Source organism: Cajanus cajan, chromosome 5, assembly GCF_000230855.2.
Source record: "Cajanus cajan strain Asha chromosome 5, NIPB_CcT2T_4, whole genome shotgun sequence".
NCBI lineage: Eukaryota > Viridiplantae > Streptophyta > Magnoliopsida > Fabales > Fabaceae > Cajanus > Cajanus cajan.
In genome coordinates this window covers 17657236-17801414 of record NC_138521.1, presented here as the reverse complement: position 1 = coordinate 17801414, position 144179 = coordinate 17657236, and the positions used below count along the sequence as shown (strand labels likewise).

Sequence of the window (144179 nt, the reverse complement as noted above, 5' to 3'; positions counted from 1 at the left end):
TTTGACAGTATTAACATATCAAAGCAAAGGCCCAATCAATTTGGACTTTGTCGTATATTAGAGCATTCACTTTTCTTAACTTTCTCTATATGTTGCTAATACCTAATCTTAACCTAGAATGCATGCCATTTTTGCTTTTTCCTAAACTTTATCATGTTTTGATTAACTATGAAATATGATGCATGATACGAATATACATATATTTTTTAAAGGTATTATACATATATTTTTTTTTGGAAAGGAAACTACTTATATGATGTTATGATATGATGACCTAAGAATGTACAAAAGGGGTATAAATCTCTCTATTTTTTTTAATATTTTTATTATCAGTTAGCTTGTTTTAAAAAATTAATCCACTCTTATTAGAACAAATAATGCAAACAAATGCACACACACATGCTCAATCAACATACACCCGCGAACAGTCACGTTTAAATCCTTGGTTTGTGGTCCCTGCAAGAAAAGTGCATTGTATAGGACAATTCTAATCTCACTGGTCTTAAGGCCCCCAAGGTGCCCCCATTATAGGGACCCAATATCTCTGTCGCCGTCACCTAGCAAACTCTAAGGTCTGTCGCAATATTTTGGGCTAGAGTAACTAGTTATCACCTTGAGTATGATTTCTGACAAGGCTCACAGGCTCCAAGGCCAAACTTGGGCCGGTCGTACGTCAACCACTCCCTATGTTTAATACCCTCATGCCCTCGGGTGTAGGAGGAATTGTTGTGTGCAAAGGTTTGTGTGCAATTTATTTCAAACATATGCAGAATTTAAATAGGCAAATAGATATTAAAGCTAAACAAATAAAGCAAACAAAGTAAAGGGGAAAAATATTTAAATTAATATTTTTATTTTATTAGCTTCATCAATTAAATGGGCCTGACCCTCTTTAAACGTCTCCAGTGGAGTCGCCATCTGTCGCAACCCAAAAATTTTTGATCTCGCGACCTATGGTTTAAACATCCTTTTAAAAGTCTCATTAATTAAGAAATGTCTGGACACCAGACTAATCCTTAATTAATGGTTTTGAAAATAGGTTCATGGAGTCGCCACCAATATTTTACTCAAAACATTGGAAAAAGAAAAGGTTTTTAAAGATCCAACAATGGCCTTGATAACCAGAAGTGGGTTCGGAGGTCGGTTACGTGTAGGGAAGGTATTAAGCACCCCTACAGCTCCCTCAATCGGTACTCTATGATGAAGTTAACATGATAAGAATTAATAAATTAAATATTGAATCCCCTTTATTAATATTTATTTACATATTTAAAATATAAATTAAGCGATTAACCCTAAAATATCTACATTATGAAGTTTGTTATAACAAAAAAAGAGATAAAGATGAGAAATAAAAGGGAGAGGAGAAGATTGACTGAAATACCTCTTGAACGAGCTTTATTGAATCTTCAAATATGGAGAAGGTGCTTTGTGGTGGCTTTTCACACTACAGTATGCCTCACAGATCTCAAGAAATACAATAGGAGGGAGAGAGAAGATAGAGATGCGACAAAAATCTCAAGAAATACAATAGAAGGGAGAGAGATAGAGAATTTTCATGCTCAAAGGAGTCTTATTCAAAATTTCTCTAGCTGCCATCAGAACTGTGCCTGAGGCCTCTATTTATAGGAATCAGAAGGGGGCCAGAAAGGTTCGTTCCGGATTCAGAACGGCCCGTTTTGGGCAAGTCGTTATGTGAAAATTACGCACCCTAGAACGGCCCGTTCTAAAAACGGAACGGCCCGTTCCAGAGTGGAAATTAACACAAAGTTGTCCTTTCTAGAACGGCCCGTTCCAAATTTGACTTATTTGGAACGACCCGTTCTAGTATTGGAATGACCCGTTCCAGCCTACGACTCCTAGGTGTTTTAGTCATGTTGGAACAGCCCGTTCTGATATTGGAACAGCCAGTTCCAATTTTGGAACAGCCCATTCCGGGCTACTAAAACCACCTTATTTGGCCTTTAGGCCTTCTAATGTCCTGTCTTGTTGTTTGCCCGCTTCGGAAGCTCCTTCCCTTCATAACGTAGGTCCACTTCCTTCTTTGTGTGCCCCCGGACGAAATTGGGTGTCTACAATAACGAAAGCCTAAAAAGGTAAAAAGACTAAAACTATAGCACACTAAAGCATTAGTCCTAAGAACTAAAATGTGTTGTTGGAGGTACCCAATGTAGTGACCTAGGTATGTCTTGGAAAATAAAGAAAAATTAACTAAAAATTTACCTAAATTACTTTGTGTTGCATTATTTGTTAGATACATATGAGAAAAGGGTGTTAAGAGGAGTTTAAAAGACTCATATAATCTAAGTTTGTATTGTAGGGAAATAGCCAAGTTAAGTTCAAATAAGTTTGAACTTCCTTCAAGATCAAAAATAGAAAATATGACACCATGAGATGTATCCAACAAACCATAGAAACCAAAGTTGGGTGCTTTATAAAGAGAACTAAAGTAGAAAGAGTTTTTAAGAAGAAGACTTATCTACCTTGGGAACCACCAAGGAAGTAGCACAAGAAGTGGGACTAAGTGTTGTCCAATTCTTCTTCACTAATTCTTGAAGTTGAGATTCTTTTTCTTGAAAAGGGATTTGTTTTTGAATCTCCATTTCATGACTAGTGGTAACATGAGAGAAAAAGTTAAGGTCTTGATAAATAAAGAGAGTCTTTTTTAAATCATTTTCAATGGTAAAGTGACTTTCTTTAAGCACAAGTCCTTTGGAAGAAATATTACCCTCCTTACTCTTCTCTAAGAGTATTGTTTGTTGTTTTTCTTTTTCTAACCACTCTTCAACTCTCTCTATACTTTTCTTCTTTTTTTCTTTCTTTATTTGTATTTTCTTTTCTTTTTCTTCTCTTCTAAGTTCTTCCTCTCTTTTTGTATTTTCTTCCTCATACATACTCTTAGGGATTCTAACCCCTTTGCCTATTTGAGACCTAGTTGGAACAACCCTAGGTTTGGATCCACTAGTTTCTACCACCAATTTTGCAAGTAAATTTCTTATTTCCTCATTATTCTTTGCATTTTCATTTTCTCTTCTCCTAAGCTCTTCTTCCCTTCTTGTGTTTTCCTCTTCTTTTTTTCTTATGTGCTCTTTTAATTCCCTAAGTTCATCCCTAATAATAGGTCTACTACTATAGGAGTTATGACCATGTACACTAGAGTGATCACTCATCTTTGATCAAGAAAAGGTTTTCACAAATATGTTTCAAAAGGTTGGCTCAAAAAAGTTTTCACAAATAGTGAGTGATGAAAAGTTTTCACAAGTATTTGAAGGTGCAAGATTATTATAAAAAGGCCTAAGTGTAAAAATTGAACTATCAAGGGAGGTGGACTACTATGAATCACTTAAAAATCAAGCCTTTTCAAGTAAAAATCACTAAGCCCTTTTACACTTTCTTACAAAAACAATTTTTGCACAAGAATTAAGTGTGTGTGTGCACGACCCCTTAGTAGGCAATATGAAGCCTTCTAAAACAAAAACAATTAAAGTAAAAGTCCTAAGCAATTATACTACCAAGGCATTAAAGCATGCAAAGAAAGCAACTAAAGCATGTGCTAGTCGGATTCCCTAGGGTGGGAGCTTGAAGTGACCTTGATGGTATTCAAGCCACTCCCACAAGCACTACTCGAATTACCTTAAAACTAATAGGTTTAAAGAGGCCAATTACAAACCAAAAAAAAAAAAAAAAAAAGGCCAAGAACACAAGTGGCCTAAAAGAAGTTGTGCAAAAGAGAAATGTAAACAATAAAAGTAGATCTTCTAGTCTTCAATTCTCCACCGCTTCACAAGGAACACCCAAGGTTAGCCTCTCAATGGTGTATTCACTCTTTTTGATGGTAGAACTCCTTCCCAAGGTCTTGGAGTCAAATCGGACAACTCTTCCAATCAATTCACCAAAAATGTATATGATGAGTTTAGGAGCTTTCCACACCTAGATCAAGAAGAAACCACCCAAGAGTACAAGAGTCCAAAGAAATAAAAACTAAAAATTCACAATTAGGAAGGCTAAACTCAATTGGAGATGAATGTGACAAAACTTAGGAGTAGAAAGAAGACACAAAACAAAAATTAAGGCACATTAAGAAAGACAAGCACTCAAAAGATTAATTCCTAGAATGGCACTAGAATTGAGTAGCAAGTGTTTGATAAAATGTTGCACTTAACATGTTAAATTTTAAAGTCTCATTCAGCCACTAAAACATAGTCCAAAGGTCCAAAGAATAACTCCAATTGCTAAGGTAGGAAAAATTGTCCAAAAGTCCAAAAGTCTAGCAAATGATCCCTTTTGTTTGCATTTTTTTACACTTGTTTTGGCACGTTTTTTTTAATGATAATGTCCAGCCACTTTCTTTCTTTCTTTTTTTAATATTAATATTCCTCCTTTGCTTGGGTTTTGCACTTGTGTTTGTTGATTTTGATTAGCAAAAATTTGGAGTATCTTTTTAGCAATTAGTGATGGCTTAATGAGTCAATAATTTGAGTTTCTTTAAGCTTTATGTGCAATAAAGTCCAGCAGTAAAATAAGCACATATAATCACTTTTCAACCTCAAATTATCAAGCATAACATGTTCATATTAAGTGAAAATGGAAAAGGAAAACAAGATGGCCGAATTTAGCAATATGTGCAAAGATACAAATCACACATGAATGGTAAATATCAAGGAACATGTTAGGACTAATTAGCATGCATGATTGACTCTCTAAAGCACTCTAAATCCCATGACCATTTCAACAAACATATAGCATGCATATCATATTTTGATCATGAAAGTGTTTAGGCATGTGTATTTGGAATTTTCTTTCAAGAAAAATTAGGGAGAATCATACTCTTATGACAAAACTTAATAGATTATAAAATAAAAACACATGATCATCATTTTTCTTATCATGCACAAAATTTTCCAGCCACCCAAACTTAAACAAAAATGGACAAATCCTACAAAGAAACCTAGGCACCAAGATGATTCACAAGAAAATTTATGGCATGAATCAATGAACAAAACAAGACACATAGACCATGAGAATATAACATGAATATGATCTATTTAGCACAACTTCAAGACAAGCAAGAAGACACCATGACATGACTGGATTTTTAAAAGACTCAAAATAGGCTAGAGATTACCCTTGAAGAACCATTGGCTCTAGATACCACATGATGGAAACCCTCCTTGCATGGATTAAGTTAGGAGCATCAAAGAGGGAAGACCGGACTCCTTGGATCATTGAACTCAAGGTTTCTAGCCTTGGTGATGGAGTTGGGCGAATGGTGTTTATGGAGGCTAGGTGTTTGATGAAATGCTAAGGTGGTACTCTAGGGTTTTGGCTCACTTCATTGATGGATGAAGGCCACTCCTAAAGGTGAGAATACTCACGGTGAAGATGAGGAGGATAGGTGGCCGAAATGACCAAGGGGACTAAGGAAAGAATATTAAGGCACAAAGGCTCTCTTAATATCATAAATTCCAAAGTATTTACAAGGTTGCTAGCCTAGGGTATTTATAGAAGGGAGGATGCATTTAGGGTTACATTTGAGAGTGCTTGGCTGAAAAATGCAAGCCAAATGCACTTAAAATGAAACCTAAATTAACCCTAGATGCTACTTGGTGGCCAAGGATGGAATCTTTGGGTTTGGTTAAGCTACATCTGGGTGCATGATAAGACCATGCAACCTAGGTGCCCTCCACTTGGGCCTAAACCTTGCCAAACCCAAAAATAAATCAAAGGCTACCAAAAAACATGTCTAGGCCTTATTTTCTCACCCTAATAAAATACCTAGCTACAGAATAAAATCCTATAATCTAAGGCACCCCATAATACAAGGGTAAAATGGGAAATACAAGTAAAAATAAATCCTATAATTAAGACACCCCTAAATACAAGGGTAAAATAGGAAAATACAAGATAAATAAATCCTAAGGTACCCAAAATACAAGGGTAAAATAGGAAATTAAAGACAAGGGTAAAATAAGAATAAATCCTATACTAATAAAAAATTAGGAGCTAAGGCCCAAAAGTAGGCCCACTCCTCTTATGGTTTTCAAAACTAACCCATTCCTCTTGCCTCCTTCAATATATCACCTCTTGGTCTTCTTGGTCTTAGTGTGATTCCATCAATTTTGCTAAGCTTATCGAATTCCTCCCCTTAATTAATAAAATAAAACACCTTATATTATATTCTAAAATATATTAATTAATTAAATAAATACTTAACAACTTCTATTAATAAAAATAAAATAAAAAAATTAAAAATAAAATACTTATATTATATATTATGAAAAATGGAGTGTTCCAATTCAAATATTTAAATGTACAATCTTACTAATTGCTAAAATTTGATAATAACTTCTCTAACTCCCAACATTTTGATGTTAAGTCATTCCAAATTAATATATTGAAATGTGTCCCAAATGCACTATCACGAAACATACAATCTGACTTAACTTCTTAAGATCACATGTACAATCAAGATTAAGAATGTCACTCCTCAAAGAAGACACAAATGAATGTGCTAAATGTAGTTGGTTGACATTAACAATCAATCAGTCAATTTGTGTTTGTAAATCTTGAGATGCAACATTCCACTCTTGTTGAAACTTGTTGCATTCATCCATTTGTTTCATCATCTCCTCTAATGTAACTCCACTACTCTGTACAGGTAGTGGTTGAACATAATCCTCAATAGGACAAAAATGATGACCTATCCAACAATATACATTCATAATACTATCGTGGAGGTTCATAATAAGTTCCAACAGTATTAACACAAATGACTAATTGTTGGACTAAGGAGGTCAACTCAGTCAAATCATATCCACAAATATCTAACAATAGAAACAAGTCTAAAATCACAATTAAAAATAAAAACAAGACTAATAATGCTAAACTAAACAAAGTGATGAAAGTTAACCGTAAAATCAATATCTAACAAAGAGAACTTATAATATACAAAACACTACCAAATGAGTTTTAAAAATACAAGAATATCAGAAACTCATTTAATATCAAATTTCCTATTTTCTATAATTTTTTGGTGATTTTTAATAATATTAAAAATAGTAAAAAAAATGAAAAAGTGGTCTAAATGATGGAATTTATAAATTTCGTACAGTTTACTCCAAATGGAGTAAGTTTGTCTAGAATCATGTTTTACCTTTGAAGAAAAAAATTTCAGCCCAAAACAAAATTTTTGAAAAGTGTTTGTGAGCAAATATTACACAAAATCATAAAACTCAACAAAAATGGTTAGAATCAATGTTAGTGTATACAAAAATAATTTCACAAACACTTAGTAGGTGTGATAAATTAAGACACAAGTACTTAATTGTGTCCTAGACAACGATGCCAAAATTGATAAGCACTGTCGAGATGCTATCAAATTAAACCATTTTCCCCTTAAATTTTGCAATATAGGGAACCCTAGGTTAGAATACAGAGATACAAATCAAAATCTACTAATTACATTACTAAATAAATCCTAACATTACATTCTAAAAATAAAAATAAAAGAAAGATACTGTGCAAGTCTTCACATTGCAATGCATTTTTGGGTTACTTAACTTTCGAAATGCACTTTGATCCAAACAACGAAGTTGTAGAAACCTCTCTTATCTTTCTAGGGACACAAAATTATATGAATCCAATGTTAGGAGCTCCAAATATGGCCTACACAAGAATAGGGTGTAAAAGTGGGTCGAATTGTGAAAATTAATAAGAATTTACGATCATCATTAAATAAACTCACCGATACAAATCACATGTAATATATAAATTATTTACACTATTAAATTCCAAATCATTCCAAATTAATGCATTGAAATATGTGTCCCGAATGCATTATTACTTCATTTGATGACACATCATTTGTCTAATACTTTGTGTCTTATGCTTTGTCTGATATGTATTTTGCAAAACTATTTTCTCTCAAAAAAATGTTCTGTATGTTATTATTAAAACTTAAAAGCTTGAAAAACGTAAGATCGTATTTTAACTTAATAGATTATTTCAACACTAGGTTTAAAAGTTAGGAACCCTTTAAAGGATGACTTAGTAGGGCTTATCGGGATCAACAATAACGTAGTTAGATAATGCTATGAGGACAACATGCGAAATCAAAGAAATCTTGCCTAACCCTAGGGATCAAGCCACAACATCCATCAAATAGAGCTCAACCTACGAGAGGACTTCGCGAAAAGGTGACCATGACGTATAGAGGACCTCAAGAAAGTAGCCATCACTTTAGGTAAAATCATGCAAAAAGGTACAATCCTTGATTCTATTGTTGAAGAGGATCTCATGTAGTTGTTGAGAACCAACATTGACGTGTTTGCTTGAAGCCTTGTCGACATGCCTAGAATTGACCCATATTTCTTATGTCATGAGCTACCCTTGGATTCAAGTGTTGAACCAATTGTGCATAAAAGAGGAAAGTTCAAGGGAAAAATAGTGAAAGCAATATGCAATGAAATAAGAAAGTTGGAGTCGGAAAATACAATACTTGATGAGGCTGTCAAATATGATTATGGTGAAGAAGTCAAACAGTAAGTGGCGAATGTGCATAGATTTTATGGACCTTAATAAAACCTTTCCTAAGGACTCGTATTCACTCCCAAACATTGATTTCCTGGTAGATGGGGCATTTGGGTACAAGTTGCTTAATTTCATAGACACGTACTCATTCTACAACTAGATCCCAATGCACACTTGTGATGAGGACAAATCATCATTCATCATAGACTAAAAACAGTTTTTTTACCAAGTAATGTCTTTCGATTTCAAGAATGTGGGGATCACGTGTCAAAGGTTGATTGACCAGATACTAGTGGATCCCCTAGGCAAGACAACCACATACGTAGATGATATATGGTAAAGTTGTCAAAAATTGAAGTGCATATGAATGATCTTCAAGAGCTATTTGGCACAATAGGTCGATATAAACTAAAGCTAAACCCAACAAAATGTTTTCTTAGCGTACAAGTATTGAAGATTCTCGGATTCATGCTCACTCATAGGGGAATTGAATCCAACCCTAATAAGAGCAACGAAATTCTCAACATGTGGAGCCCTTCATTGGTAAAAAAAAAAGGTTCAACAACTCACCAAACAAGTGGTGTTACTTTCTCGACTTTTGTCCAAATTAGGAGATAAGCCATTCCTGTTCTTTCAATGCTTGCGAAAAAATGAGTGCTTCAAATGGATCAAGGAGTGCGAGGAAGCATTTGCCAATCTTAAGGAGTTGTTTTCAAAACCTCGGTGTTGAAGAAACCAACGATGCATAATCCCCTAATTTTGTTTTTAGTAGTCTTTGACAGGGCTATCAGTTCAATTATTGTGAAGGAAGATGGCCAAGAGTACAAGCCGATCTATTTTGTAAGCAAGATCCAACAAGGTGTGAAAGTCACTACTAAAAGATTGGACGAGTGGCGCTTACCATCATAACCACTATTAGGAGGTTACCATAGAACTTTTAGAGCCAACCTATTGTCATCTGAATGGACCAACCCAACCCATTTGACAAGTTCTACACAAACCCGATTTGGTAGGTGGCAATGTTTTAAATTGCGGATTGCATCATGTATTGCGGCCGCAATATTACAATTGCGGTCTTGTCCGCAACGACATCGAATCGCAATTGCGGTAAGACCGTAAATCACATATTTTTCTGCAATGTAACGGTGTTGAGTCCGCAACACATCTGTTAAGAATCTGCAATACGAAAAATTGAAGGTTGGAACAGAGAATCATTTTAAAAAAGTAACTTTTTTTTAAAAAAAAGTAACTTTGGAAAATCATTTTAGAGAGAACAGAGAATCGTTTCAGAATTTAGATCAATAATGTTGGTTGAAACTTTAAAATGACTTAAAAAGTGAAAAACAATAACTTAGAACTTAGAAGGTTGGAAATTCAGTAACTCACTTCCATTCGAAACTCTGGAATGTGGTTAATCCTTTGTATCTGTACCAAGTAGGAAGCTTGCTTGTTAATTGTAAGTTTTTTGCCTCTTATCTCTATTTCTCTTTGTTTGTTGTTGTCGTTGATGTCACCTTGCCGGTGTTGTTGTTGGTGCCGCACTCTCAAATCCACTGGTTCCGTGGTGAATGGTGATGAATATGTGATTTTGGCTTAAATCGCTTGATTTTGGTTGTGCCACTGTGGTGAATTTGGAATTTGGGGTTAACGGGCCATCGATCCATACGAATGGATACCTAGCAAAATATTTTAATATAATTTTTTAATGAGTGTTGCAAACATGCAATGGCAGCGTGACATGAAAACATATTAGAATGAAACGTGGATTTGACACGTTTTGGGGCCTTTGGGCCTTGTGGCCTTTAATGAGAAATCTTTATATTAATTTTCCCTACACAATTAGACATGTGAATCTCCATATTGTGTTGGGTTGTTGGCAAAGTTTCTAATTTAGAATTTCAAATGGTGGGTCGTGGGCCTAATAACATGAATCTCCAGTATTGTGTTGGGTTATTGGCAAAGATTAGAAATTTGGAATTTGAAATTTAGATTAAATAATTGGAATTTTGATTGCGGTTTGAATTTGAAATTTATCTTTATTTATACTATATGTAAATAATTAATATTTATAAATACTTAGATTAGAATTATTAGATCAATATTTTTATATTTAATATATATGAAAATAATTAATATTAATTATAATATTAATAAAGATAAATTATTAATATTTTAATTTTATATTAGATTACTATTACTTTTATAATACATGGGAATGATTATTAGAATATTTTGTGATATTTTTATATATAATAATATGTTTTGCCTAATTTTATGCATATCAATATTAGCTTGTTTATATTTATTTTTATTTTTATGTTAATTTATTAGTCATTGTTCTAAAATTTGAAATATAATTTAATTGTTGATTGATATTATATTTTCAAAAAAAATTTACATATATATATATATATATACGCAATGACATCAAGAAGAATTTCTTATAGGAAGACTAGAAGGTGCTCCAAGCGATGATATTGAATGGCATTTTGGAGTACCTATAGCAGGAAATCGCAACAATGTCCAATGTAAACTTTTTCAAAAAATAATAAGGGGTGATATTACAAGATTGAAGCAACACATAGCACATGATAAAGGTCAAGTAGCAGGTTGTCCAAGAGTCATGTCATTTGTTAGGGAGAATATGATGAAACTTCTCAAAGATAAAAAAAGAAAAGAAAATTGACTTTAGAAAAAGAAAAGAAGAATTTGAATCTCGATCAAGAGAAGATGATGAAGAAGATAGTGATGAGGAGATGAGAATAGCTATATGCAACAAAGCATTAGATCACAACGTGAGTGGGAAGATTGACAATGATTCAGACAACAAATAGGGGGATCTATAACATCTTTGAATCAGGTGGAAGCTCTCACATGAGTGTTAGCCAAACTTCAAGACAAGAAGATGTTACTTTTGCTTTAAGATCTACAAATGTGAATCTTGTGAGAAGTAAAAGTACGAAACAACCAAAAATAGGTGGGGGTCTTATGAAAACATTAAAGAAAAAGCTCGGACAAGCGGTAAGCAAGTTTATAATTTATGACCGCTTACCTATGACTTTATCAAATTCTCCATGGTTGCATAATTTGATTATTGCAGCAGCTGAGGTAGGTCCATCAGTTAAATGTTCTACACCTTATGAAGTCATGTGTATTTAGAAGCTGAATATAAAAGCATGCAAGAATGGATAAGCAAGTTGAAAACTACATGGAAGGAAAAAGGAGTAACAATAATGTGTGATGGTTGGACAGATAGTGTAAACCATACACATATTATGAATTTTCTAGTGTATTGTAGTAAGGGAACGATTTTCTCAAAATTTATTGATGCTTCTAGTGTTGACACTAGAAATACTAATTACTACTTTTAGTTATTGGATAAGGTTGTGGACGAAGTGGGAAAAGAATTTGTAATTCAAGTTGTTACAGATAATGAAAAATCAATTAAAGAAGCTGGTCAAAAGTTCATGGAAAAGAGACAACATTTATATTGGATTGCATGTGCAGCACATTTTTTGGATCTTTGTTTGGAGGATATAGGGAAAAAAAGAATGTGCAAAAGTTATTAAGTGATGAAAAGGTAGTAACAACTTTTATCTACAATCACACATAGATTGTAAGTCTCATGAAAAAATACACTGGACGTAGAGAAATTGTTCGTCCTAGCTAGTGTTACCCAGTTTGCAACACAATTCTTACAACTTCAAGCAATTGTGCAACAAAAGCAAGGCTTGAGGAACATGTTCAACTCTGAAGAATTTAGATGATCTAAATTTGGAAGAGACAAAAATGGTTTGGCATTTGAAGCAAGACAAATTGTTATTGGCAATGATTTTTGGAACAAGGCTAATGATATATTGAAGGTATTTGAGCCTTTAGTAAAGGTTTTGAGACTAGTTGATGGTGATGGGAAACCAACAATGGGTTTTATATATGAGGTAATTGATCGAGCAAAATAATCAATTTAAAAAAGTTCTCGTTATCATTCTCAATACCAATAAATAATTGACAAGCGTTGGAGATTCATGCATTATGATCTTCATTCTACTGGTATGTCATTATAATTATAAATTTTATTATATAAAGCAATACATTAATACAATTATAGATACATATTGATTAGCTATTTATTTTTTAGGTTATTTTCTTAATCCATAATTTCAATATCGAGTTGAACATGGATCTAATGTATATCGAGAGACATTTGAAGGGGCCAAAAAGGTCATCATGAAATTGGAGAGAAACATGGATGATCAAATTAAAGCTTTGAACTCGGTTACTAATAAATAATTATATTTTGTTTTTTAAAAATATTTTTATATAACTATGTATTGATATCTTATATAATATAATGTTATATAGTTGGTATTGTTTAAAGACATGGGTGAAACATTTGCTACACCTGAAGCTCAAAGAGCTTGGTCTAGAATGAATCCAGGTAAATATAGTTTCTTCCTTTCTCAATAAATAAATGTATTTTTTATAAATAATAATTTTTTTTTCTTGATCTCTTAAAAAGTTGAATGGTGGTTGATGTTTGGTTCATGCTCTCCTTAACTTCAACATGTGGCTATTAAATTTTTAAGTCAAACAACTTCAGCCACAAATTGAGAAAGAAATTAGAGTATGTTTAGCTATATTCATACAAAGACAAGGAATAGGCTTAAGTACAGAAAGTTGCAAAAACTTGTCTTTACACATTACAACATGAAATTGAAAATGAGGCATCAAATGAGAAAAAGTCAAGAAGAAATTGAAGTAAGTTTCAATCTAATTAATCTTGATTATATATTTCGAGAAAATGATCCATTATCTCCATGGATAGAAGAAAAAGAAAATCCACTTTTAGATGGAGTTCAAAATTTAGAGTGGTTTCCTCGAATTGATATAGATGACGAAGATGTGGAAGGTGGAGATAGTGATAATGATGGTGGTGACTTAAGCCCACCAAGTAATAATAATGGTGATGATGGTGTTAATATTGAAGGTGAAGAAAATGATGGTGAACATGATGAGGATGAACAAAGACAAAATGATCCATATCAAGAGATTCCATATAATAGGCGTGACACAAATCTAATAATTGATTTCACTACTTCTATGCCAGGTATGATTCCTCTTGATCGTTCATTTTTAGGTAATAATAGAAGGGACAATTCACAAGTTAGAAGAGGAAAAAATAAACAAAATGTGCCATGTAAAAATTCTTCATCTTCTCATATTGAACAAAGTTTTAGTGACTTCAATATTGATGATTCTTCAAAAAGTAGTCAAGGGTACTATCCACCATCAGTTTATCAATATCCTTATTTTAATGCATACAATCAATATGCAAGTGACCAAGTTCCCTCATACCACCAACCATCAATGAATCATAATGATCTTTATTATCAACAACAAAGTGGTGGATTTTTTGATTGTTTTTGGACAAAGAGCCACACAAGGGGATAGCCAAAGCGAGAGTGGAGGCTATGATCATCCTCGTCACTCTACTATGTGGTAATAAGTATCATGTGAGTTAAAAATTTATTATATATAATTTTTTACTTGTGAAAAAAAATTCATGCTTTTTATAGTTTTACAATATTAATAAAAAATTTCATATTTTTCCCTTGTAGTGAAATGCATCTCTGAAGGGTGACATTACTTCTCAGATAATTGATGACAATGAAACTTGTGGGCAATCATATTACTTTATGTCAAGCCATTTCCTTTTTTTTTGAAATTTGTCTAATGTGTGTACCTTTAGGTTTTTATTTGTGTCAATGAGACAATCTACTTTTGAGAAATTATGACAAATATTAAGTGAGAATTAATCTAACCACTATTGTGTTTCTCTTACTTTTAAATTAATTTTAAAATAAATTAAAGTATTCATTAAAATAATAAAATATTTATAAAAAAAGGAACAAAAATGTATAAATCTTTAAAAATAAAATATATATGGATAATTATAATTTTTTTATATTTAGTGCAAATAATTAATAATTTCATACCACAAAGTAATCCACATCGTAATATTCACAATACCTGCAACCGCAATAATCATAACTGCGACCGCAACTGCAATTTAAAATCATGGTAGGTGGCATGGTGAAGTGGTCAATAAAATTGCCGGAATTGGATCAACCTAGCCTACGAAGCTCGAGGATATAAATCAAATGTCAAGTCCTATTTGATTTTGTGGTCGAATTGAGATATCTGCCTTGAACGTTATAATCGATCCAACATTGGATTCTATCGTAGATGGCGCATCAAACTTACAAGGAATGACACCAAAGTTATACTGAACTAGATGGTGCTGATAAAACAATCATTGAGGTTCAATTTTTGGGCAAGCAAACGATCAAGTTGAGTATGAAGCACTTCTCTCAATGGCATGGTATTAGCCAAAGAAATGGGGGATTTGGTGGTCCGCAGTGACTCCCAGCTATAGGTACTCGATACATATCAAGCTAAAGATTCACACTTAAGGCAAATATCTTGACATGGTAAAAAGTTATCTTCTATATTGAGTTTACGCTAACTTACACAGTTTGCTAGTACCCAATTTCGGACATTATGCAAACAATTGCACATTCGGATCAACTTCACTTTGATTGAACATCCTCAATCCATGGATTGAAGAAATGTTTGGCTTAAAGAAAGGCTAAGTGGCGAGAAGAGTTGCACTGTGTCTCGTGGTCCTTTCACACTAAACCCCACTCCTCTACCCATGAGACCCCTTTTTCATTGGTTTATGACACTGACAACAAATCAAGGAGCGACAGTCAAGTATAATTCCCAAGTCGTCCTGCGGAAGTTCCTTCTTGGAGACTTGCTATATATTACCAAAAACTAAACCGCACCACTTGACACTTGCAGCATAGCTGAGATGGTCAATAAGGGAAGCATCCCTTGCACATGCAATTTGGCATGTCTACGTTTTTATTACAGTTCATGTGGCAATCCATTTTTTGCAAGTTATCTTTCTTGCTTTTCCTCTTTCAACATGTTCTTTTCCCTTTTTGGCATTGTAATCCAGGTAATTTACTATTTTTTTTTTCTAAAATTTGTCATTATTTTTTTTTTCCTTCAAAGCCACTAAATTTTGATTTTGAAACCTTATAAAATATTGTTAAAGTGACTAATTTTAGTTTTTAATGTTCATTTTAAGATAAATAAATAATATTTATTTTAAAATTTAAAAAAATTTAAAATTATTACATATAAACATGATATCAAACACAAATGAGTGTCGACGAAAATAAACACTTAACAATATTATAAACATTAAATAATTAACAAAAATCACAAAATATTAAGAACTAAAAATAAAAATTTCAATTTTAGAGAGATAAAAAATAAAAATAAAAAGTTACAGAAATAAAAAAAAAATAACTAATTTTATATGGACTAAAAATATGTTTATGTCTTTAATTTTTTATATCGATTAAAAAGAAAAAAAATAACATTTGAATAAAAAAAATAATTAATAGATTATAAGAGCTTAATTATAATCTTAATAAATAAATGATATTAAATGACATATTTATTATAATATATATATATATATATATATATATATATATATATATATAATACCAAACATATTAGATATAAAATTTCCTCAATGAATAGCCATTTTAAAATCCTCTCACCATATATGTTAACTCACAGCATTATATATGTGATTTACACAGTTTAAATTTGTATACATCTTTCATAAATTTCTCTAAGACATTTAATTTTTTTTTTTCAAAGAAGAACATCATTTGAGTTTATATAATTCTTGTTTCTGTTTATATATATGTCTACCAAATACCGATTGAACCTATGTCAACTTTAAGGAATAGATAATAAATAAAGAGGAAAAATAACAACTAAACAAGAATAAAAATATCAAACGAGTAGTTTCATGATAAGAACCACAACACAATCTGGTGCTGAAGCGATCCAAAGTGATAACATATTCAAGCTGCTGCAAAACTTGCGTCCATGACCTCAATGACCTTGTTGGCTATGGCACTCGCATAAACTGAGGAACCTTCACATATCTGCACCACCACAAAAATAATCATGCTATTTGAACACAAAAACACACATACATATAGTTAATTAATATTAATATACACAACCATTTCTGCATGTACAAAAACCTTGGTATTGAAGAGATAGCTGCAGAAATCGCCAATGTGGCCACCAGCAACATGTTGGAGATCCAAGTTAAGTTCATCCAGAGCGTGTGAGACATGCACCAAGCAATCGACCTTCTTCCTCTGAACAAGCTTAATTGTTACCTCGTTGTCAACAATGCGCACATCAACCTCGGTGTCTTTGGATTTCCTTTGTATCCATGAACTTCTCAAGCTTTCACTGTAGGAACCATCATCTGGGTCACCAACTGCTTCAAGCTTGGACTCACCTTCAGTTTCAACCCTGTGCCTCATCATCATCATCACCCTTTGTTTCTCGTGCCTTTTCTTCTCCGCCAATAATTTCAGTTCGTTCACTGTCCTCAAAAGTTCTCTAATATAGTCAATAGCATCTCCCACCACCGATGCTCTATCACTCTTGGTTTCCCAAACAAAATATAAAATCAACCACTTGTTGATTACATTCAAAAAATCATAGTATATAAGTATTTTTTAAAAAAATTTCTTTATAAAAAAAGTAATTCATTTTTTACATAAAATATTTTATAAGTTTATATTCCAACATACTATAACATTAAAAAAAGTTCTTTATTTTTTACATAATTTTTTTAAAAAAATTCTCATAAACTTGTAAGTCAGACTGTAACATTAGAAAAAAGGTTCTTTATTTTTTATAGAAAAATTTTCACAAGTTGTTATAAACTATATCCGAACATCCGAAGAGACTATAACATTAATTAATCAATGTTGGGATGAAAAAATGGTACCTTGGAGGGGTTTGGGATGAGTTCCTTCAAAGCATCAAATTTACTACTCAAATCCACTCTCCTTTGTCTCTCAGTGGTACTGGTAAACAGCTTGGTCCTTTTGCCCCCTCTCTTTTTCCCTACATAGCTCACATCTTGAGTGAACTCATTTCCAAAATCTTGATGAAAGCCAACTCCACTTCCTTCAAATGCAAAATCATTTCTTGGAGCTGGCATGTGTGGAAGCAACTCTCTGAGTGCAGCTTGGGGAGGTGGTTGCAGGTTGAGATGCAAGAAAGGGTCATAGGAAAGAGAGGAAACGTTTGTGCTATTGGTTGGGTTTTCAAAGGAGTTTCTTGGCAAGTGGAGAAGGTTAAGGAGATCTGGTGTTGGTGTGGGATAAGGAAATTGATGATTCTGGTGTTGGAGGGGAAAGGAATAAAGCTCATGACTTGAACCATCATCACCATGATTCGCCAATTCCACTAACTGGGTCTTCAAGTTATGGATATGATTGTATGGTTTTTGTGCATTGATCTCCATTGCAGCATCTTCTCCACTGGAGTATGAGTAGGGTAAGGGTAAGTTTTCCACCGCAAACATGCTTTGAGATTGTGTTGCAGTGGCAGTCATAACTGCCTCAAGTGCTGCCTCTGACACCGAAACCATTTGGGGGAAGCATTCTTCTGTGCCCTGTGCCATCATTGCATTGGGATCAAAGCAACCACTTTCTTCGTACATTTTTGGACCACACACTGATCTTGTCTCTATATTTGTGGCTATGTTCCTGCCAAGAAAGTGAGATGAGTGAACAAAACCGAGAAGCAATGATTACTGGTATAGATAGTAATAACATAGCTTAGAAGAAGAAAAATAAATAAATAAATAAATAAAGCAGCGAACCTTGCAGCAAATAAATTACTGATTCTTAATCCAAAGTTAAGAAAAAATTGATAGAAATGTTTCTTGTGAAAAGATAAATAAGAGTCTTTGGGGGTGGTTGTGTTAAGTGGAATTATCTTGGTGAAGGCTTTTTGAAATGTAGTGAGCAGATGCCATAGATGGAATGGTGTGAGTGTGGGAAATGACCAAAACAGGCCTCATTCTGTTACTTGATCTGCAGATTCCCATCATGTGGGCCCCCACAAAATGATCTCCTCTGTATTTTACTCTCTTTCCCAATTCCTAAATTTCTATGCTAGGGTTTTTGTTTTTCTAATATCAAATTTATTAATTGATATCAAATATATGATATTGATAGAATAATAAAAATCACCTTCCTAGCCAATGCCTTGTGCATGAGGTACCTACAAGAAAAAGCAAGAATGTGAGACTGTTTTGTAAATCTGCATAATTTGACCCTGTGATTATGTACATGAATTATATAATATTTAATTTAAGTGATTAATAAGAACCAATGGTAATATAGATCCGAGAGAATGAACTTAATTAATGTGCATGCAGCATGTTAGTTGCACAATTGTATTAGATATTTGGAATTCTTAAAGTGTTTAATTTTACAGTAAGTCATATTTAAATCTAGCATCAATTAAAACCAATTACTAAATCAAATAGATTTTAGTAATGTTAGTTTTAAAATACTGCTCACCATTGAAAAGTGGGTGTAATGCATAGGATAGAATAATGAAAATGACTATCTATTATCATCCTCTTTAAATAATAGAAAGCACGAAGTAATATTTTTAATTTGTCAATGAAATATATTTATTCTGTCAATTTTATCGCTTTCCTTTATCAGTTTTAGTCTTTTACTGCAATTTCTTTCACACTTTCTAAAGAGTAGATTAGCTTAGTACAGTGTTGATGGTGGAAGTTCATTTTTGAGAATCACAACAACATATCTCTGAAATAAATTATAATTTTTTACAATGACTCTAACCGATAAATAAGTGTTTACATTTATTTGAAATAATCGATAGCTTTCGGTGAGTTCTTTTATTTGAAATAAGAAAAATTTATAAACATTCAACTGAAGTTAAATAAGATCTCATCTAAAACATAATTATCAACACTAATTATCTAGTATAAGCATTTGACATTCTATCATCTATGTTGTCACGTGATGAATCGAACAAGTTTAGACTAATCTAACTCTGAGACGATTTCAAAATTCGGTTATTTGATCAAACGATTTGAATGGGGAAATTTGTCTTTCAACTAAACGTGCGTCCTCAAATTATACTCACTAAGAACACTTGATTGGTAGGCACAAAAAAACACGTGATTTCAACTAAACATTTGAGGTTATGGTGGATTACTATAAAATTTAGGAGTGTTGTTAAGCGATTATGGCGAACGTACTAGTATTAGTCGACAACTAGCTAGTAGAAAATATTTTATTATTTTTTCAAAAGATTTGTGTAATATATGAAAATTGGTACAATTTATATAATTAAATTAAATAAACGAATATTTTCATAAATTGGGTGTTGATTTGTAAAAGAAATAAAAATTATGCAAGAGAAAATAAAGCTCTTTTTGATACTTTATTAATAAATAGTTAGAAGGCAGATTAGATTAAAAAATGATATGGAATGTTTATATTGGGATTAGATTTCACTGAACCTCACTCTCATACTTATAATCATTCAATCTTCTTCGCATTTAATGTTAATGTCAACCTAATAGTTTTCTCAAGCCTTAATTCTTTAGAAGAAAAAGCCTAAGTTTCGTTATTAAGCATCAACTCCTTGAATACTTAATAAACAAACTTGCATCAATAACAAAGGTTTAAGACAACTAATGAGTCTAATAGTTCTATCCCTAGATACAAGTTTAACTAGGTATATATTTTGTTTCAGTTCAAGATTACAAAAGATATTTCCTAATACCTAATGAATTAAATATCAAGTTATGATTGATCACTCTACAACAAGCATTAAGAGTAGAAACAAAACACTAACATTGAAATGGAAAGACACGCATACACACACATAATAGTACAAATTACATGAAAGTTTAGTTGGTTATATCTAACCCCAGTCAAATGGACTTAGCCCCTCATTGTCATGATCACAAAAAGAAAACAAGATGCATGGTGAAAAGGTGGAGAGCCAAGGAAGAGTGCCCTAAATCTTGTCCAAGAAGTAGCCCAATTGAAGAATGCCCCTAATCCCTTGAAGAGAAAGGGAAAAAGTGAGTTAAAAATGTCATGCCATAAAAATGGCGCCCATCACAAGTTGAATCATGCTATAGGTGGGAACATTAGGATGCAAAAGAAAAGCTTTTTGCCAAGGTGGTGTTGCAAGTGAGAAATGCAGCACCCGGCGTTGGAGTGCAAGTGACTCTCCCCCAAGACCATGTTGGGCTTAGGTTGAGTGGTGCCTAATGTCGGAGAGCATGGTGCTCTCTGTTTGAGTGGCGTCGAACGCTAGTAGACTACCGCCTAGCATTGGAAGCTTTCAACTTGTTCTTCAAATCTTCTTCTTTCTTGACTTTCATGCACTTTCTCTCACTTGGTTTACTTCCCTTACTTCCTAACCATATATTAGACAAAAAATGGGAATTGGTGGTATAGTCAAAGAATAATAACCAATATTCAATTAATTACAAAAAAAAGGAAGACTAAACTAGTTAAAAGCTAAAGATAAGTTGATTTTTTTTAAAATAAATGATCAATAATTCTAAGTGAAAATTAACATTATCAACTCCCCCAGCCTTAAACTTTGTTTTTCCTCAAGCAAAAGGCAACTTGACCCAAAGGTATTTAATCAGTTTACGCAGATCAATTGAGAATTGATTTTTTTTTTTATAGATTTATCAGAATGTCATTCATGCAAGCTTTTCATCCCACTATTTTCAAGAGAAAATGAGTCTCCTTGTCAACCTGAACTATGGTTTTTGCAATGTAATTATAACAAGAATGAATGCAATTATTTTATGAAAGACTAACAACCATGGCAGAATGTTTCCATTGACCAGCTAGAGAAATCAACCCTCACTAGATTAAGTGTTTAACTCAATCACACTAATGTATATGGGTTAGTTTTTGTCTCTTTTCCACCCCTTAATTCACACAATTTAATTGTTTTTTGTTTCAAGAAAGGCCAAGAAATTTCACAAGCATTCAAACATCACAAGGACTTTATCATTGGTTATAATGTGGCTAGGCTAAGAAAAGGAAGCTTGGTTTTTCAAGATAACAAAAGCCCTTAGAGTAAAGAGAGCAAAACTATATTAAGAACTTGACACTTTACTCTCCTCCATCTAAAAACCATGATGAAAAACAACCACAAACTTTACACCAAAATTATTTTATTCTTTATTTTATTTTGCTTTTCCATTCATTTTTCATTTTTTTTTAAATTGAAATGTACAAGAATTTGAAATGTTGTACAATATGAACCAACAACCCCCTTACATTGTTCTTTGTGCTCACCTATGTACTTTTTGATAACCCCCTGTCGCCACCCGCCGAAACGGACTATGGCATTCGCGACGATGGTTGGACTCCTTTTAATTTTTGAAAAGTGGTGGATTGTTAGAACGACTTATTCTCAAACTGAGATCTCATCGAACTAACAATTTTATTAAAATGATTCACCAATCCATGTTAATCCCAAGCGGGACCCTCCATGGGTTAGTGGTTTTCACAAAAGAAGGGTTCTTGGAGTCGCCACCAATGTTTTACTCAAAACATTGGAAAAAGATATAAGGCAATTGATTTTTATAAATCAACTTCGGCCATTACAACCAGAGTTGGGTAAGGGAGTCGGTTACGTGCGAGGAAGGTGTTAGCACCCCACAACGCCCCTTTAGGGTTCCCTATGACGGATTATTTCATAAATAACAGTGTAAAATTACTAAATTACCCCTATTTATTATGAACGATTACGAATTAAATGTTTACATGATGGAAAGCTATAAACGTGTAATGCAACAATCAGAAAGCAGTAAATAAAAGCGGTAAAAGAAAGGATTTGGATAAGAAACCTTTGAAGCGTGCTTTTATATATTCAGATGAAGTCTAGGAGGCTTTTTGGCGCTCCTTCCCACTACAAGCTCGCTCGCTCCTCTCCTAAAAGATAATTTTTACTATGGAAATCAAAAAGATTTCCCTTAGACTAGTTCGAATCCTCAAGCTAAATGCTCAGAACTCAAGAACTTTGTCGGATCGGCTCTCGGAGAGACTTCTAGGGCAGAACACTGCTCAAAAACCCCAGAATACTCAGCAAGAGGGTGGAAAAGGTGTGGAAAAGTGTGGAATGACGTCCAAATGACGTCCTATATATAGGAGTGAGGCGCAGTACGGCCTCTGACATCAATACGGCCCGTACTGAAGTTTTGAACTACAGTACGGCCGTATTGAATTCAGTACGGCCGTATTGGTTTCAGTACGACCGTATTGTAGTTCAAAATGTTCAGTACGGCCGTACTGAACTTCTAGGAGGCCGTATTGAGCTTCAATCCTCCCACATCCTTATTTTAAGCTACTCTAAGACCTCTAAACCTACAGACAATCATCCTAGGGTCTTCCAGGGTCTTCCGGGAGTCCTTCCGGCTGAATTTCCTTCGGTCTTTGAGAGTCTTCAAGTCTTATTTCCGACCCGGACAATTTTAGGGGTCTACAGCTGCCCCCCCTTTACTTAGTCAAACAACTTTTTGGTGTACCGGTTGACAAGTAAAGGAGTTGACCCAATTGTCCGGGGAATAAGCCATCCTTCCGACTTGTAGTGTCTTCCGGTGGAAAATTGTTGAGTAGCCTCTCCAGGTTGAGTATTAGTCGTCGCCTCTCCAGGCTCGTGCATACCTCGGTGTTTCTGACAACCTCGGTAGCTGAGTACCGCCTCTCCAGGCTCTGCCTCCGTGTTTCTGACGACGTTAGCAGTTGCACACCTCCGTTGTTTCTGACGACGTTGGTGGCTGAGTACCGCCTCTCCAGGCTCTGCCTCTGTGTTTCTGACGACATTGGCAGTTGCATACCTCCGTTATTTCTGACGACGGGGCAGCTGAGTACCGCCTCTCCAGGCTCTGTCTCGGTGTTTCTGACAACCTTAACAGTTGCATACCTTCGTTGTTTCTGACGATGGGGTAGCTGAGTACCGCCTCTCCAGGCTTTGCTTCGGTGTTTCTAACAACCTTGGCAGCTGAGTTTGCCCTCTCCAGGGTCTGCGGTTTGCCCTCCCCAGGGTCTGCCTCCGTGTTTCTGACGACGTTGGCAGTGTGAGTTTGCCCTCTCCAGGGATTTGTGATGGTTTTGTCTCCACAGTCCACGATGCTACTTCGACGGTTTGTTTTTGATTTTGGTGCCGCTGAGGGCTGGATAACGCAGGGATCCGTCTAGGGGATGTGCAGTTACTCATAGGTTCTTGTGTCCCAACTTTCCATTGCGTAGTTGGTGCCCACTGGGGAATTTCTGATTCCTTGGGGTGCAGACACAAAGATGCTCGTTCTGAGATGAGCGGTGCCTTATGATTGGCTGACGTCCTTTCGACGTTGGTGGAGTATCCCGGTTATCTTTATTCGGGTGACTCTTTTTTTTGATTTTCTGATTTTGTTGCCTCTGTGTAGGCTGTTATCCGCTGGGGGATTTTGTCGTTGATTTTGATTAGCCTTTTCTGTTAGGCGGATCATCTTGACGTTCAATGATTGGCTGAATGCCGAATTCCACTTGGGGAATGATTATTGATCTTTTTGGATTTTTTTTTTTTTTTTGAAGGGGTGCCTCTGAGTAGGCGAATGGGAATTTGAAGATCTTATGTATCCCAGAGTATTATTTAGGAAGCCTCTTCAGGCTTAGCTTCACTCGTCGCTTGAGTTGGAAAGCTATCTTCCACTGAGGAAGTCAAAGTCCTTTGACTTGGATATGTAGTTTGGATGGTCATGCTTCCCTTGGGGAATTTTGCTGATCTTGCTTTGATAGCTCTTACTGGGGATTTGGTCCAAGAGTGGAAGCTGAAATTTCTCTAGGGAGTATTATTTCGACAAGCCTCTCCAAGCTCAGTTATTCTGTACGATTTTGTGGATTTTCTATATTTTGCCTTTTTTGTCGATTTTTGGCTTTTTCTGTATTTTTGCCTTTTTGTTGATTTCGGCTTTTTCTGTACAGAAATTAAAGTGCTAAAGAATTTGAATTCAAAAGTGGAAAATTTAATTAATGAAATTAAATTTGTACAATGATAATGAAAAAGTGGGGCAAAGCCCGATCAAACAAATACACAAAAAGCAAGAAAAAATAGCCGGTCTTCACTCCTCTGCCGGCGGGTCCTGTGGAGGGTCTGGGAAGCGGCGATGCAGCCAGACTGACAGGCTGTCAAAATCCTGTCTGAGGGCGTCGATACTGTGCTGGGCAGTATCGAATCGAGCGTCGATGCTCTGCTGCAAGGCGTCAAAGCGAGCATCGAAGTAGGCCCTGTCCTGTTGCGAGGTGCTGGCCTCTGGCTGCGGGTCCACATCACCCGGGAGCTCGATATCTGCGAAGAGCTCGCTGAAGGTGTCTTGGGTGGTCGCCCGTACGTATTGCCTCCCTGCCCTGGCGATGATCTTCATGTTGATCAGGGTGGCAGCATTGATGGGCTTGGGTGCCAACTCCCCCGCGTCTACGCCATCGGGGCACCCCCAAGTCTCGGCAAGTTGTGAAAGGAGCGTGGAGACCATAATGTATCCTCGCCGAGCTTCACTTCCCTCTCTTGCCCCTAGATTCTTTATGTGCTCGAGGAAGAAGAATCCGGGGTTGGCCTTCTGTCCAGTGGCCATGCAATACAGAGCCAGCAGATCCTGCCGCGTCACTGACTCTGGACTCTTCGGCCTGGCGTGAATGGAGTCGGTGATCAGCTTGTGGCAGATTCGGAGTGCGGTCGGGAGCCGAGTACCCTTCACCCCAGCATGGTAATCCGTCTGACCCGTAATCTCTCTCCACATCTCAGTCTGGGTCGGACTATCAGGGTACTCGCAGACGGCGTCCCGATACTCCAGCTGATCGGCTCGTGGAAAGAAGCCGGCTTGGACGTTGAACTCGTCCAACGACAAGGATCGGTATCCTCCATTCATCCAGAAGTCCACCGAGTAGACCGTCTCTCCAAAGCTGTTCGTCGACTTTGTGACGCCGACGGTAGCCAAAAATTCCTTCGTCGCAGTCGGGAAGATCTTAGGATGGGGGTTAAGAAGGAACCCCCATCCTATGGCGGCGATGTAGCCCCGGACCTCGTCTTCCCACTCCATTGCTTGGAGGATGCTGAAATCGAGCACCCTTGATGGCATGAAGACAAACGTGTAGACCCCTAAAATTGTCCGGGTCGGAAATAAAGCTTGAAGACTCTCGAAGACTGAAGGAAGATCAGCCAGAAGGACTCCTGGAAGGCCCTAGGAGGGTTCTCTGTAGGTCTAGAGGTCTTAGAATAGCTCAAAATCAGGAAGTGGAGGGAATGAAGCCCAATACGGCCGTACTGAACTTAATACGGCCGTATTGAAGCTTCAATACGGCCGCAGTGAACTTAATACGGTGTATTGAAGTTTCTGAAAACTTCAATACGGCCGTACTGAAATCAATACGGCCGTATTGAAGCTTCAATACAGCCGCAGTGAACTCAATACGGGCGCATTGAAATTTCTGAATTTCAATACGGCCGTATTGAACTCAATACGACCGTATTGAAGTTCAAAAATTTCAATACGGCCGTATTGCTTCTGTAGGCCGTATTGCGCCTATTCCCTATAAATATGACGTCAATTGGACGTCATTCCACACTTTTTCAGATAGTTTGAACCCTCTCCTTGAGTATTCTGGGGTTTTTGAGCAGTGTTCTGCCCTAGAAATCACTCGGAGAGTTGATCCGACGAAGTTCTTGAGCCCCGAGCCATTTTGCTTGAGGATCGAACCTAGTCGAGGGGAAATCTTTTTGATTCCCTTAGTTAAAATTTTGTTCTAGGAGAGCGAGAAGCGGGCTTGTAGAGCGAGGGAACGCCAAAACGCTTCCCAGTTCATTTTTTGCAATATATAAAAGCACGCTTCAAGAGGTTTCCCTTCAATCCTTCCTTTTACCGCTTTCTGTTTGTTGCATAATTTAATAAGTCATCATGTAGATATTTAATTCTTAATCGTTCATAATAAAAGGGGTAATTTAGTAATTTTACACTGTTATTTTAGAAATAATCTGTCATAGGGAACCCGAAAGGGGCGCTGTGGGGTGCTAACACCTTCCTCACGCGTAACCGACTCCCTTACCCGACTCTGGTTGTAATGGCCAAAGTCGATTTTTGAATCGATTGCCTTAAACTTCTTTTTCCAATGTTTTGAGTAAAACATTGGTGGCGACTCCATGAACCCTCAATTTTTATGAAAACCACTAATCCATAGAGGGTCCCGCTTGGGATTAATATGGATGGGTGAGACTTTTAATAAATAAATTGGATAAGATCGACAAGGTCTCAGTTTGAGAACAAGTCGTTCTAATAATCCAATACATTTTCAAAACTAAAATAAAAAGCGAGCTCGACCGTCTTCGCGACCGCCGAGGCCCGTTTGGGCCGGTGGCGACAGATGGCGACTCCACTGGGGAAGCCTCGAGAGTCAGTCCCATTTAGTGACAGATTATTTTTAACAAATAATAGTTAAAATTACTTCATTACCCCTTGCTTGTATGATAACATGTTTATCTATGTGGCTTTTAAAATAACTGTTGTATGTTTAAATTCCGCAATTGTTTGAAATAAAAACTGCACACAAACCTTTGCACACAACAGTTCCCTCTATACCCGGGGGCATGAGTGATTAACCATAGGGAGTGGATGTTAGTACGGCCGGTTGTCGAATGGGTCTATAGGTGCCCGTAGACCGTTGTCGGAAAACATCACTCAAGGTGATAACCATGAACTTGAGTCCGACGGTGCGTTGGAGCTTTCCATCGACCTACGACGAGAGGAATTGGGTCCCTATAATGGGGGCACCTTGGGGGCCTTTGACCAAGTGAGAACAGTTAGATCCTCCTTGAATATGCACTTTTCTGCAGGAGACCCCTACCTCGTGATTCGCTCGTGACTGTTCGTGGATGAGTGAATTGATTGTGTAAATGCTTATGTGCAATTGTTTGTGCATTAATAAATAACCTCGTGATAAGGTCTAAAAAATAATCCCCATGCATGAAAATGTCATGACATGAGAGGAAAAACCAATGTGTGAAAATATAATAAAAGTAAGGAGCATAGGCATCATTATCAATAATACCTCATGCATCCTCATCATCATTTATAGGTTCACTAATACCCTCTCGATGTGAGTGAAAGAGACCCGTGACTATTGAGATTCTCCGTTGTGGAGAAATCATAGGCTAGGGAGGGTGATAAACTTTCATCTTAAAAAGGCAGCGCCTTAAAGATGAAAGATTATCAAGCTCACATCGAGAGTGTATTCATATCATAAATAAGCTAATTAGAATAAACATTCATTTTAGAAAGTGGCTGGTCATCTCTCTGTCCTCACACGCGCAAAGAAGATCAAGAAAATGGAAGCATTAGAGGAGCAAAACAAAAAGCTCACAACCGAGCTTTCACAACTTAAAGACCAAATGGCGCAAATGATGGAACTCATGCGTCATCACAACGTCCATGAATCTCATCACAGTGATCATGGGTCCCATCATGAGGGAGAGGAGGAAGAGCATGAAAAAGATCCTCCACACGCCGTACCCCTTGGGGCTGGAATTATGATTAAAGAGCCCGAAGTATCAAAAGAACAATTCCACGCTCTCGAGGATCGGCTGAGGGCTATGAAGGGGCATGATTTTGACATCAAGGATGCCGCCGACATGTGTTTAGTGAGGGACATCCAATTCCCTCCTAAATTTAAAGTGCCGGATTTCCCAAAGTACGTGGGATCGACTTGCCCCAAAAGTCATCTCACCATGTACTGTCGCAAGATGGCCGCATATGCCACAAATGAAAAGCTCTTGATCCACTGCTTTCAAGAGAGCTTAGCTGAAACTGCACTCAACTGGTATATGCAGCTAGACGGAAATCTAGTACATACATGGAGGCAGTTGGCCGACGCCTTTCTCAAGCGCTATAAATACAACATCGACCTAACACCCGATAGGTCTGATCTTCAAGCCTTGAGTAAAAAGAACGATGAATCCTTCAAGGCGTACGCCCAACGTTGGAGGGAGTTGGCGGCACAGATAGAGCCCCCGCTGTCGGATAAGGAGACGGTGTCCTTATTCATCAACTCGTTGACTGGTCCCTATTACGATAAAATGATAGGGAACACAACGACACTCTTCTCGGACATCATCACCATTGGAGAAAGGGTGGAACAAGGACTTAAAAGTGGGAAGCTGGCTAAGCCTTCCCAACCATATGAAGCTAAGAAGGCCTTCGGGAAGAAAAAAGAAGGAGGAGTCAACGCTGTAACCATTTCTCCATCTTCTTCCACTTCGAAGTCAGGCAAATCGCAATACAACTCTGTGAAGAAGTTTGACAAACTTCCGACCACTTATAGCGATCTCCTGCCGAAGCTAGTAGAAGCCCAACTTCTAGCCTATATTCCACCAAGAAAGATCGACCCACCTTACCCCGATTGGTACAAGCCTCAGGACAAATGTCTATACCATTCGGGAGCACCAGGGCATTCAACAGAGAACTGTCTAGCTCTCAAACGCAAGGTCCAAGGCCTTATTGATGCTGGGTGGGTCACTTTCGATTCGACAGCGCCCGACGTGAGCAAGAACCCTCTACCGAAGCAGGAGTAGAGAGAAGGGCAAGCCACAATAGGGCCTCTCCTTAATTTTCTTAATTTTCTTTTAGGGACTCATGATCAGTACCCGAGATCATGAGGACCTTTCATGTAAATAAGGGTTTTGTACATATATCAATAAAGAGGCATTTTTCACACATTATTCTCTCATTTTGTTCTATTCTCTCTCTCTCATTAATATTAATAAACTCTAAACCTAAACAGAACCAATAAATAATTATGTCTGTGATTGCTCGCTCTGACCGGAATCCGAAAGCCGAGGATGAATGGGTTGAGTTGGACAGTGATGAGGAGACCATCTCTCCGGATCTGCAAAGGCTGCTAGATCAAGAAGCTCGTCTACTCCAACCGTATCAAGAAGAATTGGAGACCGTGAATTTGGGGCAGGGTCAAGAATTGAAAGAGGTCAACATTGGGACCCATATCAGTGATGGAATAAGAACACAGTTGATCCAATTATTAAGGGAATACAAGGATGTATTTGCATGGTCGTACCGTGATATGCCCGGATTGGACTCTAACATCGTCGAGCATGAGTTGCCATTAAAAGAAGGGTTTCGACCCGTTAAGCAAAAGCTTCGACGAATCAAGCCCGAATGGTCTTTAAAGATCAAGGAGGAGGTAGAAAAGCAATTAGATGCGGGATTCTTGGTCGTATCCCAATATCCTGAATGGCTGGCTAACATTGTGCCAGTCATCAAAAAGAATGGGAAGGTTAGAGTGTGTGTTGATTATAGGGATTTGAATCGTGCCAGTCCAAAAGACGATTTTCCCTTGCCACACATCTATACACTTGTGGATCACACTGCCACAAACACACTCTGTTCCTTTATGGATGGATACTCGGGGTATAATCAAATCAAGATGAATATAGAAGACCGCGAGAAAACTTCTTTCATCACACCCTGGGGCACTTTCTGCTACAGGGTGATGCCTTTTGGACTTAAAAATGCGGGTGCCACCTACCAGCGAGCGATGGTGACGCTATTCCACGATATGATCCACAAAGAAATTGAAGTATACGTGGATGACATGATCGCAAAGTCAAAAGACGAGATGGACCACATCCAATATTTGAGAAAATTATTCAATCGGCTTCGTAAGTATCAGCTTAAGCTAAACCCGGCTAAGTGTACTTTCGGAGTTCGGTCGGGTAAGCTTCTCGGGTTCATCGTCAGTGAAAAAGGCATAGAGGTGGACCCCGATAAAGTAAAGGCAATAATGGAAATGCCTCCTCCTAAAACTGAGAAAGAAATTAGAGGATTCCTCGGCAGGGTGAACTACGTCGCAAGGTTCATCGCACAGTTGACTGACACGTGCAAACCAATATTCAAGCTGTTGCGCAAGAATCATTCCGAAACTTGGGATGAGAATTGTCAACGAGCTTTTGACAAGGTCAAACAATGCTTGGCCAATCCACCAGTATTGGTGCCACCTGTCGAGGGAAGGCCATTAATCCTCTATCTGACAGTGCTTGATGAGTCCATGGGAGCCGTGCTAGGGCAACAGGACGAAACTGGAAAGAAAGAACGAGCCATCTACTACTTGAGCAAGAAATTTCTAGATTACGAAACCCGCTACACGCCATTAGAAAAGACTTGCTGTGCGTTAGCATGGGCAACACAAAGGCTCAGGCAGTATATGATAAGGCATACTACTTGGTTGGTTTCCAAAATGGATCCAATTAAGTATGTGTTCGACAAGCCAATAATCACTGGAAAGATCGCCCGATGGCAAGTACAATTATCAGAATTCGACATCATACATGTCACACAAAAAGCCATCAAGGGTAGTACTCTAGCTGATTACCTAGCACACGGGCCGACCAATGACTATCAATCCCTTCAGGATGATTTCCCCGATGAGGATATAATGCATTTACAACATGAAGATCCTAAGGATGATACGTGGACCATGTATTTCGATGGAGCCTCCAACATGCTTGGACAGGGGATTGGAACAGTATTAATCTCCCCACAAGGAAAGCATATCCCCTTAACGGCAAGACTCAACTTCGACTGTACAAATAACATGGCCGAATACGAGGCTTGCGCGTTAGGAATCCAAGCAGCAATCAACAATGGTATCCTAAAGCTCAAAGTATTCGGAGATTCGGCTTTAGTCATCCACCAACTGCGAGGTGAATGGGAAGTCCGAAATCCTAAACTGATACCATATGTTGAACATATCAAAGACCTGATACAATTCTTTCAAAATGTCGTCTTTGAATATATCCCAAGGGAGGAAAATCAGTTCGCCGACGCCCTTGCTACACTATCATCGATGTTCGCCTTGGATAAGGAGCATGAAATGCCCATCATCAATATCCGGCGGCACGATAAGCAAGCGTTCTGCCTACTGATAGATGAAGATGTTGATGATTATCCATGGTTCCATGACATCAAACAATATCTGTCAAAAGGGGAATATCCTGATATGGCTAGTGATAATGATAAAAAGCATATCCGAAGAAGAGCCATGGGATTTCTGTTGATTGGAGAAACCCTCTACAAAAAGAATTATGACTCGGTCTTGTTGAGATGTATAGACCAAGTCGAAGCTCAAAATGTAATCAAAGAAATACATGAGGGGGTTTTCGGTACCCATATTCCCGGGCCTGCAATGGCTAAGAAAATCCTCAGAGCAGGATATTATTGGTCGACCATTGAAAGGGATTGTTACCAATACGTCCAGAAATGCCACAAGTGTCAAGCATACGCTGACAACATTCATGTCCCACCAACGCCACTCAATGTGTTGGCTTCACCATGGCCATTCGCAATGTGGGGCATGGATGTTATTGGACCCATCGAGCCAAAGGCATCTAATGGACATAGGTTCATTCTTGTAGCCATTGACTATTTCACCAAATGGGTAGAAGCGGCATCGTATGCTCATGTGACCCGAAAGGTGGTAACATCCTTCATCAGAAAGAATATCATATGCAGATACGGTATTCCCGACAAAATCATCACTGATAATGGATCCAATTTGAATAATAAGATGGTGGAAGAACTGTGCAAAGAGTTCAAAATTCAGCACCACAACTCTTCCCCATATCGACCAAAGATGAATGGGGCAGTCGAGGCAGCCAATAAGAATATCAAGAAGATAGTACAAAAGATGGTTGTCTCACTCAAAGACTGGCATGAGATGCTACCCTTCGCTCTCCATGGTTATAGGACTTCAGTACGTACATCCACAGGAGCTACTCCATTCTCCCTTGTTTATGGAATGGAGGCAGTTCTGCCGGTTGAAGTCGAGATACCTTCTCTGAGAGTAATCATGGAAGCAAAACTTTCCGAGGCAGAATGGGTTCAAAGTCGATACGACCAATTGAACCTTATCGAAGAAAAACGACTGAACGCCATATGCCATGGTCAAGCCTACCAAAGGAAGATCAAAAAGGCTTTTGACAAGAAAGTCCATCCTCGAATCTACCATGAGGGAGAGCTGGTGATGAAGAAATTGCTACCAGCTCAAAAGGACAAAATCGGAAAGTGGGCCCCAAATTACGGAGGACCATACGTGGTGAAGCGAGCCTTCTCCGGAGGAGCATTGATTCTCACAGACATGGATGGAGAAGAACTTCGATACCCAGTCAACGCCGACGTGGTAAAGAAGTATTATGCTTGAAGACGTTGCTTGCATCAGCCCGCTAGGATGAAAACCCAAAAAGGGCATCCTAGGCAAAAGTTAGGGCAAAACGAAAAGCCCGCCAGTACAAGGGTACTAGGCAAAACAAAGGCAAAATTATCCCCGCTAGGACATGTCCTAAGCAAAAATTAGGGGCAAAAGAATAAGATGCAAAAAGTAAAGCAAGCAACGATCACTTGAATCGAAAACCGAAAAGGCATTTCAAGTGATAATCTTCTAGAAGCAAGCGTCTTGCAGCATCTACACTCCTGGCTCAGGCATCTCACCCGAAGCAACTAGGGAATGGGAAGGGCAGCAATCACAGATGTAATTGTTTAAGCCAAAAAATGTACAGCCTACCCTGGCCAGCCATTCTTCCGAAAATCCCTTTGTAAATCTTTCTGTACAAACATTTGAATATCAATAAAATATCCATTTGTTTCTTTTCTCTCTTGACCTTGTGATTATGCCTTTAAATTGATGTTTCTAAAAATTGTACGAAACTCTTAAATCGGTCAATAAAAGAAAACTGGAGGGGTTCCTATAAAATCTTTAAACTCCTGCATTCAAAGGCTCATGAAAATATTCCCTCGCGTCAATGACAGAAGTTCCTCTAAATAGAAGAAGAGGATAGGGAGAGCCATTCATCTTTCTAAAAAATATATATATATATAATAAACAAATAATAAAGCTTTCATTTCGTGCATCACACACATCAGTTGCACATTCAAAGACCTTATCATGAAGCAATTGCATAAAATAGAAAAATAGAAAATTGCTTGTGTATGACAGCAGTCAGCAAAAGCCGAAAATAAAAAAGGCAAGGATACAGAAAATCCAACAAACAGTTTGTACAGAATAACTGAGCCTGGAGAGGCTTACCAAAATACTCCTCATCCCCCAACAGTAAACAGAATAATTGAGCCTGGAGAGGCTCGCAGAAATAATACTCCCCAGAGAAAACCTCAACTCAAGCTCATGGAACGAATCCCCAGCGAGAGCTATCAAAGAAAAATCGACGCAATCCCCAATGGAAGTGCAATCATCCAAACAGTATATACAAGTCAAAGGACTTAACACTTCCTCAGTGGAAGATAGCTCTCCGACTCAAAGTGCTGAGCGAGGCTAAGCCTGTAGAGGCTTCCTAAATAATACTCTGGGATACAATAAGATCCCCAAGTCCCCAATCGCCTACTCAAGAGGCATCCCTACAAAAGGAGAAAAAAAATAAAAAAATCTCAATAAATATTCCCCAAGCGGAATGCGGCATCCAGCCAAGCACCGAACATCAAGATTATCTGCCCAACAGAAGAGGCCAGTCAAGAAATGAATGACAGAATTCCCTAGTGGATAATAGCCTACACAGAGGCTACAAAATCAGAAAATTGAAAAGAGTCACCCGAATAAGGACAACCGGGATACTCCACCAACGTCAAAGGACGTCAGCCAAACATAAGGCATCGCTCAACTCAAAGAGAGAGCATCTGTGTCCATACCCCAAGGATTCAGAAATTCCCCATGGGTACCAACAATGCAAGGCAAGTTGGGGCACAGGAACCTATGAATGACTGCACATCCCCTAGACGGATCCCTGCGTTATCCAGCCCTCAGCGGCACAAAATCAGAAAAAACTGTCGAAGCAGCATAGTGGATTGTGGAGACAAAAATCATCTCGAAACCCTGGAGAGGGTAAACTCGCATTGCCGAAGTGATCAGAAGACACGGACGCAGTCCCTGGAGAGGGCAAACTCAGCTGCCGATGTTAAGACGCAGTCCCTGGAGAGGGCAAACTCAGCTGCCGATGTTAAGACGCAGTCCCTGGAGAGGGTAAACTCAGCTGCCGATGTTAAGACGCAGTCCCTGGAGAGGGTAAACTCAACTGCCGATGTTAAGACGCAGTTCCTGGAGAGGGTAAACTCAGTTGCCGATGTTAAGGCGCAGACCCTGGAGAGGGCAAACTCAACTGCCAAATGTTAAGCGGCAGAGCCTGGAGAGGCGGTACTCAATCATCAGGGTGATGTTAACACACTGGTGTCTAGCTTCCGGCTCGGGCTTCGAGTGAGGCTAGGTCTGGAGAGACGGTACTCAACCATCAGCGTCATCAGAGGTGCGTTGATGTCCAACTTCCGGCTCGGGCGTCGAGTGAAGTTGACCCTGGAGAGGGTAAACTCAGCTACCGAGGATGTCAGAAGCGCCGAGGTATGCACCCACCTGGAGAGGCTACTCAACAATTTTCCACCGGAAGACATTACAAGTCAGAAGGTTGGCACATCACCCGGACAATTGGGTCAACTCCTTTACTTGTCAGCCGGTACACCAAAAAGGCCGTCCGACTAAGTAAAGGGGGGGCAGCTGTAGACCCCTAAAATTGTCCGGGTCGGAAATAAAGCTTGAAGACTCTCGAAGACTGAAGGAAGATCAGCCAGAAGGACTCCTGGAAGGCCCTAGGAGGGTTCTCTGTAGGTCTAGAGGTCTTAGAATAGCTCAAAATCAGGAAGTGGAGGGAATGAAGCCCAATACGGCCGTACTGAACTTAATACGGCCGTATTGAAGCTTCAATACGGCCGCAGTGAACTTAATACGGTGTATTGAAGTTTCTGAAAACTTCAATACGGCCGTACTGAAATCAATACGGTCGTATTGAAGCTTCAATACAGCCGCAGTGAACTCAATACGGGCGCATTGAAATTTCTGAATTTCAATACGGCCGTATTGAACTCAATACGACCGTATTGAAGTTCAAAAATTTCAATACGGCCGTATTGCTTCTGTAGGCCGTATTGCGCCTATTCCCTATAAATATGACGTCAATTGGACGTCATTCCACACTTTTTCAGATAGTTTGAACCCTCTCCTTGAGTATTCTGGGGTTTTTGAGCAGTGTTCTGCCCTAGAAATCACTCGGAGAGTTGATCCGACGAAGTTCTTGAGCCCCGAGCCATTTTGCTTGAGGATCGAACCTAGTCGAGGGGAAATCTTTTTGATTCCCTTAGTTAAAATTTTGTTCTAGGAGAGCGAGAAGCGGGCTTGTAGAGCGAGGGAACGCCAAAACGCTTCCCAGTTCATTTTTTGCAATATATAAAAGCACGCTTCAAGAGGTTTCCCTTCAATCCTTCCTTTTACCGCTTTCTGTTTGTTGCATAATTTAATAAGTCATCATGTAGATATTTAATTCTTAATCGTTCATAATAAAAGGGGTAATTTAGTAATTTTACACTGTTATTTTAGAAATAATCTGTCATAGGGAACCCGAAAGGGGCGCTGTGGGGTGCTAACACCTTCCTCACGCGTAACCGACTCCCTTACCCGACTCTGGTTGTAATGGCCAAAGTCGATTTTTGAATCGATTGCCTTAAACTTCTTTTTCCAATGTTTTGAGTAAAACATTGGTGGCGACTCCATGAACCCTCAATTTTTATGAAAACCACTAATCCATAGAGGGTCCCGCTTGGGATTAATATGGATGGGTGAGACTTTTAATAAATAAATTGGATAAGATCGACAAGGTCTCAGTTTGAGAACAAGTCGTTCTAATAATCCAATACATTTTCAAAACTAAAATAAAAAGCGAGCTCGACCGTCTTCGCGACCGCCGAGGCCCGTTTGGGCCGGTGGCGACAAAACGACTCAAGAAGTTCCAGCCTCTCTAGATGCCGCGCGGTCATTTCGCGTTGAGCGGGAACCCTCTGCCTTTTTCTCGATGACTCGACCATTTCTCGGAATTTGGGAAGATCTCAGACTCACTCACAGACAAGATATGCAGAGGAATGAAGAATGCTGTGCAGAAATGAGAGGGGAAATGGGCTATTTATAGAAAAGTTTACATCAGTACGGCCCGTATTGAATTCAATACGGCCGTACTGACGGTGCCGTTATTGTACAAAATTGGAGACCAATACGGGTCGTATTGGATTCAATACGCCCGTATTGGTGTGACCGTTGGGGTCAATACGGGCGTATTCAGTTCAGTACGCCCGTATTGAACTGAAGGGTTGCCTGTAACCCTAGTTTCAATATGGGCGTATTGAATGGAATACGGCCGTATTGAGTTTTTTTTTTTTTTTTTCGATATAAACAGAGAATAAGTGATCTTCCAGTACACCTATCATCTGTATGCATGTATGCGGTATGATGCATCTAATTCTATTTGATTTTTCTTTCAAAAGAATTAACCGATGCGTTTTTGTTTGGATTTTTGCCATTCCTCCAGACGGGCTATGCGCTGCCGATTTCTGTAACCGAGGAATGATGCGTGTTAGATTGGTGTCATCGACCAAGTGATCCTTCCTTTCCTTTAGGAGACATGTCAACCCTCCTATTGACCACTATATCTCCATGTTTCCACTAGATTATCCTAAAATCGTTTGGGACAAGAGAGAAAAGAAGGGAAAGGTATATTTTTGTTCGAAAGTTTGTGTTTTAGAGGGGATTATTATTATTTTAAAAAATGATTTTTGTAAGAATGGCTGGCCAAGGTAGGCTTATGCGTTTAGGCTTGTTTGATTAAACATTTATGAAGTTAAGCAAGTCTTGTTATTGACGTTGTGATTTGACAACTTAGATAGCTTTCCTTGAACTTTTCTTTTTGAATTTAGCTCAAGGTACCATCATGGATTTCTTTTGCTTTTTGTTTGTCCTTATTTTTTCCTAAAACACCCCTTGGTGGCGTCTTAGCGGACTTTTGTTTTCGTTTATTTTTACAACCCTAATTTTTGCCTAGGTCACCCTTTTGTGGGATTCCTAGCGGGTTCTTTGCTCTTATTTTTGCGCAGTCCCTTTTTTGGGTTTCCTGCCGAGCTTTTTGTTTTTAGGATTTCTTTTTTATCCATGATGGCACTTGTCGAGGCCAAGGAAAGGTGCTCCAAGTTGTCACACACTTCCACATGAAAATGATGCGGGTTTATTATTATTAAGACGATTTTAACCTCATTTATGCTTATTCAAACAGGGTTAAATAATGCGGCCTAGAAGTTTATTGTAAGCAAGAAAAGAAGCAATAAGAAATGAATAAAGAATGATTTTATTATAATCATAATGGAAACATGTGCCCTATCGAGGCTCGGGGGTCGGGCTGTCCCCGAGGAGTAATCTCTAATAGTCATCAGGTCTATACATCCCTATCGGAAGGAAAAGAGCACTTGATGACGACGACCGGCCTTGACGCTTGTGAACCGGCCTTCCTAAAGATCTGGCTTAAAGAACGTCGAGAAGGATCTTTGTTCCTTTTCGTTCTTTGATCTTTATTGGGGTCGTATCCTAACCCTTGTTTCCCCGGATTATCTTTGATAATGGGTAGCTCGGGAATCCCTTGGGAATCCTTGCCAAGTCCTTGTCCAGGCAAGTATCCGTTCTTGGTGAGCATGTAGGCTACCTTCTTCATTTCTCGGGGAAACGTTTCAACATTGGCGATCTCCAATGCTTGGAAGGCGGTTTCTAGAGCTTCCTCTGCTGCATCCACGTAAGGTATGGCGGATGGCTTGCTGATGAGTATGTCATCTTCAGCTTGTACGGTCACCAGCTTGTCACCCACTATGAACTTGACTTTTTGGTGGAGCGTAGAGGGAACAGCTTTCGCATCATGAATCCAAGGTCGGCCAAGGAGACAGCTGTATGCAGGAGTAATGTCCATCACTTGGAATTCGACATTAAAGATGGTGGGTCCAATTTGTATTGGAAGATTGATCTCTCCCACCACCTCTCTTTTAGAACCGTCGAAAGCTCGGACGATCATGTTGCTTGGGCGCATTTGGACTCCCTTGATTGCCACTTGATCAAGCGTTCTTTTTGGCATCACATTCAAGGAAAATCCATTATCCACCAAGACTTTAGCGATGTGATATTCCTTGCACTTTACAGAGATGTGCAAGGGCTTGTTGTGATTTGGTCCCTCAGCGGGGATCTCTTCATCGGTGAAAGTGAGGTGATCATTAGCCGTGATGTGACTAACGATCCCCTCAAACTTGTCTTGGGAGATGGTATGCGACACATATGCCTCGTTCAAGACTTTCAACAGAGCTTGCCGATGCGGTTCGGAGCTTAGGATCAATGACAACAGAGTAATCTTTGCTGGCGTCCTATGAAGTTGATCCACGATGGAGTACTCGCTCTGTCGGATAAATTTTAGCAGCTCATCAGTCTCCTCCTCGGATTCTTTATTCTCCTAGGTTTTCTCTTTTTCTTTTTCTTTATTCTTGGGAGCTTTATCATGAAAATCTTCGGGAGTGTAGATCCTGCCACTCCTAGTCATGCCCCCAAGTCCAGCGATGTTAGAAATATCGCTGTCGGCAGAAGAATGGATGTCGTATATCCATGGCACAGCCTTATTTTATTCGTAGGGAAAAGGCCTTGGAGCAATGATCCTTAACGGTGTCAGACCTTCCCCTTTGTTCGTCTTGATTACCAACAACGGAGTTGACGTGTGCTCGCTTGGCGCTGTTGTTGGCTTGCTTTTAATAATAAATGGCGTGCGATCCATTCTGAACATACGCATCGATTAATTCTTTCTTTTTATTAATGTTATTAATAAATTACTTGGAGCGATGTATGCAAATGAATGACTATGAAATGCAAAGGCAATTGACAGATTTCATAAATCTCAAAAACTCGATTTTATTGATCATAGAAAGTGTACAACTTATCATACAATGCTTTGAAGCAATTTTTTACAAAATGAGAAAAGCCGATAGAAACCCACAGGCGGGTTCATGTTTCTTCTCCATTCGTCTTCGGCTTCCTCTACATGGCGGGCCATTGCTTCAACTTGTGTATGGACTGCCTGGCCCATATCATCACTGATCTTTTGAGCGTCCTTCGCCTTTTGAATATGATAGTTGATCATGGCCTGCAGCTCGTTAAGCTCGTCTTCGGCTCGATCCTTCTCCTCTCGGAGTCTAGCCATCTGTGCTAGTCCCTCCCTTTCCTTCTTGTGGAAATCGGAAAGACTTGCGGTTTGTTGTTGAGCAACCTCCCGCCATTGCTGTGCATCGGATCGAGTCAAGAGTAAGTCATCCTGCATGTCCCTGATCAACTGTGCCTGCCTTGCATGCTCGGCTTCAAGGTGTGCTATCTTTGCGTTGACTTCTCGGAGTTGACTACTCGGTTCAACCTTTAGCATTTTGGATGCCCGAGTAGCCTCCTCATTGAGGTTAGCACACTCATCCTTGAGCCGCTCTATCTCGTGGTCTTTCTTCTTGCATTGCCTTTGTAGACCATCAATGACGAAACTGGATTCTTCATTTTTCTCCTCAAGAACTCTCATCTGAGCTCCCATGACTTCCAGCTTCCTGGTCAAGGCATTGACTTGTTCTTGCATTAACCTCCTTGTAATTGCGGTTGCGCAAGAGGTGGATGGTTGGGACACCCCCCTCTCGCTCCTCCATATCTCGTAATCGGTGGAGACAGATACCCGAGGCTTTCCAAGCTCTCGGTCTCCCTCATAGATTGGTCTCTCCCACGCTCTAATGACAGCGTGCATATCCCTCTGATGCTCGGAATCAAAGGAGAAACACAACCCTCCAAGCTCTTCCTTGGTAGGAACAATCTGAGTCCTCATTAGTTGTCTCATAGCCAATCTAGGTGAATAAGCTATGCAACCTCTGAGGCCCATCAATGGTATGCTTGGGTAACTGCCGCATCTCGTCAATACATTGCTTGGACGGAACCAAGGGCAAACCCATGTGAAGTGCTTAATGCTCCACTGTTCCATCTCTTCCTTCCATTCGGAAGCATATCGGCGGCATACGGGGATCTTCGAAAAACTCCTCAACGGATCGGGCAAGGTCCCCATGTGACTAGAGGCATAGAAGTGTGTGATGCCCCACACATATAACAAGGAGGTGCAGCATCGGATAATCTTCCCTTGCTTCTGCTGAGATAGGTTGACAGAAAGCAAGGTGTCGGCAAGAATGGCAGGCACGGGACTCTTCATGTGTACGTCCCAAGCGAAGAAAGCGTCCATAGCAGCATGGTCCACTGTGTTAGCGTGAAAGGGGAATAAGACTGTCCCAAACACGGCTAACGCTAGAGTCTTGTTGAAAGCTAACCAATCTCCCTCACCAGCCAAGGAAGAAAGGTGGTCCTCAATCATAGCGAGCTTCCAACCCTTGATACTGCCGTTCCCCACTAAGGCAGATAATCGTGATGGTAGTTTGACTTGAGTAGCGACCCTCTCTACGGCCACATAATTTCCATGAAAGATATAGACCCCTGCTGATTTGGGCCATCGAAGCATGAGCTCGTACTCCTCGAGAGTAGGAACTAAGTCAAACTGGGGGAACTCGAAGCAATGCAGATCGAGACTCCAGAAGTGAACCAATGGTCTCAGAAAAGCTGGATCCACACATATCTTCATCAAATCGAGCACTCGTCCATAAGATTTCTCAAACTCCACACGAGCCTCTCGTGGCATCGAAGAACAGAGGTGGTCCAACCTCTCGGCACGGTATAATAAGAAGTCCACTTTCTTCAACTGCCCTTGCATTCCCCTAGATCCCTCCATGCTCTACGATAAAATGCATGATATGAGATGATAGAATTGAATATGCATGCATAGTGTTTATTCAACTAAGCATTATCATGTTTTTTGGGATGTTCCTAAGATGATGCATGATATTGCTTGGTTTGGATAAATATATTTTTTCTTTATTTTTCTTTGGGTATTTTGTTTTTTGTATTTTTTGGGTGAAAAGGGAAACTACCTATATGAATGTGATGAAGGTAGATGTTAACACCATGTAATGGAAGATTCTTATTCCTATTTATTCTTATTTTAAAAAGGAATGTTGTATGTTTAAAGAATGCAATGTATGCTCAACCAATGTCACATAAGCAATGCACAAACAATTCACTCATCCATGAACAGTCACGAACGAATCACGAGGTAGGGGTATCCTGCAGAAAAGTGCATATTCAAGGAGGTTCTAACTGTTCTCACCGGTCCAAGGCCCCCAAGGTGCCCCCATTATAGGGACCCAATTCCTCTCGTCGTAAGTCGATGGAAAGCTCCAACGCACTGTCGGACTCGAGTTCATGGTTATCACCTTGAGTGATGCTTTCCGACAACGGTCTACGGGCACCTATAGACCCATTCGACAACCGGCCGTACTAACATCCACTCCCTATGGCTTTCCACTCATGCCCCCGTGTATAGAGGGAACTGTTGTGTGCAAAGGTTCGTGTGCAATTTTTATTTCAAACAATTGCAAAATTTAAACATACAACAGTTATTAAAGCCAAATAAATAAAACATGTTATCATACAAGCGAGGGGTAATGAAGTAATTTTAAACTATTATTTTAGAAATAATCCATCACTAAATGGGACTGACTCTCGAGGCTTCCCCAGTGGAGTCGCCATCTGTCGCCACCCGCCGAAACGGACTATGGCATTCGCGACGATGGTTGGACTCCTTTTAATTTTTGAAAAGTGGTGGATTGTTAGAACGACTTATTCTCAAACTGAGATCTCATCGAACTAACAATTTTATTAAAATGATTCACCAATCCATGTTAATCCCAAGCGGGACCCTCCATGGGTTAGTGGTTTTCACAAAAGAAGGGTTCTTGGAGTCGCCACCAATGTTTTACTCAAAACATTGGAAAAAGATATAAGGCAATTGATTTTTATAAATCAACTTCGGCCATTACAACCAGAGTTGGGTAAGGGAGTCGGTTACGTGCGAGGAAGGTGTTAGCACCCCACAACGCCCCTTTAGGGTTCCCTATGACGGATTATTTCATAAATAACAGTGTAAAATTACTAAATTACCCCTATTTATTATGAACGATTACGAATTAAATGTTTACATGATGGAAAGCTATAAACGTGTAATGCAACAATCAGAAAGCAGTAAATAAAAGCGGTAAAAGAAAGTATTTGGATAAGAAACCTTTGAAGCGTGCTTTTATATATTCAGATGAAGTCTAGGAGGCTTTTTGGCGCTCCTTCCCACTACAAGCTCGCTCGCTCCTCTCCTAAAAGATAATTTTTACTATGGAAATCAAAAAGATTTCCCTTCGACTAGTTCGAATCCTCAAGCTAAATGCTCAGAACTCAAGAACTTTGTCGGATCGGCTCTCGGAGAGACTTCTAGGGCAGAACACTACTCAAAAACCCCAGAATACTCAGCAAGAGGGTGGAAAAGGTGTGGAAAAGTGTGGAATGACGTCCAAATGACGTCCTATATATAGGAGTGAGGCGCAGTACGGCCTCTGACATCAATACGGCCCGTACTGAAGTTTTGAACTACAGTACGGCCGTATTGAATTCAGTACGGCCGTACTGAAGTTCAAAAACTTCAGTACGGCCGTATTGGTTTCAGTACGACCGTATTGTAGTTCAAAATGTTCAGTACGGCCGTACTGAACTTCTAGGAGGCCGTATTGAGCTTCAATCCTCCCACATCCTTATTTTAAGCTACTCTAAGACCTCTAAACCTACAGACAATCATCCTAGGGTCTTCTAGGGTCTTCCGGGAGTCCTTCCGGCTGACTTTCCTTCGGTCTTTGAGAGTCTTCAAGTCTTATTTTCGACCCGGACAATTTTAGGGGTCTACACCCCCCCAACTTGAATGATACCAATGACCATGGATTTTGCATTCTCAACTCAAAGTGAGGTTGTCAATTGTTTTTCAATAAAGCTCAAGGTTCCAAAAATGGAAATAATTTCTTTTAAGGCTTAAACAGGTGAACAAAGGTTTTAATTTAGAAAAGTAAGGTTAGTTATTTGACTCAAACAGTTATAAGACTTAAAAGAAATGTAAACATGCAAGTGAAACAATTAGTTGTGAAACTCAAGCAAAATCAATTATGAGTACAAAAATGGTGGCACTCGATAAGAATAAAACTTTGAGGCACAACATCTCAATGATTAATAACAATTAAAACAAGCAATGCATTCAAGCAATAAAAATCATGAGAGCAACCACAAGCATATGTTTAACAAAAAAACAACAACATCCTTACTTAAACCACAAAATACACAAGTAAGCAAAGTAAAAATGACTACCCATTAGTGAAATGCAAAGCTCAATTAAAGTCATAACCACCAGATGCATCATAAATACCAATTAACCAAGTTATAAGTTTACTAACTAGTACTAGAAAAAAAATCTAAAAGCTAAACTATAAAGACAGGAATGTAAAAGAAATAGAAAAGAAACAAGACTATATATCTCCACACAAGAAAAAAGTCCTATAAAAGGTGAATCACTCCATTTGCTAGCTACTCATCACAATCCTCCTTCCCATGCTCAACATAAGGTCCTACTCCATTGACTCCATCTGTTTGATCAACTCTTCTAGCATCTACATCTCCACCTCCTCCAAAAAATGAGGCCTTGACCCAAGGCCAAGCTACATAGGCTACACACTCCTCTATAGATGGAACATGGTGATCTAGATGTATGCTTCGCATATACAAGGAGGTCCTTTAAAGGTATCCATAAGCATAGCTATGAACAGTAAAATGTATCCTCCCATAACTCCCTCTAATATATGGCGATAAGGAATCCAGACATTGATCAAGTGATGGAGGACCACCCTTGGAGCCTCATATAGGACCCATTACTAGGTCCATGGCTAGGAAAATGGAGGAAGATGGAGGAGACACCATGCCTAGTGTTATACTCATCATGAGTGTAGAGTATTGACCCTCTCCTAGGCCTATTTTGAGTAGTATAGGTTTAATTTCTTTTATCCCCATTTTACCCTTATACTTTGGGGTACTTTAAATGATAGGATTTTATTTTATATTTTCATTTAGCCTTTGTATTATGGGGAGAATTAGCTTAGGATTTATTTTTTTACTTAAACCTTGACTTGTGAGGTAAAAGTCCACTTTTTTCCATTTTAGGTCAAAGGGATTTAGTCTTTTAGGAGGAAAGGAATCCACGCCACATTTAGGGTTAATTTAGGGTGTATTTGAGTGCATTTGGCTTCCATTTCTTGGCTAAGCACCTCCAAATGCAACCCTAGATGCTTTCCTTCCCCTATAAATACCCCAGGTCACCCACCTTATAAATACTTTGGAATATATGATATTGAGTGAGCATTTTTGCCTTAACATCCTTCCTTAGTCATCTAGGGTTCTTTATCCTAAACCCTCTCCTCTCCTTCTAGAGTGAGTGTTAGGTTTATCTTGAGTGGCCTTCATCCATCCTTGGTGAAGTGAGCCAACCTAGAAGCACCCAAACACCTTCCACCCTTCACCTTTCATATTCTCCCAACCTCACCATCCCACCCCCTCCTTAATCCTTTTCCTCACCCTTGAAGAAACATCCATCCCCTTACACACCATTTTGACCGTGGAGAAGAAGCTTCTTTCATCCTTGGACACCATTGATCATCCCATGGAGAGAAAGAGTCCATCATCAAGAGTGCGTTAAATTGGTGGTGGTGGTGTTAGGACAGTTGGTGCATCATCTACAAATACTGGAATATTAGGCTGAGTTGCAATTGCTAGGGGTTGATAATAATAGTTGTTGATATAACTTATATCAATAGTTTATCATGGACACTCAAAAGGAAGGGTAGAGGCATCCACTTCAACCCGATGATAGAGATGAGTGATTTGGGAGGGGTTCCCCAAAGAAGTTGTACCTAGAGTGTTGGCTCATTGGTGAATCTCTAAAGAAATAAGTCATCCCACATTGATAGAGTGCTCGGTCATGATGAAGTATAGAATGATAAAACGAGTCTTAGTGATGTTTAAGATGTGGGAATAGGGGGAGAGACTGGCATGAGTAAATGCCACCCAAACTCGAGTCAAGGGAGTGAGATCCAAGAGATTGATATATTGAGGTTTTTATTGTCTATTCCTATAATAACTAGCTCCTAGCCTACAAATAATACACTCAATCTTCGCATGGTCGATCAACCTATTGGCATATTGTACATGCTCACACTCTCGGTCTCCCTACTTCAAATCAGTGCCCAAAAACTCATTGATGGTGGGAAAATTGAAGGCTATTGTCCTCCCCTAAAGATAGCTAGTGTATGAAGGCAAGTCATTGTCCAATGTTAAGGAATTCGCATAAAATTCCTTGACAATAACTATGTTGTTCGCTATAGGGTAAGTAAAGCCGTCAAAATGGGTCGTGGCTTGTGGGCCAACCCAGCCTACCTTGAAAAAAGGCCGGGCCAAGCCAAAGTAAATGAAAATTTTATAATAAGTGGGCATATCAAAACCTGGCCCACTTTCACCTGGCCCACCCGAGCTGAACCTATGATGGGTAGGGCAGCCCACCAGCCCATCCATTTTTTTTGCAATGGAAATTTGATTATGGTTTATAGTTAATTTTGTGTGATAGGACATTGAAATTTTTTATTTTGGACTTTTATCATGATTTGGATTTAATTTTGTATGATGAGTTTGAAGTTAGCGGAAAAATACACAGAAAGGGGGGTTGAATGTGTGTGTTCTGATTCAAAGGAAAATTTTCAAGTTTGCTTCTTCATCTTCTTCTTCTGATGAGTCTGCGTCTGTCATGAGACAGATGTTTGCTTCTTCGTCTTCTTCTAACGATGTTGTGTAAAGATCCTCCCAAGTGGCCATCATGGCTTTCTTCTTTTTGAAGGGGACCAACTTCTTCTTCTCTTTTCTTTTTATTTCTCCAGTTTCGGACATTCCTTTTTGTAAAGTCCAGGTTTCTTGCACTCATAGCATAATGGTTGTGCCTTTTCTCTGGAGGGTCTGTTGTATTTTCTCCATCGTATACCTCCCTTTTTCTTCATCATCAAATGGATCTTTCTTAACAGGAAAGATATTTCATCGTCTGTGTCACAGGTTCCCTCACTACAACTATAATCGGACGTATCATTTATCTTTAGTGCTTTTGAGGAGGATGGTGTTGGTTTTGTCTTTTGCGCAGTTAACGCAATAGACTTTTGTTTTCTCCTAGCATCATCCTGTTGTAACTCCAACTCATGAACTTTAAGGAGTCCAATGAGTTCCTCTAGGGAGAGCTTCTCTAGATTTTTAGATGCCCACAGAGCGGTGACATGTGGTCTCCATTTTCTGGGTAAACTACGAAGTAATTTGTCAATGTGGTCAAAGTTATCATAAGTTCTACCTAGAAAGGAAAGTTCATTTACAATGGTTTGGAATCTTCCAAACATAGTTTGTATAGATTCACTTTCTTCCATCTCAAAAAGTTCATACTTACGTGCCAACAAGCTTAGCTTGTTGCATTTTACCTCTAGGGACCCCTCGTAGGTTAGAGCTAGGGTGACCCACATTTGTTTGGCACTTCTGAAGCTGTGAACTTTAGTGTATTCCTCTTCAAACAAAGCACACATGGGCACATTGCGTGCTTTGGAGTTCAACATGAATCTTTGATTTTGCTCTTCAGACCATTGTGCTCTGGGTTTCTCATTGTCGGCTTGATCTAAAGGAATGTAGTTTCCTTGCTCAACAACGTCCCACATCTCTATATGACATGCATCAAAGAATGCAATCATTCTTTTCTTCCAGTAGTCATATTTCTCTCCTTTGAAGAGAGGTGGTCGGTTTACGACTTGTCCTTCGTTTTCCATGATCGTTACCCCTACAGTGTTAGATGCTCAACCCAAGGGGTCAAGCTCTGATACCAAATGAAGTTAGCAAAAAAACATACAGAAGGGGGGGTTGAATATGTGTGTTCTGATTCGAAGGAAAATTTTAAAGTTATTTTTGCAAGCGTATTTTTGGTTGGAAGATTTAAGCAAAATTTTCGTCTAGTGATTTTTTGTTTTGCCAAACCTAGTTTTCAATATAGATGATTAGATAAACAGGTTTTTAGTTTGGAAAATGTTATCGTCTGATCAAGTAGTTTTAATAGAATCAAATAGACTTTCATCCAAAGCTTTGTTGAAAACCAAAGTAGATCAGGTGTAGAGTATGAAATGCTGAAAAGAAAAGAGAATGCACAGACAGTTATACTGGTTCACTCAATTTGAGCTACGTCCAGTTTCCTTCCGCAGAAGGGTTCCACTAATCACACAAGATTACAAGTATTCTCAGCCACTTTTGGCTCGTCAACTCGATGCTGGTATTCTTAACCATTTCTAGTTCTACAAGTACTCTCGACCACTTCTGGCTCGTTGGCTTCACTTACCAATGCTAGTATTCTCAACCACTTCTGGTTCACAAGTATTCTTTCTACTAGCCTATTCAAGCTTTACAATAGTTGCAGGTTTTGAGTGTGTGTATAACTCTCACAGAGAGGGAATGGTAATTTCTACACTCACTAAGGTGCGTAACCTTACTTTTCAGAGAACAGTGTCTAAGTGTTTGGTAACTCTCATAGAGAGGATGAACTATTGGAAACACTCACTAAGATAAGCTATCTTAGTTTCTACACAAATATACAGGAAATGCTTTTAGAAGGAGAAAGGTTGAAGCTTTGAAACTTTTGTCTTTCACGATTTATTTCTTTTTCGTTCTCTATCTTCTTCTTCTTTTTCTTGATGTTTATATACATCTGATAAATCTTCCCGTTGTTTAAATTTGAATTTGGCCGTTGGAGCATAATCTTTTTCTTGATGCAGATGAAGGCTTCATTCATGTTCATGCAGATATTCTCATTTAATGCATTTGATCCTTGCATTAAATGTTTTCTTGTATTTGTGGATCTTTTCTGTGTAGTTGATTTCTTCGATATTTGACTCCAATCATGGTCTAGGTATATTTGTACTTTTTCATCAGTTTAGCTGCTGCGGTGCTGTCTTTTCCTGAAAAGTAGGTGTCCTTTCTCTTACGCACTCATCTTTGACTTGTGAATCCGTGCTTGCCCTAATTTTCATTTTCGATGATGTCCTTTTGTGCTTCTTGTATAATTCCTTTCAATGTGATTAGTGGACTTCAGACGTGCTTTAGCATTCTTGACATCGTCTGGTAACAAGATACTATGCCTGATTTTGATCGACTACCCTTTTTGTCTGGGTGTCGAAGTAATAACTTCGTCGTTTATATTGGACTTTTCCAATGGTCACTTCATGTTGATACCTTGGCCAATTTGCGTCTAATTCTCTAGACTTCTTTTTGATTGACTTTGTATTTGATTTGAGTCTAAAACAGTCTTATTCCTGATGTCGGTCTTCCCATCGTCTGATGTTTTGTCTAGTCAGATTTTACTTGAACATATTCCAATATTTGAACTTTTCGTTATCCGACTGAAACACTAATGCACTTGTTAGAAGTAACAATATGTATTATATTTGTCATTTTCAAAACCTCGGTGGGAATTGTGAAATGTACTTCGTCTGACTTAACAATCTCCCCTCTTTTTGATGATGACAAATATAATCTACAAGTTCGTATATCAGATATAGAGCAGCTATTCATGTAGTGTACAGAATACAATAATCATAAGGGATACTACAATCATTCCGTTTCCTACAGAATACAATAATCATAAGGGATACTACAATCATTCTGTTTCCTGAAGTTTCTCCCCCGAAGTTTAATGCCATCCCCCTTACTAGGTGACCGATGTTTTCATAGATGTTTTGATAGATTCTTTCGCCCCTTTTGTAATCAGCAAAAAGAATGAGAGGGTGTGAATGGAAGTCTAGTGATCATTAATTAGTTCCATTCCTAACCTATCTCTCAGCCAGACATATCTATCTTCTTGAAGGGGTTTGGTGAAGATATCAGCGAGTTGTTCTTGATTTTTAACATAAACTAGTTCAAAGGTACCTTTTTGCACATGATTTCTAATAAAGTGATGTTTAATCTCTATATGATTAGTCCTAGATGTTGGAGGACCATCCTTGGAGCTTCATGTGGGACCCATCAATAGGTCCATGGCTAGGGGATTGGAAAATGATAGAGAGCTAACAACCTATAGACATATCTTGTGGTTAAAGGATATTGATCAATCTCCTAAGCCTTGTTAGCATAGAATTTATCTTTTATGCCTATTTTGCCCTTTTCTTTATTTTTCCCATTTTTACCCTTGTATTTTGGGTATCTTAGACATAGGATTTATTTTACTTGTATTTCCCATTTACCCTTGTATTTTGGGGTATTTTAGTCATAGGATTTATTTTCACTTGTATTTCCTATTTTACCCTTGTATTATGGGCTGCCTTAGATTATAGGATTTTATTTTTGGACTAGGGTATTTTATTAGGGTGAGAAATAGGTCTAGACATATTTTTTGGTGAACATTGATCTATTTTTAGACTTGGAATGGCTTAGGCCCAAGTGGAGGGCACCTAGGTTGCATGGTCTTATCATGCACCTAGTTGTAGCTTAGTCAAACCCAAAGATTCTGTTAGTCAAGTAGCCTCGTATACTTAAGAGGGGGGGGGTGAATTAAGTTATCTAATTTTTCTTCTCTTTTTAAGTTTTTCTAACTTCTTTCTTATAAATTCAATATCATAAACAATTTGAATGTAATGGTGCAAAAACTTCACAATCAAAATTAAAAGTATAGGGAAAGAGAATTGCAAACTTGATTTTATACTGGTTCGGCCAACCTTGCCTACATCCAGTCCTCAAGTCTCCCACTTGAGATTTTTCACTATGCTTGTAACCTTTACAAGACTCAAATTCTCCAACACTTAGGAATTCCCTTTCCTTGTGTTGAGAATCACAGACCACCAAGGAGAACAACACTTTCTCCTTTACAGATCAATAGATGAAATGAATGAAGTAGAACAACTCTCTTTTAAGAGTGGATTTTACACTTTCTTGATCTAGTAGAACTCTTTAGATAATATTTGCAAATGATTTTGGCCAAGTGATTGTAAAGATAATTTTTCACAATTGAGTTCGTAACCTTTTTCTGAAAAATTATTGGCATTTATAGATGTTTGTTTCATAGGTCATGACTTTTCATGAAGAGTTGTGACTTTCTAAAATTTTTCAGAAAATAGGCTCTGGTAATCGATTACAAGACTTGGTAATCGATTACAACAGTTAAAGTTCAAAATGATTGAAACGTTGTAAAATTTAAATTCAAATTTTGAAGTTTATATCTTCTGGTAATCGATTACAGGCAATGGGTAATCGATTACCAGAGAACGTTTTAATAAGTCAATTTTGAACATATGAGTTTCCATCCTCTGGTAATCGATTACATGTACTGGTAATCGATTACCAGACTGTTAAAACTTAAGATTAGAAAAACTTCTATTTTCAAAATCTTATTTTAAAAAATTATAGTTGGGTTTTCTTTGAAATTCTTTATTTTAAATGGCCAAGAACTTTATGCAATATTTCTAAAGATTTCTGTTTACATATTAAGCTAGGTTGACAAGACTTATCTAAAATATTTTGAGATTTTTGTTTCTTGATCACCTTGCTTTCACTTGACCTCTTGTTTTCTTTAACTTCTTTGGCATCATTAAAATGCTTTACATACGATCTTCCACAGATTCCATCCTTTGCCACCAAGTAGCATCTAGGGTTAATTTGGGTTTCATTTGAAGTACATTTGGCATGAAAATTTTGTCCATACACTTCCAAATGCAACCCTAGATGCTCTCTCCCCTATAAATACCCTAAACCGTGCACCTTGTAAATACTTTGGAATATATGAATTTGAGTGAGCATTTTTTGCCTCAAATCCTCTCCTTAGTCACCTAGGTCATCACGGCCTAGACCTCCCCTCTCCTCTCTTTAGTGAGTTTAGGGTTTATTGAGTGACCTTCATCCCCACTTGGTGAAGTGAGCCAACCTAGAACCACCTAGACACATTTCCCTTCCACTTCCTCCTATTTGCCCACCATAAACACCTCACGCCCATCATCCTTATTTCTCCACCCTTGAAGGAACATCCACCATTGAGGTCATCATCATGGCCTTAGCAAGGAGTCTCTCTCCCACCTTAGACGTCGTGGTCTCTCCCATGATGGAAGGAGTCCATCACTAGAATGCAAAACAAGATTTTTAGATATGTTAATAGCAGCAATGTTATCACAAAGTACAGGAATACTACTCTCATAAATGTCGTAGTCTTCCAGCTGATGTTTGATCCATAATAGTTGCGTGAGACATTGTCCTGTGGCAACATACTCAGCTTCACAAGTGGATAGGGCAATCGTGCTTTGCCTCTTGCTTGTCCATGAAACTAAGCAGCGACCAAGGAAATGGCACCCTCCACTAGTGCTCTTTCTTTCCCATTTGTCTCCTGCATAATCTGCATCACAGTATCCTAGAAGAGAAAAATTTTGGCTTCTATAGAAGCTGATGCCTAGGTTAGGTGTTCCTTTAAGATATCTTAAGATTCTTTTAACTTCTTGTAGATGTACCTCCTTAGGTCGTACTTGGAACCTAGCATAGACGCAAATGCTGAACATGATGTCGTGTCTTGATGCTGTTAGGTACAAGAGAGAACCAACCATTCCTCTGTACATTGTCTTGTCAACGTCTGGTGATTCTTCGTCTAGACCAAGTGTTGTTGAAGGATGCATTGGTGTCTTCATTGGTTTCGCATCTTCCATCTTAAACTTCTGTAACAATTCTTTTGTGTATTTTTTTTGGTGAATCTTAACACCTTTTTCTGACTGGACAATTTGAAGTCCTAAGAAGAACTTCAGTTCTCCCATCATGCTCATTTCAAATTCGTCTTGCATAAGTTTGGAAAATTCTTGGCAGAGTTTTTCATTAGTAGCACCAAAAATTATGTCATCAACGTAGATCTGGACTATTATAAAATCATCCTTTATTACTTTCCTAAAAAGAGTGTTGTCAATTTTACCTCTTATAAAGTTATTTTCTACTAGAAAAGAGCTTAGTTTCTCATACCAAGCACGAGGTGCTTGTTTTAATCTATATAAAGCTTTGTTTAGCTTGAAAACATAAGATGACTGTAGTTCATTTTCAAAACCTGGAGGTTGACATACATAAACTTCTTCTAAAATAGTTCCATTTAAAAATGCACTTTTAACATCCATCTGATATAATTTCATACCAGTACATGCAACAAAAGCGAGTAACATTCTAATGGCTTCTATTCGAGCAACAGGTGCAAAAGTTTCAGTAAAGTCTATAACTTCCTGTTGAGAATACTCTTTTGTGACTAACATTGCTTTGTTCCTTATCACGTTTCCAGATTTGTCCATTTTATTTTTGTATACCCATTTTGTTCCTATGATCGTCCTGTCTTTGGGCTTTGGAACAAGTTTCCAGACGTCATTCTTCAGGAATTGATTCAATTCTTCTTGCATGGCCTGAACCCAGCTTTCGTCTGATAATGCTTCATTCGTGGTTTTTGGTTCCGTTTGAGATAATAGAGCAATTTGTGCTTGAGTTCTAAACGAGCTTCTGGTTCTTACTGCATCCTTTGCTTCTCCAATTATTTGTTCTTGCGGATGATGAGCCTTCAGCTACCAGTTACGATGAACTGGCTCTCTATCCTCTCCTTTGTCTTGTTGAGTTGTTATTTCTTCAGACTCAGGCTTTTTCGACTGATCATTATTTACCTACATATTCTCAAAGAAGTTGCCTAGCTCTGATACTTCTTTATTAGGCCTGTGTTCGTCAAATTTAACATGAATGGCTTTCTCAACAGTTTTAGTTCTGTTGTTGAACACCCTATATGCTCTTGACCTCATAGAGTATCCGAGTAGAATACCTTCGTTGGTTTTTGAGTTAAATTTTCCTAAATTGTCTTTGGTGTTTAGAATAAAACATTTACATCCAAATGAATGAAAATATGATATGTTGGGTGCTTTTCCTTTCCACAATTCATAAGGAGTCTTTTTCAGTAAGGGCCTAATACATATTTTGTTTTGAATATAGCAGGAGGTATTAACTGCTTCTGCCCAGAAATGTTTAGGGGAGGAAAAATCGTTTAGCAACGTTCTTTCCATTTCTTGTAAGGATCGGTTCTTTGTTTCTACAACCCCATTTTGCTGTGGAGTTCTAGGTGTTGAAAAGTTATGTTTTATTCCATTTTCTTCACAAAATTCTTGAAGTTGTTCATTTTCAAATTCTCCCCCATGATCACTTCGGATAGACGCAATTGATGCCCCTTTCTCATTTTGAACTCTTTTATAGAATACATGGAATACCCTAAAAGACTCATCCTTGTGAGTTATGAACAATACCCATGTCCATCTAGTGTAGTCATCCACAATGACCAATCCATATCTTTTACCATTCATAGATGCAGTTCTAGTGGGACCGAATAGGTCTATGTGGAGCAGTTCAAGAGGTCGTGAGGTGGAAACATGATTTTTGCTTTGAAATGAATTTTTAATTTGTTTCCCCTTTTGACATGCTTCACATACACCGTTCGTATGATGCACAAGATTCGGTAGTCCTCTTACGAGGTTATGCCTTTTCAGTTTTGAGATTAATCTCTGACTTGCATGATCAAGCTTCTTGTGGCAGATCCACTGATTTTCATATGAAACTAGACAATCAACATTCTGATTTTCTAGTTCATTAAGCATTATTTTTTACAAATTGTTGCATCTGTTAGCCGTGAATAATATGGATGAATCAGGTTGACTCATAGTGCATTTATTTTTGTTGATGGGTACTTCATAACCATTATCGCACAATTGACTTATGCTCAGTAGACTATGTGTTAATCCTTTAACATACAAAACATTATCAATGGAAATAGAGGAGTTGATACCTATTTTACCTATTCCCATGATATACCCTTTCTGTCCTCCTCCAAATGTGACTTGCCCTCCTTTCTTGGACTTGAGGTCTAGGAACATAGACTTTTTGCTCGTCATGTGTCGCGAGCAGCCACTGTCCAGGTACCATGATTCGGCACTTTTTGTCTTTGTTGAACAGATCTACAACAGGCACTATTTTAATTTTTGGTACCCAGACGGATTTGGGTCCATGAATGTTAGTGTTAGAGGTTTTGGAATCCCTCTTCTTATGCATATGACTGCATTCAGACGTAAAGTGTCCATTCTTTCCATATAAGGAAGATGCATAAGTTCTTATCTTAGCTTCAGACTCAGATTCAACAAATCCTAATCCTGTTCTATCTTTCCCACTCCTGGAATGTTTTAAAAGATGCTCAAGGTTCTTAGTTCCCAGTGTGAACTTTGATAGGTCAGATCTTAATAAATCATTTTCTTGGGTTAATTTGATTACCTCTTGATAAGTTGAAAGAAGTTTTGTATTTTCATCTTTCAGTAGACGGTTTTCTTCAAGTAATTCCAAAATTATTTTCTTATGTTCCTTATATGCTGTAGAAATTTTTGCTGAATCTGATAGAAGTTGATTATATGCATGCTCAAGAATTTTTAGGTCAGATTCAGTTACCTCCTCATTATGTGATTCTGATGATGAGTCTGCGTCTACCATGAGACAGAAGTTTACTTCTTCATCTTCTTCTGACGATGTTGTGTCAAGGTCCTCCCAGGTGGCCATCATGGCTTTCTTCTTTTTGAAGGGGACCAACTTCTTCTCTTTTTCTTTTTCTTTCTCCAGTTTCGGACATTCTATTTTGTAAGTCTAGGTTTCTTGCACTCATAGCATAATGGTTGTGCCTTTTCTCTAGAGGGTCTGTTGTATTTTCTCCATCGTATCTCTCCCTTTTTCTTCATCATCGAATGGATTTTTCTTAACAGGAAAGATATTTCATCGTCTGTGTCATAAGTTCCCTCACTGCAGCTATCATTGGACATATCATTTATCTTTAGTGCTTTTGAGGAGGATGGTGTTGGTTTTTTCTTTTGCACAGTAAACGCAATAGACTTTTGTTTTCTCCCAGCATCATCCTATTGTAACTCCAACTCATGAACTTTAAGGAGTCCAATGAGTTCCTCTAGGGAGAGCTTCTCCAGATTTTTGGATGCCCTCAGAGCGGTGACTTGTGGTCTCCATTTACTGGGTAAACTACGAAGTAATTTGTCAATGTGATCAAAGTTATCATAAGTTCTACCTAGAAAGGAAAGTTCATTTACGATGGTTTGGAATCTTCCAAACATAGTTTGTATAGATTCACTTTCTTCCATCTCAAAAAGTTCATACTTACGTGCCAACAAGCTTAGCTTGTTGCATTTTACCTCTAGGGACCCCTCGTAGGTTAGAGCTAGGGTGTCCCACATTTGTTTGGCACTTCTAAAGCTGTGAACTTTAGTGTATTCCTCTTCAGACAAAGCACACATGAGCGCATTGCGTGCTTTGGAGTTCAGCATGAATCTTTACTTTTGCTCTTTAGACCATTGTGCTCTGGGATTCTCATTGTCGGCTTGATCTAAAGGAATGTAGTTTCCTTGCTCAACAACGTCCCATATGTCTATATGACATGCATCAAAGAATACAATCATTCTTTGCTTCCAGTAGTCATATTTCTCTCCTTTGAAGAGAGGTGGTTGGTTTACGGTTTGTCCTTCATTTTCCATGATCGTTACCCCTATAGTGTTAGATGCTCAACCCAAGGGGTCAAGCTCTGATACCAAATGAAGTTAGCGGAAAAACACACAGAATGGGGGTTGAATATGTGTGTTATGATTCGAAAGAAAAATTTAAAGTTATTTTCGCAAGCGTATTTTTGGTTGGAAGATTTAAGAAAAATTTTTGTCTAGTGATTTTTTGTTTTACCAAACCTAGTTTTCAATATAGATGATTAGATAAACAGGTTTTCAGTTTGGAAAACGTTATCGTCTAATCAAGTAGTTTTAATAGAAGCAAATAGACTTTCGTCCAAAGCTTTGCTGTAAACCAAAGTAGATCAGGTGTAGAGTATGAAATGCTAAAAAGAAAAGAGAATGCACAGACAGTTATACTGGTTCACTCAATATGAGCTACGTCCAGTTTCCTTCCGTAGAAGGGTTCCACTAATCACACAAGATTACAAGTATTCTCAGCCACTTTTGGCTCGTCAACTCGATGCTAGTATTCTTAACCACTTCTAGTTCTACAAGTACTCTCGACCACTTCTGGCTCGTTGGCTTCACTTACCAATGCTAGTATTCTCAACCACTTTTGGTTCACAAGTATTCTTTCTACTAGCCTCTTCAAGCTTTACAGCAGTTGCAGGTTTTGAGTGTGTGTATGACTCTCACAAAGAGGTTATATGGTAATTTCTACACTGACTAAGGTGCGTAACCTTAGTTTTTCAGAGAACAGTGTCTGAGTGTTTGGTAACTTTCGTAGAGAGGATGAACTATTGGCAACATTCACTAAGATAAGCTATCTTAGTTTCTACACAGATATACAGGAAGTGCTTTTAGAAGGAGAAAAGTTGAATATTTGAAACTTTTGTATTCATGATTTATTTCTTTTTCGTTCTCTATCTTCTTCTTCTTTGTCTTGATGTTTATATACATCTAATAAATCTACCCGTTGTTTAAATTTGAATTTGGCCATTGGAGCGTAATCTTTTTCTTGATGCACACGAAGGCTTCGTTCATGTTCATGTAGATCTTCTTATTTAATGCATTTGATCCTTGCATTAAATGTTTGCTTGTATTTGTGGAGCTTTTCTATGTAGTTGATTTCTTCGATATCTGACTTCAATCATGGTCTAGGTATATTTGTACTTTTTTGTCAGTTTAGCTACTACGGTGCTGTCTTTTCTTGAAAAGTAGGTGTCCTTTCTCTTACGCACTTAGCTTTGACTTGTGAATCCATGCTTGCCCTAATTTTCATTTTCGATGATTTCCTTTTGTGCTTCTTATATAATTCTTTTCAATGTGATTAGTGGACTTCAGACGTTCTTCAGCATTCTTGACATCGTCTGGTAACAAGATACTACGCCTGATTTTGACTACCCTTTTCGTCTGGGTGTCGAAGTAATAACTTTGTCGTTTATATTGGACTTTTCTAGTGGTCACTTCATGTTGATGCCTTGGCCAATTTGCGTCTAATGCTCTAGGCTTCTTTTTGATAGACTTTGTATTTGATTTGAGTTTTAAACAGCCTTATTGCTGATGTTGGTCTTCCTATTATCTGATGTTTTGTCTAGTCAGATTTTACTTGAACATATTCCAATATTTGAACTTTTCGTTATTTGACTGAAACACTAATGCACTTGTTAGAAGTAACAATATGTATTATATTTGTCATTTTCAAAACCTCGGTGGGAATTGCGAAATGTACTTCGTCTGACTTAATAGAGTTATGACTTATGACTATTAATGATGCTAATTTTATGACTATCGTGTTAATTTATAGTTAATTTAAAATTTTGAATTTTGTTGGTTTTTTTTTAATTTTTTGGTGGGTTGGTGGGTTGGCACGTATGACCCACCAACTTGTGGTGGGCCGGGCCAGGCTAGGAAAATTTTGAGAAAATAAAAAATGAGTCAGGTTGGGTTGGCCCATTTTTAAAGTGGGTTAAGGTGGACCGGGTAGCATGGGTCGAACTAGCCTATTTTGATAGCTCTAAGGGTAAGTCCCCATCTTGGCCCAACACCTCCTCAAATACTCAATCCAAAAATTAGTAGCCTCCCCTGGCATGAGATTCTCCTTTCTCTCTATTAACAACCTCGTATTCTTATTATATATAGATAATGTTTCTCATGTTTCCTGGTGAAAAATATGTCAGAATAGGATTTCTCCCTCCTCTTTTGACCCTTGAAAGATTGGTCTTCTTGGGTTTTTTGCCTTTTACTAAAGGGAGACATCTTGAAAAACTAGAGCAATATAAAGCACCACAAAAATTACATAAGCATAGTGAAATGAGCAATCCACATGATGTTAGATGTACAAGCATCCCAAAATTAAGTACAACATAAAAGTATTCAAGAACAAAAGAAAAAGAGTGAAACTAAGAAGAACATAGGAACTAACACTTGACACCAAAAAGACCATGCCGGGCACAAGTAAGGCAAAAAGCTCACTAGGTTGCTAGCATCAAGCATCAGAGTGCCCACACTAACCATTAGCAAAAGGGGTTTTGATGGAAGCATTTGGGCCCAAGTTAGTAGATTAATATGTTGATAATCCTTTTATGATACTTGAAAGTAATCTATTGATAAAACCATTAGAGATTATTGATTGTTGTATTTGTTTACTTTAAGATGTATTATCGTATGCTTGTTATTGTGTTTGTGGAGTTTGAAGAGTGGGGAAACTCATCCTTACAACCCATATTTCAGGAGATGACAACATCACAAAGGACCCTTCATCTCATTGAGTTTCATCACAACTATGAGGAAATGGGGAAGTTAGAAATCATGTACATTTTAGTTGTTATAAGTTCTTAGTAAATAACTTAGGAGAGCAACCCCAACCTTAGATCACTATAGAGGTGAATGCGACTTTTATGATGTCTTTTTGGTGGACACCTGGTATGAGGATTCATCATGTATAATACTACTATGTTTACTATGGCACAAAGAGACCTACAAATGCATCGAGGTTTCTTCAGGAGCTCTTCGATCATGATGCTTATGGAAGACCTATCCGACAAACTTTTCAACAAGATACTAGTGTTGAACTATATGTTGATAAGGGGACTTTTGACCTTAACGATGTGAATTCAGAGGATCGAGTGTACTATGATAGTTTGTTCAGGGAGGGTTAGTCTCCATAGGTTTTCCATTTTCCTCTTATTTTGGGTAAACTGTTATGAGTATAGGTTATTTCCATTTTGGATGTATATTTGGGGTGAGAAATTTTCTATACTTTGTTTGCTAATATCAGTGATGTAGTTAATGTTTATACCTTATATTTTGTAAGGGGTTACATCTTTTAATTCTTTTTGAAAAATATTTATGGATGTATGTAACACACTTTATATGTATAAAGTTATATATCTTTTAAATTATCATACCCATTTAATTATGCTTATTTCTTCAATAAAGATTCAATTTATTAATATATTTTGAGAAATGTAATTGAAATGATTCTAGTTACATATTTTAACCTAATTTAAATACCATTATGTTTATTGATTATATTTCTCCATAATTAATATATTTAAATAAATTAAATATTAAAATCTAAATATATTAGTAATGATTTTGGACGTCACATTTGCAATAGAGCATGGCTAAGGGGCCATCAATCGCTACAAAAAATTCCATCAAGGGGCATTATCTTGTTAGGTGGGTTTTTGTGGCACTATAATGCTGCTATAGTTAGGTGGGCTAAAATCCAATTTTTCTAATGTAAAAAACACTAATTGATCTAGGAGGAATATTAACCCTAACAACATTAAGGCTTACAAAGATTGCACAAGTCATCAGGTTTTAAGCTTAAAGAAACATAAAAATTTCACTAAGGAATTTGAGGGGTGACAATGGCGATGAACGCAAGGGCGAATGAGAGAGGATGAAAAAGAGAGAAAAGTGCGTGCGTGAGAGAGAAAGCTAATGGGAGAGAGAAGGGTATGAGAAAGAGTAGCGTGTGATATAGAAAGAGAACGATGATCTAAGTGATGAAACTCCTAAGTGAATTCATGGACTAATTCACTCTTCAAGTTCTCCAATGTCCATGTAGCTCGCTTGAGGTTCCTTTGGACTCCAAAATGACGCGAAAATAAGGAGCAATTGAAGAAGATGAGTGAAAGACATGGCTAGGAGTCTTATATAGGCAAAGAAACGTCCAAGGGAAGCTAAGTTAATCTAGGGTTTAACTTAAACCATGGTATGGTCAAGTTAAACTCTAAGTGCCAAATTTGAATTCAAAATTCAAATTTGGTCCATGAACTTTGCTTCCCATGTGCCTACATGTGCCTTTGGATTTAAGACATGTGATGGTTGCATTTGGATGTAATTTAGATGGCATTTGGAGTTGCATTTGAAGCATGCCATGTGCACCACCCTTGGTCAGCACATGGTGTTCAAATGCACCCTAAATGAAACCTAAATCCTATCTAAATGTAATCTCACATGCTAATTTAGACTTCTTCCTATCTACTTGGCCCAAATACACAGCCCAAATAAAATTCTACTGTAATTGGTCAAAAATACGAGGCCTAAATGAATACAAGCCTAAATAGGCCATAAATCCTACATTACATGGGCTTTAAGATATATCCCAACTCAAGAGTAGCTTAGGCCAACCATCCTCAACACTGGTCCAATCCTCCTGTATCCTCCTAGCCATGTCCCTAGTAGTAGTTTCGTTGGCTAGGCCTCTACCATCACCAAGTAAACAATAATGGTTACGAGGTAGGGGCATAAGAGAGAAGCGAGAAAACGGGGGTGAAAAAATGTGAATGAGAATGAAGGGGTCTCTCCATTTTAGAGCACAGTTTTTAAAATCGATTCATAGATAACTAATCTTGCATGATATATTCAGAAAAAAGATATTAGTTTTGTATACTACATACAAACTTGGTTCTTGAAGAACATATTTTAAAACTTGTAGGGATGACACCTTTTAAAATCGGTTAAATTTTAACCAATTTGAAAAGTGGTGACACAAAAATGTCACCGAATCTCTTTTAAACTCGATCCCTTTTTAACTTATTTTAAAAGTGTTTTTTGCACTAGTGTATCAAGCTTTTTTCATGCCAATAAAAAGAATCATTTTTCATTATATATATTAATTTGGTTTTTGGTAGTTCACATTTTTTTTATCCAATATCCATTAGTATTTTTTAATTAAGATGACTATTAAGATTTTAAAAAGTCAAAATGCATGCATTTTGCAGAAAGTGTGAGATTTTATCCCCCCTTCTCTTCTTCTACAACATTGGATTTTAAATTAGCTTTCCTACATTTTTCACTTTTAGTATTAGTTTTCACTTTTTTTTTATTAACTTTACCTACCTGTTAGTGATTGTCATTTGTTTGTCATGTTAGTATCATTTCCTTCTTGAAATATTTGTTTCACTCAAATTTTTATACTCATGTTGTCTTTCTTTGTTTAGAATGTCAATTTTTGGAATTAATCGATACCAAAATGTTACACTTGGTACTTCTTTGAATTTGTTTAATGTTCCATTGACCCTTTTTTCCCTTTTTAGGTTGATATTATCTACCACCTTCCTATAGACACCCAATTTTGTCCGGACCAACAAAAGTAATGAAATGGACGTCTACTATGAAGACGAGGAGCTCCCAAAGTATGGAGGCAACACCACATGACAACAAGGAAGCTTGAAGCCCAAACAAGCTGGTTTTAGTAGCCTAGAACAAGCAATTCCAAAACTGGAACGGGCTGTTCCCAACTCGGAACGGGCCGTTCCAAGTAACTAAAAAGGCCTAAAACCCTAGTTTGGAATGGGTCGTTCCAGTATAGGTAGTTATGTGTTAAACTCAACTCTAGAACGGGCTGTTCTAGTTTAAGAACGGGCCATTCCAGATACAAAATTAACGCATAATGAAGGGATCCAGAATTTGATGGAAGACTTGTTGAGAAACCCGGATTGATGTTGAGTTTCCTTCAAGCTCCTCCCTAGATCTTGAACTCCTTGATTCTTCCTATGCTTGGTTAAGGTCTCCTATGGAGGAGGAGGCCTTAAGACCACCACGGTTGGTGGAGAAACTCTCCCAAGAGGCGCCACTCCTTGTTGAAGAGATAAGCCCCGTCAATTCTCACCACACTCTTCTATGAAGGGAGAAGAGAATTGGATGAACTCAAAGAGGTTTAGGGACTTTTGGAAGAGAGAAATCTGAACTCTATTCAGAATATACAATCTCAATTACATCAAAAGTCCCTAAACCTCTTTGATAGGTTTGGATTCGGTTCACTCCTCCACTCAAATCCACCAAAGGGTGTGATAGTTTGCTAGAGAAGTTCTTCACCTACAAGTAAAGTGAAACCAACCCAAAGAGCAAGAGTCCAAGAAATAAAACTGAAAAAGCATAATTAGGAAGGCTAAACTCAAGGAGAATTGATGGAGACAAAACAAAAGAGGCCAAAGAAAAGAAAAAAAGAATTTTTCCTTTGAAGACAAAGGGCTAGGTTCAAAAGAACCTTAACCCTTGTGCCATCCTCCTTCTTTTGGTGCCAAAGAAAGATGGCAATGGAGGATGAGCACCTTTTTAAAAGCCATCATTGCATAAAAGGCACCCAATCCCTAAGATAGATGATTTGGTGAATGAATTGCATGGGGCCAATAATTTTAATGGTGATGCCTCTTTGGCTCTCTCCTTTCCCTAGCACTTTCATTCAACAAATTGTGTACTTAAGGATTGCATCGCTAAAGTTTTAGTATTTTTTTTACTTCCCTAATTGTGGTTTCACATCTTTTGAAGGATCAATGGAATGGAAGAGCTTAAAGATTTGAGGTCAAATCCTTCTCAAGAAGGAGGGTATGATGGAGAACCATCCTTGGTACTTCACTTCATGTGAGACCCATCACTTGGTTCATGACTATGGCCAATTTGAGTAGTATAGAATTTATTGCTTTATTCCAATTTTACCCTTGTATTTTGGGGTATTTTAGTCATAGGATTTATTTTCTTTGTATTTCCCATTTTACCCTTGTATTATGGGGTGCTTTAGATGATTAGGTTTTTAATTTGGGCTAGGGTATTTCATGAGGAGGTGACGCATTTTCATTGGACCTATTTTTGGTGTTAGAAAGGCTTAGGCCCAAGTGGAGGACAAAGGTTGCATGGACTTATCATGCACCTAGAAATAGCCAATCTAACCCCTTAGATTCCATCCTTGGTCACCAAGTAGCATCTAGGATTCATTTGGCATGTCATTTGGAGTGCATTTGCCTTATGAATTTCGGCCATGCATGTCCCAAATGCAACCCTAGATGCCTCCCCTCCTATAAATACCCAACACCCCACCACTTGTAAATACTTTGGATTATATAGATTTTGAGTGAGCATTTTATGCCTCAACATCTCTTCCTTAGTCACTAGGTTGGATTCGTCTAACCCCCTCCTATCTCCACCCTTGGAGAGTAGGAAACCTAGAGTGGCCTCCACCTACACTTGGAGTGAGCCAACCTTGAGCAACCATACATTTTTCCCCACCTTCACCTATTCACGCCAAAATCCATCTTCCACCTTAAACGTCCCTTTTCTAAATCCTTTGATGAGCCTAGATCTTTGGGCAAGGAGTCTCTCTTCAAGGAGCCGAAATCATCCATGGAAGGGAGGATTCCATCAGAATTGGCCATTTTGGATCTGGAACGGGTCGTTTTGACTATTTCTAATGTCTATAAATAGCAGACTCGGGCACTATTCTCGAGGCAAAAAATTGTTAAAGACTCCTTAGAGCTTGAAATTTCTCTTTCTCTCTCCTCTGTATTTCTTGAGATTTTGTGAGGAACATTGTAATGTGTTAGGTCGCCAAAAAAGCGCCTAAAAGTCTCCATATTTGAAGATCTAGTAAAACTCAGACAAGAGGTATTTCAGTCACACTCCTCTCTCCTTCTATTTTCTTATTTTTTAAATATTATTATAATAAAAGCAACCATGTAGAAATTTTAAGGTCAATCGCTTAATTTAAATTTAAGCATGTAAATAACCATTCATAAAGGGGATTAAATATTTAACTTATTAATTTTTTACTATGCTAACTTTATCATAAGGATGCCGATTAAGAGCGTTGTAGGGGTGCTTAATACCTTCCCTACAGGTAACCGACCCTTGAACCCAATGCTGGGTATGAAGGCCATCATTGGACTTTTAAAAACCTTTTCTTTTTCCAATATTTTGAGTAAAAAATTGGTGGCGACTCCATGAAATCATTTTTCAAAACCATTAATTAAGGATTACTCTAGCCTCCGGGCATTCCTTAATTGATGAGATTTTCAAAAGGATGTCTAAACCATAGGTTACAAGATCAAAAATTTTCGGGTTGCGACAGATGGTAACTCTACTGGGGAAGTTTAAAGAGGGTCAAGCCTAAAAAAATGATGAAGATAGTGTGATAAGAATTAATAGTTTAAATATTTTTCCCCTTTACTTTGTTTGTTTTATTTACTTGGTTTTGATATTTGTTTGCCTGTTTAAATTTTGCACTTGTTTGAGATAGCAACTATACATAAACCTTAGCACACAACAGTCCCCCTACACCGGGGGCATGAGGGTATTAAACATAAGGAGTGGTTGACGTACGCTCGGCCTAAGTTTGGCCTTGGAGCCTGCGAGCCTTGTCGAAAATCACACTCAAGATGATAACTAGTTACTCTAGCCCGAAATACTACGACAAACCTTAGAGTTTACCAGGTGACGACAACAGAGGTACTGGGTCCCTATAATGGGGGCACCTTAGGAGCCTTTAAACACCAAAGTAAGGATAATTAGAATTGTCCTATACAACGCACATTTCTTGACAGGGACCACAAACCAAGGATTTGAACATGATCGTTTGTGGGTGTACGTTGATTGAGCATGTGTGTGTGTATTTGTTTGTATTATTTCTTCTAATAAGAGTGGATTAAAATTTTAAATCAAGCAAACAAATAATAAAGAAATAAAAATATAAAAAAAAAATGTATACCCCTTTGTACATTCTTGTGTCATCATTCCATTAACATTATATAGGTTTTCCTTTTTAAAAAAATGAATAAAAGAAATCTCCTCTTTACCATGCATCATTTTCCTTTAGATAATACAAACATGATAAAGATTAGGCAAAAAAACATGGCATGCATTCTAGATTAGTTCATTAATTCCATTCATTTTATTTTATTAGCTAGGGAGGATTAGGTTGCGGTACGTATAGAAAGTTAAGAAAAGTGAATGCTCTAATATATGACAGTATCTGCGCTCTAAAGAAAAGCCCAAATCAATTTTTAAAAATACTATGGTTGGGCCCTTGCTTTGATGTGTTTGTTGAAGTAAGTCTTCTTAGAATCTAATATAGATTCTCGCTTAATATTGTCAAAATCTATTTAAGCATTCATAGATAAACAAATCAATGAGACTGATATTTATTATTCTCAACTTTCTTTGCATTCTGCATTACATTCATTTAGAAGATATCCTTCCTTGTAAAAGAATAAATGAGAATAAAAAGGAAAATTAACCTATGTGCGTTAGTCGGAAGTATTGGAAAGTAAGTCACGCATAAAGATTTTAGGGTAAAAAACTCAACAATCATCAAGACGCCAACTTTTGTCCTAAGAGGACAAAGTCATGTCGTTCAACCGTGAAATCCAAGCGGAATAGGAAAAATGACTAGGAATGGACGGATCCACACTCCTAACGAGTTACAAGCTAATAAAGGGAACCTGAGGAGGGCGAATCCCTTAAACACTAAGACAAAGTTAATAGAGCTTTCTTGAAAGATGATTTCAACAAGAGAAAGTATTGCTTGTTAAGAAGCTACTAGAATGAAAACCTGTAAAGGGCATTTTAGGCAAAAAAAAAGAAAAAGAAAAGAGCAATATTTGTTTGAGCTGAAAATCGAGAGACAGCTTGAATGTTCCTCTTGAGAAGCAAGACTCTATGGAAAGCTCTATCATCTCTTCTACCCATTCCTACTTCTTAAGAAAGGCTCAGGATATGGGTTGACAATACCTTCATAAGAGAAGAAGCCAAAGGATCTCCCTTAACATGAGATCTTCTGAAGCGCCACATCCAAGCAAGTGGAGGACTAGCTTTATAGTCAAATCACCTAGGTCTCTCTAATGGGCAACCTCCGTCTAGTTCTCTGTGTATGAATCAAGAACTCAGGGCATGCCCGGGCCCTTGAGCTACATTAAATGGGCACGTGTAAATTGAAAATTCTATTTTAATGTCATACATTTTTCTACTTCATTTCTCATCTCCCTTTTATCTACTCTAAGTTAACGAACCTTAAACGAGCAAGTACATTTGAAATAGGGATGTCAATTAGAAACAATGGCTTAATACGCGATAAGGAACACATAAAGACCAATCAAATTTGGCATGACTTGTGGATAAAAGTCCAAACGAAATCAGTGCAAGGGGCATCCTCCCTTTAATGAAGGAATGAAAGATGATCACAAACATTGCAAAGACAAAAGCCTGACAAAAAATCCACTGAGGGCCAGCACAAAAATTAGGGCAAGGTCCTCTAGGAAACCCACAAACAAAAAGGGTAGCCTAGGCAAAAGTGAGGATCATAAAGAAAATGTCCGCTAGGGAACAAACCTCAAGTAACCTAGGCAAAAGTTAGGACAAAATAGCATCTTGAGCTGAAAACTGAAAGGCGGCTCAGGAAGATCATTTAATCAATATGCAATCCCAAGTCATCGCTTAACTTTGAAGGAAATAATAAGCTAATGCAAAAAAAATGATTTTCTCATTTTAAATATGCTTGTTCATCAGCCTAGACACTAACCTACCTCAACCAGCCCTTCTTTTAAAAACCATTTTTTAAAAAAATCCCCTCTAATAAACCTTTTGTGAAAAAATGTATATATCCCCTTCTTCTCTTTCCTCTTAACCTATATGGCATTAAGATAAATTTGAGAGATACACGGAATATGCACAATGAACACTCACAGGGAAAAGTTGGAGGTGTCCTAGAACAGAGTCTAGGTACACTTGATCTAAGGACTAACATATCATATCTGATACAGGTGAAAGGGCCGAACTACACAAACCTCAGGTTCAAGAAGCAACACTTGGAATGAATTCGACATGGCTAAAGGCTAACAATCCATGCCAATAATTAATGCTCATAGATTAATTTCTTCAAAGTAAAATCAATCTACATTTAAGCATTAGCATAGAGATATCATTGCATAGCATGCATAGGGCACAAGTGTGCACAAAATGGTATAACTTCACCTTAAAAAAAAATTTGAAAAAAAAATAAAAAAAAATCCAATCCATTCCTGCTTTGTCACTACAAGAAAATTCAGGATTATCTATAGAAGAAATTCGTAGATAAGCATGAAAATCTGTAGATAAGTCTTAATTATCTACGGATTATCTACGACCAAAAATCTGTAGGTAATAAGGTCGTAGATAACTTTACCTATGAAAAATTTTCTGTAGGTAGTGTTACCTAAGGAAAATTTTTCGTAGATAACCCAAGAAAGTTGTTATCTATGGATTTTTTTCGTAGATAACTCACGAAAGTTGTTATCTACAGATTTTATCTATAGATAACCTTCGAAAAAAATTTCTTTAATTTTAATAAATTTATAAATGTAACAACCCTCATATTTGGCCTCTCAAGGATGCTATTTCATGACACTTCACTTTTCAATGTGTTTTGTCCTTACTGCACATTTTCTAGGAAACTCCCTAGAAGGTCACTTATCCCTATATTACTCCAAATCAAGCACGCTTAACTGTGGAATTCTAATGAGATAAGCTACCAAAAAGTAGATGCATCTTGCAGTATAAGTAGTACAAATTAATTCATTTAAGTCATCCTCAACTATACAATCTCATACATATACTATTTTTGGATCCTATAAAAATATATGATAATTATATTATATTTAGTTAATCTTTATTTATATATATGTACTTACTTGTATAATTAACAATCTACTTATTTCCATTTAAAATTAATATAATGATACAATTTAAATTATTTATTATAAATTTAAAATTTTAAATAATAATTTATATATTTTAAAATGATAAGGGTTATAATAACACCGGTGTAACTTTCACTAAGTATTATATCACTCAATAACTTTATATTAAATGTGAATTTTGTAAATCCAACCGTTAGATTAAAAGTTCATATCACTTTATATGTTTATATCCAATTTTGTTAAAATTGAACAATAACTTGAAGGTAATCAAAGTGTTCATATTTTAGTATATTTTAAAATGTATATATTACGTCAATTTTGTTTTACAAGAATGAAGTATCAAATCATCTTGAATTAATATAAAATTTTGTATATATGAGCTAAGAGTAAAAAGTTTTCAACCTAACAGTTGAATTTATAAAATTCACATTTAATATAAAGTTATTGAACGGTGTAATACTTAATCAAAGTTACACTAGTGTTATTATAACCCTTCCCTTTTAAAATATTATTTTTATAAATTAAATTTTAATATTTTAAATAAATTATTAATTAACTTAATATATTTATTCATCTTAAATCTATGATATGAAATTCAAAAAATGTATTTATTCTTGTTTTATTTTCTAATTATCAACCAGTAATAAAATAAGAATTTAAAATCTTATTTAATTATATCATAATATTTTCATATCAAATTTAAAACTATATATTAGTATGTTATTTTTTATCATCATTAATTTATAAAAATAAAAAATTTAAAATGACAATTTTTAATAATATTTATTTTTTACCAAATATTCTTTACATCACTTAGAGTATAAAAAATTTTGCCCTGCATCCCGCCAAGGTTATCTACAGAAAATCCGTAGATAATGTTATCTACGGAAAGTTTATCCGTAGATAACTTTATCTATGGAAAGTTTTTCGTAGATAACGTTATCTACGGATAGTTTTCCATAGATAACCCATGAAAGTTGTTATCTACGAATTTTATCCGTAGATAACTAAACATTATTTACAGAAAAAATTCCATAGGTAATATTCCGTAGATAACTAAAAATTATCTACAGAAAAATTTCGTAGGTAATATTCCGTAGATAACTAAATATTATTTACGAAAAAATTCTGTAAGTAATATTCCGTAGATAACTAAACATTATCTATAGAAAAAATTTCGTAGGTAATATTCCGTAGATAATAACAGTTTTTCTTGTAGTGTGCATTTTCTTTTGCATTCTTTGTGTGTGTATATCTATCACTTGTTGGGGGAATCAAGAGGCCAAAGCACTCATAAAAAAGATTAACAGCTAGACAGTGCCTTAAGAGCCAAGATCATGTCAAGAGGCCTAGCCCCAACAAAGGCATTCCATACAAGTGATTTCATATAGCCACCTAGAAAAGAAAGACATGTCAATAGCAAGACGGGATAGAACCAAAAGAGGAAGAATAATCAAGCCTATAAGCATGAAGAGGCCATCGCGCCCTACTCCTCAATCGAATGAAGGATGATCCAAGATAATGCTAAGACTAGAAATGGCTTCCTAAGCAAAGCCAGGTGTGGCTTCCAAAATAATACTCATCAATAAAGATTTAGCAAATAACAACATGGGAATAGATCCCTCCACCAATAATGACAATAAAGAGCAAAAGCAACAACATGAGAAAAAGGCAAGCTTCGTAAATGTTGAAAAAGCTGAAGCATTTAGAAAAATAGCAGAAAAAGGCAAGCTTCAAACATGAAAAAGCCGAAGCTAAACAAAAATGAAATTTAGAAAAAATCCTACCACAAGCAGACGCCTAGAGAGGCATCACAATACTCACATGGTAGGGGCAACACTAGAATCCCTGTCATCCATCTATTTTCTCTGCCCACCAACACAGGGGCACATCAAGTATATCGTGCCCATCCTCTTTAGGCCAGTTTCCATCACAAGTCAACAACAAGGGCACCGTTGAGTACCTCAAATCGAAGAAGGATCATAGTCTAGTATCCACCCTAGATTTCAAAGGTCCTCCTTCAAAGGACATCAACAACCATCCAATTTGAGAGCTGTCGTCGAGCCTCTCAAATCATTAAATGACAACGAGGGCACCGCCAAGTTCCTCAAAGTCAAAATCGAGATTGCCGTCGAGCTCCTACCATAGGTTGGCTGAAGCCTTAAAATTAGTCCAGCTTGATTGAGAGCCGCCATCGAGCCTCTCAAATCAGTGAATGATAACGATGGCATCGCTGAGTCCCTCAAAGTCAAAACTGAGACCACCGTCAAGCTCCCACCATAGGCCGAATGAAGCCTTAAAATCAGTCCAACTGGATTGAGAGCCGTCATCGAGCCTCTCAAATCAGTGAATGACAATGAAGGCACCGCCAAATTCCTCAAAGTCAAAATCGGGACTGTCATCGAGCTCCCACCATAGGATGACTGAAGCCTTAAAATCAGTCGAGCTTGATTGAGAGCCGCCATCGAGCCTCTCAAATTAGTGAATGACAATGAAGGCACCACCGAGTTCCTTGAAGTCAAAATCAGGACTGCCGTCGAGCTCCCACCATAGGCTAGCTAAAGCCTTAAAATCAGTCCAGCTAGATTGAGAGCCGCCATCGAGCCTCTCAAATCAGTGAATGAAAACGAGGGCACCGCTGAGTTCCTCGAAGTCAAAATCGGGACTGCTGTCGAGCTTCCCACCATGGGCCGGTTGAAGCCCTAAATGTTAGTCCAGCCTGGAGAGGCTGAGCTATGAAAATACTCCCTCTTCAACAAGCTAAAAATAAAAGAACACACTATAACAAGAGAAACAATGGATCTTCTACTCGAAGACTAAAGATCAGATATACAGTTTGTCAGCCTTGTTACCCAATAGAGTACGCAACCAACACTCAACTACTCTAAAGGGCGAGGATACAAGCAAATACAACTATCCAAGGGAAATAATGCAGAAGCACCAACACCAAAGAGGCAAAGAGAAGACCTGGACAAAATGTTTACGTATTTACTTGCCTTTGGAAAAGCAATACATAACTATTCCAAAGGACAAGTAAAGAGGGGCAACTATAGACACCCAATTTCTTCCGGACCAACAAAGACGAGGAGCTCCCAAAGTATGGAGGCAACACCATATGACAACAAGGAAGCTTGAAGCCTAAACAAGTTGGTTTTAGTAGCCTAGAATGGGTGTTCCAAAACCGAAACGGGCGGTTCCCAACTCGGAACAGGCCGTTCCAAGTTACTAAAAAGGCCTAAAACCCTAGTTTGGAACGGGTCGTTCTAGCATAGGCATTTATGTGTTAAACTCAACTCTGGAACGGACCGTTCTAGTTTAAGAACGGGCCATTCCAGATACAAAATTAATACATAAAGAAGGGGTCCAGAACGGGTTGTTCCGAATCTGGAACGAGCCATTCTGGCCACTTTTGATGTCTATAAATAGAAAACTCAGGCACTGTTCTCGGGGCATAAAATTTTGTCCAAGACTCCTTAGAGCTCGAAATTTCTCTTTCCCTCTCCTCTGTATTTCTTGAGATTTTGTGAGGAACATTGTAGTGTGTTAGGTCGCCAAAAAGTGCCTAAAAGTCTCTATATTTGAAGATCTAGTAAAGCTCGAACAAGAGGTATTTCAGTCAACACTCCTCTCTCCTTCTATTTTCTTATTTTTTAAACATTGTTATAATAAAAGCAACCATGTCGACATTTTAGGGTCAATCGCTTAATTTAAATATAAGTATGTAAATAACCATTCAAAAAGGGGATTAAATATTTAACTTATTAATTTTTTACTATGCTAACTTCATCGTAAGGGTACCGATTAAGGGCATTGCAGGGGTGCTTAATACCTTCTCTACACGTAACCGACGCGAACCCAATTCTGGTTATCAAGGCCATTATTGGACTTTTAAAAACCTTTTCTTTTTCCAATATTTTGACTAAAACATTGGTGGCAACTCCATGAACTTATTTTTCAAAACCATTAATTAAGGATTAGTCTGGTCTCCGTACATTCCTTAATTGATGTGATTTTCAAAAAGATGTCTAAACCGTAGGTTGGAAGATCAGAGATTTTTTGGTTGCGACACTTCCCACCATGGATACTTGCTAGAGAAACAGTGCAATAATTGAAGAGTGGAGAACTCATTGGTGTAGGCATCTTACACAGGAAAAATATTAACATTGTCACACTTTTCTTGTGAACACTAGCTATAAGATGGAAGGTAAAATCTGACGCACTTCAAAATGTAGAAAGTAATTTCACATACTTTTCTAGAGTGTTATATTTGTGAGTCCACAAGAAGGAGTAGGCAACTTTCTGTGGGAGGCTAATAAAGTGTGTTCCTTAGGGATACATACGAACATCAAGGGAAGGTTTCAATTGAACTCCCAACAAAATCAATTCAAATATCATGTTCATTTTGTAAATTGGCTATTTGCCCATATGTACCTACCCTTATTCCTTTTTAAAGATTTGAGCATATCTGCAACTTAGTTTTTGAGCATACATTGATAATATATTTATCATTATTTTCATTTTGTTTCTATACAAAGATGGCCTTGAACTCAAGAGTCAAGAAGCTATAAAATCTCTAAATTTCAATGTACTAGGAAGAAGCTCATTATACTACATTTATGGGCCTTTCATGTGATTCCTCTTTTTAAAATTATATAATTTTTCTTTTGGAATTTTTTTTTCATTTCCTATGTTAATCTAGAGACTTTTTTATTTATTTTATCTATTGAATATTTTTTTGTTTACGTTTTATTCCTTTAAAATATCAATTATTCAATTTATTTATTTTCTAAAATTTATGAGTTTCTCATTTGATCTTTCATCCAACTAGTGTTATAATATATTTATTGCTTAATTTTAAAAATCATATTGATTTTATAATTTATTGTTTAATTTGAAAAATCAGACTTTACTTTGTTATAGTTCGATTTATTGTCTAGTTTTAAAATCAAACTATGTTCAAATGAAATGTTATATGAATGCACTACTACAGGATTTATTATTTACATCAGTTCTGAGAGGTAATATACATCGATTCTAAAACCGATGTAGAATAGGGCGACTTAGAAATACATGCACTTCTACATCGGTTTTGAAAACAATATAGATTTGTGTACAAAACTACATCAGTTGTCAGCAAAACCAATGTAAATAAGTAGCAAAATAACAAAAAAAATTGAATAATAGTGGTATGACATATGAGCAGAGCAGGACCAATAAATTAAGTGAAATTAGAAAAGGAAATGCCCAACACATCAGTAAAATGTTGCAGTAAAAAAATACACATTGGTAAAATGTCATAAGTAAAATTAGAAAGATAAAACTAAAAAAGAAAATTGCTCAACGATAAATTAATGAAAAGTCCAAAAAAAGTGGGGAAAAGGACATGAAATGGAAGGCATCAAAAGAGACATGAACAGGGAGATGTTGCAGCAGAGAGACCATCCATTTATCTATACTTTAAAAAGAAACTTTGATGCACAGCTTATCAATTAGGCATGCAACTTAAATATTGACATAAATATGATGCACAACTTTGAGTTTTTCATGGCAAGATATATGGTAGAAACTTCCAAGGAGAGACCGTTTCCATCATAATCAGAATTACAACCATTGACATTTTTTTGTGCTTAAAGCATGCATCTAATTGTCACAGTCACATCTCCTTGACTAACATGACCATCCACTACATCTCCCTGTGGTAACTCTAATTCTTTTTTCTAAAAAAATTTTGACAAAATCAACTAGAGAGAAACAAAAGAAAAAGATTAAAAATTATTTTTAAAATGTCTCATTAAAGTTAGCAAGAATTAATGAATAAACAGAAGAAGTAAAAAGTAATTCAGAGCCAAAAATAATTTAAAAATAATACGATGTCAATTACCTCTATCAAAAACTTTTCCTCCAAAATTTTTGGAAGAGTGAAATCCAGGAGAGAATATAGATCTAGACTCCAGATGAACAGCTTCATTGTTACAACCCTGAGACATTATTTCAAAACATTTATAAAAACACAAACTATGTAAGAGAATATTCGGTTGAGTCATTTCATAGTTGAAGTCTCTAAGTTTAAAAATAGGTTTTAATCTAAAGATAAACTTATGTAGAAGCATGCACAGTCACACACACACACGCAGAAATAGACAGATTAAGACAAGAAGAAAGGCAGTTCAGTTAAATTACCATAAAATCTAATGAAACGCCATCAATTGTATCATTTTCCAAGCAAGCATTAGAAGTCTCACTGTCCATAAGCTCATATCCATTATTCAAATCTGTTGAGGGGATGGGCACTTTCCAGCTTTATTCTCAAGAGTGCTAACTGAAGGACCAAGAAGATGAGAAGTAAAATCAATTAATTCCCTATTTTCTTATAGATGAAAGACGCATTGTTTTGGATATAATATATGCATACTGGAAATTCCAAAATAATAATTATAAAAAAAAGATTCATATAAAGGAGCAACACAGTTATGGGTCATACATTGCAGAGGTCATAATAAAAAAGTTGAAAGATAAATTATACATAGCAGAAATATAATTGACATAGATTATCTCCAAAATAGAGAATTCCTCATGCAACAACATAAATCCTTGAGTCGCAAGCATTATAACAACATAAATTGCAACAAAGTGCACATAATAAATGGACCTTTCATTACAGCCTAGCAATCATGCCTTAGTCATATCACAACCAAAATGCTAAAATAATTTGGTTTCCCAATCATCCATAGATTGACATTGTGATCATCTGTAACCAAAAGCTGTCTAGCCTTCATTCCAATTTTTAAACAATTTACATTCCCTGAATGGGCTATAAATTCCTCTACAGTTGATTGGCTCGAGAAAGCACATTATCAAAACAACCAAACATCTACACTCCATAGAGTCAATAACAAACTAATATTGAAAGAAAAAAAATACAATCAAATACCCAAATAAATTACAACCAACATTTAAAGCTAAGCCAGAAAAAAAATCTTAAAATATCCATTTCTTTCTAGCAAAATAGTTCAGCTTATCAAAAGCAAGACAAAGAAAATCAAGTAAAAAAATGCAACTTGAAAGTTTCCATTTCCATCAATCTCCAACAATTCCTCAGCCATTAACCGAAGAAAAAAGGCCTAAAAAAATATGAACTATTCGCCATAACTTTCAATTTACTAAAGAGCTTCCAACATTTGCATCACTTCTTCCCCCAGAAAGCAAACAAGCACAAACATGTTTTGCCCCATTCAACGATGAACCATAAAAAAGAAAACAAATTGGAAGTTTCAAGAACACAACTCAACCACATTTCAACAGAAACTCAGTCACTAGTAGCAACAACCATAATGGGGTGATCAGAAAGCATTTTCTAAATTATTCAACTATGAAAGCATAATGTGTGTGTGTGAGACTGTGCATGCTTCTACATAAGTTTATCTTTTTATTAAAATCTGTTTTTAAACTTATAGACTTCAACTACGAAATGACTCAACCAGATATTCTCACGCCATCAACAGAATTCCATAGAGAATCAATTATCCAACATCAATTGCCAAAACAGAGCAAGGAATAGATAAAACGAAACCTTCACATTGAAATTGCATAAAACCCTAAAACGCAACAGACCCCAAAATACAACAATATAAGACATAATCATGAGCTAACCGAAGAAGCTCCAACTCAAATTATTGATAGGTGATATCGAAATCAAAAGCGATGAGCTCTCACGGAAAGCACCGCATTCCCAGTGGCTTTTCCTTCAACCAGAAAAAACAAATCAAAAAACAAAACACTAGTACAGAATATACATTCTACGTCTGTTATTTTAGGGGTTTTACGTCGGAAAAACCTCCAATGTCGATGCAGGAGACGTAAATTTACGGTTGCGAAAACTAACATAAATTTACGTCGGACATGCCAAGGTCTGACGTAAAATGTAAAAAAATTTATTAAAAAAAATAGTGCAAGCAGAACGGGTCCTTCTGCTTGGAGAACGACCCGTTTTCCAAGCAGAACGACCCTTTCTACATGAAGCACAGCCCGTTCTGCATGGAGAACGGGCTGTTCTCCAAGCAGAACGGCCTGTTCTGCTTGATAGTCCTAGGAGTGGGTTCTCCAAACCCGAACTTGGTCACTTCCTTCTCCAGCTTCAAAAACTCAAAATGCAACGCAAACATCACCTTCCTATTCCCATAAACACACTCAATAGAAGACGCAACCTCATAGAACCTCCCAGAAAAGCCCATGACCAACGCAACCGTCCCAAGAAGAAAAACATCATCACGTGAATCAACCTCTTCCCTAGCCTTCCTAAGCTTCAGAGGAGGTGCGGATGAGGAGGTAGAACTTGTCGAGGCGGATGGCGTTGATGCTGGACCACTCGCAGCGCATGGTGTGGAGGATGGTGGACGAGGTCATCGGGGAGTGGCTCCAACTGCGAGGGCAGCCACGATTTGAGGAGGAAGAAGAGGGATTTCTCGCGTGTGGCCTCTATTGCACAATGGGAGAAGGAAACCCTAGATGAAGTTTTTGAAATCTCTAGCTAGTGTACACCTTCTTTTAATGGGCCGATCCTCTGGGTTATTTACGTCGGCCCTGGTAGGGTCCGACATCAATTTTAACATCTACGTTGGACACAATGCATAGCCAACGTAGATGTTAAAATGTACATCAGACCCTAGGAGGTTCGACATAAATAATTTAACTAAAATTATGAAACATGCCACCGTGTTTTTATTACGTCAGATTTTTGTATGTCCGACGTAAAATAGGTGACGTAATATACTAATTTTTCAGTAGTGAAAGCAACAAAAAGAATCATCTCACAGAAAATAAGCTGAAGGAAAAGTCTACAACCCTAGATTTGTTCACTGACAGAATGAGAAGCTATATTCTCTCCAGTCTGAAAATTTCATCTTCTTGCAAAATACTGAGAAGAGTGTGCGAAAGAAGAGAAGAGAAGAGGGCTGAGAACATTGTCAAGGGGGATTGCTTTCCATCGTTGCTCGCGGCGGGCTGGGAAGGTTGCTGAAAGGGTATGCTTTCCATGGGTGTTCGCGGGGGGAGATATTTGGGTTTGACTTCTACATCGGTCAAAAGCAAACCCGATTTACATGTAGAACAACTTCCTGGTTTCATTTCTACATCAGTCAATAATAAAACTGATGTATAATTGTTCATATTTACATCGTTTCTCCACCCAACCAATGTAAATATGTTTGCATTTTCTATTTATTTATAAGATTGGCACCGCACGTGTTTATGATTTACATCGTTTCTACTAGAACCGATGTAGATATAGCAATGTTAAACACCAGTTTTCTAGTAGTGATGGTTGAGCTTGTTCCAATTTATATTATTATAATTAGATTAATGTTCTTATATTGTTTTCCTTTTTATTTAATAATATTTTAAACAGACTTAATAATAATTTAATAACAAGATTTTAAAATGTTTTTTTAAAACAATATGGACGTTACCTACGGATAATGACACGTCTACACTTTCAAGTGCAAAAGAAAAAGTTTTCTTGTAGAATGACCATGATCTAGTCGTTTTGTAGCCTGCTCAAAATAATATCATTATTCCTAATCCGGTTGCTTGCTCAACATTTCCTACTTTAGTTCAGTAGGATTTGAATGCCTTACGTTTTTCTCAAACAGTGGAAAATGATGACTCTTATTTAGATGGTGTGCCATCTCTAGAGGATATTTTAGATGTGCATAACCTATCCTATCCTCCTAATCAAAATATTGATGTAAATTCTCATGATGTTTCTTCCAAATTGGTTCCAGCTCCTCTATAAAGGTTGGTGACACTATCTCCCCAGACATTGCAATCAAAGCTACAAGATCTCAAGATCCTTTTGTAAAAAAATCATGTGACTTTACATTTCTTGTAGAGGCTGGTTCTGACTTTATATCTAAATTGATTTCCTTTGCACCCTTGGAGTCCCAAGATTTGTCTGACTTCCCTCTTTTAGTACAACAGGACTTTAACATCCTTGCTGAAAGAGGTTTTGTTTGTAATGAGGCGGCTCAACCTTCTCAAAGGTCTAAAAATCAAAAGTGCAAGGTAACTTTGACTCCTAGGACTAGAACCAAATCCATAATGGCAAAGCCCCCTAAGTTCTCTTGGATTGGGGATTTTATTTTTTGGTTATTCAGTTGGTTCATCTTTGTGTAGTTGTCTGGTTTCTCTTTTGTGGAAGTTGTTGGTTTGTTAGAGATGATTCTTCCTGGTCATAGGTTGATGTCTATATGTGGTCAAATATCTTTGGCAGGGTGGTTGTTGTATGCATGTTTATTTGCTATTTTGTTTCCGTTTGGTTGATTCCTTTTGTATCTTTTTCTTTGTTTTTTTTTTGTTTTGTTGGTGGGTTTTGGTTTGGTTCCCCCACTTTGTACTTTTACTTTTTCTTTAATGTGTAGCATATGATTGATGTGAGGCAAGCTACTAACCTATTTAGGATCCCCCTTTACATAGTGATGCTATTACACATATATTTTTTCAAATAATAAATGCAAATAATTTTTTGATAGATAAATCTGTTGTAATAGCCCAATTTTCACAGATTGTACGAAGGCCCAAAAGTCCAAAATGGGTGATTTAGTAGCCTAGAACGGGCCGTTCCCAAACTGGAATGGGCCTTTCCAAACTACTAAAAAGAGCTATTTTTGGTAGCCCAGAACGGGTCGTTCTAAACCACCAAAATGGCCTATAACCCTAGTTGGGAATGGGTCGTTTCAAATATGGCCGTTATGGGTTAAATGCAACCCCAAAACGGGTCGTTCTAGTTTGAGAACGGGCCTTTCTAGATGTGAAATTTTACACATGACAAAGAGTTTAGAATGGGCCATTCCGGATTTGAAACGGGCCGTTCCGGCCACTCTTGATGTCTATAAATAGAGCGCTCTAGCACTCCCAAAAAGCACACCTTTCAGTTCTGACTTCTTTTCCTTCTACATTCTCTAAAGACCGAGGGGAACCTAGAGGAGGAGACCAACTAGATCCTGCTCTAGTTTCAGCTACTACTTATCGAGGTACGGGGGAAAGGGAAATTATTTGTATGCAGAGTTACATGAGGGAATTGGGTAGAGGAAGAATCCCTTAGGATTATAGGTAATTTTATAATTATTTCTGTTTAAGAAATTGATGATCCCATTAGATTTTACATGTATTGAGGATTAGAAATATATATTTATTTTATGAAAATGATGATTTGGGAGAGAGAAAGAAATTGTAGAAAAGTGTCTGTGAGTTAGGTTTTGGAAGGTAATTTTATAATTATTTCTATTTGAGGAATTGATGATCCCATTAGATTTTACATGTATTGAGGATTAGAAATATATATTTAATTTGTGAAAATGATGATTTGGAAGAGAGAACGAAATTGTATAAATGTGCTTGTGAGTTAGGTTTTAGAAAAATTGGGAGTTTTACTATTTGATTTAATATTGTATGAAATTGGTGAATTAATTGAGTTTTATATTAATTTATAAATATTATTGTTATATTATTGTTATAGATGTGTATTCATGGTAAATTACTTGAAGGGTATGTGAATCATTGTATTGTGTAGACTTATCTGTATGTGATATGGAATTTGAGTTATGAGATGGGATGTTGTATTGAATGTGAATATGATGTGATTGTGGTTCCTCACACTAATGACCAGGGATGGCATGACCCTTGAGTAAGTGATGCTACAAGGACGGCGTGACCTTAGCATAGTGTGGGATGAGTTAGGTAATTAACACGTATCACTTATGTCAGTTGTGGCATGGCCTTGGCATAGGGTTAATTGTAAGATTTGTGTGGATTGTGATGTGATTGTGGTTCCTCACACTAATGACCAAGGATGACACGACCCTTAGGTAAGTGATTCTACAAGGACGGCGTGACCTTGGCATAGTGTGGGATGAGTGAGACAATTAACCTGTATCACTTATGTCAGATGTGGCGTGGCCTTGGCATAGTGTTAATTGTAAGATTTGTGTGGATTATAAATATGAAAATGATAGTGTTAATTGTAAGATTTGTGTGGATTATGAATGTGAATGATAGTGTTAATTGCAAGATTTGTGATGGATTGGTGTGATTGTGAAATTGTGATGTAAAGTTGATGCATGATTGATAGAATTATGATATGTAGAAATGATTGTAAATATTTCATTATGTAATGAGTTATGATGAAATTACATTGTGGTGTGTTTGTATGTGCTTTAATATAGATGTTTTCTTTTCTCACCGTATAATTTGTGGATGTTTTAGGTGAGGAAGATCCGGCTTTGAGTGGCATCTAGAATGCCAACAATTGAATTGTGGGTGTGCTATGGTATTGTGACATCGGGGCAGAGGATTCTAGGATATAAATTTTTATATGTATTTGGAGTTGTACCTTTTCTTTTAAAAATAATTTGTAAACTCTTAAGGTTTACTTTCCAAGTTTTATTTTCAATTATTTTGGATATTGAAGAACAATTGTGAAGGTTTTATGTGAACCATTTTACCAACGTTGAAAATTTTATTCTTTAGTTTATTTACATTGTTACATATATATGTGTTGAGGTAGTAAGGGTGTCACATCTGTGGAAAATTGCATATGGGTATATACGTGGAAAACTACCCACAATATATTCTTATGTAATTTTCCACGAATGCATTCATCTGTAAGGTCATGACAATACAGACAAATTATTCCATCAATATTTGCCTTAAAAAACTACCCACAATTTGAAATCTGTTGGTAACAGTTTCATGCGAGCAATTTATCGTCAGAATATTAATCATCAAAAATAGATGTTACACACAAATTTTATGGATTAGAAGATGGATTTTGCCCCTCTAATAATATTAATATTTCTTGTAGTTAGGCCCTTGTACACAGAAGAAGCTAGTCATTTTAGATAGCCCCTTTGGAGATGCTACACATGATCATTGTTGATGCTATGAGAGTTTCTATTATATGAAAAACTACTATATATTAAATATAAACGTCTTTCTTGTGCGAGAGCATTTTTAATAATTTTTTTTAACAAGAGTTTTTAAGAATTCTTTTAATTTCTTATTTAATTTAATTTTTATTATCATAATTATTTATAAATTAAATTTTAATTTTTAGAATAAATTATCTACAAATAAAAATCTTAAACTATAATATAAATTATTTATCATAAATATAAAAATATATTTTATGTGTTTAAAATATCTATTTAATTAAATTTAAATAACTTATATATTTAAATATAATATTTATAATATATATAATTTATTATAAATTTGAGTCTATATAAAAGAGTGCATTATTCATGCCAAAATACTAGTTATTCATGAATGCATACTAAGCTTTTAAAACACCAACATATGGTTGCACTGCAGACCCTATCCACAAATTTCCTTCATGTTCTTCCACTTCACTCACAGAGTCAAGTTGTTGTCCATGTTCTCCATCTAACACCTCAACGATCTTCCCATCTTCATCGAATTTAATTGCCACAGGATCTGTTGTCCACGGAAGATGTGTGGTTTCAATTTCATTTTTTGATCTCGAAATCAATCCCCTGCCACTGTTCAGTGCAACCCAAAATTCTCCTTTAGCGTTCCTTTTGATGTTATCTGGGGAACGTGGGAGTTGTGCAAAAGTTTCTATAATGTTGGTCTTGGAATCTCCAACTCGAATCTTCAGAATTTTCAAAGTGGTTGATTCGGCTACTAGAAGGAAGGAATTATCATTGCTAAGTGCCACACCATTAGGGAATGCTAAGCCTTTGAGTAAAACATGCACACTTTGGGTACTTGGCACGTATTTTAGTAATCTTCCAGTTCTATCCCCGGTAAGAATTATTGGTAAATATACCCTTCATTATGGAGGGAAAAAAAGTAGAGTTAGAAGATGAAAAAGTTACAAAATAGCATGGAGAGAGCAAATAAGTTCCATTTCCTAAAATAGCATAAACAATAAATTTATAAAGGACTCCAATGTATTTTTTCTTTAAAATTAGGGTAAATTTATTTTTATGTTTGTCAAATTTAAAATTAATTTTTTTTATTCTTATAATTTCAAAAGTTTTATTTTAATATTTCAAAGTTACTAGTAACATAATTGACAATAACAAATTGTGACAATTAGTTATTATATTAATTTAATGTGATATTTTCAATAATAATAAAGACATTAGAAAATAAATTTGTATGACGGATTCAATAATAGATAAATTTTATTAAATAAATTCACAATTGACATTTAAGCAAAGAAGCTAAAATATTTTTTTTTTTTCAAATTACAAGTACTATTAAAAACATATTTAAAAGTAAAATAATATCATGTAGAAATGCATGCCATAAGATTTTAGAGCTTACCTTCTTTGGAACAGGATGCTACTATCTGTGAAATATACCTCACCCGTTTTGGTGTCAATGTCCAAGGCATTTGTGAACCTAAATGGAACCCCTTCTGCAGAAGTGGCTAATTGCTTTGCAACACCACCCCTTGGTCCTACAGCTAGAAGCCCAAAGTATGCATCGGCAATGTAAAGATCACAAGTTATAGTGTTGAACTTGAGGCCTAAGGGTCTTCCACACGTTGATTCCAAGTTTTTATTTGTTAAACCATCGCATAATTTTTGGTCCCTTCATAATCATATAAGACAAAGTTGACTAAATGTTACAGTGAAAAACAATAAATAATATTTTATAAGTTTAGAATATTCTATAAATCTTTATAGCTATACTAAATTTTTAAACTTTTATTTAGAAGCTTCTAATTAAATTCCTATAATTGTTAAAAATTTTAATCAACGTATTGCTAACATCATCAATCTCCATCAAGACAAAAAAAATATCAAATTGAGAATACAAATTAAAAATTATCATGAAATTCTCCTTATTAGATTCAAGATCTTCAAATTTAAGTTAAGCCAGATTTTTGCATTTAATTTGGGTAGGTTGTTACTAAGGTTGGGTTTGTGATCATAAGTTTTATAACAATAAATTTATACCAGTAAAATGGAGAGAAAATAAATCATTTATTAGGTTGTTAATTTTTCTTGCATTGGAAGTTTGTAACCATTTTGGAAGATGAATATATGATTGGTGACGAGGCTTGTGGCAACTAGTACATAGGATGGCAAGGACTAGGTTGTCATATAGTGTTGGATATAAGTGTGCATGATTGTGTATAACTCTTACTCGTAATGGAGAAACAGATGTTAAAGTGAGGCAAATTAGACTTTGGTTGTTTGTTGATTGGATTACAAACTAATCAGGTTAGGAGTGCAGGCTATCTCCTTATAGTTTATATGTATTTGATGTGACCCTATTTTTAATGAACAATAATAGAAACACAATTGCTCTACTCCTAACGATGTAGGCACTTTGAAAAACCTTGTTAAATTGTTATTTGTGTGTTGAGTGATTTATTCTCTTCTTTTAGAATTGGGTTGTTATTGCTAACAATTGGTATCATATGACGCTTAACCCTTGTTGTAAAATTTGAAGTCAAAAAGTTTGATAGAACTGTTTATTTCAGATTATGACAAATGAGGATTAAGGATTTGTTGACACAACAAGGCTTTCTAAAGGCATTATGCAAGAAGAAACCTAACAACATAGATCAATTGGATTGGGAGAAGTTACAAGAAAAGGTTGCAGGAACCATAAGACTTTGTTTGGCATATGAAGTGCTATATAATGTTATGAACCTAACATCTCTGAGGGAGGATGGAAGAAATTGGAGAGTCAATATATGTCCAAGTCCTTAACAAATAAATTGTATGCCAATAAAAGACTATATGGGTTGAAGATGTGAGAAAAGGGCTCATTTGCAACAACAAATCAATGTCTTCAATCCAACAATAAGTTATTTCTTGAGACTCAATGTGAGAATGATGATAAGGGTAAAGCGATGATTCTGTTATGTTCTTTGCCAAGTTCTTACGATCACTTGGTGACCATCCTTATATACGAGAAAGAAACGATCAATCAAGAAGAGATCATTGTTGAATTTATGTCTCATAATCAAAGGAATCAAAATGCAAATTAGGGTTCTCAAGGCGAGGGTTTGTATGTGAAGGGGAAGTCAAATTCTAAAAGCAGAAAGACAATGATATGGTATAAGTGCAAACAGATAGGACATTACAAGATTTATTGTCCAAACTAGAAGAAATCTGGTGAAGGATCATTTCCTTCTACAAATGTGGTAAAGACTGATGACTACTATAGTGAGGGAGATGTTATTTTTGTCTCATGCAATCATTATATAGATGCTTGGATGTTTGATTCTAGATGTTTTTATCATATTACGTAAAACATGGAGTGGTAGACCACATTCAGGTTAGGCAATTTTGGTTGTCTATTTGAGTAGTTTGTGCTATTGTTAGCATGAGACAAGTTAAAATTGCTATGAATAATGGTGGGGTGAGGATGTTTTGTGATGCAAGGCACATCCCTAACTTGAGGGAGAATTTGATTTCACTTGGTAGCTTGTAGGCAAATGATTTCATTTATAGGACAGGCAGAGATTGGGATACCCTTAAAGTTTGCAAGGGAGCCTTGACCATGATGAAAGGACAATGGACACCAGGCAATATTTATAGGCTATTGGGGAATATAGTTGTAGGTGGATTTTCTTCTATTAATTTAGATGATGATGCCACAAAATTATGACATATGTGTTTGGGTCATCTTAGTGAACGTGGGATGATAGAACTTCATAAAAGGGGTCTCTTAAAAGGAGTTCGAAACTGCAAGCTAGATTTGTGCAAGTATTATGTGCTTGAGAAACAAACTATAGTTCATTTCAAATTAAGTTGTAAAACCCACAACCAATGGGATTCTAGATTATGTGCATATATATTGATGTATGAAGGACTACTAAAGATCCATCCTTGGGGGGTTTAAAATAGTTTGTAACTTTATTTGATGATTTTTCTCACAAGGTTTGGGTGTATTTCCTTAAGCAAAAATCCTAGGTATTTGACAAGTTCCAGTTGTGAATGTTGAGGTGGAGAACCAAATGAGCAAAAAAATTAAGTATATAAGATCTAATAATGGCATAGAGTACACAAATTCATGATTTCAAAAATTATATGAGGAATAGGGAATTTAGAGGCATTTTTCAATCCGTAAAACATCATAACAAAATGGTGTTGTAGAGAGGATGAATGATTCCCTCTTTAAAAGGGCTAGATGTTTGAGGCTAAATATTGGGCACTTTAAGGGCTTTAGGATAGAGGTAGTCAACATGGAATGCTATCTACTCAATCGATTATCACGAGCTTCATTGAATTGCAAAGTTGTAGAGGAGGTATGGACAACTAAGCCAATGGATTCTGATAATTTAAGAATTTTATGGTGTCCTACATTTTGTGTATATATCTAATAATGAGATGTCTAAACTTGATCCAAAGTCAAAAAGGTGCATTTTTGTAGGTTATGCTAAAGGCGTGAAAGGGTACAAGTTTTGGGAGCTAACTGTAGAGAAGATGGTTATCAGCAAAAATGTAGTCTTTGATAAGTAGTTCATATTAAAATAGATAGTTGAGACTGACATTGTAGTTCTTTTGATAAACGAAGTTGTCTCTAACTCTAAGGTGTTTTAGGTGGACATTGAGCAACTGGAAATTATTTTTGGAGGGCAGAAAATTGTTGTCCAAGACTTGAACACACATCAATACTTGACTTTAATAGTTTCGGTGAACAACAACAATACACTCTTGTTAAAAGATAGGGAACGTCGTACAATTAAGAACCCATTTGGTATGGGTTTGAAGATCTGGTTTCTTTTGCATTTTTAATCAGTTCAAAAGATCCATTTAACTTTCAAAAGACTATAAAAAGTCAATAGAATGATAAAAGGATGGATGCCATGATAAAGGATATGGAGTATTTGTATAAGAACTAAACATGGGAGTTAATTGAACTTCTTAAGGGAAAACAAACCATTGAATGAAAATGGGTGTACAAGAGGAAGCTTGTAGTATCGGAAAAAGAATAGGAAAATTTCAAGGCTTGTCTTGTAGCAAAGGGGTATTCACAACATAAGAGGATTGACTATTATGAGATTTTCTCTCCACTTGTGAAACATACTTCTACCAGGGAAGTGTTAGCCTTGGTAGCTAACTGTTATATGCATTTGGAGTAGATGGATGTGAAGACAATTTTTCTTCACAATGATCTAGAGGAACAAATTTACATAGAGCAACTAGAGGGGTTCAATGAAACTGTACAAGGTTGGTTGGTTTGTAAATTAAAGCAGCTTCTGTAAGGTTTAAAACAGTCTTCAAGGCAATGGTATAAGCAGTTTGATTCTTATATGTTTCAAATTGGATATAGACGTTGTGAGCATGACTATTGTGTTTATGTGAAGAGCCTTGATGATGGTTCTTTTATTTTTTTGCTACTAGACGGGTTCAGTGAAACTGTACAAGGTTGGTTGGTTTGTAAATTAAAGCAGCTTTTGTAAGGTTTAAAACAGTCTTCAAGGCAATGGTATAAGCAGTTTGATTCTTATATGTTTCAAATTGGATATAGACGTTGTGAGCATGACTATTGTGTTTATGGGAAGAGCCTTGATGATGGTTCTTTTATTTTTTTGCTACTTTATGTTGATGGTATGTTGACTACTGCTAACCATTTGTGTCGTGTTAATAAGTTAAAAACCATGTTGGGTAAGGAGTTTGACATGAAGGACTTAGGTCATGCCAAGGAAATTCTCTAGATGAATATTCAATGGGAGAGGAGTTCTAAGAGATTATGATTCTCACAACAAAGCTATGTTAAGAAGGTTCTAAATAGATTTGGTATGAGAAATGTTAAGTTAGTGAGTACTCCATTAGGAAATCACTTCAAACTTTTTATGGAATAGTGCCCAAAGATAGATGTAAAAGTGGAATACATGTCAAAGGTTCCCTATACTAGTGTAGTTGATAGCTTGATGGTTTGCCTTAAACCAGATATAGCACACGTTTATGTCCAAGCCAAGTAAGCAACATTGGAAAGCAATGAAATGGATCTTTAGGTACCAAAAAGACACAATAGGTCATGGTATTATGTTTGGTAGTTAGCAAGGTGATCTTCCAATTATGAGATTTGTTGATTCATATTATGTTGGTGGCTTGGATGATAGAAGGTCTACGACAGGGTATGTTTTTACTTTTATAGGAGGATGTATTTGTCGGAAATTAACAAATCAATTAATTATGGCAATGTCAACAACTAAACCAAAATACATTGTAGTAGCAAAGGCTAGTAAATAGGTCTTGTGGCTTAAAGAGCTAGTAAAGGAGTTTGGCATTGATCAAGGTGGAGTTCAATTGCAGTGTTTAACAAAAGTGTTATCTATTTAGAAAAGAACAAGGTGTATCATGTTGAAACTAAGCATTTTTAGGAGTTATTATTTGACTGAACCAATTTTAGGGATTCTTTTAATTTTTTTATCTAATTTAATTTTTTTATTTATAATACTTAGGCTAAATTATATTTATAGTCCCTCCATTTATTTTTAATATTAAATTTAGTCCCACTATTTAAAAAAAATCAATTTGGTCCTTTAATTTTCAAAATATGTTCAATATAATTTTTCGTTCAAATTAACATTAACAACATTAATAAAATTAGATAAAAAGGACAATATTTTTGATTTTTTGAAATTAGAAAACCAAATTGAACATTTTAAAAATAGTTGAACCAAATTGAACATTTTAAAACAAAGTAGGATTAAATTGAATAAAATTTTATCTAACATTTTCTTGTCTAGATAAATTTGAATTTTCTTTTACATACCTTAACAAGATAATGACAACAAATTGAGTACTTGAAATTAAAAAAAAAAATGATCACAAAATGAAGGAGTTATCTAATATACTAAATTATTAAATAGATATATAAAAGAAAAATCAAATTTATTTAGACAAAAAATGTTATATAAATTTTTGTTCAATTTAGTCCCTTATGAAATGTTCAGTTTTGCCATACTATTTTTAAATAGTTCAATTTGATCATCTAGTTTTCAAATGATATTAGATGTTGCTCTTCCATTTAATTTCATTAATGTTGTTTGTTAGATGAAAAGATATTGGACATTTTAAAAAAATTAGAGGACCAAATTAAACCATTTAAAAATAGTGACACCAAATTGAATCTTAAAAATAAATAAATGGATTAAAAGGATAATTTAACCTAATATTTATTTATAAAATAAAATTTAATATTTTATAAAAATTATCAATAATTAAAAAAGTCTTGTGTCACAATTTATATTATTTATCATAAATCTAAAATATAATTTATATATTTCAAAACATCTATTTATAAAAAATTAAATATAATTTATATATCTAAATATAAATTTATTTGTATATATAATGTATTATAAAAAAATTTACATACAATAAATATTTATGAAATACACATCCGAATAATGTTAAGTGCAAATAGATTTAGAGCACATCCAATGATGCTAAATCTGGTAAACTTTTTTTTTCTTTCTTTTTTCCTCTATATATATATATATATATATATATATATATATATATATATATATATATATATATATATATATATATATATATATACTTCAGAATTAAAATGGTCTATACCCCCACATCATAATGTTAAGAACTAATTCTCATATAAGAATCATTTTTACATCATGGATGGCATTAATGGTTTGGCCAACTCAAAAAGGAGGTGACTTAGGGAGGATTGCCCAGCTTAGAATATTTGTGGGTGAGTAACCTGTCATATCTACAATGGAATTGCCCAGTTTTGACAACGCATATTTTTATATGTATTGAGAGAGTTATACTACAATAAAAGAAAAATGAAACACGTATTAAATTGTGATACACCCCATTATCCATTGGATTGAAAATAAATTACTATAAATTATATCTAAACGGTTATAAAATTGTCAATGTAAAACTTTCAGAATAATTTGGGAAAATCTTCTGTTTGAATCTTCGTAGTTATGTGTTATGAGATAATGATTGGATCATAATTTTAAAGTTAAGAACCGATAAAGGGAAAAACATGAGACACTAATTGAGACACCAAAGACCTAGCGTGACAATAGCATTAAAAATGTTAGGACAAAAGTAAGACCAAATTTGTTGCCAATTATAATTTTTTGTTGTTGTTGTAAAACATACATAAAAAATAATAATAATAATAATAGTTTTAATCCTCAGGGGTAATGCTAGGTATAAAAGTGAGTTCGCGGAATGAATAAGTTTTATTTGTGATTGACCAATAAAAAATAGGCCAAATCAAGTTATCGTGTGAAATAATTATTTTATTTTTAGATTTAAATATATTTTTAATCAATATAAAATGAATAAATTTTAATTTTAATTTGTATATTTTTATTTTTTAAAATTTATAAATATTATTTTTAATCTAAAAAAATGAAAAGAAAATTATTTTTATATTATAAAATATTTTCTTTGATGTTTATCCTTTTATAATTTAAAGTTATTATTTTTGTCTCAAATAATCACTTTAAAGTACATAAATGACATTTGTTTGAAGGATTTATAAAAAATTTAAAAAACAAAATATCACCGACGGTTATTAGGATCATCTTAGATAATCACTTACTTTCATTATATAATAATAGTGAATAAAAATATAATTTTAAATGGATAAAATATAAAGAAATATTTTACGAAAACTAAAATTAAAAATTATTCATTTTATATATACTAAAAATACATTTAAATTGTTATAAAATTATTAATTAATGTTTAGTCTAACATGACTTAATTAATTAATTAAATATATTAAAATATCAAAAGTATAAGAAATTATAAAAATATGAGGAAGAAAAAAAGGTAACAAAATAAATTTTCTATTTAAAAAGCTTTGGCCTACAGATTAAGACGTTACCTTTAGGAGGGGTCTCAACCCATTAACCCAATAAAATCTACAAATAAGAGTGTGCATTCATTTTGACCCATTAATATAGTATTAATTGTTTTTCAAACTTTCTGCTTTAAGTATATTTATGATCTTTATGTATCTCTTCTTTTGATTAGTAACGCAATTCATGTATGAGTGGGTCAACTCAAACAGGTCAATAATTAAATGAGCCACTTTTGTTTAGAAAAGGGTGGAATTTCATAAGGGCGAAATCTGTAATAAATGAGGGTTTAGGGTTTAAACCCTAAAGACTTAAATGTTAATTGGCCGTAAAAGAGGCAATGCTGACCTCACTTAGCTTGTGTTTGGTAGAGAAGAAAAAATATGTGAAAAATAGAGGATAGAAAAATAAAAAGTGAAGAAAATAAATATAAAAAAAAAATAAAGTAGAAGTTTGGTTATTTGGCTGAAGAGAGATATATAAGAAATAAGATATATATAAGAGAGAAGAGAAAGAAATGAATAAATAAAAATAAATAAGAAAGTAAGACTAATCACTTTTTTAAGTTTTTCTTCACTCTATTTCTTCATACCAAATAATTTCTCTTATTTTCTCTTTATCTATCCTATTTTTGCCTCATTTCTTCTCTACCAAAGAAGATACCAATGTTTAACAATATGAGATAGATAGTTCGGACAACTTCAAAATGTTTATTTTATAGAGAAATGAATAAATCAAAATAAATAAGAAGGTGAGACTAATTATTTTTTAATTTCTCTCCATTCTATTTCTTCTTAATAAAACAATTTCTCTTATTTTCACTCTCTTATTTCCTCTTCCTCTACCTTATTTCTTATTAATTTCTTCTCTATTAAACAAGATACTAATGTTTAACAACCTGAGATAAATAGTTCGGACAGCCTCAAAATACTTATTTTATATTGGTGTTAGATATGCATATAAAATATAATTATGTAATTACGATATTATTCACTTGTGGGTTAGTGCCTATGTGTGTTCTGATAAAAATACTAAAGGAAAATTCTATAAGTAAGTGACATAACATATGATTAGAAAAATATGATATTAAATAAAATTAGAAAGTAAAGATAATTATAAATAAGAGACTAATTATTATTGAAAGAGTGAATAATTAATTTTTTATATATTTTTTTATTCTATTTTATTCTTAAGAGATATGGTAAAATATATATATATATATATATATATATATATATAATATATATATAAATATATAAAATAAAATGTGAAAACTCAAATGAAGTATCTCTATGTATAATATAGATAAATACATCTCAAAAAAATTTATTTAACTTTTAATGATAAGTTAATAGTAAATTAATATTACTTAATTTTAAAAATTAAATTGATAATAAAAAATTGAAGACAAAAATTACATATTCACAAATAAAAAGTGAATTTAAATATGAAAGTAGTCACAGCTTTAGATAATAAATATTTCATACATATTTTTAAAAAGTTGAATTTAAACCTATAAAATATCATATTAAATGCTCGTATTTCCTTGGTTTCTTTTTAATTGGCATCTTTGTTTAGTAAAATTTTGTATACATATGCCATGATTACTTTAAAATAATAAAAAAATAAAAGTGAATTTAAACCTATAAAATATCATATTAAATAGCAGTACTTCCTTGGTTTCTTTTTATTTGGCATTTTTGTTTGTGCCTAAATGCAGAAAATTGGTCATTCAATCTTGTGAACTAACTGATATGCAATTGGAAAAAGAGATACGAATGGATGAAACCATTCTATTTCAATAAAGGTACCAGAAATTAGGATGGCAACGAGGGGGGCGGGTACGGGTTTCATGATACCCGTCCTCGCGAGCCAAACCCATACCCGTACCCGTATCCGTCGGGTATGTGATTTTCATCTTCAGCCCCGTCCCCGTCGAGTATTGGGTATATCCGTACCCGTACCCGTATGCGTCAAATTTTTTATTTTATTATTATTTTTTAAAATATAATATTTTTAAATTATTTTTTTAATTATAATTAGATTATTTCTCTATCTCATATTATAATAAATAATTACACATAAAAAATACTAAAATTCTTTAATATAATTAAATTAAAAGTGAGTATTTAATTAAAAATGGGAACGGGGACGGGTATGGGTACGGGTACGGGGCGGGTAAGTACGTACCCGTACCCGTACCCGATTTAATATATTGGGTTTTACCCGTACCCGTACCCGATCAAACCGAGTATTCCCTGTCAAAGTCGGGACGGGTTCGGGTATTACCCGCGGGTACGGGTATATTTGTCATCCCTACCAGAAACGGTTGGGGGCGGGGGTAATGAAATAGGTGAAGTGGTTGGATTTTCTTTTTAATAATTCTTTTTTTTAAAGATAGGAAAGATTACAAAGATGGTCGCAGTGAGAATTGAACCTAGTTCTTATGCTTCTAACTATCACAACCCCTCCACACCCAACCACTAGGCTAACCTTAATAGTTTTTTAATAATTATTTAAAAAAGATGATAGTAATATTAATTAATTTTCATTTTTGTTTTGTTGATAAGTACTTCTTATTTTTGTTCATTATATTTTTATATTTTACCTAATTTTTAATTAATTTACAAATTAACAACTTATATGTATTTATTACAGAATAAAAAGGAAAGCAAGAATAATAAAAAAAATCAAAATTATTAATTTTATGAAAAGTAAGAAAAATTATTATATTTTTTATTTGTATTAAAATGAAATGGAGATAGTATTTATAAATTACCAAATATCTCTTAGCTTGCATTCCGTATATTATTTTTCTTTTCAATTTTATGTTAATTAAGTCAATTTACAGTAGTCTTAGTTGCAGGTACTTCAAATTATCTAGTTAAATATTATTACGAAAATTGATTTTAGACTATAAATTACTTCTTATAGCTTGAATACTATAATATTTTTTAAACTTTGTGCTAATTTGACTAAAATATTATAGAAGTGTGATAGTTGTGTCTGTCCTTGATGCATGAAATTACAACTTTCTTTTATTTGATGTGCCATATTTGAATTTTTTTATATAAGAAATATCATGTTCCATTATTCGTTACACTTAATTATGGTTTATTTGTAGTAATATGTACTATGTTGTTGTCACACTAATTTATAAATAAAATAAAAAAATAAAAACTTTTGTTTACTCAACTGATTATTGATTTGTATACATGTTGGAGCATCTCCTATACTTTATATAATATCATTCATTCGTTTATTATAAAAATATTTTGTTTATTAAAAAGTAAAAACACTTAAAAATAACGATTTTTTAATATGGCCGACTCAATACTTTTTTTCCTTCCCATTTTGACTAATTTTATAATTTTACTAACCAATCAATCTTATATAATTTTATTAATGATGTCGTCTTCTCGTGTTATACCACTGTGCATGAGATCTGTTCTTCAAAGGTTGCAATAATTTTGCTTTATAAGTTAATTATTGAAAATATTAAATTCAAACTAATGATATAAACGACTTATAACACAGTTTATATTTGTCAGTTGCAGAATTCTCTCTTTACAAGGTTTAGGTGAGGTCCAAACTAAGAAAAAAGGTAGCCTTGCTAACCTACATAAAAAGAAACTAAATTATTACATGTCAAGCCTATTGGACAATAGGTTACATGGGCTATGTACCTTTGATCTAATTTTTCACCTTTCTTGGTCTTGTGTGTTATGGATGCCTCTTCATAATAAACTGCAAATAGATGAGAATTTACAGTCTTGTGGTATAATTATTGTCTTTATGTGTAGTTTTTACGATTTTATTAATGTGAGTTCTGATCATTTTTTTTCTATGTTACTGGTTCATCGTTGCTATATTGATGGAGGATCATCAAAGGAGAGCTCATACTTGAAGATCATTAGGCCTTTAATTAGATCCACGGTAGGGAGGCTAAAGGAAGCTTCTATAGAAGATGTGCCTATGAGACCTATGCTCTATATAAGCATTGAGTATGATTCCTCTTAATAGTCCCTTAGTCTCTATTGTATATACCTTGTATAGTACTTTGTACATAGTAGATGCTTGTATAGGTGTATTTTGTTATTTGTATTTGTAAGGTACCTTTATCTTTCTTTGTAGGTCATACCCTTAGAATTTTAAAGTATGTTACTTAGAGACTTGCACTCTATTTGACCTTGTATTAAGGGTCATGGTTTTTCATATTTTTAGTATTAGTAGTGGGGTAGCAAATAGCAAGTGTGTAGGTGACGCTAGTAATTGGGCCTTTAGTGGGCCTAAGCCAAATTTTACATATTAGGCTTGTTTTGCTCCATTTAATTCAAGGAATTGATTTAGCTAGGCCTCACCATCATTTGGTGAACCTAGCTAAACCAATTCCAATATTTTGGATTGGATTAAGTGAAGGAAGACAAGCCTAGGCTACCATTCTCTCTATTTGGCCGAATTTCTTGAAGCTTCTCCAACACACTTGGTTCTTGTTAGCCAAGAAGACAAGGTGACACTTGGCACCTCTTGATTGCCTTTTAGATCTAGGTGTCTCCTCCTTGTCTCCCTAGGAGACACGGTGACACTTAGCACTCTAGGATTGGCTAATCTAGATCTAAGTGTTCCTACCTTGTCCCTACCTTGTCTAACTTACTTTACAAGCTACTTCACCACTATATATAGGTTTCTTCAGTTGTAAACTTCACTTTGGATGCATTTATGAGAGATTTCTGAGATTTTCCTTTGAACTCTCTCTCCCTAAAGTCCTAAATTCTCTTTGATTTGGTTATATGTCTCTTATCCTTTTCCTAAAGAGTGTGGAGAGAATTGAAGTGTTTCATCTTCTTCCTAGAAGTGGCATTACTTGAAGAGATTTCTTCACCTCCTAAGGTGAAACTAGAGGTCTCTACCTCCATTAGAGACCTTGGAGAAGCTTGAGAAGTGTCAAGAAGTCAAAGGTTTAGGGAGGAGCTTGAAGGAGAAGCCAAAACATTCAACCAATTCTTGAAGATTTCCATCATATATGGTCTTGGCTATAAGATGCCATTCAATGCCCTATTGATCGTTCATTAGTTCCTACATTACTATAGATTATGGAGAAGCCTTGGAGTATTTAGCTATTTGATGTCCTAGCTTTAGCGATTGTTTATACCTTTTGGGTAATATGGTATGGTCAGAGTTGCTTGTGCTTTAAGAATCAAACAATTTCACTACATCAAGTTATTTCATGGATTGTTGTTGGGGTTGCATTGTCTAGTAGGTTGTCCAAAGGTTATTGCTCTTGTTCTGTGGTAGAATTCCAAATTATGAAGTATTTTCTAGCTACTTTTAAGCCTGCCATTGGCCTTATTATTAAGCAAGTCGACTAGCATCCTCCAATTGTTGGTTTCATTAAGTGCAATACTGATGGAAGAGCTTGTGGAGCTCCTAGGAATCTGGCTAGTGGCGATATTTTTAGGGTTAGTAGTGGTGTTTTTTGTCAGTGACTTTACCTTGTACATTGGCATGAAAATAAACCTACATGTAGTACTCATTACGCTAATGATTGCTATTGAATATGCTCATTCTGTTGCTTGGCATTAATTATGGTTGGAAAGTGATTTAGAACTTGCTCTAAAACCTTTTTCTAATGTGAGTCTAGTCCCTTGGGATTTTCATAGCAGATGGAAGCATTGTTTAGTTATTTGTTCACAGATGCATCTTGTCTTTGCTCACATTTATAGGGAAGGCAATCAATGCGCTGATAAGTTAACTAGTTTTGGACTTGTTTCTAGATGTAGTTTTTTATGGTGGGATGTTATGCCCTATTTTATTAGGGAGCCTTTTTCAATAATCATAGTGGTTTACCATCATTTTGGTTTTATTGATCTGTACATGGATTTTGGTCTATGTCCCCCAATGTTTATTGTTCATTTTTTTTCTTATTTCATATATTTTTTGGTGTGTTGTAGAAGATTGGTAAGTCTTGGAGTATCAACGATGTTGAGATGCCTTGGTCCTATAGTGATGTTTTACATGCCAATAGTTTCTATTAAAAATTTAACACAAATCGTACTAGTGTTTGAACTTTATTAACATAAGCATCATTACATCTGTAAGTATTTTGACCCAACTTTTATCAACCATATATTGCTGTAAAATTTTCCATCTTCTTCATCTTTTGCAATATGATAATCAATTTCAATTTTATTTTCAAAAAACAACCTTATTAAAGACCTATTATCTTCCAAATAATGTACCCAAACCAGATGAATATTTTGAAGATCATAACATTTAACTAGTTGCAAAGCACCGATGAACTCAAAATCAACCCACTAGAATGATATTGTAATTAAAAAAAATCATTTCTAAAAGGATCAATAATGATGGTGACCACTTCATTCAACTTATCTTCCCAATAAAAATTAAAAGTTCTACCTAGTTGCACTATATCTTAATATATGTAAAGGAAAAAATACAAAAAAAAAAATATAACACATTAATACATAATCACAACATGCATGAATATTTAAATAAAATTAAATAAATTTAATATAAAAAAAAAGCAGAAAAAATTATTATCTAATAATTATTTATCCTACTTTTGAATGTTTGATAAAAAAATTTATCAAAAAGTCAATAAGATTTTGATTGATGTTTGTCTTTGAAATTGGATTATCTATTTCAACATATATATCATTGAATATACATATATGAAAAATAATTGTTTCTTATAAAATACATTATAATAACATGAACTATTTTCATTTCATAAAAATTTTCCATACGAGTACACCCACTTTTAAACCAAATTTTTTTTTCTTATAGAAATTTCAAGTGTGCTTACATTGCACTAAGATCCATGGCATAACATAAATCAGTAACCAGTCAATCACCGTAAAATTTTTCAAAGTTGAAGTATATTTTCATTGAATCCTATATAATAATATATTAATAGTCAAATGCGAAAGAATACTAGTTTATGAAACAAAAAGTCATTTAGGAAAATACTATATATTAATAATTTGGTTTAGGTTCTTAAATAAAGTAAACTTTCACCTCTCTTGGAGTTATGATGGAGGAGCATGGACCAAGGGTCCAACCACCAAAATCATGGCAAAAGGATACATGAAGATTTGGTTAGTTTAGAGCTTAATGGGTTTGGCAGGCCCAAGCTGCTCCTCACATGAGCTATTTGCCGGTATCTCATTTTTCATGTTCAGAGTAAGGATGTATTAGTGTAGCTTGTATATTTCTTAGCCTTGTATTTTGGGCTTTCGGATTAGTGATTTTGGGCCTTAGGCTTATTGGGCCTATTTTTGGGCTTAATGGGCCTTAGGAATTTTGATACCCAATATTGAGATCATTTTGCTTCTTTTATTATTTTCTAATGTTTAGGATAGTTTGACCATTGTATTTAGGCCATTAGAGTAGGTTTTGGGAGGAAAAGCTTAATTAGGCAAAGTTAGCTAAATTAGGTCACATTTAAGTTTAATTAGAGATGCATTTGGTGCACATTTACTAGCCTAAGGTTGGCTGCCCTTGATCCACCCCAAATAATCTCAAAATTAACCCTAAATGCAACCTAAATTAAATTGGATTTGCATATGGAGATAGCACGTGGCTGCCAAAGAAATTTGAATTTCAAATTTCATTTGAATTCAAATTTTCGACGCCAACTTGATGGCTTGGTGGGTGGCACCAATTTCTTGCTTCCTTGGCCTATAAATTGAGCTCTCCTCACTTTATTGTATGCACTTTGAGTATATGATCCAGAGAATTTAGCTTTTCAACCAAATTCTCTCTACTTGAAGTATCCTAGACACATAGAATTCTAGGGTTCCTAGAAGCCTTATAGGTTTAGCACCTTGTGAGCAATCCTTTGCTTCCTTGGCAAATGTGCTTCCAAACTCCAGAGATCCCTATGTGTAATCCTCTATTTCCTTTTTCTCAAGTCAAAAAATCAACTCGAGGAAGGTGTTGGGAATAAGAGGTATGCCCAAGATCCAATCTATCTTATTTGCATTAAGAAGATCATGCTTTTATTATCATATTTATTGATTATGAGAAATAATTAATATGATAAAGTCCTTGATTAAAATTAAAGACTTCTTTTTATAATAGAGATTATAATAATGAGAAAATAAGTTTTTTTTATTTATAATTTTATCTAAATTGTTCTTGATCATATGATTATTGAGAATAACACATCATTCATCTAGAAAGATCAATATATGTGTAATAGTCTTTATTGGATAAAGATTAATAAATATCAGTTATTAAATTACTCATATCAATAGTGCATATAGGGATATAACTATTGAACAAACACTATAAAGGAGAATTCCTTAATGGTTATGTATTACCTCAAAATTTTGTCAATAGAAAATTCTTAAGAAGAAATATATAATTTTCTTAGTCTTGAGATTATCATAATAATTAATAAGATATTTATTATACTTTGATTTTGAACACCTAATACCTTAAGGTGTTAGTTAAATGATTATTGGATGTAATTAAATTCTTGTAGAATTAAATGATTAAGCAAGAAGGGATTCATCGACTCTTGATAATGAGTTTGAGCTCTATAATGAAAATAAGAACCTTGGACAAGGCAATTGAAATAATAATAAAGAAAAAAGATAGTTTTTTCTTGTATTTTTCATCATATGTTAACTTATTAGCATTTGACAATTAAAACATATTCTAAAGTTAATTTAGAGTTGTAAAGGATGGAAGAAAATTTTATGTTAATCTTCTAAAGGTTATTGGAAATATTATTTCATACTATCTGAATGTTCAGGAGTGTTGGTAGATGCCAACCTTGATTACTAAATTAATTTATTTAATTTACTACTGGTTTAGGTTTGAACCTATAGGATTATACACTAACGAGTATTCTAATCTTTGCTCAAGAAAATTTTTTATTTGATAATTAAATTAAAGAATTTGATTTTATCAAATAATTACTTTTCTTATAAATAAAATATTATTATATTTCTTTTACTAAGATCAGAAAAATATAAATAATGTTTGTTTCTATTAAGAGAGAAAAACACGTCAATTTTTTAATTTCAAATTGAAATATTCAATTTTAATTTTGACCTGGTCAAAAGTGGTTTTGATAAGAAAGGATAAAAACTAATTTTTGGATATTTGTTAATTTCTATTTTTTAGAAGATAGGATATGAATGTTGCTGAGAAAGTGGATATGTTTACATATTTATAAATACTCAACTCCACAGTGGAGGAGTCACAGTAGCAAAAGCATAAAAAAAATTAGTTTTTTTTTCTCTTATATTATCTACTGAAAAATTGTAAAGTCAAGAAGTTGACAAGCAAAGATTAGTCTTGATGTGGATACACGTGAGACCTTCACAGTTTTGAAGGAAAAAGTTTTAAAATTTAGACTCTAACCGGGTAAACTTTATTTGCTTTCTTAGATATCTTATCCATTACCATGTGTAATTTTAGCATAAAATAAATCCTTTAATTCCGTTATACATGTTTAGAACATGATTGAACTTTGAATTGGTATCAAAGCAAGAGCAAGATTTTTGTGCTATATATTACATTGTTAATAATTAATAGCTTTCTGAAACCCTTATATGTTATTTTGTTATTTTGTTTTCACGTTTTGCATATACAAATTTTTTTCTTTTGTTCGTGAATAGTCTCTATTAATGATAGAATACTATAAGTGTATGTTACACCGTTCGCATCATGTTGTGTTGAATTCACGAATTGAAGAAAAAAAAAACAATGGGACATAAATGTATGTTACACCATGTTTTCTATTTACGGATTGAAAAATTGCTTTCCATGATTTAGGAATTAATTTATTGACAAATTGTTTGTTAACATATTCTAAATTCATGGATTTCATGAATTGTTTTCAATTATATGACATATTCAAAATCATAAAATATTAATTAGTTAATATTTTATTATCAGAAATTTGATAGTTCAAATACATCATTTGGAATAATTTCAATTCTCCATTTTTATACATTTTATAAAGTATATTAGGTGTATATTAATTACTAGGAACGACCTAATAACCAGGCACTACAAGAAATTAATTAAATAGAGACTAATTTAGAGACCAAATTTATATAGTCATTTTAGAAACTTATTTAAATACTATTTTAGAGATTGATTATAGTTGGTCTCTAATTCAATCTCTATTGTCATTAATATTTTTAATGTAATTAGAGACTAAACTTTTAGTAGCTAATAGTTTAAAAAATATTATTTATTTAATTAGATATAACTTTTTTGGTCTCTAATTAAAATATAATCAGAGACAAAAATTTTGGTCACTATTAAAATACTTTAGAAACCAATATTTTAGTCTTAAAGATGCACTAAAATTAGAGACTAATTTTTTTAGTTTCTAATTTAAATATTACTAGAGACTATTTTTTTTGATCACTATTGACTCAAATTTAGATACCATTTTTTTAGTATCTAATTGTTCTATATTAGAAACCAATATATTAGTCTCTAATAAAAATATAACAAGAAACTAATATTTCAGTCACTATTAAATTATTTGACACAAAAATATTTGGTCTCTAATTAAAATACACGAGTAAATAATAATTGATTTTTTAGTCTCTATTAACTCATTTTAGATACTTTTTTAGTGTCTAATTATACTATATTAGAGACCAATATATCGATCTATGATAGAAATATAATATGCAACTGATTTTTTAATTAATATTAATTTATTTTAGATAAATCAAGTTCTAATTAAAAAATAATAAAAATTATTTTTTTAATTACTGTTAACTCATTTTAAAAATTATTTAAGTATATAATTAAAATTAATAAAAATTAAAATATTAATATTATGTATATAATATTTAAATTAGAAACACCTAAAGTATCAAATATCTGCCATGCAAGAAATGGACTTTAAGAGCTACTTAATAATAATTAATAAAGGAATCTTAAAAAAAATTAAAAAAAATGAAACATTTACTTGTGGAGACGAAAAGCCTCCACGATTTCTTCTTATCCACGTGTAGAGTGTTTATGAAGACAAGTTTTTTTGATGAGCGGAGGGAGGTCTGAGACATTTACGTGTAGAGAAAAGGGTCTCTCTGAGACACTCACTCATTAAAGGAGCTCTGCAACTCTGTCAGCCTCATCGGTGTGGTGGCCGCGACCGTCGAACTCAAACACCTCCCCTCCGGCAAGGTGGTGGCGTGGACCCGCCTCTCTGTCAAGAAGAACGCCACGCAAGTGTCCTCCATAAGCCTCACTTTCTGGGACGAAGAAGATTAAGGGATAGGAGTTGAATCCAGTAAGTTTAGCAAAGTTCATAGGAATTTCGAAATCTAAATTTAAAATATTTGTTATTAGTATTACTCATTAGTCTTTCTGACGAGAGGGTGCTAATGTAGATGAAGATTTTAATGGAGGGAACAATATAGTCAGAGAGTTTGTTGGTTTTAGCAATAGGAAACAGGTTTGAAAATGATATAGTGGTTTTTCCGATAAGAGCATTTATGAAATATATTGCCAAAATGGCTATGACAATGACAACGCCGGACTCAAAATCATTGATACTTAGCTCTCCCTACCCAACAAATGAAACCAAACGCTTACTATCACCATAGTTTAGTTCATCGTTCACATCGCACTTCGCTAACTTTGTTGTAGTTTCTATCTCTGGTTTTTCTGTTTTCTTCATCCTGTGATTTGAGAATTTATTTCTTTTGTTTTTTTGTAATTCGAATTCAATTAGGAAGCTAAAAGGTATGGATCATCCGAGTTTCGAGATCTTCAACAATGGGGAAAAAGCGTGCGATGACGCCGGCGGAGGATGTTGACTTGTCCTCCATCAAGTACGAACGAGAGGTTGTGCAAGGTAACTTCACTGCCTTGCTTCTTCTACAATCAATTTTGATTCAATTTTTTTCCTCTTTTGTTTAATTTATTTTTTTGCAGCTCCACATTTGACTGGATTTGTATTTAGATTCTTTGTGAGGATACTCGAAGCTCCGCTGATAGGCCCTATCATAATAAATTATTTGAAGAAACAAAATAAAATTAACCAAGTTTGTGTATGACTATTTTTTTCCTAGAAGTGTTTTGTTTCGGTTGTTCATTATCATTTACGAATGATACAACAGTAGCATAGCAAATTGACTAACTTTTGTCTATCTTTTTGTTCTTACAATTATGAACAGTTATTGCAGTACACTGTGATACCTGAGGAACCCATGTTCAAACCTGAATATCCACCTCAAGGTGGTTCTCTCTCCACATTTGTGAATTGCCAATTTGTAGTCTCAATATATTTTTATGTTTAAATTGTCATTTTTGAATTGTCAAAACAGAGTGAAAAGATTTTTATTCTAGTGTATAAAGCACAAAGGTATTAACAAAAATAATCTCATAAATTCCATAATGTCCATAGAGATTTATGAATTTCAATTGAATAACCTGAAAATCAATAGAGATTTGCATGCAGCAATACGAACATGCCTTCCTTTCCTATTGTAATAAAAAGTTATGAATGAACTATAATCAATACACACCAGAAAACTGATAGTAGCTGCAGTTGTACTTTGTTGAAATTGATTGCATCTTCAAGTTGTATGTGAATAACTATGATGTCTCTATTGTTTGTGATTCAGGGGAAGAATATGCCAAGGATGGAGAAAGGAAAGGTTTGGGTGGAATTTGCAGGTCGATTGGAAGGGTCGGTTTGTATGCACCACAAACTCACTATTGTCATTTTTCTCACCATTTCTTTATCACTTTGGTTTTTAATACCTCGCAATTGAAACTCTTGGTTTAATTCAAGATGGCTGTAAAGCCAATGTGGAAACTAATTTTCACTTGAAAAATCAACTCTACCATTAGTATTAATCTCTCTTGCACCAAGCATTTCCAAGACCATCATTCCATAACTATAGACATCTGATTTATGTGACACTCCACCAAAATTTCTGCAGAACAATTCAGGAGCAATATATCTTACAGTTCTCCTTGCAACCAGCATTGATATAGTACTTTTTTCTCTTGGACATATTTTAGCAAGCCCAAAATTTACCCAACCAAGTTCTAAGCTAATTTGTATAAGTTCTCTCGTGTAACTTCTCCATACACTTGTTTTTAATTTATACATAAGTTAATTTAAACTTACGGAGAAGTTTATTTCATTTTTTTTCCTAAAAGAATTTTTGGATAAGTTTATGGAACGAGAGAATTAGTATTGCATAATAGATGTTGGCAATGTGAAGTATGTTAGCTTGCATTGGAGGTGGCAGTGACTAACCGAATGACGGAATATCTAGAAAATTGGTAGGTAATATATTGCCATAGGCTGCTGTAATGCACAAGTGAGGGTGCAAAGCTTTTAAATTTGACAAGAAAGTATCCTACAGTGATTAATTAATTTTATAATTTTAAACATGATTTCGGCCTCAGTGTTAAATTGTGCCCACAACGGCTTAAAATCTAATTTTATTTGATTTTGCAACTTTCCCTAGACATATGTCACTGGGTTATGATATATTAAAATGTTTGACCTATGTGATATTATGTGTAGTTTTAAAAAATTAAAAAATTTAATTACTTAATTTTCATGTTATTATATAGTGTATGTTGACTTTTTGCATAATAGTTTAACATAGAATAAATATATGAAGTAAATAAATAATTAATATTATACTTAAATAATTATTATGTTTTAGTAGAAAAATAATTGAAGTTAGATATATGGTGAATTTGAATAAAGAAGATAATAAATATGAAAGAAAATGACATAAATAAGAAAGATAAATAAGGAAAAATTTTAGCGACTACTTTTTTTTAATTATATCAGTCACTTTGAGTCATTGAAAAATGGGTCACTAATTCTGTTATTTTAAAATTTGGTCACTAAAATAGTTACTTTAGAATCAGTTATTATATCAGTCACTAAGTTGATTATTACAAAATAAGTTGCTAAGTTAGTCATTATAAAATAGGTTACTAAATTAGTTGTTATCAAAATTGGTATCTAAATTGGTTACTATAATATTGGTAATTAAAACAGTCGCTATAAAATTGGTCAGAGATGGTCATTAAAAATTGGTCAATAAATTGGTCATTGTAGAATAAGTTACTAAGTTGGTCATTATAAAATTAGTCGCAAAATCGGTCATAAAAAAATTGGTCATTAAATTAGTTTTTAAATCAGACTTTAGATTGGTAGCTAAAATTAGCAACCAGTGGTTTAACTACTTTCTATAATTGGTATCTAATTTAGTCACTTATTGATTTAGTAACTGATTTTGTTAATTTAGAGACTAAAAATTTTGTCTCTAAAACAAAGTTTTCTTGTAGTGAGGGGACTTGTATTTAATTATGGCATAAGATGCGAATTTAGAATTAAGTTATACTGAGTGCTTAGACAACCTAAGAGAGTATAAAATTAATCTAAGGATACTAATAGGAGCAACCTAACAACCATATGAGACTATTTAGTATATTATAAAAAGAAAAATTGTATGACTTAAAAGATGTATGAAAAATGACTTGACAACCAAGTATTTATTCATAAATTTAAGACATTTATTTTTCTTGAGAAGAAATAATTATTTCTTAAAATTGATATTATATTTAATGGAAGAATTTTTATTTTATTTTAAATTTTTAAATATGATTTGAAATATTTATTATTTATAATTTTATATATCTTGAAATGTCTACTATATCACTTCGTTCTATAATTGTTAATGGAAAGTTGGTTGGATCCAACTTTGATGATTGGTACTATTCATTGAGAATTGTTTTCATGCATGAAAAGCTTATTGATGTAATTGACAAGCCTATTGCACCTCAACCTGAGAATGGAGATGAACAAGGGACCAATGCTTATAAAAAGTACTTGGAACTCTACATGAGCACCAAATGCCTCCTTTTGGCATCTATGAGTTCTAAACTCCAAAGGAAGCATGAGGACATGGAGCTTGTTGAGATTATTAATCATCTTAAGAAGATGTATGGTGGACAAAGTAGAACTGCTAGATACCAATTATCTAAGACTTTGTTTAGGTACATAATGACTATTAATGTTGAAGTAGGACACCATGTTTTGAAGATGATTAGTCTTATAGAACAACTTGAGAAGTTAGAATGCAAAATTGGGAAAGAGTTATCTCAAGATTTGATCTTACAGTCACTCCTTGGGACATTCTCACAATGCATTGTTAACTTCAACATGAACAAAATGGATTATGATTTGCATGAGATGTTAAACTTATTAATTAATTATGAGAATCAAATTGCCTCTAAAAAGTCCAAAGGAATTGCAATCGTAGTTGGTAAATCCAACAACAAAATGAAGTTAGCCAAAAAACACACAGAAGGGGGTTGAATGTGTGTGTGAACGAAGGAATTTTAAAACCATTTTCGCAAAGAGACTTTTTTTCATCTAATAAAAATATTATTTTGAACACTTAAGAATAGTGCAAGGTTGGCTGAACAAAAGATTTTGTGTTTGAGAGTTTATCGTTTGCACAAGGAAAATTTTTCTTAAAATAATAAGTTACGTAAGTGTATTTTCCGTCTGAAGATAGTTTCAGTAAAAATAAGCAGTGAACAAAATTTTCAGAATGATATATCAGTTAAACAAAATTTCGTTTGAAAAATAGATAAAGAGTGCAAAGAGTTTTATACTGGTTCGCTCAACCTGAGCTACGTTCAGTCTCCTTCAACTGAAGGGTTCCACTAATCACAACGGATTACAAGTATTATCAACCACTTCTGATTTGCCAACTTCACTCGTCAGCGTTAGTATTCTTAAACCACTTCTGGTTCTCCAAGTATTATCAATCACTCTTGGTTCTCCAACTTCACTTGTTAGCGCTAGTATTCTTAAACCACATCTGGTTCCCCAAGTATTCTTTCAACTAGCCTCTTCAAGCTTTATAGCAGATTAATGTTTTGAGTGTGTATATAACTCTCACAGAGAGGATAGGATGGTTTCTACACTCACTAAGGTATGCAACCTTAGTTTTACATAGATATGTGTTTTGAGTGTGTATATTACTCTCATAGAGAGGATAGGATGATTTCTACACTTGCTAAGATCAGCTATCTTAGATCTACACAAATATACAAGACTGTACAGGAAGAGATGTAAGTTATCTTTTACGTTTGCTTTTGCTTATTGCTCGTTGCTTTTCTTCTCTTCTTTTTCTTCTCTTGTTGGGTCTTGATATTTATAGCCTCATGATGAATTTGTCTGTTGTTTAAATTTGAAAGTGTCTGTTTGAGCGGAGCTTCCCGTTGGCGCAGATAGTAGTTCGTTCATGGCCATATAGATCTTTCATTTAATGCATTTGATCTTGCATTAAATGTTTGCTTACTAAATCTGTGTTACGTGAAGTCTTTTATGTAGTTCATTCACTTTTATGTCTGACTTCAATCATAACCTAGGTATTTTTATACTCTTTCCGTCATTATAGTTGTAGAGGCGTTGTCTTTTTTTGAAAAGTAGGTATACTTTCTTTGACACACACATGCCTTGACTTGTGGATACACACTTGTCTATCTTTCTTCTTTCTTCTCACAAATTTGATGACTTCGTGTGTTCTTCTATGAGTGTAGACGATATTTGATACCTCTTGTTGTGAATAGTGGACCTCACACGCTTTTCAGTATTCTTCGTCTGGCTTTTGATCAGGCTTAGTCTTGATGCTTGATCAACCATCATTTGATGCTTTGTACGGCTCAACCAGGCTTCGTTTGGTTTTAACCATTGTATGTGTAATAGCACGTACTTTATTTTTCAGTTTTGCCTGTTCTTATATTTATCTGAAACACTAACACACATGTTAGAAATAACAATATGTATTATATTTGTCATGTTCAAAACCTTGTTGAGAATTGCTTCGTCTAACTTAACAATCTCCTCTTTTTTTATGATGACAAATATAATCTATCAATTTGTTTCAGATACAATATACATACAAGTTCATGCATTTCATATCATGCATTAGAGCAATCATTAAGCAATTTAAGGGTTTAGGGTTTTAAGGCTCTCCCCCTTAGTATATGTTCTCCCCCTTACTTGATTATCCCTTGGACAAGTTTGATAGATCCTTTCCTACTTCTCCCCCTTTGTAATCATCAAAAAGAAATAGGTGTAGACAAAACAACAATTTATTGTTCACTTATCAGTTCCATTCCTAGCCTATCTCTTAGCCAGATGTATCTATCTTCTTGAAGGGGCTTGGTAAAGATATATGTTAGTTGTTCTTCTTTTTTAACATATATTAGTTCGAAGGTTCCTTTTTGTACATGATCTCTAATGAAATGGTGTTTTATCTCTATGTGTTTAGTCCTAGAATGCAAAACAGGATTTTTAGCAATGCTAATTGCAGCAGTGTTATCATAAAGTACAGGAATATTACTCTCATAGATGTCGTAGTCTTCCAACTGATGTTTGATCCAAAGCAATTGCGTGAGGCACTGTCCTGCGGTGATATACTCAGCTTCTCAAGTTGATAAGGAAATCGTGCTTTTCCTTTTGCTAGTCCATGATACTAAGCATCGCCCGAGAAAATGACATCCTCCGCTAGTGCTTTTTCTCTCCCATTTGTCCCCTATGTAATTTGCATCATAATATCCTAATAGAGAAAATTTTTGCCTTCTATAGAAGTTGATTCCTGGGTTAGCTGTTACTTTAAGATATCTTAGAATACGTTTAATAGCTTGTAAATGTACCTCCTTAGGTCTTACTTCAAATCTAGCGCAAACGCAGACACTGAATGTAATGTCAGGTCTAGATGCTGTTAGATACAAGAGTGAACCTATCATTCCTTGATACATGGTGCTATCTACATCTGGTGAATCTTTTCCTAGACCAAGATTAGGTGATGGATGCATTTGAGACTTCATTGGTTTTGCATCTTCCATCTTATACTTTTTCAGCAGCTCTTTCGTATATTGTGTTTGATGAATTTTGATCCCTTCATCTGACTAGACAATTTGAAGTCCTAGGAAGAACTTCAGCTCTCCCATCATGCTCATTTCAAATTCATCCTACATAAGCTTGTAAAATTCTTGGCAGAGATTTTCGTTTGTAGCACCAAATATTATGTCATCTACATAGATTTGAATGATTATGAAATCATCTTTTAGTTCTTTTCTAAACAGAGTGCTGTCAATTTTTCTTCTTATGAAATTGTTACTTATTAAAAAAGAGCTTAGTTTATCGTACCATGCTCGTGGTGCTTGTTTTAGTCCATACAATGCTTTGTTTAATTTGAAAACATATGATGGTAGCAAGTCGTTTTCAAAACCAGGGGGTTGCCTTACATAAACCTCTTCTGAAATTGTTTCGTTTAAAAATGCACTTTTAACGTCCATATGATATAATTTCATGCTAGTACATGCAACAAAAGCAAGTATTATAATTGCCTCTATCCTAGCAACTGGTGCAAAAGTTTCGGTAAAGTCAATACCTTCTTGTTGTGTGTACCCTTTTGCGACTAACCTGGCTTTGTTCCTTACGACATTTCCTGATTCGTCCAGTTTGATTCTGTACACCCATTTCATACCAATGATCATTCTATCCTTTAGTACTAGAACAAGTCTCCAGACGTCATTTTTCTAGAATTGGTTGAGTTCTTCTTTCATGGCTTGAACCCAACTTTCGTCCGACAAAGCTTTGTTTGTGGTTCTTGGTTCAACCTGGGATAACAATGCAATTTGTGCCTGTGTCTTGAATGAGCTTCTAGTCCTTACTGCATCCTTTGCTTCACCAATGATCTACTCTTGTGGATGATGAGTTTTCATCTTCCAGTTTCGATTGACTGGTTCTCTTTCCTCTCTTTCATCCTGTTGAACTAAAGTTTCTTTAGACTCAGACTTCTTCTTTTGGTCTTTATTCACCTGCATGTTCTCAGAAATTTTCTAGCTCTGATATTTCTTTATCAGGCTTGTTTTCATCAAACTTTACGTGAATAGCTTCCTCAACAGTTCTGGTTCTGTTGTTGAAGACCCTATAGGCTCTTGACCTTTCAGAGTATCCAAGTAGAATACCCTCTTTGGTTTTTGAGTCAAATTTACCTAAATTATCTTTGGTGTTTAAAATGAAACATTTACATCCAAATGGATGAAAGTACGAAATGTTGGGTGCTCGTCCCTTCCATAATTCATAGGGAGTTTTCTTCAAAATAGGCCTAATATATATTCTATTTTGAATGTAGCAGGATGCATTACACAACTCAACCAGGCTTCGTTTGGTTTTGACCATAGTATGCGTAATAGCACGTACTTTGTTTTTCAATTTTGCCTGTTCTTATATTTATCTGAAACACTAACACACATGTTAGAAATAACAATATGTATTATATTTGTCATGTTCAAAACCTTGTTGGGAATTGCTTCGTTTGACTTAACACAAAAGGGGTAAAATAAAGTCTAAGCCCAAAAAGAAACCTTTTGCAACTAAGGGTGGTGTGACCAAACCCAATTGTAAGAAAGTTGCAGTTGACAAAAGTGATGTTGAATGTTTTTATTGCAAAGAAAAGGTACACTGGAAGAGAAATTGCAAGAAATATCTTTATTCTTTAAAGGAAAACAAATAAGGGGCTACAAATAACTAGAAGGCTAAAGAAAGGAGAAGTTAATCTTCAAGTTGGGAATGGAGCAAATGTTGTTGCTTTAGCTTTACGATCAGTTTTGTTAATAATTCCTACTAGCAAAGTACTAGTGTTAGACAATTGTTATTATGTTCTGAAATTTGTTTCAAATATTATTTCAATTTCTATGTTGGACTAACGTGGTTTTCAAATTATTTTCAATAATAACATTTGCTCAATTTATCATGGTGATGATTTCTTTGTGAATGGTTATTTCCAACATGGTATTTATGTCTTGCTTGATGTAAACTTTAATCTAGTTATGCATGTTTCTAATTCCAAAAGAGAAAGGGATAATCAAGTAAATAAAACATATCTTTGGCATTGTAGGCTTGGTCATATTGGAGAGAAAATAATTAAAAAGTTACACATAAGGAAGAGCACCTTGATCAACATGATTATAAATCATATAAAAATTGTGAATCTTGTCTCAAAGGAAAAATGATCAAATCTCCATTTACGGGAAAAGGAGAAAGAGCTTCTGAATTATTAGGACTGATTCATACAGATGTTTATTGACCTGTGAAAATTCAAGCCAAAGGTGGATTTTTATATTTTATCACCTTCACTAATAATATGTCTAGATATGGTTTTGTGTATCTTATGAAACATAAATCTAAGTCATTTGAAATGTTCAAAAGATTCTGAAGTGAAGTTGAAAAATAAACTAGTAAGAATATCAAAGTGCTAAGATCTGATAGAGGAAGAGAATATCTTAGCAATGATTTTCTTGATCATTTGAAAGAGAATGGGATCCTCTCATAGTGGACACCTCTAGGAACACCGCAATACAATGATGTATCTGAAAGAAGGAACTAAACCTTATTAGATATGGTAAGATCCATCGACATATTTGTTGAACAAAGTTCCCACAAATTCTGTCTCAACAACACCGTATGAGATATGGAAAAGGGCATAAACCAAGTCTCAAGCACATTAAAGTTTGGGGTTGTCTTGCTTATGTTAAGAGGTTGCAAACAGATAAACTTGAAGCAAGGTCAGACATGTGTTGATTCATTAGGTATCCTAAAGATACAATGTGATACTATTTTTATTACCCTTCTGACCATAAAGTGTTTGTGGCAAGAGGAGCAACCTTTATGGAAAGAGAATTTCTTGTAGAAGGTTGTCATGGTAAAGAAATAGACCTTGATAAAACCCAAGAAACCAATGGAGAAACAAATGCTCAAGAACATGAGATGGATAATTGTTAAGTCTCATTTATACATATATTTATATAGGAATTATTGAACAATTCCACTCACCCCATGCACTCTTGTAATATAATTGTTCTCTTTTTTATTCAATTTTTGTGCAGATATAGCTAACCCAAAACTCATCTAACAATATCCTGATACACCTCATTTTTTGTGCAGGTATCGAGTTAAAGAGTTGAGGTTGAAGACCTATTGGACTGGAAATTGAAAGAGCTAAGGAGCAGGAGAAGCATCATTGCGCCAGGCGCAGACTACCCCGTTGGGCTTGAAAAACACAGAGAGCATCACCTCTGCACTTCAACATTGCGCCAGGTGTCGCAACCCGTAAATTTCCGATCTCGCGACACATGGTTTAGACATCCTTTTAAAAGTCTCATTAATTAAGGAATGCCCGGACACCAGACTAATCCTTAATTAATGGTTTTGAAAATAAGTTCATGGAGTCGCCACCAATATTTTACTCAAAACATTGGAAAAAGAAAAGATTTTTAAAAGTCCAATAATGGCCTTGATAAACAGAATTGGGTTTGGGAGTCGATTACGTATAGGGAAGGTATTAATCACCCCTACAACGCCCTTAATCAGTACCCTATGATGAAGTTAACATTTAAACAATAATAATATAAATATTAAATCTCCTTTTATTAATAACTATTTACATGCTTGAAATTTAAATTATACAATTAACCCTAAAATGCCTACATGATTATTCCTATTATAACAATAATTATTATAGATAAGAAATAAAAAAAAAGAAATTAACTGAAATACCTCTTGAATGAGCTCTATTGGATCTTCAAAATAAGGAGATTTTAGGTGCTTTATGACAACCTTTCGCACTACAATTGCCTCACAATACTCAAGAAATACAATAGGAGAGTGAGAGAGAAAACGAGAGAAATTTCGAGCTCTAAGGAGTGCTGAACGAAATTTTTTGGGTCCTCAAAACTGTGGCCGAGATTTCTACTTATAGACATCAGACGTGGGCCAGAACGACCCGTTCTGGATTCAGAACGGCCCATTCCGGATCTGAACGTTATATGTTAATTTTGCACCCTAGAACGACCCGTTCTAAAATCAGAACGGCCCATTCCGGAAACCAGAACGGCCCATTTTGATTTAGGAACGACCTATTCCAGACCAAATATTTTAGGCCATTTGATTGGTTTGGAATGGCCCGTTCTGGTCTAGAACGGCCCGTTCCAACCTACAATTTTAGGCCTTTTAGGAGTCTTGGAACGGCCCGTTCCAATTCAAGAGCGGCCCGTTCCGGACTTGAGAACAACCCGTTCTGATTTTGGAACGACCCGTTCCGGGCCACTAAAAATAGTTGATTTGGGCTTTTGGGCCCTCTGATGTCCTATCTTATTGTTTGTGTTCCCCCGGACGAAATTGGGTGTCTACAACTGCCCCTCTTTACTTGTCCTTTGGAATAGCTGTGTTGCTTTTCCAAAGGCAAGAAAAGACGTAGACATTTCTTCCGGGTCTTCTTCTCGTCTCTATGTTGATGCTTCTATGTTGCTTCCCTTGGACAGATGTATTTGCTCGTATCCTCACCCTTCAGAGCAGTTGAGCATTGATTGCGTACTCTATTGGGTAACAAGGTTGACAAACTATACACCTGATCTTCAGTCTTCGAGTAGAGGCTCCATTGTTTCTCTTGTGATAATGTGTCCCTTTATTTGTAGCTTGTTTAAGAGGGAGTATATTCTGAGCTCAACCTCTCCAAGATGGACTGATATTTAAGGCTTCAACCAGCCCATGGTGGAAGCTCGACGACGATCCTGGTTGTGACTTCGAGGAACTCAACGGTGTCTTTGCTATAATTCTTGATCTGAGAGGCTCGATGGCGACTCTTCAATCAAGATGGACTGATTTCAAGGCTTTAGCCAGCCTATGGTGGGAGCTCGGCGGCAGTCCCAATTTTAACTTCGAGAAACTCGGCGGTACCCTCACTGTCGTTCTTGATCTGAGAGGCTCGATGACGGCTCTTCAATCAAGATGGACTGATTTTAAGGCTTCAGCTAGCCTATGGTGGGAGCTCGACGGTGGTCCCGATTTTGACTTTGAGGAACTTGGCGGTACCCTCACTGTCGTTCTTGATTCGAGAAGCTCGACGGCGGCTCTTCAATCAAGATGGACTGATTTTAAGGCTTCAGGCAGCCTATGGTGGGAGCTTGACGACGGTCCCAATTTTGACTTTGAGGAACTCGGCGGTACCCTCACTGTCGTTCTTGATCTGAGAGGCTCGACGACGGCTCTTCAATCAAGATGGACTGATTTTAAGGCTTCAGCCAGCCTATGGTGGGAGCTCGGTGGCAGTCCCAATTTTAACTTCGAGGAACTCGGCGGTACCCTCACTGTCGTTCTTGATCTGAGAGGCTCGACGACGGCTCTTCAATCAAGATGGACTGATTTTAAGGCTTCAGCCGACCTATGGTGGGGGCTCGACGGCAATCCCGATTTTGACTTCAAAGAACTCGGCGGTACCCTCGTTGTCATTCACTGATTTGAGAGGCTCGACGGCAGCTCTCGACTTGGATATTGTTGATGTCCTTTGAAGGAGGACCTTTGAAATCTTGGGTGGATACTCAACGGTGATCCTTCTTCGATTTGAGGTACTCGACGGTACCCTCGTTGTTGACTTGTGATGGAAAATGCCCCAAGGAGGATGGACAAGATGTACTTGATGTGCCCCTGTGTTGATGGGCGATAGATGGGTGATAGGGATTCTGGTGTTGCCCCTTCCATGTGAGTATTGTGATGCCTCTCTAGGCGTCTGCTTGTGGTAGGTTTTTTCTGAATTTTATATTTGTTTAGCTTTGGCTTTTTCATGTTTGAAGCTTGCCTTTTTTCTGCTATTTTTCTAAATGCTTCGGCTTTTTCAACATGTATGAAGCTTGCCTTTTTCTATTTTATCTTTTGTTATCATCATTGGTGGAGGGATCCCATCCCATGATGATGTTATTTGCTTAATATTTATTGATGAGTATTATTTTGGAAGCCACTCCTGGCTTTGGTAAGGAAACCATTCCTAGTCTTGACATTCTCTTGAATCATCCTTCATTCAATTGAGGAGTAAGGCGTGATGGCCTCTTCATGCTTGTGGACTTGATTATTCTTCCTCGTCCGGTTCTATCCCGTCTTGTTGTTGACATGTCTTTTGTTTCTTGGTGGCTATATGAAACCACTTGGCTATGCTTTTTGACATGATCTTGGCTTTAAGGCACTATCTAGTTGTTGATCTTTTTTACGAGTGCTTCGGCCTCTTGATTCCTCCGACAAGGGATGGATAGACACACACAAAGAATGCAAGAATGCAAAAGAAAATGCAAAGCAGGAATGGATTGGATTTTTTCTAATTTTTTTGAACTTATACCCTTTGTGCACACTTGTGCCCTATGCATGCAATGCAATGATGCCTCTATGCTAATGCTTAAATGCAGATTGATTTTACTTTCAAGAAATTAATCTATGCGCATTAACTAATGACATGGATTGTTAGCCTTTAGCCGTGTCGAATTCATTTCAAGTGTTGCTTCCTGAACCTGAGGCTTAGTGCTGCTTCTTGAACCTGAGGTTTGTTTAATTCAGCCCTCTCGCTTGTACCGGATATGATATGTTAACCCTTAGATCAGGTGTACCTAGACTCTGTTCTAGGACACCTCCATCTTTTCCTTGTGAGTGTTCACTGTGCATACTCCATGTATCTTTCAAATTTATCTTAATGCCATATAGGTCAAGAGGAAAGAGAAGAAGGGGATATACACATATATTTTTTGTAAAAGTTTTGTTAGAAAGGATTTTTTTATCAAAAATGGTTTATAGAAGAATGGCTGGCCGAGGTAGGCTAGTGGTTTAGGCTGATGAACAAGCACATTCAAAGTGAGGAAATCATTTTCTGCGTTAGCTTATTATTTCCTTCAAAGTTAAGCGATGACTTGGGATTGCATATTGATTAAATGATCTTCCCGAGCCGCCTTTCGGTTTTCAACTCGGGATGTTGCTTTGTCCTAACTTTTGCCTAGGTTACCCTTTTTGTTTATGGGTCTCCTAACGGACCTTGCCCTAATCTTTGTGTTGCCCTCCCAATGAGTTTCTTGCGGGGTTTTGTCTTTGTAACATTTGTGATCATCTTTCATTCCTTCAATAAAGGGGGGTGCCCCTTGCACTGATTTCGCTGGGACTTTTATCCACAAGTCATGCCAAATTTGATTGATCTCTATGTGCTCCTTATTGCGTATTAAGCCATTGTTTCCAATGACGTCCTTATTTCAAATGTACTTGTTCATTTAAGGTTTGTTAATGAGGCTTAGAGTAGATAAGAGGGAGAAGAGAAATGAAGAAGAAATATGTATGGCATTAAAATAGAATTTTCAATTTACACGTGCCCATTTAATGTAGCTCAAGGGCCCGGGCATGCCCCGAGTTCGTGATTCGTACACAAAGAAAAAGAAGGAGGTTGCCCCTTAGAGAGGCCTAGGTCATCTAATTATAGAGCTAGTCCTCCACTTGCTTGGAGGTGGCGCTTTAGAAGATCTCGTGTAGAGGGAGGGCCTTTGGCTTCTTCTCTCATGAAGGTGTTCTCAACCCATATCTTTCCTGAGATGTAGGAATGGGTAGAAGTGATGATAGAGTTTTCTATGGAGTCTTGTTTCTCAAAAGGAACATTCAAGCTGTCTCTCAATTTTCAGCTCTAACAAACATTGCTTTTTTTTTTTTGCCTAGTATGCCCTTTGTGGGATTTCATTCTAGGAGCTTCTTAACAAGCAATGCTTCTCTCTTGTTGAAATCATCTTTCAAGAAAGCTCTATTCACTTTGCCTTAGCGTTTGAAGGATTCGTCCTCCTCAGGTGCTCTTTATAAGCTTGCAACTCGTTAAGAGTGTGGATCCATCCATTCCCATTCCCTTTGGATTTCACGGTTTCACAACACGGCTTTATCCTCTTAGGGTAAGAGTTGGCGTCTTAATGATTGTGGAGTTCTTTACCCTCAACTCTTTATGCATGGCTTGCTTCCATTACTTCCGATTAACGCACATAGGTTAATTTCCCTTTTTATTCTCATTTATTATTTTACAAGGAGGGATATGTTCTAAATGAATGTAATGCAGAATGTAGAGAAAGTTGAGAATAATAAATATCAGTCTCATTGATTTGTTTATTTGTGAATGCTCAAATAGATTTCAACAGTATTAAGTGAGAATCTATATTAGATTCTAAGAAGACTTACTTCAACAAACATATCAAAGCAAGGGCCTAACCATAGTATTTTAAAAAAATTGATTTGGGCTTTTCTTTATAGCGCAGATACTGTCGTATATTAGAGCATTCACTTTTCTTAACTTTCTACACATACGGTAACCTAATCCTCCTTAGCTAATAAAATAAAATGAATGAAATTAATGAGCTAATCTAGAATGCATGTCATTTTTTTTGCCTAATCTTTATCATGTTTCTATTATCTAAAGGGGAATGATGCATGGTAAAGATGAGATTTCTTTTATTGATTTTTTTTTACAAAAAGGAAACTACCTATATGATGTTAATGGAATGCTGACCTAAGAATGTCCAAAGGGGTATAAAATTTTTATTATTATTATCTTTATTGTTTGCTTAATATAAAACTCCAATCCATCTTATTAGAACAAAATAATATAAACAAATGCACACACATATGCTCAATTACGTACACCCACGAACGATCATGATCAAATCCTTGGCCAGTGGTTCCTGTCAAGAAAAGTGCGTTGTATAGGACGATTCTAATCTCACTGGTCTTTAAGGCCCCCAAGGTGCCCCCATTATAGGGACCCAGTATCTCTGTCGCCGTCACTTGGCAAACTCTAAGGTCTGTCGTAGTATTTCGGGCTAGAATAATCGGTTATCACCTTGAGTGTGATTTCTGACAAGGCTCGCAGGCTCCAAGGCCAAACTTGGGTCGGTTGTACGTCAACCACTCCCTATGTTTAATACCCTCATGCCCCCGGGTGTAGGGGGAACTGTTGTGTGCAAAGATTTGTGTACAATTTTATTTCAAACAGGTGCGGAATTTAAATAAGAAAACAAATATCAAAGCCAAACAAAGAAAACAAACAAGGTAAAGGGGAAAAATATTTAAATTATTATTCTTATTTTATTAACTTCATCATTTATTTGGGCCTGACCCTCTTAAAACGTCCCTAGTGGAGTGTCATCTGTCGGAACCCGAAAATTTTTGATCTCGCGACATATGGTTTAGATATCCTTTTAAAAGTCTCGTTAATTAAGGAATGCCCGGACACCAGACTAATCCTTAATTAATGGTTTTGAAAATAAGTTCATGGAGTCGCCACCAATATTTTACTCGAAACATTGGAAAAAGAAAAGATTTTTAAAAGTCCAATAATGGCCTTGATAAACAGAATTGGGTTCGAGAGCCGATTACGTATAGGGAAGGTATTAAGCATCCCTGCAACGCCCTTAATCGGTACCCTATGATGAAGTTAACATTATAAAAAATAATAATATAAATATTAAATCCCCTTTTATTAATAACTATTTACATGCTTGAAATTTAAATTATACAATTAACCCTAAAATGTTTACATGATTATTTCTATTATAACAATAACTATTATAGATAAGAAATAAAAAAAGAGAAAAAGAAATTAACTGAAATATCTCTTGAATGAGCTCTATTGGATCTTCAAAATAGGGAGATTTTAGGTGCCTTGTGGCAACCTTTCGCACTACAATTGTCTCACAATACTCAAGAAATACAATAGGAGAGAGAGAGAAAAAGAGAGAAATTTCGAGCTCAAAGGAGTACTGGACGAAATTTTTTGGGTCCTCAGAACTGTGGCCGAGATTTCTATTTATAGGCATTAGTTGTGGGCCGGAACGGCCCGTTCCGGATACGAACGTTATATGTTAATTTTGCACCCTAGAACGGCCCGTTCCGGAAACCAAAATGGCCCGTTCTGATTTAGGAATCGCCCGTTCCAGACCAAATATTTTAGGCCCTTTGATTGGTTTGGAACGGCCCGTTCTGGTTTGGAACGGCCCGTTCAAACCTACAATTTTAGGCCTTTTAGGAGTCTCGGAACGGAACGTTCTAATTCAAGAACGGCCCGTTCTGGACCTGGGAACGACGCGTTCTGATTTTGGAACGGCCCGTTCCAGGCCACTAAAAATAGTTGATTTGGGCTTTTGGGCCCTTTGATGTCCTATCTTGTTGTTTGTGTACCCCCGGACGAAATTGGGTGTCTACACCAGGGCGCAAAAGCATCTGTGCTGGGCAAGCTTCAAAATAGAGAGCATTCAAAACTCTCTAGAAGACATTGCGCCAGGCACAGGAATATTCGCATCGGGTGTGATTCGAGACAGAAAGTAATTACCTCTTTGGAAGACCCTGCGTAAGGCGCGAGGCATAACGCGCCGGACGTGTAAACCCTATCTTGACTCGACCAATTCATATTTGAGCAAATCTTCGAGGCTCATTCCCTCATTCACACAGTGGGCAACTTCTAGGCAGTGTTGTAAAAACCAGATTGAACCAGTCGTTCAGACCAGTTGAACCGGGAACCGGTGGTTCAGCCGGTCCGAACCTTAAGTTGGATCGGTTATGCATTTGACTCGTTTCAAACCGGATTAAACCGGTCAATTTTTCGGTTTGACTAGTGAACCGGTGGGTCAAACCGATTCAACCACAAATTTTTTATTTTTTTTAAGGGACCACAAACCACAAAAATAACAATGAGAATTGAATCTTTTAATGGTAGAACAAAGAGTCTTATTAAACATAACAATGACTACTTGTTCTAATGTATTTATTTGTAATATATGCAACTTAAATAACTTTTATAGCATATTATTAATTTTAAATTATATATTTAATAATATAATATCTACATAGATATTACATATTTTATTTTGTGATATCAATTTCAAGCATATTATATATGTACATATTATTTATATTTTTAATTTATATTAATATATAGTTTAACATGTAATTTTTTTTATGTATTTCTTTATACAAAATAAAAATAAAGATAATTTTAAATAAGAAGAAAATTGAAATTTAAAATAGGATATGAATTTATTAAAATTTATAAGTATAAAATATATTTAACATGAATATTTTTTTAAAAAAATTAATAAAAATCGAGTCATGCAGTTCAATTAGTGACCCACCGGTTCAACCTTTGACCCACTGACCAAGTACCCTAACCAGTTCGATGACCGGTCCAGTTTTTAAAACTATGCTTCTAGGAGCTGTGGAATGGATTCCTGGTGCTTAGGACCGTTCGTGTGTGGGTCTTTCTTTCGGTTCTTCCATCTCTCTTCCATCTCTATTCTTTGTTTCACCCTCATTGTTTTTAGCGGTTCTACCCATTATTTTGTGGGGTTAGATGTAACCAGCGAAACTCTTTTGTACTCTTCACTTTATTAATGATATATATATGTTGTTTCATTCATTGTTGTGTTATGTTTCTATTCTTCATTCTTGCTTTGGATTAATTCTCCTTTGCTTGATATAGAGTCCATTGGGTATTGGAAAATAACCTTTGAAACTAGCTCTGAAACAAATGTCTAGTGGGAAATGTATCTAGGAATGGAGCTTGGCCCATCAGTAGTCTTAAACCCTAACCCGTAATATAGGTGTATGTATTGGATACTCAAGGAATTGATATTCATTACCTGCACCTAAGCTCTTGCTCTAAGGGATTAGGTTTGAGTAAACTTATGGGTTGATTAGGCAATGAATGTAACAAGAGAATAAAGATTCATCAGTGTGAAGTTCGGTGATATCTGACCCCAGAATCTTACAAACTCACAACACCATTTCTGTCCCTTCCACACACAAAATTTATATTGTAGTTTTGAAATTCCAATAGTCATAATATTTATTTCAAATGCATGACAATCTATGAAAAATTGGAATTATTCTTTACTCACAAATAGTCATTAAATGCTATTTTTACCTAACTAGTCCCTGTGGATACGATTTAAATTTACTACTTGAACGGCCAGTATACTTGCCATGTTTGAGTCCGTTGCCAGAGTTAAAATGATTTATGATGAGAACAAAAGTTAATTTCAACGGGAATCTCAACAATAATGAGTGACCTTTCTTTGATATTTTGAAATTAACGCAAAGGTTACCTTCTCCAACAATTGTGGTTAAATAACCAACTGTGGTTCAAGAACAGTTTAATGAACTAATTTTAGAACAAGCTCAACAACCTCTTAATGAAATACAAAGGGATTGCACAATTCAAGTGCCTCTTAGAAGGTCTAGTCGTGAACATCGTGCACCAAATAGATTGAATTTATTAGTCCATGATGACGCGACAAATAGGGTTGATCATAATGATGATGACCCTAATAGTTATGACGAGGCCATAAGAAGCTTGGACCATGAGAAGTGGCAAGAAGCCATGGAATCTAAGATGGAATCAATGAAGATCAACAAAGTATAGAATTTAGTTGAAGCTTCAAAAGATATAAAATCGATAGGTTTTAAATGGGTTTACAAGAAAAAGATCGGAGCAAATGGAAAGGTTAAGACCTATAAGGCTCACCTTGTTGCCAAAGGATATCGTTAAAATGAAGGAATAGATTATGACAAAACCTTTTATCCTGTGACAATGCTCAAATCAATTCCGATTCTACTTGCTATAGCAGCTTACTATGATTATGGAATATGGAAAATGGATGTAAAAACAACTTTTCTTAATGGTGAGCTAAAAAAGGATGTGTACATGAAATAACCTGAAGATTTATATCCTCTTCTGATCATAATAAGGTTTGTAAGCTACAAAGGTCCATTTATGGATTAAAACAAGCTTCTAAAAGTTAGAACATTCAGTTTAACAAAATAATTAAAAATTTTGATTTTGTTAGATGTGAAGAGGAACCTTGTGTTTACAAAAAGGTTAATGGGGGCACAATTATTTGTTTGATGTTGTACATGGATGACATATTTCTTATTTGGAATGACATACCATCTTTGCAAAGTACAAATATTTGGTTGTCCAAACAATTCCCTATGAAGGATTTGGGAGAGGCAACATATATTCTAGGAATAAAGATTTATAGAGATAGATCTAAAAGAATGCTTGGACTCTCCCAATCTATGTATATAGATACCATTTTAAAGAGGTATAATATGGAGAATTCCAAAAGGGGATATTTGTCGATAGGAACATGAATTAATCTCAGTAGGGAGGATTGTCCTAAAAACCTTGAAGAGAGAAAACACATGAATAGGGTGCCATACGCTAGTGTAGTGGGAGCTATCATGTACACAATGACTTGTACACGTCCTAACGTCGTCTTTGCACTAGGAGTAGTTAGTTGATATCAAGCAAATCCTGGTGAGGAGCATTGGAAAGTAGTTAAGACCATTCTTAAGTACTTAAGGACAACTCAAGATCAATTCCTCATTTATGGTGGCTTTGAACTAATGTTGAAAGGTTATACCAATGTAAGCTTTGCATTGGATAAAAATGACAATAAATCTATTTCAGGTTATGTTTTCACCTTAAATAGTGGTGTAGTGAGTTGCAAAAGTTCTAAGCAAGCTATGGTTGTAAATTCAAAAACTAAAGCAGAGTATATAATTGCAAGTGATAATGCTAAAGAAGCAAATTGGATGAAGAAATTTATAACTAAGCTTGGTGTGGTTCCTTCAATAGAAGAACCCGTTACGTTATTATTTGATAATAATGGAGCTATTGCTCAAGCAAAAGAGCCAAGATCACATCAAAAGTCTAAACACATCCTGAGAAGATATCACTTGATTAATTAGAGAAATCATTGAACATGGTGATGTTAAGAATTTAAAGGTAAATGGAAATGAGAACACAACAAATTCATTCACCAAGGCACTTGGTATCAAGGAGTTTGATAAACACAAGTGGGAGGTTGGAATGAAGTACATGATAGATTGACTCTAGTGTAAGTGGGAGATTGTTCAGAATAAAAGGTATGCCCAAGATCCAATCTATTTTATTTGCATTAATAAGATCATGCTTTATTATCATATTTATTGATTATGAGAAATAATTAATATGATAAAGTCCTTGATAGAGGGCCACCCTTGGAGCTTCATGTTGGACCCATTACTAGGTCCATGGCTAGGAGAATGGAGGAAGATGAAGGAGATACCATGCCTAGAGCCATACTCATCATGAGTGTGGAGTATTGATCCATCTCCTAGGCCTATTTTGAGTAGTATAGGATTTTATTGTTTTATTTTCTTTTTTACCCTTGTATTTTGGGGTACTTTAGATCATAGGATTTTATTATGTATTTTCATTTAACCTTTGTATTATGGGGCAAATTAGTTTAGGATTTATTTTAGGGCTTAAACCTTGACTTGTGAGGTCAAAGTCCACTTTTTTTCTATTTTTAGGTCAAAGGGTATTTTGGTCTTTTGGTAGGAAGGAACCCACACATCATCTAGGGTTCATTTAGGTTGCACTTGGCATGCATTTGGGCTGCATTACACGGCCATGCAACCCTAAATGCAACCCTAGATGCCTTCCCACTCCTATAAGTACCCTTAGCCTAGCACCTTGTACACACTTTTGGAATATATGAATTTGAGAGAGCATTTTTGCCTCAAATCCTCTCCTTACTCATCTAGGTCATCATGGCCTAGACCTCCCCTCTCCTCCCTTGAGTGAGTCCCCTCTCCTCCCTTGAGTAAGTTTAGGGTTCCTTGAGTGGCCTTCACCCCACTTAGTGAAGTAAGCCAACCAAGCACCACCCAAACACATCCCCCCTTCATCTACTCTATACGCCCAACCTCCACCCTTCACGCCCTTGTCTCCTTTTTCATCACCCTTGAAGGGAAGTTAAGCCCCTAAATCCATCATCCTGGTTGTGGCAAGGAGTCTCCCTTTGACCTTGGACGTCTTGGTCTCTCCCATGGTGGAAGGAGCCCATTATTTGGTATCATGAGCTTAGGTTTTCTTCAAGGGGAACTAGTTTTCTTTCATTTCTTTGACTCTTTTTTGAGTCCATTATCATCCATGAAAACCTATAAATGTCTTTTACGTTACTCCATGGTTCATTGCTTATTCATGAGCCTCCTTTTGTGCTTTAGGGTTTTTCTTGAGTCTTAGGTTCTTGTATGCCATTTCTTGCTTTTCATTCTTGTTTGCTGGAAAAATATTTCAAGAACATGAATAACATATATTGCATCTCTTTTTGATCCTTTTTACCTTTTAAGTTTTGTCAAAAGTGTGTTTCTCTCACCCATCTCAAAAAGACAAATATCTATATGTATGATGCACCCATTTGATGTATGAGAAAAATGAAAATATTTGATGTATGTGCTTTTCCATGAGGTGGCTGAAAATTTACTACACCATTTAGAAGTCATTCATGCATGTTGATTAGTCCTTGGCATGCTCCAAATTTGTGTTGAAATCTATGTGTTATTTGCTTCCTACACATACATGATTGGCCACCTTTCCATGCACATCATTACATGATTATTCCTTTGTCCTTCGTGCACATGTGTGAAGTGATTAAATGTTGTGTGTGAGTGCTAGAATCTTTGACAAAATCTGCACAAAAAGAAAAAAATAGTACAAGACACACTCCACTCATAATATGCCTTATCACCCACTCATGTGTTGCCACTTGTCTCTCTAAATTTGACTTCTTTATGTGCTGCATTTTTAATCACCCACAAGTGTAAAAACCAAGCAACATTTAAAAGGAAAATAGAAACAAAAATCTGGACAGAAAAATTGAAAAAAAAAATGTGACCAAAAGGCCAAAAGAAAACAAAAGGATTTGTTGCTAGACTTGTGGACATTTGACCTAATTGCCCTTGCACATTGGAGTTGGACTTGGACTGAATTTTTGGACCTTATTGGACCCTTTTGAGACACAAAAATGTGGCTGGACCTTTACAAAACAAGGACTTAAAATTCACAAGTGCAAACCATTAAAGTTTAAACTCCATTCTAGTGTTATTCTAGGACTTTTCCTTTGTGTGCTAGCCTTTTTAATGTGTCTTAATTTTTGCTTGTCTTCCTTGGAACTCTTATGTTTGTCTCATTAATCTGTCTTTGAGTTTAGCTTTTTAATTGAGCATTTTCAGTTTTATTTCCTTTGGCCTCCTTCTTGTTCTTAGTTGGTTTGCTATCTTTGGGTGTAGGTCAAGTACTACTTCCAAAAACCCTTAGCAAATTTCTTTGGGGGATTGAGTAGAGATCAAATCCGTGGAGATCCCAAGTGCTTTGGAGAAGGATATCATATCTCAAATAGTGCAAACACTAAAGGAGAGGACTAACATAGTTTGTTCCTTGTGAAGGGGAGCCAAATTGGAGGAGTTGAAGACTTGAAATTTTTGCTTTCTTTCTTGTTCAATTTTCGGCCTCTTGTAATTTGGGCCTTTGTTTTCAATTTTTTTGGGTTGTAATTGCCCATTTTAAACCTATTAGTTGTAGGGTAATTCGAGTAGTGCTTGTGGGAGTGGCTTGAATACCACTAAGGTCACTTCAAGCTCCCACCCTAGGGAATCTGACTAGCACATGCTTTAATTGCTTTCTTTGCATGCTTTCTTGCTTTGGTAGCATAATTTCTTAGGAATTTACTTTAATTGTTTTCGTTTTTAGAAGGCTTTTTCTTTTGCCTACTAAGGGGCCATGCACACACACATAAGTATTGTGAAAATTATTTTAGCATAAAATAGATTCTTTAATTTTCAGTGTACATGTTTAGAACATGATCAAACTTTCAGAAGGTTCATGGAGCTTGGAACAATTTTATGAGTAGTTCATCCATCAATTCTTCAAAAATTGCCATCATTTTTTGTATCTAGAGTCATGGTTGGCTTCCTTGAGGTTTAAGTGTTCTTTTTCACCATTTGAAATTTTTTAAATTTGTTCTTACATGTCTTGATTATGTATATGTTTAAATAGATCTAGATTTCTTACAAAATTACATGATAGATCTATGTTCTAGTGATTGTTTCTTAATTTCTCAATCACATGTTACTAGGATCTTTACCTTGTGCTTATTTTGCATTGTCTTGGGTTTTAAATTTTAATTATGTCTTTGATTTTTGAATAATTACTTGTTGTCTAGAAGTCATATTTAGTCCTGTCGAAACCCAAAATATTTCGATCTTACCCATAGATTATTTGGACTTCATTTTGAAAATTAGTTTAGGAAAGGAGGTTTGAAGGAGTCGCCACTGACATTTTACTCAAAACTTCGGAAAAAGAAAAAGGTTTTCATTAAACAATAATGGCCTTCACAACCAGAATCTAGGTTCAAGAGTCAGTTACGTGTGGGAAAGGTATTAAGCACCCTACAACACCCTGACTCGATATCCTATGATGAATTTAGTATAATAATAAACATAATTAAATATTTACCCCTTTTATTTATCATACAATGATTTACATTTTATTTTCAAGACAAAGAACACCCATTATCTACATGATTATTGGTTGCTACATGCCAATAGGGTTATGAATAAAACAAGTAAATAGGGAAAGAGAAAGAATAGATGAAAAACCTTCGAAGCAAGCTTTATAAAGAGATTTTCTTCAAAATGTTGGTACATAGACACGTTTTGTCAGTCTTTCGCTCTACAAAAGCCTCACAAACACTCTAGAATATAAGGAGAAGGGAGAAAGAGTGAATAGCATAATAATTTCTCAATTTTGTGTGAAGTGTGGAAGACTAAGCCTTGGGCATGCTTATATAGGCATCCAAAGGTGTGGAACGACCGTTTTGGCCCTTAAAATTGAACTAAAATGGGCTTTGGGAATAGGTCATTCCAAATTAGGGTTACATGCCAAATTTTAAGTTAGGAATAGGGATGACAAATAAACCCGTACCCGTGGGTAATACTGTTGAGTGTCTTTTAGGCATGATTTGCACTCAACTTTTGGTACTCTTTTTTGGTAATTGTAGATATTATATATGCTATTTTACCCCCTTTATTTTAAAGAATCAAGTTATACTATAAGAGTAGAGGAGTAGTAGCAAAATCTTAAGGAATTTCCTCATTTTTTGCATTATTTTTGGCAAGGCAGAGATCCACAGCCATAGTTGTGGATCTGGAGCTCGAGCTGTGGAAGTCTGGGAAGGAATTAGAAATCCAGAAAGTTGGAGCTATAGCTGTGGATCTGCAGCTATAGCTGTGGAAATTTGAAATGCAATCTGAAGCTCTAGAGAGTTGAAGCTAAAGCTGTGGACTCACAGCTAAAGCCATGGAAGCACCCAGGACCCAGCAAAAAACTCTAGAGATCCACAGCCATAGCTGTGGCTTCAATGTTGCAGCGCTGGAGGTTCCTTAAGCTTGAAGGAGTTGCCACAGCTATAGCTGTGAAACCACAACTACAGCGTTGGAGGTTTCTTCACTTTGAAGGACTCTCCACAGCCATAGTTGTGGATTTACAGCTACAGCTGTGGGAGTAAAAATCACTTTTTGGCCCTGTTTTGAAGCTCATATAAAAGGAAAAAAAATGGAAAAATAGAGCATCACGAACAAGAGAGAAAAAAATAGATTGAGGAGCACGTGAAGAGGGAAGAACGAAGGGAAAACAAAGATTTGGAAGCTGAATCCTTTGGGAACGAAGATCAACTCCATTTCTTCATCCTTTGCTTTGTAATTTCTTCTTTTCACTCTTTGATCTTGTAATGGCCATGTGTGGCTAAACTCATTAAGGATTGGTTGGATGTAACTACTAACTCTTCTTCTTCTTAAGTATATGCATTTTGATCTCATTATTTGTGTTTGATCCTTCTCTTAATGCTTATATCGGCTTGATCATCCGTTGTATGATTTTTGGTTTTTGAATCCAGTTGGAAAACGTTTTTGAAAACCCGAACTGAATCTTGCACCTAATCATTTCTCGTTCTAGGAATAGACTTGATTTAGTTAGTCACATTGTTCAAGTCATTGTTCTTAATGCGAAGTGTTAAACTCAAACCATAGAGGAATCATGTTTTGAGCTTAATGACTTTAGGATTCAACCTTGAGGAATCTTGTTGGATTACTTAATGAACGTGGAAATAATGAAATTGGAATCGCATTTACTTTAAGAAGATCTACGAGTTAGCAAGTACTTTGAACCAATCCTTGTTTCTTAATCATTTTCTTTACTACTTTTATTTTATTGTGTTGCTTTACCCTTACCATATCTTCACTCATTTGCAATTATAACAACATTCTCTTTTAAATCATTAGAGCAAGAATTACTAAACACTCAAATCCCTGAGGACGATATTTGAATACTACTTCGAAACTTGGTCCGCTTGCCAAGTGGTGAGATTGCGAAAATCCTCATCAAGTTTCTGGCGCCGTTGCCGGGGATTTGGTGCTATTTAGTAATTCTTATTCTTGTGATTTTATAATTGTGTAAATAATTCATTTTGTGAATATTTATAATATATATAGATATATTTATCTTGTTGTGTTTCATGGACTCACCTTCCTGTGCAGACTTCTTGAATTTGCATGCGAGGAAAAACTCTAGCCGAAGAATTGCATTTTGATCCTGAAATTGAAAGAACGGCAAGGAGGAACAACAGTAGAACAAGAAGGCGTAGACAGTTAGAGGGACTCCAAAAACAACAACAAGATCTTCCAAGTTCTTCTACTTCATCAAATCAACCACACCTTGAAACAGAAATGGCTGAAGAAGGAACAGGCATTCATAATGATGGACATGGACCAGCTAGGCCTCCTAGAAGGACCCTAGGTGATTACGCACAACAACATGGTCCTAGGAATTTCTCCAGTATTGCAGCTCCAAATACTTCTAGAGCCATGGAGATGAAGCCTACCTTCCTTACTTTGGTTAGCTCACAACAATTTGTTGGCCTTGATCATGAGGACCCATACTCACACCTTTCAAATTTCTATGAGTTATGTGGAACAATGGGAATTCCTGAAGGTGATGAGGAAGTTGTATACTTGAGGTTGTTTCCATTTTCTCTAACAGGAAAAGCTAAAGTTTGGTTACAATCTCACCCGAATCAAAGTTTGACAAGCTGGGGTGATGTGGAAAACAAGTTTGTGAATAGATTTTATCCTTCATCCAAGTATATTAAGGCCAAATCAGAAATTACTACTTTCAGGCAAGGTGCAGATGAACCATTTTGTGAAGCCTGGGAAAGATTTAAGTCATTGCTAAGAAAATGACCTAACCATGGGTTTGAGGATATAGCTCAACTTAACTTCTTTGTTAATGGAATCAAGCCTGAGGTGAAGATGTTATTGGATGCAGCAGCTGGTGGCACCATGATGACTGTGAGCCCAGAAGAAGCTACTCAAATTATAGAATCCTTGGCATCTTCTGATCACCAAGCAGAGCATGAGAGACATCAATCTCATAAAAGAGAAGTTCTTGATCTAAGTACAAATGATGCAATCCTTGCACAGAATAAATTGTTGTCTCAACAGATTGAAGCACTGACTAAGCAGATGACCAAGATTCCACAACAGTTTCATGCTATTGCTTCTTCTTCAACTCAAGCAAATTCTTCTCTAAAATGTGATTTTTGTGGGGGAGATCATCCCAATGGTCATTGTTCTGAAACTCCAAATGAAGAAGAGGTCAACTATGTGGGCAACCAACAAAAAGGAGGTAATTTTAATTCCTGTAATTATAATACTAACAATTATATGCAAGGAAATCAAGGTTGGAGAAACAACAATAACAACCAAGGTTATGGATGGAGGAATGAAGCTGGGCCATCCAATAGGCCACCACAACAACAACAGCAACATCAGCCTGATTATCCTTCTATGCATGAAAGAACCAGCAAATTGGAGGATACTCTGAACCAGTTCATGCATGTATCTATGAACAACCAGAAAAACATAGAGGCATCCATCAAAAATTTGGAGGTACAGGTGGGTCAGCTAGCTAAACAATTAGCTGACATGTCTGGAGGCCCATTTTCAGCCAATACCAAGACCAACCCCAAGGAGCATTGCAAAGCTATAACAACAAGAAGTGGGAAGGTAGTTGGTGGAGATGTTGGGGTGAGTGAGAACAATGAGAAAAATAATAAGGAAGAAAATAATGAATTGAAGGAGGTTGAGGAAGAGAGTGAGAAGAATGAGGAAGAAAACAATAAAAGTGAGAGTGTAGATAGTGAGAAAAAAAGAGAGAAAAATGGAGTTGAGAAGGAGAAGAATAAAAAGAAGGGCAAGGAAGTCATTTCCAATGTTCCAGTAAGAAACTTACCTTACCCTCATGCTCCTTCCAAGAAAGGAAAAGAAAGGCAATTTCTGAGATTTCTGGATATTATCAAGAAGCTCCAGATAAATATTCCCTTCACTGAAGCCATGGAGCAAATTCCAACTTATGCTCAGTTCATGAAGGAATTGTTAACTAAGAAGAGAAGAATTCTTGAAGAAGAGATTGTGGAGCTTGAGGCAGGATGTAGTGCCATTATATAGAAGTCTTTACCTCAGAAGTCCAGAGATCCAGGCAGTTTCACTCTCCCTGTATCAATTGGTAATCTATCAGTGGGTAAGGCACTCTTAGACCTTGGAGCCAGTATTAACTTGATGCCTTTATCCATGCTGAAGAAGATAGGAGAAGTGGAAGTGAGACCTACAAGAATGACCTTACAGTTGGCAGACAGATGCATTAAGCTTCCACATGGCATAGTGAAAGATATGATAGTGAAGGTTGACAAGTTCATGTTCCCAGTTGATTTTGTAGTAATGGATATGGAAGAAGATGTGGAAGTTCCATTGATTCTAGGCAAACCCTTCATGAAGACAGCTAGAGTTATTATTGACATGGATGATGGAAAGCTGAAGGTGAGAGTTCAAGATGAAGAGGTGAATTTCAATGTTTTTGAAGTAATGAAGTTTCCCAAGGGCAATAAGGATTGTTTCATGATTGATGTATTAGATGATGTGTATTTGGAAACTCAAAGCAATTTCAAGAATTTGTCACCATTGGAGAAGGCTTTGTCTATGTTTGATGAAGAGTTGGATAAAGTCATAGATAAGGAAGTCCAGGATGTGGTTGATGCATTGAACAAAGGTGAAAGCTCATCAACCAATGTTCAGTCAAAGGAAGAATTGAAGAAGGAGGAAAAAGATCAAATAGTGAAACTGGAGTTGAAACAATTGCCACCACAATTAAAGTATGTCTTCTTAGAAGAAAATGGTGGGAAGCCAATCATAATCAGTAGCCAGCTTTCAAAAGAGCAAGAGGATAAATTGATTCAAGTGATAAAAGCCAATGAAGGTGCTATTGGTTGGACCCTATCTGATTTGAAAGGGATTAGTCCATCTTATTGCATGCACAAGATTCATATGGAGCAGGATTATAAACCAGTAGCCCAACCTCAGAGACGCTTGAACCCAACAATGAAAGAGGTGGTGAGAAAAGAAGTGATTAAGTTACTTGAAGCTGGCATGATTTATCCTATCTCCGATAGTGCATGGGTTAGCCCTGTTCAGGTGGTTCCTAAGAAAGGAGGCATGACAGTGGTGATGAATGACAAGAATGAATTGATTCCTACAAGGACAGTCATTGGTTGGCGGATGTGTATTGATTATCGGAAGCTAAACCAGGCCACAAGGAAGGATCACTTCCCATTACCCTTCATGGACCAGATGTTAGAGAGGTTGGCGGGTCAAGCCTACTACTATTTTTTGGATGGTTATTCTGGATACAATCAGATAGCAGTGGACCCGAAGGACCAAGAGAAGACAACATTCACATGTCCTTTCGGTGTTTTTGCATATAGGAAAATGCCATTTGGATTATGTAACGCACCATCCACATTTTAAAGGTGTATGCTAGCCATATTCTCTGATCTTGTTGAGAGAGATTTTCATGGATGATTTTTCTGTGTTTGGAGCATCATTTGATACATGTCTGGAGAATCTAAACACTGTACTGAGGCGGTGTGTTGAAACAAATCTGATTCTTAACTGGGAAAAATGCCATTTTATGGTGACTGAAGGAATAGTGCTTGGCCATAAGATTTCTAGAAGAGGTATTGAGGTGGATCCAGCCAAAGTTGAGGCCATCTCTAAGCTTCCTCCACCAACAAATGTGAAAGGGATCAGAAGCTTTCTTGGACATGCTGGATTCTATAGGCGGTTCATTCAAGATTTTTCAAAGATCGCTAAATCTCTTAGCAATCTCCTTGTGAAAGATGTTAAATTTCAATTTGATGATGATTACTTATCTGCTTTTTCATTATTGAAACAAATTGTGTTCAGCACCTGTAATCACTAGCCCTGATTGGAATTTTGATTTTGAACTAATGTGTGATGCTAGTGACTATGCAGTAGGTGTTGTTCTAGGTCAAAGGAAAAACAAGATTTTTCATGTCATACACTATGCAAGTAAGGTTTTGAATGAAACTCAAATGAATTATGCAACCACAGAAAAAGAACTACTTGCAATAGTGTATGCACTTGAGAAATTTCGTCCTTCTTTAATTGGTTCTAAAATTACTATGTTCACTGACCATGCAGCTATTAAATATTTGTTGACTAAATTTGATTCCAAACCAAGGCTGATAAGATGGATTCTGCTGTTACAGGAATTTGATTTAGAAATAAAAGACAAGAAGGGCTGTGAAAACCACATTGCAGATCATCTGTCAAGATTAGAAAATGAAGAGGTGACCATACTTGAAAGTGCAATCCATGAGGAATTTCCAGATGAAAAATTATTCTCTGTGCAAGAAAGGCCTTGGTTTGCTGATATGGCAAATTTTAAGGCAGCGGGGTTATTCCAAAAGATCTCAATTGGTAGCAGAGAAAGAAATTCTTCAAGGATTCTACTTACTATGTGTGGGATAATCCTTATTTATTTAATATTGGTGTTGATGGTTTGTTGAGAAGATGTGTTTCAGGTACAGAAGTCAAGGATATCCTATGGCACTGCCACAATTGACCTTATGGAGGTCACTACAATGGAGATCGCACAACAGCAAAGATTCTTCAGTCCAGATTTTACTGGCCTACTATCTTTAAGGATTCTCATGAACACTGCAAAAATTGTGATAAGTGTCAGAGGACCGGAGGAATTTCCAAAAGACATGAGCTGCCTTTGCAAAACATTCTTGTAGTTGAAGTCTTTGACTGCTGGGGAATTGATTTTGTAGGACCACTTCCATCTTCTTATTCTAATGAGTACATTCTGGTTGTTGTGGACTATGTTTCTAAATGGGTGGAAGCAATGGCAACTCAGAAGGTTGATGCACGAACAATGATCAAGTTCTTAAAGAAGAATATCTTTACCAGATTTGGAACACCGAGAGTGCTCATTAGCGATGGTGGTTCTCATTTCTGCAATACACAGCTGAAGAAGGTGTTAGAGCATTATGGTGTGAGACACAAAGTAGCTACACCTTATCATCCTCAAACAAATGGACAGACAGAGGTTTCTAATAGGGAGTTGAAGAGAATCCTGGAAAAGACTGTGGCCAGCTCAAGGAAAGATTGGGCTTTGAAATTGGATGATACACTGTGGGCTTACAGGACAACATATAAAACTCCAATTGGACTCTCTCTGTTTCAGCTTGTATATGGAAAGGCCTGTCATCTCCCAGTTGAGTTGGAACATAAGGCCTATTGGGCTTTGAAAACATTAAACTTTGATTTGAAAGCTGCAGGTGGAAAGAGAAAGCTTCAGTTACATGAGCTTGAGGAAATGCGGTTACATTCCCGGATCTATAAGAGTAAAGTGAAGTCTTACCATGACAGGAAGATTGTCCAGAGAAACTTCCAACCAGGCCAACAGGTGTTGCTGTTCAATTCCAGGTTGAAACTTTTCCCTGGGAAGCTCAAATCTAAATGGTCAAGTCCTTTCTCAATTAAATCTGTCAGATCCTATGGAGCCATTGAACTTGAAGATCTTGCCTCTGGAAGGACGTGGTTAGTTAATGGTCAGAGGCTCAAGCATTATTTGGGTGGTGAAGTTGAGAGATTCACTACCAGCACACATTTGAAGGAGCCATGAGCAAACAGGATTGTCAAGCTAAAGACATTAAATTAGCATGTTCTTGTTTTAATTTTTGTTTTAGATTCTAAGTTTTAGTTTGAATAGTGAGTAGTTAAGAGTTTTTGTTCATAGAGTGCTTGATTTCAGTATGAATGTTGCTTGATGATTGGCATGTTTTGGAATGTGTTAATATTTCTGATTTAGTTTAAGTTTTGTTTGTGTGTTGTGTTAAGATTTTGGATGTTATTTTTTTGTTTTATAGTGGTGCTGCATTGTTTTGGGTGTTGGGTCTGTGAGTAGTTTGATGATTTGGATTGTGGAGAAAATTGTCTTTGTTTATAGGGAGGTTTGATTCCCTGCTATGTGTGATAGGCAGGTTGTGCAATAGCTGATTGTGGTTGTTTCATGGTTGACCTGTTGCTGCAGTGCATAAAATCATGTTGTTAATATATTTGAGTTGTGTGTAAATTTTAGTAGTGTGAGATAATAGAAAGGGTTAGAGTTTCAAGTTTTTGGTGCAAGTAGGTATTTTGGGTCATATGGTTATAAGCTTGTTTGATGTGTTTCAATGGTTGCCAAATTTTCAGTTCCTTGATCATGTGGCTGCACACCCTGTTTGTGATGTATTGGTGACTCACATTGGCCTAAACAGTTTTGATAATCTTGAGTTAGTGGTTTAATTAGGGAGTTCAACAAAAAGAATTCAAAAGGAATGAATGATGTGTGACCCTGGTTGTAATAGATTACTCATATGCTCTAAGAGATTCTGCCATTCCCTCAAATCATGAAAAACATTAGGGGCTTGAGTGATAGTAAGCTTCAACTTAGAAAATCAAATTCTGAGTCTTGGCGCTGTAGCGTTGGCATCACGGCCTTAGCGCCAACTTGCTGCCAAGGGCTCTCATGTGAAAAAAATTCCATAGCTCAAGCGTCAATCCCATAGCCATAGAGCCAAGTCCCTGGGGCTCTCACTCTCTTGAGTTCAAAAACTCCACAGCTGTAGCGCCAAGACCCACGGCCATAGCGTCATATCTCTGGAGTTTCTATTTGAACCTACTCCCTGCCTAGCTATTTTTGCACTCTAAAGCCCACAGCTATAGCGCCAAGCCTCAAGCTAAGGCGTTAACTCTCTGCCCATTTCTTTAAGAGCTTCAAACTCTCACAACCGCAGCGCTACATTCACAGCCATGGCGCTAATTTTCTGGATCAATTTTTGTGAACAAGAATTTCCACAGCTGAAGCGCCACAATCCACAGCTAAGGTGCCAAGTTTCTGCCAAGCTCCTTATGTGATTAGAACTCCAAAGCTTAAGCGCCAGGCCCACGGCCATAGCGCCAACTTTCTGATGCATTTTGTGATATGTCCAAACACTTAGCGCTCCAGCGTCAAATCTCATGGCCTTAGCGTCAAGTTTCGGTCTTGGCAATTGCATGTTAAAAATTCCAGCGCTCAAGCGCCACAACCACAGCCATAGCGCCAACTTTCTGGCGCCAAATCTAAGACCGTCGGACTCAAAACATGCGAGATAAATAGAAGGTTTAGATAATTTTGGGTCAGTTTCAAAAATGAAACCCCTCTCTCCACCTCTTCGTTTTCCCTTTTCTCTCATCTCCACCTCTTCGTTTCTCTTCTTCTCTCACTCACGAAACCTCTTCACCTCCCCACGTCTCATCTCCTCTCTTCATAATCTCCATAAAACCTTTGTTCTTCATCACCATTGTGCACATAAACACAAAAGGATCCATTTTTATTGGCATTGCAAGGTAAAGTCTTCAATTTTCTCTTCTTCTTCGTTGCATGGAAGTTGGTTGTAAGTGCTTCATTTCTTTAAACTCTCTTCATAGTCACTCATCATTTCTATACTTTTTTGTTGAATTGGAAGTACACACATGTGAAAAGCATGAATTTGGGTGTTTGAGTCTTCAATATGGACATTCATGAGCATTCATATTCTATGCTTGCTTTGTGTTTGAGGAAATGCTTGAATGAGAGGAGTTTTCAATTTGAATGCAATATGCACAATATTCTTTTACTGTCATGAACTTTAACCCTTGAATGAACAAGAATGCATGTGCATGTTGTTTTTCTTATCAATTTTTATCTTGTGCTTGATTAAAGGCTTCATGAACTGTTCTTCTCCCTTGAACAATGTGTACATCCCTCATACATATTCATCATTTCTGTGTTCTTTGATCTTCATGAAAACACAACGTGGAACTGATTCTCTTCTTGGATTGAACAGTTTGAATTGGGGGATGTTTTAATAAGCTATTTTGCACATGCATGTCTATTCCACATCTTTGCCTATTATGTGTTTGACAAAATGCCAAAGTAAAAGTTGATTTCATTTTTTTCAATCCAAAGAACCTATGTGGTGAGCTCATCATGGAAACAAGTAGAATTTGGTGCTAATAGCATTTCATTGGTGGTTGTTTGTTTAAATACATGTGAAAGATTTTCATTGAAATATCTACTTGTTCATTGGTGGCTTTGAAATAATTTTAGCGTTTCACATGTCAGAATGCTTATTGATCAGTTCTTATGCCTCATGAAGAATTTTATGATCAACTGGTAGACTAACTTGCTTGCAAGACTAGTTTTAATTTTTCAGATGGCTCACTCAAGGGGTGGTGGTTCTCGGTCAACTCATGAAATTCTGGCTGACCGCAAAAGGAAGAAAGTGGCTGTTTCCACTCCGGATTCATCTTCATCCTCAGAGGATGAAGCAGCCATCACACCATCACAACCACCTCGAGGTTTCACCTTCCTGCCCAACAGATTTCGCAACAGGTCTAAACAACAAAGATTCATAAATTTGGAGGGTAGACTCATCATCATTGAGAGACCAATTATTGATCTCCTTCCTCTGTTAGAATTCAACGATGAATTCACTAGAAGGAAATGGACTAAGGTGGGGCAACCGAAAGAGAGCTACAACGCCATTCTAATTAGGGAGTTCTATGCCAACGCCTACCCAACCAAACCCGATTCAAAAGATCGAGTCTCTTGGGTGCGAGGCGTTTCAATCCCCTATAGTCCAGAAGCCATTAATGAATATTTGCACACTGAATATGCCATTCCTGCAGAAGACGACTATCAGAAGCTCAAGCACACAACTATGGATGAGGACATGTCTGCCTTGGTGCTAGAAACTCTCAGTCTTCCTGGTAGCCAGTACCAAATTGGTACCAGAAACCAGCCCACCCACATACTCAGATCGGATTTGAAGTCTGTTGTTCGACTGTGGCAAGCAGTTCTATACAACAATGTCCTTCCTCTAACCCACACATCAGATATTACCATTGCACGAGCAAAGATGATCTTTTGCATCATGCAATAGAGAGATGTGGACATTTCCACATTGATTTTTGATGTCCAAGCCTTCAAAATCTGGCGCGGTGCAACCTTTAGCTTTCCCGGGACTCATCATCGGTATGTGCAAGGCGAAGAGAGTTCGTATTCCACAACCACTGACTCCCATCAGAAAGAAGATTGATCATGTATTTGTTAATGCCCAATGCTACAACCGGAGGGAGTTTCTGCAGTCATCTGATAGTCAGTCCAACCTCCACCATCAGTGTCTGCACCTCAAGCCCCGCCACTTGGTCCCTTTGATTTTTCTTCCATGCAAGATTACACGACTCAACAATTCCAGCATATTGAGCAGCGTCACCAGCTGGAGTGGCTCATCTCCACCATGTGCAACTTCAACAGGCTGCTAATCATCGTGGACAGTTGGCCTTGCATTCATACTTTTACAACTACACTTTACATTAGGCCGACACCGGTGGCAGCTTGTACCCCTGGCCTACCCTAGAGCAATTTCAACATGGTATTCTTTGGCCTGGGGACATCCCTGTTTTTCCAGGAGGGAGTGATGCACAGCCACGTGATGGCGAGCAAGTGATGGATTCAGAGGGAGAAAAAGCTGGAGGAGATCATGATGGAGAGCAGGTGATGGACTCAGAGGGAGAGCAAGTTGATGAAGAAGGAGGAGATGATGGGTCACTGTCACCCACCTTTTGAGGAGGAGGAGTTTAATTTTAATTTTATGTCGTTTTAAATTCAAGTCATTTTAATTTCAGTTATTTAGTTTTCGTTTCGTTTGGACTATTTTGGTGGTTTACTTGTTTTGGTGTTCTGTTTGAACTTTTGGTGTTCTTGTTTGAACTTTTGGTGTTCATTGTGAAATTTTTTTGTCTTCATGATTGAACTTTTGATGTCCTTGGTTGAACTCAACTCATACTTTGTGGTATAATCTTATAATGTTTGGGATATACATATATACTTTTTGAAAAGAAAAAAAAATATGTATATATATTTAAATATTTTTTGGGAAAAATTGAAAATCATTCTTGGGAGGTAATAAATGAGATGGCTTTTAGATCAACAAAAAGTGAAAACACATCTTTTGATTCACCTATTAAAATGGTTTGTTTTGAGACTTGCTTTGAGGTTGTACTCATCCAATTTGCTTGATCATGAAGTTGTGAGATATTTGATTACATGGCATGAAAGATCAGTAATTGAACATCTAGCCAAGCTGGTGAGTAAGAGAGACCAAACAGTGCATCTATCATATACACTTATACTTTGAGAGCCATCATCATAGCATATGTGTTTGCATTGGTTGAGTCTTGAATGATTGCTCTTGTGAGAAAGTTTTGGACAGGATCAAGGCATCCCATTGTAAATAACTGAAATCTTCTTAAGCCTAGAGCCAAACAGTTAGCCATAATTGAATCCATCCTTTAAAACCTGTTTGAGCCTTAACCTTCAAATAACCTTAGACCTCTCCCAAATACCAACTCTTTACCCTACCAAATTCTTGAGAGTCAATGAAAATGAATTGGGGATTAAGTTGGGGTAGTTGGTAAAAATTGCCAAGTTGAAAGAAAATTGAGAAATTAAGCTAATGCAAAGTTGAAGGGAAGAGTCACCCCTCCATCATTTTCACTGTTCAAATTCAAGTGTGCTTGTTAGTTTCATTCTATCATTATCATATACTCAAAAAAAAAATCAAAAAAATCAAAAAAAATCAAAAAAAAATCAAATCAAAAGAAAAATAAGCAAGCACCTGTATAAATAGTCTTAAAAGAGAGAGGGGCCTCTTGAAATCTAGGTAGAGAATCTTGAGGGAAGAGGGTGTGTAATTAGAGGAAGAATTTGGGTTGAGAGATCTGGTTGGAGTTGAATATTTAGAGTAAGCAAGATGGAGTGTTTAGTTCATTTTCATTTTACTCTCTTGAGTTTAAACCCTGTTAATCTGAAAAACCACATTCCTTTGTTAATCAAGCCTCAGTCAACCCTCAATCTTCAAAAAGTCCTTGTGATCCCTAATTTTCTCTCAAAGAGTAGTACTGAAGAGATGATATCAATGCTTATGTTCATAGAAATGATGAATGGAATTGAGAGAAACACTCACCCAGGAGAGCCATTGTTGAGAGAGTATGTTCAGATATTGGTTTGTAATGTTCATGCTATGATTTGCCTTGCAATTTTTGTGGTTGAGCATGATTATTGTTGTGGGCACCTTAGTGAGTAGAAATTGGTTTGTGATGGTGAATTGATTGAGTGTTTACATATTGTTGATATAGAAGAAATCTCATGGTAGGAAGTGTCCTTTTTGGTTTTTGATTGGTATCTTGTTGGGGACCAACAAGAGATTAAGTTGGGGTAGTTCTTGAGTGTCTTTTAGGCATGATTTGCACTCAACTTTTGGTACTCTTTTTTGGTAATTGTAGATATTATATATGTTATTTTACCCCCTTTATTTTAAAGAATCAAGTTATACTATAAGAGTAAAGGAGTAGTAGCAAAATCTTAAGGAATTTCCTCATTTTTTGCAGGATTTTTGGCAAGGCAGAGATCCACAGCCATAGCTGTGGATATGGAGCTTGAGCTGTGGAAGTCTGGGAAGGAATTAGAAATCCAGAAAGTTGGAGCTATAGCTGTGGAAATCTGAAATGCAATTTGAAGCTCCAGAGAGTTGAAGCTAAAGTTGTGGACTCACAGCTAAAGCCATGGAAGCACCCAGGACCCAGCAAAAAACTCCAGAGATCCACAGCCATAGCTGTGGCTTCACCGCTGCAGGGCTAGAGGTTCCTTAAGCTTGAAGGAGTTGCCACAGCTATAGCTGTGAAACCACAGCTGCAACATTGGAGATTTCTTCACTCTGAAGGACTCTCCACAGCCATAGCTGTGGATTTACAGCTACAGTTGTGGGAGTAAAAGTCACTTTTTGGCCCTGTTTTGAAGCTCATATAAAAGGAAAAAAATGGAAAAATAGAGCATCATGAACAAGAGAAAAAAAAAACAGATTGAGGAGCACTTGAAGAGGGAAGAACGAAGGGAAAACAAAGATTTGGAAGCTGAATCCTTTGGGAACGAAGATCAACTCCATTTCTTCATCCTTTACTTTGTAATTTCTTCTTTTCACTCTTTGATCTTGTAATGGCCATGTGTGGCTAAACTCATTAAGGATTGATTGGATGTAACTACTAACTCTTCTTCTTCTTCTTCTTAAATATATGCATTTTGATCTCATTATTTGTGCTTGATCCTTCTCTTAATGCTTATATCGACTTGATCATCCGTTGTATGATTTTTGGTTTTTGAATCCAGTTGGAAAACGTTTTTGAAAACCCGAACTGGATCTTGCACCTAATCATTTCTCGTTCTAGGAATAGACTTGATTTGGTTAGTCACATTGTTCAAGTCATTGTTCTTAATGCGAAGTGTTAAACTCAAACCATAGAGGAATCATGTTTTGAGCTTAATAACTTTAGGATTCAACCTTGAGAAATCTTGTTGGATTACTTAATGAATGTGGAAATAATGAAATTGGAATCGCATTTACTTTAAGAAGATCTATGATTTAGCAAGTACTCTGAACCAATCCTTGTTTCTTAATCATTGTCTTTACTACTTTTATTTTATTGTGTTGCTTTACCTTATCTTCACTCATTTGCAATTATAACAATATTCTCTTTTAAATCATTAGAGCAAGAATTACTAAACACTCAAATCCCTGAGGACGATATTTGAATACTACTTCGAAACTTGGTCCGCTTGCCAAGTGGTGAGATTGCGAAAATCCTCATCAAATACCCGAAACTGTCTTGACTTTGACGAGGAATACCCGATTTGACTAGGTACGGGTATGGGTACGGGTAAAACCTGATATATTAAACTGGATACGGGTACGGGACAGGTATGTATATACCTGTCCCGTACCCGTCCTCGTACCCGTCCCTGATTTAATTTTGTTAAAAAAATTTAATATTTTATTATGTGTAATTATTTATTATAATGTGAAATAGTTATAGTTGTTTAATTATTAAGAAATCTCTTGATTAAAATATAAGATAGAGAAACAATCTAATTATAATTGTAATATAATGAAAAAATAATTTAAAAATATTGTATATTTTTTTTACAAAAAAATAAATAATTTTTTATAGGTACGAGTACGGGTATACTCGATACCCGATGGGTACGGGGATGAGGACGAAAATTATATACTCGACGGGTACGGGTACGGGGATGGATTTGAGTCGTGGGGACGGGGACGGGTATCATGAAACCCGTATCCGACCTGCCCCGTTGCCATCCCTAGTTGGGAACGACCGTTCCAAGTGTGAGAGTGGTAGTTCCAAGCTCTAAACCCGAGCTTTGAGTCTTCTAGGCCTCTTAGTGTTGTCTTGGTCTGTTTTGGTGCTTTATTGGGCTCTCGAGGGCCGCTTTTATCATCCTAGTGGCCTTTTGTCTTTGGTAAGGTAATTCAGACGAAATTGAGTGTCTACAAGTCCTTATAATGTCATAAAATCAAGTAGCAGTTAGTTTAATCTAATTGTGTTCAATTTGTTGTTGTTGAATCATTTTGGCCGAATGCTTTTGAATATGTTGTTGGTGCTTTGGTGCTTTATTTTGCATGATTGAGTTCATATGCATTGTTAGATCATTAGTGGATTCATAGAGTTAGGCTTCTATTATGCATTTTTAAAGTTTCAATTTAAATTTGCCTCCAAAATTTTCAAGAAAATTCAATCTACTTCAAGTTTCTAATTCAAATTTTAATTCAAATTTTAGTGCATGACCTAGAAGCTCAAAGATCTCAAAAATACATAAAAAAAAAGTTACAAGACAAAGGAAAAGAGTTCAAGGAGGTTTGAAAGAGAAAAAGGAATCAAATCTAGGTCACACTAAAAACATGCACTAGAAATTTGAAATTCAAATTGTTTGATTGTCTTGTTTGATATCCAGATCATCTACACGTGTTTTAGTGGCTGGACAATTTGGTAAAAGGCAACATTCCTTCTCAACATTTGAATTTAAAAGAAAATTGAAGAAGAGATAAAAAAAATCAAATTTAAATTGAAAAGGCCGAGAAAAAGAAATAGCAAATAAATTCAAATTTTAGCCACTAAGACACTAGGATCTTGCAATTTTGTGATTTTTGTTAGTTCTTAATTCCTTGTTTTGATTTTATTAATCTATTCTAGAGCCTTTCTAGGACATTTCTTTTGAGTTCTAGCCTTATTTGATGTCCATAACTCTAGTTTTTGAGTCTTGATTGAAAATCTTTGTGTTTGTCAATATACTAATTCTTCTTGAGTTTAGCTTTCTTAGTTGAATATTTTCTTGCTTTATTTCTATTGATTTCCCTCTGTATTGAAAGTGGTACTAAAATTTTGCAAAGGAAACAAATATTGGCTTTCAAGGACTAGAAAGAAGAAAGAATTTTAGAAAATAGGATAATTGAACTTAAAACCAATCCTAAAATTCCTAGATTTCTAAATCACCTTCACAAGAGTGAATCCTATCTTTAACCATTGTAATAATCATCTGTTTGCTTTGATTTGTTTGTTGAATTATCCAGGTTTTAAAAAGAAAAAAAAAACACACAAATTAGCAACAAAAATTAGAGACTAAAAATTCTGTTGCTAGAAGATCTATCACAAATTTTGTCGCTAAATTTGTCTCAAACTTTGTCACTAAATTCTATTTTAGGCTAGTTTAATTTTCTTGCAATTTCTATTAAATCCATCAATTATGATAGCTTGGAGGGAGTATTAAGAAGCTGGTCACATATATTCTAAATTTTTAAGTCTTTAAATTCACATTAGGGCTAATGGAAGTGTCTTGATTAGCTTTAAGTGTTGATCAAGCTTTCACTTAGGGACCTGACTAGCATGCTTAGTAATTCTTTTATTTAAGTTTTTCAATTGCATGTTCTAAATTTTTTTCTTTGTTGTTTGTTTGTGGTATGACGTTCTAGGAAAATAATTTCTAAGTTCTAAAGGCTTAGATTCTTATTTAGAATCACGTGTAGCAAGTTGCCTTTAGAAACCTTTTTTTTTTCTAGAAAAAGAAAATCTTTTGAAAATTTCTTTGTTCAACCATGAATAAACATTCCTCAAGTGTAGTGACTCAAGCTCTCCAAAAAGTTTTTCGCATTAAGGTACTAAACTTTGGAAAAAGAAAGAGGTGCTAGCAAAAGAAAAAGAAAAGCTTAAAAGAGAAACACAACTTGCTATAGAGGAAGAAATTTGCACATTTAAATAACAAGAAAAAAAACTTTTAGCAAAACTAAAAAGCAAAAAGAAAAGTAGTAAGGAAACTAATAGCTCTACCAACTTGGAAGAAATGGGAAGTACGTATATAGATGAGTACTACCAACCTACCCCTAAGAGAGTTAATAAAGAACAAAGTTAGAGAATCCAAGGTTGATCTCCCTCACTTCTATGGGAAAGGTGATGTAGATGCTTACCTAGATTGGGAAATGAAAGTAGAACTATTATTCACTTGTCACCAAACTTGTGAAGAGAGAAAGGTTCCCTTAGCCACCTTAGCTTTTCATGGACAAGCTATGTATTAGTGGACAACTCTAGAAAGGGAAAGATGACTCCAAAATGATCCCTTTATACAATATTGAAATGAATTGAGGAGTGCTATGAGAAGAAGGCATATTCATTCTTATTATAGTAGAGGGCTAGCTTATGGATAAGCTTCAAAGATTCCACCAAAAGAACATGAGTGTTGAAGAGTATAGGCAAAAGATGGAGTTATACTTAATGAGAGTTGGGATTAGGGAGGAAGAAAGAATAACAATAGCAAGATTCTTGAGTGGTCTTAACTTTGATATAAGAGATAGAGTTGAGTTACTCCCTTATAAAGACCTTGATGACTTAGTCCAACTTTGTATAAGGGTAGAACAATAACTATTGTGAAAACAATCTTTCAAGAAAGACAAAACTCAATCTAACTCTTATATAAGAAAGACTACAAGAGGGAAGGAAGTTCATATAAATCCAACTTTAAGATAGAACCCTCCCAAAGTTATGAAAAAGATAAAGGGAAAAACACTTCATCTACAAGTCATAGAATAAGTGAAATCAAGTGCTTTAAATGTCTTGGAAGGGGTCATATAGCTTTAAAATGTCTTAAAAAAAGTGATGATCCTAAGAGGCCAAGACATTTATAGCAGCCATGATGAATCTAGTTCTACAACTTCAAGTGATAGTGAAAGTGAAACAAGTGAAAATGACTATGAAGTTGAAAATTCTTATCCTAAAATGGTCAACTCTTGATGATTAGAAGACTTTTAGGAAGCTAACCTAGTGAAAAACACCTTTCACAAAGAAAGAACATTTTCCACACAAGATGTAATATTTTAGAAAATGCTTGTTCTCTAATTGTGGATAATGGGTCATGTTGCAATTGTTGTAGCACTAGGTTAGTGGAAAAGTAAGCCTAACCACCATTCCCAATCCTAAACCTTATCAACTTCATTGGCTTAATGAAGATGGGGATATCATTGTTGATAAACAAGTGAAAGTTAAGTTTTTCCATAGGTAACTATGAAGACCATGTTTTATTTGATATAGTACCTATGGAAGCTTGTTATATTTTGTTAGGAAGACTATGAAAATTTGACAAAAGAACTATGCATAATGGTCTTACTAATGAAATTACTTTTACCCTCAAGGAAAATAAATTTATACTCCATCCTCTATCTCCTTCCAATGTGATAGAAGATCAAGTACAAATGAAAATGAAAAAAGAAGAAGAAAAGAAACAAGAAAAATAAAAGAACGATAAAACAAAGAAAAGGAAAAACACAAATCTTCAAAGAAGAACAAGGATGAAGAGGTTAATACTTCTCCTTTAGAAGGTAGTCAACAAGAGAAAATCAATGAAACTAAAAGAACTCTCTTTGTTGAACAACCTTCTTATTTTCTTCTTTGTAGAAGTGTGTTAAATTGTAATAATACTTCTCTTGAATCATGTTCTCTACCACAAGGGGTTCAAAATCTTTTGAAAGAATTTGGTGATGTATTCCCTAGTGAAGGTCCAAAAGGACTTCCACCTTTTTATTTTTGTTGTAAATTTGAAGTGCAAGCACACAAAATTTATTTATTTATTTATAAATATAAATATATTACATCCTTAATATCTTTGAAATATATTGATACTATAGATGAGTTAGTGCAAAAGAAATATATACATATACTACAAGCACGAGTTATCCCAAT

At 35.9% G+C, this 144179-nt stretch overlaps 5 protein-coding genes, 1 non-coding gene and 1 pseudogene across 18 annotated transcripts; 2 read left to right on the top strand and 5 right to left on the bottom strand.

The window, feature by feature from the left end:
- Positions 1-16229: 16229 nt before the first annotated feature.
- On the bottom strand, positions 16230-18447 carry LOC109810828 (transcription factor bHLH89). The gene is made up of 4 exons (XM_020374401.3): positions 18314-18447; positions 17432-18197; positions 16668-17081; positions 16230-16565 (listed from the first exon to the last, which is right to left on the bottom strand). Exons 2-4 carry the CDS (start codon positions 18149-18151, stop codon positions 16482-16484), a joined length of 1218 nt encoding a protein of 405 aa, XP_020229990.2. The 5' UTR covers positions 18152-18197; positions 18314-18447; the 3' UTR covers positions 16230-16481.
- Positions 18448-46175: 27728 nt separating this feature from the next.
- LOC145957878 (uncharacterized) lies at positions 46176-47284 on the bottom strand. Its single transcript, XM_083074299.1, has 2 exons — positions 46468-47284; positions 46176-46378 (listed from the first exon to the last, which is right to left on the bottom strand). The coding sequence occupies exons 1-2, from the start codon at positions 47282-47284 to the stop codon at positions 46176-46178; spliced, it is 1020 nt and encodes a 339-aa protein (XP_082930425.1).
- An 8148-nt stretch (positions 47285-55432) lies between these two features.
- Positions 55433-55822, bottom strand: LOC145957877 (uncharacterized). Its single transcript, XM_083074298.1, has one exon. The coding sequence runs from the start codon at positions 55820-55822 to the stop codon at positions 55433-55435; it is 390 nt and encodes a 129-aa protein (XP_082930424.1).
- Positions 55823-81235: 25413 nt separating this feature from the next.
- On the bottom strand, positions 81236-91712 carry LOC109810807 (protein STRICTOSIDINE SYNTHASE-LIKE 10). Its single transcript, XM_020374375.3, has 3 exons — positions 91642-91712; positions 82333-82602; positions 81236-81830 (listed from the first exon to the last, which is right to left on the bottom strand). Exons 1-3 carry the CDS (start codon positions 91710-91712, stop codon positions 81314-81316), a joined length of 858 nt encoding a protein of 285 aa, XP_020229964.1. The 3' UTR covers positions 81236-81313.
- Positions 91713-100840: 9128 nt separating this feature from the next.
- Positions 100841-119145, top strand: LOC109810823 (fatty acid amide hydrolase). Of its 13 annotated transcripts, none has more exons than XM_083075026.1 (6): positions 100842-101123; positions 101568-101690; positions 101799-101886; positions 102013-102073; positions 102463-102527; positions 110844-119145. In XM_083075026.1, the coding sequence occupies exon 6, from the start codon at positions 112531-112533 to the stop codon at positions 113191-113193; it is 663 nt and encodes a 220-aa protein (XP_082931152.1). In that variant the 5' UTR covers positions 100842-101123; positions 101568-101690; positions 101799-101886; positions 102013-102073; positions 102463-102527; positions 110844-112530; the 3' UTR covers positions 113194-119145. The 13 variants fall into 13 exon arrangements, with proteins under 13 accessions (XP_082931154.1, XP_082931152.1, XP_082931151.1 ...); XM_083075025.1 differs by having other exon boundaries at positions 101771-101886; positions 102463-102535; XM_083075023.1 differs by having other exon boundaries at positions 100843-101123; positions 101771-101886.
- Positions 119146-127166: 8021 nt separating this feature from the next.
- Positions 127167-131318, top strand: LOC145957876 (uncharacterized; annotated as a pseudogene).
- On the bottom strand, positions 127762-127867 carry LOC145958493 (small nucleolar RNA R71). The gene has a single exon (XR_014434334.1). It is a non-coding gene; the product is annotated as a small nucleolar RNA R71 (small nucleolar RNA).
- Positions 131319-144179: the final 12861 nt, after the last annotated feature.

What these genes read in the sequence shown, in the direction of transcription:
- LOC109810828 (XM_020374401.3), bottom strand. Translation starts at nt 18,151, where the DNA reads ATGTACGAAGAAAGTGGTTGCTTTGATCCCAATGCAATGATGGCACAG. An exon ending in TCATCCCAAACCCCTCCAAG is followed by an intron (nt 17,082 to 17,431) that starts GTACCATTTTTT and finishes TGGGAAACCAAG; the next exon opens with AGTGATAGAGCATCGGTGGT. An exon ending in GCTATCTCTTCAATACCAAG is followed by an intron (nt 16,566 to 16,667) that starts GTTTTTGTACAT and finishes GTGGTGGTGCAG; the next exon opens with ATATGTGAAGGTTCCTCAGT.
- LOC145957878 (XM_083074299.1), bottom strand. Translation starts at nt 47,284, where the DNA reads ATGGAAAACGAAGGACAAGTCGTAAACCGACCACCTCTCTTCAAAGGA. An exon ending in GATGATGAAGAAAAAGGGAG is followed by an intron (nt 46,379 to 46,467) that starts GTATACGATGGA and finishes CTTTACAAAAAG; the next exon opens with GAATGTCCGAAACTGGAGAA.
- LOC145957877 (XM_083074298.1), bottom strand. Translation starts at nt 55,822, where the DNA reads ATGTGTGCTTTGTCTGAAGAGGAATACACTAAAGTTCACAGCTTTAGA.
- LOC109810807 (XM_020374375.3), bottom strand. Translation starts at nt 91,712, where the DNA reads ATGGGTTTGGCTCGCGAGGACGGGTATCATGAAACCCGTACCCGCCCC. An exon ending in CGTTGCCATCCTAATTTCTG is followed by an intron (nt 82,603 to 91,641) that starts GTACCTTTATTG and finishes ATGATTATGAAG; the next exon opens with GGACCAAAAATTATGCGATG. An exon ending in AGCATCCTGTTCCAAAGAAG is followed by an intron (nt 81,831 to 82,332) that starts GTAAGCTCTAAA and finishes TCCATAATGAAG; the next exon opens with GGTATATTTACCAATAATTC.
- LOC109810823 (XM_083075028.1), top strand. Translation starts at nt 112,531, where the DNA reads ATGGCGACTCTTCAATCAAGATGGACTGATTTCAAGGCTTTAGCCAGC.